At 38.6% G+C, this 144179-nt stretch overlaps 3 protein-coding genes, 1 non-coding gene and 1 pseudogene across 11 annotated transcripts in view; 1 reads left to right on the forward strand and 4 right to left on the reverse strand.

The window, feature by feature from the left end:
- Nucleotides 1-18378: 18378 nt before the first annotated feature.
- Nucleotides 18379-85978, reverse strand: YLPM1 (YLP motif containing 1). 4 transcript variants are annotated; one of them, XM_060137317.1, is made up of 21 exons: nt 84970-85969; nt 75176-75412; nt 74038-74217; nt 71775-72769; nt 52683-54794; nt 49899-50019; nt 44099-44519; nt 43893-43985; nt 42539-42653; nt 41939-42057; nt 40878-41032; nt 36706-36768; nt 36302-36421; nt 35909-36085; nt 35738-35821; nt 35366-35449; nt 32993-33073; nt 29763-29814; nt 24548-24678; nt 19110-19292; nt 18379-18776 (listed from the first exon to the last, which is right to left on the reverse strand). In XM_060137317.1, exons 1-20 carry the CDS (start codon nt 85840-85842, stop codon nt 19146-19148), a joined length of 6360 nt encoding a protein of 2119 aa, XP_059993300.1. In that variant the 5' UTR covers nt 85843-85969; the 3' UTR covers nt 18379-18776; nt 19110-19145. The 4 variants fall into 4 exon arrangements, 3 of the variants coding, with proteins under 3 accessions (XP_059993300.1, XP_059993258.1, XP_059993364.1); XM_060137275.1 differs by having other exon boundaries at nt 42539-42734; XM_060137381.1 differs by lacking the exon at nt 84970-85969 and adding an exon at nt 79543-79581 and having other exon boundaries at nt 42539-42734.
- A 12719-nt stretch (nt 85979-98697) lies between these two features.
- On the reverse strand, nt 98698-99742 carry LOC132529639 (protein SET-like; annotated as a pseudogene).
- Nucleotides 99743-108126: 8384 nt separating this feature from the next.
- On the reverse strand, nt 108127-126521 carry FCF1 (FCF1 rRNA-processing protein). Its single transcript, XM_060137493.1, has 8 exons — nt 126477-126521; nt 126108-126175; nt 124844-124915; nt 124089-124237; nt 112581-112653; nt 110741-110828; nt 109187-109281; nt 108127-108327 (listed from the first exon to the last, which is right to left on the reverse strand). The coding sequence occupies exons 1-8, from the start codon at nt 126477-126479 to the stop codon at nt 108279-108281; spliced, it is 597 nt and encodes a 198-aa protein (XP_059993476.1). The 5' UTR covers nt 126480-126521; the 3' UTR covers nt 108127-108278.
- On the reverse strand, nt 116263-116335 carry TRNAE-CUC (transfer RNA glutamic acid (anticodon CUC)). The gene has a single exon. It is a non-coding gene; the product is annotated as a tRNA-Glu (tRNA).
- Nucleotides 126522-126603: 82 nt separating the features above from the next.
- AREL1 (apoptosis resistant E3 ubiquitin protein ligase 1) overlaps nt 126604-144179 on the forward strand; it is a 43803-nt gene continuing 26227 nt past the window's right edge. For 2 of the 5 annotated variants that reach the window (XM_060137609.1, XM_060137941.1), the window contains exon 1: nt 126607-126739. The gene's annotated coding sequence lies outside the window, so the exon portion shown is untranslated. Of the gene's footprint in view, nt 126817-144179 lie in introns of all 5 variants that reach the window. The other 3 variants (XM_060137779.1, XM_060137855.1, XM_060137692.1) reach the window with 2 other exon arrangements.

A 144179-nucleotide genomic window follows, 5' to 3' on the forward strand; every position in this document is an offset into this window, starting at 1 on the left:
ATTCATGGGAAACAATTCCAAGTTCACATGATTGTCCAATATGAACAGCCACTTTCTGTCCCAAACCTGAAATTCATTAGTTTTAAACACTGAGCCAAGCCACCTCCAGGGCAGTGAACCTTGTCCCAGGGACCAATTAGACGAAATGTACAAGCTCAAATTGAAAACATTTGGGTACTGCAGTCTTTCCAGGAAGTGTTCTCTAACCACTGAGCTAAACACACAAGAATGCATAAATATATATGCTCTGCCAACAGAAGAATTCTAGTTTACTATATTTTTCTGTCTCTACCAAGTATGGTGGGAACACATTCGAGCATAAGCTGAGATGGTTATTGTGTTCTTTTAGCAGTCATAATATTGCCAAAGGTCTGCTTATTCTTTCCATCAAGGTGTTATGTGGATATACCCAAATTAGACATGCTCAGTGTCTGGTCAAATACTGCATAATTGTCCAATCCTTCTTTGTTGGACAGCAGGGGCTGGACTGTGGTTTAAGATGATGGTACTACTAAGGACTTAATATCCAATGATCAATTGAAAGCAGGCAGTTAACTGGCATTCCATGCAGAAAAATGTTCATTAGGACCCTTTATTTCAAACATGGTTGTATACAGTATACACAGCTCCAGACCGGATTCATACGGTGAAGAGGCGAAAGGCATCTCCTAGGTATATAAGGGGGTACCCGAGCCATTTTCTTTCCATCAGAGGAAGGGCATACCTGGCAGCGATAGCACAGCACTCTTTAATAAAGTTCTACACCCCAGACCCAGGGAGGTACACAGGTCCACTTTTAAAAATTGTCTTTGTTTTCAATGATGTAATACAGAATCCTCAGAAAGAATAATTTAAAATAAGGCTTCCATAACATAATTTTACATGTGCCTTTAAGAAAATATTTCTTTTAAAATCCTTATAAAATTGGCTGAAATTTTGGTAACCAGTTTCCTGGATGAAGTATATATTCTAAATGTTCATATTTATTTATTTATTTATTTATTGGCAGTACACGGGCCTCTCACTGTTGTGGCCTCTCCGGTTGCGGAGCACAGGCTCCGGACGCGCAGGCTCAGTGGCCATGGCTCACGGGCCCAGCCGCTCCGCGACATGTGGGATCCTCCCGGACCGGGGCACAAACCCGCGTCCCCTGCATCGGCAGGCGGACCCTCAACCACTGCGCCACCAGGGAAGCCCTTTTTTTTTTTTTTAAGTGAAGTACAGTTGATGTTGTGGTAGTTTCTGGTGTACAGCAAAGTGTAAATGTTCATAATATTGGATTCTATCTTTTTTCTTTTATAGTTTTGAACCTTTGCTCTGTAAAGCAGATCAAACATAGTTTGATGATGCATGCATTCAAAACAAAACAGAACGTTTAAAAATCCATTGATTTTTTACACAAACTCTATTAGGTAATTTGTTATTTCACATAATACATGTGTATTTGTATTTCACACAATGTAAGATCATTTTCTCAGGACTGAGAAAATCAGAAAAGATAATGAGATAAAGTGATGAGGGGGAGAGCTGAAGTTATAGTTCTGTCAGGCTGATGCTTGTGACAATATGGCAAATACAATACTTCTCATGAAAGTATATTCTTGGTCAGATTTAAGTATATACAACACACACTGTAAAGACTGAGCTCTGGTTACATATTTGAGAGCATTAATAATGCATGCTGTATCTCTGAGGTAAATCATGGTACCTACACTTAAAACTGTGTACTAAGTGCTCACCCATGGAAAAAGATAATTCTTGAAAAGGGTATTTTTCAGGGGTAGACAATTTCTATAGACCAGAAGAAGCTCTTTCAGACTATATAAACCTAAAGAGTATAACCAAGTGTCCAGGAGTTGAATGCTCAATCATATTCTTTTAGAAAATCAGATGCTAGGCCCCAGAGGAAGAAGGGAATGTCTGATGAAATGTTGAGGGCAGGTACAGACAATGAAAACAGTATAGGAACACCCACTCCAAACCCCACCAGTTTCACAGTAGTAGTCCATCTACTCACACTGAGGAGTCTGCCTTCTCTTTCACCAAGGGTCTCTCGGGGTTATTTGTTTCTAACAATCTTACCCTTCACACTGACAAACTCTTGTTTTGCCATTTCCCAATTCTCCAGCATCACCCCTCAAACAAACGTCAGGTCCTAGAGTCTTTCCTTAGAAAACCCTTTTTCTCCCCATATTTACTGATTTCTGTGGCTCAGACTCCTTATCTCCTTGACAACTGCTTCTCCTTAACTAAGTCTGAAAAGTAAGCAAGCACTGAGTACCTCAAGCAAGAATGTCATCTCTCTCCTTCCCTTTCCCCCACTTTATCCTCAGCTATCTGATCTGCTGCCCACCCCCCACCTTCACTTTCCCCCTCAACCAATACCTTTCCTAAGTAGAGTTCTGTGGTTAGGTGCATGAGTTCCGGAGTGTCTTGTCATTCTGGCTCAAGTACCTACCAGCTCTGATCTCTGCAAGTTACGTATTCCCTTGGCCTCAGCTTTTCCATTTGTAAAACAGAGATAATAAAATAGTACCTACCTCATAGTACTGATCAAAATCATACATGAAATTCTCAGCACACTCCTAGCGTACAGTAGGTGCTTAGTAAATATTATTAGCTACATTATTACTCAGCAGTCATAAACTGTTAGCAAAATCATGAACTTGTACTCCTAACAGTGAAGGAGAATTATTTAAGAACGGCACTGATGTGTGTGACATTACTGATATAAAACATATTCTGAATTTCATTTTTACTATAACCATGTAGTAACATGTACTAGTATCTGTAAAGACAGCAAAAAACTTAGCTTTAAAGTGGTATGTTAACGTTTTCTGAGAGGTAAACAAAACCCAGCCTAAAAAAAAAGCCATGTGCCATAAACTCTATATGCTTCCCTCACTCTTTATAACAATCCTATGTTGATGTGCTGTTTACCTGACACATGACATAGCTATTATTGCTATTTGCTAGTTGGTTGCTAAGACATCAACCTGCTTTTCTGTAGGCCAATACATTGCCTTTTTGACACCCTTTTAATTGTAAGCTTTGTGACTGATGTAGTATTTCTAAAATTATTCAACTTGCTGTCTTCAGCAACTGCTTTTTGAGGCTGTATCAGTATCCATTGGATAGACTGTTTTTGGCTTGAGTATTTTCTGAATTAACTTCTGCCATTTATTCAAAACATCTTTGTAGTTGTTCCACTTGTTAAAGAGGCTGTTTCATTGTTTTCTTGATTGGGTGGGTGGGTGGGTAGGGGGAGCATGTACTGACACAACCCTGATTTTCCTCTCTTAATCTTTAAAATCTATTTACATTTCCACAAAGAAAAGCTTGCTTTCTTATTGAAAATAACCTGACCTCTTTTCTGGTTCTTTTTCATTTAATAGTCATTAAAGTTGATTATTTTCTTCCTCTGCTCTTTCATGAATATGGGTCGGTGATTACCTTTTTCAGAATATTTAAGACTCTAAATGTTTTTTTGGCTATTGTTTCTAAATAAACTGACTTTTTCAAATCAAGATTTATGAGACAATAGGATTATCAATTTGATGCTTTGCTGAATTCTCACTCTATGAATCCCTAACAAAAACATACACAATTACATTTGGTAGAATATATTCTTTATAAATACCCCAAAGCTGCTTTTATTCAAGATTACTATCTTGGTGTTTAGATACTTTATTCCTCATCATATATCCCCTTACTTCATCAGGGCTGAGCTTACTGACTCTGGACCAACCAGAACAAACTCCAGAACTCCTCTCCTATGGAACTCTTGCCAAAAATAGTGTCAGAAATAAGAGTTTCTAGAGAAGAGAATGGGGTGCAGGTATTAGAACAGAACACACATATGAACAGTTTTTGCTAGACTGTAGATTTGTCAGCAAATCCTGGGAACAGAAAGCTTAAAATCACTGGACTTACATTCCTAAACACCTTAGTTTTGCTACACTAGATGCAAAGATAATTAAAATCCTCATACCATGTGAATGGTAGTTATGATAATGTATCCTTTGTCTCTTGAGTGAGGCAGAGTTTAATATGTTGACAATGCTGAGAATATGCTATTAAGTGACAGTTTTCACTTCTTTACTATAGAATCATGGCTATTCACTTCAAATGTATCAGGGCATTTCTCTGGCAGATGGACAGTCTTCTCACTGTTTCAGGAACTAGAAAGATGCACTATTTATTGAGCAAATCTCAAATGTTCTAAAACTTGGCAGAAAAAGAACTCCCAAGCATTGAGTCCATTGCTGTTGTACCAGAACTGGTGAATTTGCCCCCAAAATGAAGATCAATAACAGATTTTTCGGCTTTGGGGTATATACTTAACAGTTCACTTCCTTTAAATAAAGTGACCACAATTTACCTTTTCAAAACATAGTTACTGAGAAACACACTTGTATTGATGATCCCATGAAAAAAAGACCAAAAGCCACTTGAGGTTGCAAAAGCTATGTGGCACCTCCCAGCAATACAAAGTCCTGAACTCAAGTTGGGGATGGGACTACGAGCAAAGTGACTCATTCCATATCTTTTAACAGTTCTTCAAAATCCCATGTGAAGTACTGTATCATGATTATGGTAGTGGTTACACAAAGCCACACATGATAAAACGGCATAGAATTACACACACATACACACTTGAGTGCTTGTAAAACTGGTGAAATCTGAACAAGCTCTGTGGAGTATACCAATGCTAATTTCTTGATTCTTATGTAAGATGCTAACATAGGGGAGGCTGGGAGAAGGATGCATGAGGACTTCCCTGTACATTTTTTTAAAAACTTCCCATGAATCTATAATTATTTCAAAATAAAAAGTTAAAGAAAAAAACATAACCCACATAGAATCAGAATCTTTAAGAAAGGGTTCTATTGAAGGAGAGATGTACTCTAAGGAAGAAGCATATAAAGGCCCCCACCAGCACAGACTGGAGTGCTTCTATAAGGACACAATTTTCATTCTGTTAGGGTCTGTTTGGTCTTGTTCTGTTCTGAGTACACAGATAATCGAACTATCAGCTAGTTCTGCTCTTTGGGATCAGAAAGAAGTCATGGAAAAACAACCTGTCCTGCGTGCTCACCACACTCCTCATCTATCTACAACCTCCCCACAAATCACATTTCCCCTCGAAACTTCCAAGTTGAAGTAACATTGTACAGCAATTCATTTCTTTGTATTGTTAGGAATCTTCACCACAACTGTGAATGTCTTGGCTTGTTTTCAGGCCCAGGGGCACATATGTGTTTTAGATTAAAAGACGTTTTAAATCTTGGCTTTATTTGCTCCCAATAAGCCAGATTCTTCCTGTGCCTAAGCTGTTCCTTGGCTATCAAGGACCTTTGGAAACTAACACTAACTCTTTCAGGCTAGGTGGATTTTATTTTTCACTTTAGGAGTTTCCTATTAACAAACAGCCTTCCTACACCTCCAATTTCTTCCACACTTGCAAAGTTACTGACAGACCAGGGCCTTTGGAAATTGTGATCAATGAACCTACCTTCAGACGGAGATAAAATAAAATTTAAAATCTCCTTTAGCCTACCAGTTCTCAAACTTGGCTACACATTGGAACTACCCAGTGGACTTTAAAAATTACCAGTGTCTGAGTCCCACCTCTAGATTCTGATTTAATTGCTATGAGGTGTAGCCTGAACTTTGGGAGTTTTAACAGATCCCTAGATAATTCTTATATGCAAAGTTTGATAACTACTGCTTTAGCACACAACTCTTCACATGGAACACTTTTCATATTTCATCACTCTTCCAAACATGCATAAAGAAAAGAGTAATCATATGCTTTAGTGCTCATGAAATAATAAGCAATTATTCAACTTGAAACATATCAATTCTTGGATTAGGGCCTCCACTGTCAATACCCTTCCCTGACCATAAAACTTTGGGAATGCCTTGTAGAGGCCCTACTGATACGCTCAGGTTCATATCTAATGAAAGCAGAAGGCTCATATGAAAAACAGGAGATCCTCTCTTTTCCTCTCTCTCCCCCTCCCTCTCTGTCTCTGTCCTTCTATATATATATTTTTAAAAACACACTTTATTTTTTAGAGCCATTTTGGGTTCACAGCAAAATGGAGCAGAAGGTACAGAGATTTCCCATATATACTCCCTGCCTCCATTTAAGCACAGCCTTCTCCATTATCAACATCCCCACCAGAGTGGTACATTACAAATGATGAATCTACATTGATATATCGGCATCACGCAAAGTCCATAGTCTTCATTAGAGTTCTCTCGGTGTTGTACATCCTATGGGTTTGAACAAGTGTATAATGACATGTATCCACCATTACTGTATCATACAAAATAGTTTCACTGCCCTAAAAATCCCTCCTTTTCCATTAACCCCTAGCAATCACACTAATCTTTACTGTCTCCATAGTTTTGCCTTTTCCAGAATGTCATATAGTTGGACTCATGTAGCATTTTAGACTGGCTTCTTTCATTTAGTAATATGCATTTAAGTTTCCTCCATGTCTTTTGATGGCTTGATAGTTCAATTCTTTTTAGCGCTGAATAATATTCTATTGTCTGGATGTACCACAGTTTATTTATCCCCTCACCTACTGAAGGATATCTTGGTTGCTTCCAAATTTTGACAATTATAGAATAGAGCTGCTGTAAACATCCATGTGCAGGTTATTGTGTGCCCATAGTTTTCAGCTCCTTTGGGTAAACACCAAGGAGTGTGACTGCTAGACTGTATGATAAGAACACGTCTACTTTTGTAAGAAACTGCCAAACTGTCTTCCAAAGTAGCTGCACAATTTTGTGTTACTACCAGCAATGAATGAGAGTTCCTGTTGCTCCACATCCTCACCAACATTTGACACTGTCCACGTTCTCGATTTTGGCCATTGTAACAGGTGTGTAGTTGTACCTCATTGTTTTAATTTGCATTTCCCTAAAGACATATGATGTGAAGCAACTTTTCATATGCTTATCATCTGTATACCTTCTTTGGTGAGGTGTCAAGGTCTATGGCCCATTTTTAAATTGGGTTGTTTTCTTATTGTTGAGCTTTAAGACTTCTTTTTGATTTTGGATAATAGTCCTTTATCAGATATGTGCTTTGCAAATATTTTCTCCCAGCCTGTGGCCTGTATTTTTATTCTCTTGAATGTGTCTTTAGCAGAGCAGAAATTTGAATTTGAATGAAGTCCAACTTATCAATTCTTGCTTTCCTGGGTTATGCCAAGATCATCTAGATTTTCTCCTATGTTCCCTTCTAGGAGTTTTATGGTTTTGTGTTTTACATTTAGGTCTGTGATCCACTTGGAGTTAATTTTTGTGAAGGGTGTAAGTCTGCATCTAGATTCACTTATTTGCATGTCAATGTCCAGTTGTTCCAGCACCATCTGTTGAAAATACTATCTTTGCTCCATTATATTGCCTTTGATCCTTTGTCAAAGATCAGTTGATTATATTCATGTGCATCTATTTTGGGCTCTCAATTCTATTCCATTTAATTATTTTTGTCTGTTCTTTCACAAATACCACACTGTCTTGATTACTGTAGCTGTGTAGTAAGTCTTGAAGTCCAAATTCAAGTAAGTAGTACCAGTCCTTCAATCCTGTTCTTCAATATTGTGTTAGCTATTCCAGGTCTTTTGCCTCTCCATATAAACTTTAGAATCAGTTTGTTGACACCCACAAAAAATTTTGCTGAATTTTGATTGGGATTACATTGAATCTATAGATCAATTTGGGAAGAACTGACATCTTGACGATATTGAGTCTTCCTACCCATGAACATGGAATATCTGTATTTAATTTCTTGCATCAGAGTTTTGTACTTTTTCCTCATATAGATCTTGTACATGCTTTGTTAGATTTATACCTAAGTACTTGATTTTGGGGGGTGATAATGTAAATGGTATTGTTTTAAATTTCAAATTCCACTTGTTTATTGCTGGTACATAGGAAAGCAACTGACTTTTATCAATTAATCTTGTGTATCATGCAACCTTGCTGTAATTGCTCCTTAGTTCCAGGAGTTTGTTGATTCTTTCAGATTTTCTACATAGACAACCACATCTTCTGCGAACAGCTTTATTTCTTCCTTCCCAATCCATATAATTTTGTTTCCTTTGTCTTACTGCATTAACTAGGACATCTGATACAATGTTGAAAAGCACTGGTCTGAGGGGACATCCTTGCCTTGTTCCTGATCTTAGGGGGAAAGCTTCAAGTCTCTCACCATTAAGTATGATGAAGTATGTTAGCTGTAGGGTTTTCATAGATATTCTATATCAAGTTAAGGAAGTTCCCCTATATCCCTAGTTAACTGAGAGTTTTACCATGAATAGGTTGGATTCTGTTAAACACTTCTTCTACATCTATTGATATGATGTGGTTTTTCTTCTTTGGTCTGCTGATATGATGGATCATATTAACAGATTTTTGAATGTTGAACCAGCCTTGCATACCTGGTATATTTCCCACTTGGTCGTGATATATAATTCTTTTTCTACATAACTGGATTTGATTTTTTTTTTTTTTTTTGCAGTACACGGGCCTCTCACTGTTGTGGCCTCTCCTGTTGCAGAGCACAGGCTCCGTACACGCAGGCTCAGCGGCCATGGCTCACGGGCCCAGCCGCTCCACGGTATGTGGGATCCTCCCAGACCGGGGCACGAACCCACGTCCCCTGCATCGGCAGGCAGACTCTCAATCACTGCGCCACCAGGGAAGCCCTGATTTGCTAATATTTTGTTGATGATTTCTGCGTTTCATGAGAGAAATCTGTAGTCTGTAGTTTTCTTGTAATGTCGTGGTTTTGATATTAAGATAATGCTGGCGTCATAGTATGTTAGGAAGTATTTCCTCTGTTTCTATCTTCTGGAAGAGATCATAAGGAGTCGGTATAATTTCTTTCTTAAGTGATAGAATTCCCAGTGAACCCCTCTGGGCCTGGTGTTTCCTGCTTTGAAAGGTTAATAATTATTGATTTAATAGAAATAGGCCTATTTAAATTGTCTATTTCTTCTTGTGTGAGTTTTGGCTGATTGTACCTTTCAAGTAATTGGTCTGTTTCATCTAGGTTATCCAATTCGTGGTCAAAGAGTTGTTCATAGTATTCCTTTGTTATCCTTTTAATTTCCATGGAATCTGTAGTGACATCTTCTTTCATTTTCAACATTAGTCATTTGTGTAAGGAATATTCTTTTTTTTTTTTTTTTTTTTTTTGCGGTACCTGGTCCTCTAACTGTTGTGGCCTCTCCCGTTGCGAGCACAGGCTCTGGACGCGCAGGCTCAGCGGCCATGGCTCACGGGCCCAGCCACTCCGCGGCATGTGGGATCTTCCTGGACCTGGGCACGAACCCGTGTCCCCTGCATCGGCAGGCGGACTCTCAACCACTGCGCCACCAGGGAAGCCCAGGAATATTCTTTTAATAAAAGTTTTAATACCTAAATAAATGAACTAGATTCTCTTAAGAAAACTAACCTTCACTAAAACAATATATATATATATTTTTTTCCTGAAAAGGACACAGTATCAAAACCTACACTTTCCAGGATTATTCAAACTAGTATTTTAAAAAATGTGTGATGTGAGAAAATATTTTCATGGTTCCTGTGGATTCAGCTGTTATAATTCCAAAGGGAGCAGAGAAAGACTTGGAAAAAAGACCTTCATGATTAAGGGAGACTATCTTCTCAATTGAAAATTTAATTTCCCCACCACTGTAACACATCATCCAAAAACATTAATTTTGAACCATGGCTAGAACTCAGAACCTATTTTGCTTACCCATATCAATTCCAAATTAACTGAAAAGGCAGAATTCAAATGACAGCAGCATAGAAAACTAGAATTCTAAAATACCAGAAAAAAGCATTTCTTTTGAAACCCTGGACATTAAGTTCGGACTCTCTCTAAAACACATGGATAGATAATTATTAGGAGGACATAAAAAATTGTTTCCCTGTGGCCCAGTAATTTAGTTCTGTATTTTCCCTGGAAGATTTGAAGATATACCCCAAAAGGGGCATTTACAAGGATGTTCAATGCAACATTGTTATGACAGTGAAAAATTATCACAAATAAGGGAATATAATCTATGTTATATACCTATAATAGAATATACACATACACCTATGTATATGTGTACATGTATATGACACAGTGGGTCTGCAAAACAACATGTAAAGAATATCACTCATGGAAAAAAACAATAAAACTATATCCTTACAGATACATGTATATGTATACAAACGCGCAGAAAATGGTTTGGAAAGCCACACTCCAAAATGATAACAGTAACTACCTCTAAGACTTTAAGGTGTTTGTTGCTCAATGGGGGGTTTTAGTATTATATGTCATATGTTTTTTAAAATAATGAGTTCATATTTTATGGCTGAAATGAATTTGAAAAAGATAATGCCCCAAAACATACTTTAAGAAATCAAACATATCAAAAGTATACCCACCTTGACACTGATAGGTGCCAACAAAGAAGCCGAATGACACGCATCCTCTTCCCCCAGAGGAAATAGTAGAAAGCAATGGAGAGTTAAGAGAACATTCTGGTCAAATTTGCATCCAGGTATGGCTGCTTAGCTGTTCCACTTAACCAAAGGGAATTCTTGCTGTCTTCTTTCTGTGGGGCAGGTGTGTGCCCACTATTTAATTGTGCACACATAAGGTGCTTACCTGAATCTTGATAAATGGAAGCACTGGAAGGATGTTAGCCAAGGAGGGGGGCAATACACATGCTTCCATGTCAAAGCAAGCAATGGACAAAAATCAACCCACTGCAAATTCAGCATCAGTACATTATGTATGTATTACCATCTGGCTCAATGAAAACAGAATTGCTCACTCCAAGACATCAGTTAAAAGGTGCTGGTCAAAATATTTTTATACCATCTATGTGATATAACCTGATGTTTCCTTTCCTATAGAATCTCTTCTTTGCAATAACTGTCTTTCAAGATTCACCATCCCTTATGGTATATGTCAGAAGTCCCAAAATGATGGCTGAAATATGTGACTTTCAGATGTGATTTGTTTTCTCTCTACTGTATTGTCCCCATGGTATTTTTGAGAAGACTATTTCAAACAAAAATCCAGATTTCTACTTTACCTTCATCTGGTAACACTGGGTCTACCTTGCTTCATGGCAACCACTGGCTGGAGAAGAACTGTCTGACTGAGATAGGGCAAGCGCTCTGCAACATCCCAGTCCCCACCATGCCTTACTGCCTCCCCAGTACTGAGGCTGAGAGTCAGTTGCCAATATCATTCTGTTTCCACTGCTGTTTTTCTCACAGGAGAGTCAGGAATAAAATTAATACCTGTACTTACATTTCTACCAAAAGTGGAAAAGCTAAAGATACAGAGTGTCAGATGTTTTAAGAAAAATGGAAAAGAGGATATTTTTCTATGAGAATGAAGAATATTTCTACATGTCCAATTGCAAAAAAGTATGTTTCTGCTGAAATAATATAACTTAACATGCCATTGTGAAACTACTGGCCAATTCTCTCACTTATGATATCTTCCTGTCCATATTAGGCATTTGAATTTCTAATGCCTGATTTATATAACATTTATGGATATGCCACCAACCAAAAGATACAGAGGCAGTGAAGAAGCAAACAAAAATTGGAGTTCTGTAAATTACATACATTTTTACCTATGTGAATTAACTTCACATTTAAATATACCATGCCATCAATTCTAAATATGCTTGTTGAAAAAAACCACAAAAAAGGAAAGCATAAATAAATAAATAAATATGCTTGCTGAGCGCCAACTATACGTAACAGGTACTGCATATTCAGTATTACAAGGATGAAGATGAACAAAACAGTTCTTACTCTCTAGGAGCTTGCATTTGGGAGTGGGAAGGGATGGGGAAGAAGGAATAGAGAGGTATATAAGTTACTCTCCTAGAAAGGCAAATTAAGATAGTTACAATTTCTAAAGGATAAGATAAAAAGGAGGCAGTAAACCAAGAAATTTTAGGGAGTGTTGCGGGAACAGTAAGTCACACAGCGTACCTGCAGTATAGTGTACATATCGTAAGAAAGGTAGAAGAGAAAGCTGTAGTAGTTGGGATCATGTTATTGACAGACTTCACTGCTAAGTTGATGCGTTTGTCTTTAATAAAGTGGGTATTAGGGAAGTTCCAAGTGAAGTAGGAATAACACTTGTCATTGGAGCCAAAGCAAATAGGCTGGTTACACTGCATAAGAAATAATAAATTACAGAAAACAAAATTACTCCTATAAGCTATCTCAGCTTATAGCTCAGATATAAGCTTCTGCATAAGGTAGATAAGCTAGCTGCTTCTATAAGCATAGATACATGAGTGGTTATCTAGAGAAAACCCCACTGCTCTTGTACAATAATCGATTCAATACTCTTGTCAATTTTTTTTTTGGTGATACGCGGGCCTCTCACTGTTTTGGCCTCTCCCATTGCGGAGCACAGGCTCAGTGGCCATGGCTCACGGGCCTAGCCACTCTGCGGCATGTGGGATCTTCCCGGACCGGGGCACAAACCCCTGTCCCCTGCATCGGCAGGCGGACTCTCAACCACTGTGCCACCAGGGAAGCCCTCTTGTCAAATTTTTAAGCTTCTGTGATTAAACAGAAATGTCAACCAATCTAATAAGTAATAAATGAGAGCCCATGTGTATAGCTACTCTTTGCTTCTTGAGAGGTCAAGATAGTTTCAGAGGTGATCAAATGAGTCACATTGTTCCAGGACCACAGAATTTAGTAAACACACACCTGTGCACATGCACACACAACATACTCAATACCGGAGGATATGCCACCCTAGAACTTATGAGGGCCTCATAAAGGGGGTGTTGTAGTTAAGGAAAAAGAAAGTGCCAGGTTACAGACTTGGAAAACCAAGGTTTAGCCTTGTTCTGCCATCAGGTAAGTGAGCAAGTCATTTCTCTTCTTTCAGCCTCAGAAACTTCACCTGTGAAATGAAGGGACTCAACAGGAATGAGCTCTATGGTCTCTTCAACCTCTTGCCTAATATCAAGAATTTCAATTCGCAGCCTTCAAGTGTGAAATGACAGGCAGCCTGTGTGCGCTGAAGCATTCACAAAAAGACCAAACAAACCAAACAAAAAAGTTCCTGGTGCTGAAATATTGAAGATCTCACATAAAAATCCAGTTTTCTCACTTCTCTTGAAACCCCAGAAAATCTGGCAACACAAGATCCAAATCCCCAGATGGCCACAGTCTGCTGTGGTTAAGCAGGTGCCGCCTCCCCTTTAACAGGACCTACCTTGTTTTCCAGTTTGCCACAGTCTCCACCCTCTGCCTCACACATGTGTCACCTGTCCGACTCTGAGTGACCACTGCCATACACATAGGAGGCATCCCCTCTATTTATTCACTCTACAGATATATGAGCCATGCACTGAGCTAGATGCTGTAAAAGAAAAAAAAAATTAGACATGCCTAGTCAAGAAATAGGAACTCACTATCAGAAACAATAGATTTGAGAGTGGGATTTCAAGTCATGGTGGAAGAAATTATTTCAATTCTTCAAATATCGAAGGAAAGGGATCTATAATCTAGATCAATATTGTCAAAAAACAAGAATATGAATATTTGGTAAAAAATTCAAGCTTCTTAAATAGAAGATTCAAAGTCAAGTTTTTCCCTACATAATAAACCATTAAGTCTACAGGTTCTTCGTAGGATCACAAATGCAGATTCCTGCTAGCAGGCCGAGGGCTGTCCATAACTGCAGAAGCTCAGCCTCAGTCACGAGGATGCTCCTTGACTACAGTCTGATGTGAAAGCAATAGAGCCTGAGATCAGATCAGTCACTGAGGTGCAAAAGCATAAATACCTAGGTACAGAGGAGGACAGTGGACTAAGGTCTTAACTCTTAGTCACGTGTGGACCATGAACCATCAGTCTGGCCACTCTAGCTCTCTAAGACACACCACGGTTCTTTACTCTGTCAGAATTCAATCATGCAGGATTTTCCAGGAAACAAGATTTGCCTTTTTCATTTCATTTGTCATCTCCCTTGACAGTTCACCGCTGTGATGTGTTGTGTTGGCTCTTAAGCACCTGTCACCCTCTGAGGATGTCTATATAAAGGATGCCATTAGTAGTGTTCCTTCATTGCTAGAAATTAGGCAAGGATAGAAGTGGCAGAATGATGACAATATATGAAAGTCACAATTTATAACAGCAAAAGACAGCCTAAATACCCATCAACAGAGACCTGGTAAGTTAAATTATGGTAAAGACATAAAATAAAACATTCTACAGCTATAAAAGAGGATGGGATGGAATGCTATTGAGGAATAAAAAGGGAACAAACTATTGATACACATACCAACTTGGATAAATGTCAAGGGAATGACACCAAGTGAAAAAAGCCAAAACACCAGTCCCCAAAGGTTACATACTATATGACTTCATTTATATAACATTCTTTAAATGATAAAATTACAGAGATGGAGAACAGATTAGTGGTTGCCTAGGGTTAGAGATGGGGCGGTGGGAGGGGGAGGAAGATGGGGGTGGATACGCAAACCTACACACGTGATAAAACTGTACAGAAACAGTCCCACACAGTATATATTCCACGCCATCAAAAGAACAGAAATACAGATCAATTTCTAGAAATTATCAGTAAAGCTTCTTACAATAAGAAGGTACCTTTGGAAAACTAAAGAGGAGGAAAGAGAAGCGGGGGAGAAGAGGGAGAGGGGAGTAGGGGTGGGGGAATGAGAATGGGAATGTTCTATATGACCAGAATGACCTCTAAGACATACTACAAAGCAAAAAACAAAAAACACCATAGTAGTGTGTGTAGCACTCTACCATTTGGGTAAACTGAAACAAAAATGTTAATGCTTATCCACAGAATTTTTCTGAAAGGACACAAAAGAAACAGTCAACACTGGTTGCCTCTACAGATGGGATAGTAGGAGGCTGAGGACTTGGATGGAAGGGAGGCGATGTTACTATACATACTCTTGAACCTTCTGAATTTCATACCATATGAATGTATTACTTATTCATAAAAATTACTATTTTCTTTTTGAATATATGACAAGGCAAATCAATGCTTCAGTGCCTTTGTTCATACATGTGGTCTGGCAATAGCTTTCCATTACTACTCATCCCCTCCTGGGTACTTATTAATGAGCCTTTGTACCTAAGTGATTCTCTTAAGCCTCCATACTAGTTCTGAAAATCAGTTTCACTGGTTACCTGAAAATGCTTCTAAATTATTACTCTTCCAACCTATACTCACTGCACTATTTCATATGGCCTAGCTCAGTTATAGTAGCTGACTATAAAAGGTGACAATTATCTTCAAGCCAAGTGAAAATTTTTGATTTTAAAAGCTTATATGAGAACAAGTCAAAAAATAATGATGATGCCAGCTACCAATTTTTGAGCTTGATACTGTGCCAAGCAGCTTTACAAGCATTATCTCAATTTACTCCTCACAGAAACCTTTAACAGCTGAGTTTTGTTATTTTTATTTTATAGATGAGGAAACTGGAGCTCAGATAGGGTAAATAATTTGATTAACGTCACATAGGTTCTAAGAAAGGAACCTGAACCTGTATTAGGGTCTGTCAATACTAGAAATGAGGAATCATTCTTCTATAGCCTAGTAAAATGCATCTCAGTTTTGGTAACTCTGAACTCTAAAATCCATCTGAAACAGCTGTATGGTCTCTTTGTAGCTGACAACCTGCTGCTTTTACAGTGCTAGCAGTGAGCTGGCTCTAGACGTCTTTTGTTACCAAAATACCTGCACCTTGTGTAGTTAGTAAGATAAAACACTAAACAAAAAGCTGAGGTGCCTCCAAAGTAATAAATTTTTAGACAATCCAATTCAGAATTTAATAGTTGGTCTCCAGATGAGATGGTACTTACTCTGATCTGTACAATCAACAATCAAATTCTTTCACAAGACATGAATCCAACCAGAAAATTTAAGATTTTATCTTTACCCAAAAAAAATTCTGAATTAACTATTGATATCTTAATCAAATTTGAACTTCTGGAAAATTATGTGAATCAAATAAGTGTCAACAAGCAGACTACCGTGTATTATTAATGGCTTTTGATCTCTGTATCAGTCACAACATATTTTGAATATGCCAGCTTAACCCTAAATAAATTGATTCCCAAATAGAAAAATTTCTGCATCTCATCTACCACATTACTTGCACAGGAGTTTATAAGTAGAGTTGAATTGCTGAAGTGAGAGGTTTTACATTTAGTTTAAAAGATCTGAAACATTAAAGATAACTGGAACTTTCCCCAACATCGGACTATTTTGTATTAAGACACAGATACCACAAAAGATTTTAAACTTAATTATGTTTAAAATAAAAATTAAAAAACACGTACCAAGCAGCTTTCTGAGATAAGGAAAACAATGTTAATAAATAACAGTAAAATGCTACCAAATAAATGCAACCCAAATTTGGTCCTCTGTATTCCAAGGACATCAAAGTATTTGTGTTATCAAGGCAATTTCTAACCACACCAAATTTCTCCAAGATATTCCTGATCTTTTTCTTCTATTCTGCTTCTAGCAATAATGTAAATTTAAGAATTTCTTAACAGCAAAGTCAAATATCAACTGACTATTACTTTCTTTTTGGTGCCTGATCTTTTTTTCATTAATCTCCTTTCATCGAGGTTATGTGTTACACCAAGTAGGCAACATTCTATGTTCATCGCCTAAGGTCATGTTAATCTGTATCTTCTAAAAATCAGCAGAGGCTATTTCTGACCCTGTTCATTTTTCCCTCCCCCCTCTTGGCATGAGATCGCAGACACAAAGCCATGGCTGCAAGGCAAAAGCATGATAGAGTTAAAGGGATTCGTGGGTGATCAACACTTCTCATTTCACTGGCATTCTGAATATTGTCAGTCAGAACATAAAAAGGTTAAGAAAACTGAAGTAAAACACTCTCTCTAAGAACATATATACCTCCTGAACTAAAGAACACATTCTGGAAATTTTGTTTTTTGATGAGAACGGACATTTGGTAGATTCAGTAATTAGTAAGTTGGTCTTTGTATAAATGATAATTCTATTGACTATCTTGTGATGTACCTTAATTCAACATAGGAGAGGCGGCTGAGAAAGATCACTACATAGAAATGTCTTGTCGGCAAATAAGCAATCAAAGTAGCTTGTTAAACACTACAATCACCAGAAGTTACTTAATGTAGCAAATTATACATTCAGGATTGACTTGTTAATAACATAAAGCCTCTTACATGTAAACATTCAGAATTGCAGCAAAGATTAAAAAAGTACAGAGTCATCAGAATTTCCCGTTAGTCTTCGGCACTATAATTTCAAGCTCTTGAACCCAAAAAATGATACTATTTGAATGGTAATAAATATTATAATAAATAATAAATATTATCTCTATTCACACAGTATTTCATGTAGGTCATAAAACTAAAAGGTTTTTATTTGTAGCCCAAAAGTAAACGTTTCAAAATATTCAAGCCTTTTGTAAACAAATTTACAGCTTACTGAGTTAAATTACATAGTGGGAATGATGTTTGAGAAAGAAGTCTCTTCTCTGTCTTCTCTCATGCTGGAAATAACTTTTTTTTTCTTTGCAGAATGAAAAAGGGAAAAGAGCTCCTTTTCTGTTTTTAAACAGGAACGATATTTGGGTTTTAGCTCTGTATGTTTCTAGGCTCCACCTGGTACCATTCACAAGAGAGGAAATTCTATGCAGAAGGCCATGCTTCCCAATCATGAACAATCTGGTAAGAACCTGAAAACTTGACGGGCTTAAAGGCTGCCTACCAGAGCACTCTGCATCGCCATACTCCTGCCCTGCAATCTTGACTTAAAAAATCAACAATTCAAGGTTAGCAGTGAGGCAACAAGCTCCCAAGCTTCATGGAGTACATCAGTTTTGTCTACCAGGAGTCAAAGCCAGATCAGGGAAAAATCAAAACATAACAGAACATGAAGGGAGAAAGTAAGAAGAGGAAGGAAAGAAAAGAGGGAGGAGCAGAGAAAGGATCCAAAAAATAAAGAAAACAATAAAACATCATGATACAGAACAGATGTGCTCCAGGGAACTGAGGAATATTTGAAATTGTCTCTACTAGTCTTCAAGACACCAAGATAGAGAAAGAAATCAGCTATAAAACAAAGGTAAATGTTGTGAACATCACTGAGCCTTGTGTTTACAACATGAATTATGGAATCATTGAGCTACATAATATTGAATGGAAAAGAGGTTTTGGGATGTTCAATTAGCATGTAATTAGAACACACCATATTAAAAAAGCAATAAAATTAAGAAAACAAGAGAAAGGGGCTCATGCTGTACAGCCCATGAATCTCATTGGCTTTATCATGAAAGTTTATTTTTTTTAATCCTAGTACAATCAACTACTAGTTACATACAGTAAAAAAACAAAAACAGCCACAAAGCAATGATGATAGAGATAGTCTGCGACACTGTACAGTGGAGGAAACGTTGTCTGTTGGAGTCCTCCGGCAGATCTCCACCTGGCTTCGGCAGTTAAGCTATCAATCCCTCCCTCCCCAAAGTAGTTAAAAAGAAAAATTAATGTCTTGCTTGGGTAGAGCAAGATCCTAATACCTCTTGGGGACACTGGAGAACTTTAAAAAACTAAAGCAGTAGAAACAAAACAAAAACTGAAATGTGGAAGCAAGGTGACACACAACGAAGCTCCATGAGGCGTTGGCTTCAGACCACCTCAAAGCGAACCACCTGGAAAGAAAAGAAAAGGCTGTCACAGCAGGAAGGAACAGACAGAAAATTCAGCAGACCTTAGTCTCTCTCATCACTCCACTCCTTACCAAATCTATAGAATCCAAGCTTTTCTTAAGTCTTATATTTTTATAAGTAAGCCAGGTTGCAGAAAATTGCTTCCTTTTCTAATACCCTGTATTGCAAATGCTGGCAACTAGCACATACTTACTCTTTTAGAACCAGAAAACAATACAAGAAGAGAAGCATTTTTAGCAAAGCATGCTGTCTTCTTTATCTCAAACTCTTCAAAACAACAAACAGTAGGCTATTTATATGACTGTGTACCCTTACCTTAGAGGAGTAATGACTCCATTCAAAAACTAAGTCTCATATATATTTGGTTCGATTGAGGGCTTTTTCAGCCAGGTGACCACTTTCATCTGTGATCTTCTCCCAATCAGTCTGTCCGACCACAAAACCTATGGCCCTTTTCCTATCTGCATCCTTCTTTTCTTCAAGGTCTGCCCATCTCACCTAAAAAGAACACAGCATTAGGCTGGGCTTTAGAAAAAATAAGTACGCAAAGAGCCTCTTAGCTTTCTGGATAGTCTAATGGGTAGGATAACTAATTTAAAGCCAGGAGGTTAAAAACTTAGAAGTTAACTGTGGAGGACTGAAGAAAGCCATATACCTTAAGTTACAGAAAGAAAACTCTCTAGTCAATCACCAAGTCCTAACCACTCCAGCTCCTGAACAGTTCAGCCCTCAGTTCAGTCCTATCCCCTTCCCCCTCCTGTCACTCCTTTTCAGTTCACTGGCCTCATTTTTTACCTAAGGAAAAGCACTAACCTCTACCTAGTCTTCCTATCTTCATTCGCACTCCCTCCGATCCACTCTGCCAGAGGAATCGTCCTAAAATACACACAGCTTTAAATCTGTGCCCTACCTACAGAATAAAATCCAAGCACACAGGTCCCTCTGCATCTGGCCCTGTCTATTCTCCTGCAGCATCTCTGGGCAGTACCTACGGCACTTTATACAGCAACACAAAATTACTTCCAGCTCTCAGAGCACACTGGGCCATTTCTCATCTCCGTAAGGCTGCACAAACTAGTCTCTCTTCCTGAAACGTCTTTGTTCTAACCTGGTCCACCCGGCATGAGTCTAGTCATCAACCCTTGCTTTATCCCTCTTGTCCTTTGCCAATCAAATAATTAATCATTGCTTCCCTGGAGTTACTTCTGGATTTTGACATGTCTAGTTTTGAACTTCCATACTATATTGCAATTATCCACTTACAGATCTCTCTTCCCTAACAGACCATATACACCCTAGATCAAAGACTGAGTTGTTGTTTTTTTCTTTTTTAAAAAACTTATTTATTTTTGGCTGCATTGGGTCTTCGTTGCTACGCGCGGGCTTTCTCTAGTTGCGGCGAGCGGGGGCTACTCTTCGTTGCAGCACGTGGGCTTCTCATTACAGTGGCTTCTCTTGTTGCGGAGCACGGGCTCTAGGCACCCGGGCTTCAGTCGTCTCAGCGCCTGGGCTCAGTAGTTGTGGCTCACAGGCTTAGTTGCTCCGGCATGTGGGATCTTCCCAGACCAGGGATCGAAACCATGTCCCCTGCATTGGCAGGCGGATTCTTAACCACTGCGCCACCAGGGAAGTCCCAAAAGACTAAGTTTTATTTATCTCCACATAATAAATTTTTTTGAAATTTATCCTTAGAAAACAGGGAGCTGGTATGATTACTTTCATTTATGAGATGAAGAGACCAAGAGACAGACTCAGTTGATACCATTTATGGCAAGATTATAACTACAAATATATAGATCAGGGATATTTTCTATTGGTATTCTGATATTTTTAAAATATGGATTCTTACATGTTATAGTAGTAATTTAAAAAATATAAGCAGATATATCCTCTAAAACATGAAATACTTAAAAGAGACTATGAAACTGTGGTTTGCAATACCTAGTACCAAAGTCTGCAGAGACTGTATTTTAAATATGGCTTGTGATTTATTGTGATTGTGATCTGTGACAAGGAAAGGGAACCGGAGCATGCTCAACCATGCTGCACCTGGAAATGTGTAATTGCTCGTAGAGGTACACTGACCCTCCCTATTATCATTTATAGGAATGGTCATCAAATGACTAGGCTTCTTCTCCTCCACCACCACCACTGTTTTTAGCAACCAGTTAGCCAAAGATAAGATACACAGTAACAGCTGTGGGGGAAAACTGATAACACCTGACTCTTTTTAAAGTAGATTTTTTGTGGGTAGAAAACCTATGACTCAATTTCTTTCATGGGCCTCAGTAAAAAGCTATTTTAATAAACAACGTGGGCTTCTGTGTACCAAGATCTCTGGGCCTTCTGCCCATTAATGCTGATGTATTTATTTTGACAGATTCATGCACCCCTCTCCCAGCTCTCCCTGGGATCAAGGGTATACATTTTAGCAAAAGATGACTATGGTTAAGGGGAATGAAGAATGGATGGATGGATGGACAGATGGATTGTGGCCACTGAACAAAGAAACGGTAACCAGTCCACAGTACTTCCTTAGCACAGAGTTAAACACTAATCAATCTTGCCCTGAGTAAACTAACAGCTAATTTTTAAATCTGTAGTTTAAATTCTAAGTCTTTAAAACTGATGCTATATCAACATTATTTATTTACATGTCAGGCTCCTCCAGCGGAGGTCCACTCCTTAAGTGGCCTCCAATTGCACAGACCTGACACACAGACATACAATGCTGTAGAAGGAATGAATAATTACCAAAAACACTAAAAATATATGGAGCAAAATAATGACTTTCAACTAGAAATAGCTTCTTAAATGTCAGTGTCCCTCCTAATCTTCCTAGAGGTACTTTTACTGAGATTTACAATCTCAATCTTTTGCCATTTATCTTAACTGTAAAAAGAAAAAAAAGTTATAATAAAGAAAACTCTTGACCAATACGCAAAAGTTTCAGATACATATATTTTATCCGTTGTCACCAAAAATATTTCTGAAATGTATGAGTTCAGCAAACAAGAGAAATGTTCACTTTTCCACAGTTATCAAAGAAACACAAATTAAAGTCCATTTTATACCCAACTAAGCAAGTGGAAATTTAAAAAAATAAATTATATTTTAAAACCTAGCCATTTTGGTAAAATTCTAATATCAACTCTACAGAACTACCTTTGTGTTACAGTGTAAATTAATCCCAGAAACCTGCCCAATATTTATAAAAAGCTGAATTCTAGAAATCAAGAGACCCCAGGAGGGCTTCACTGGTGGTGCAGTGGTTGAGAGTCCACCTGCCGATGCAGGGGACACGGGTTCGTGCCCCGGTCCAGGAGGATCCCACATGCCGCGGAGCGGCTGGGCCCGTGAGCCATGGCCACTGAACCTGCGCGTCCGGAGCCTGTGCTCCGCAACGGGAGAGGCCACAACAGTGAGAGGCCCGCATACCGCAAAAAAAAAAAAAAAAAAAAAAAAAAAAGAGAGACCCCAGGAAAGGAATGAGTAATGAGTCCTGCATTCCTGGCTACCTGTAGGATTTCCTTGTGCTCTGATGTTGATTTTGGTAAGTGGTTTGAGTGTTAAAAACTATTTGAAGCTGATTCACTTTGATATAAAGTAGAAACTAACACACCATTGTAAAGCAATTATACTCCAATAAAAATGTTAAAAAAAAATTACTATCTCCTCAAGAAAAAAAAAGCTATTTGAAATGAGGTGGGAGGCAAGGAGGAGAGTGAAAAGAGGAGCCACAAGAATTAGGATGTGAACCGCTCATGCTCTTTGTCCACCCAGCTTACAAAGTAAATTACATGGGATCACATACTCCTGACTGAAGAGAGTAACAGTTACCTGACTAAAAATGAACTAGAGAAAAATATTTCTCATTTGGAATTATTCACTGTTACACCAAATTATTATGCCCAAGGAACAGCTGTTTCTACTTTTCTGTTGCCCCAACCTTAAAACTGGAATAAGAGGTATCAAGACAAGTAGTCCCTGCGTGGAGCTGGGCACATACAGAAGGCCACTAACCAGGTCTCAAGACACAGACAAGGGCAGGTCTAGGGACTGTCTGCAGTATTTGAAAGAGCTTTGAAACCTGGAGTCCTTTGTAATGGTATCCACTGTAATGAAGTTTTACTGGCATTTTTATTCTCTTAATAAATATCCTTTTAATATTGAATTACTAAGAGAATTCATAAAAAAGAAATGATGTGTAATGATGATGAAATTATTATTAACTTCATTCTTACTTAGAGAAATGAAAAATGAGATACCTTTTTTTTTTCACCGATTAGATTGTCAAAAGTTAAAAAGTTCAATAACAGCACTGTTGGTGCAAGTGTGGAAAAACAGGCATTTCCTTACATGTGGGTGTATAAATAGGTGCAATCTTTTTGGAAAACAATCTCACAATATCTGTCAGAATGATAAATCATATTCTATGAGCTTGCAGCTTTAAGACTAAAAATATTCCCTAGAGATATACTGTCAAAAAGATGCCAAGATGTATGCATATGACTTTCACCAGAGTATTATATTAGCAATAAAATGAAAACAGCATAAGCATCCACTGATAAGGGACTGGATAAATAACTGATTATTCAGCCAAACAATGGCACACTAGGCAGGCATTTAAAAAGAACGGTAGGGAATTCCCTGGCAGTCCAGTAGTTAGGACTCTGTGCTTTCACTGCCGAGGACCGGGGTTCAATCCCTGGTCAGGAAACTAAGATCTTGTAAGCTGCGTGGCACAGACAAAAAAAAATAAAAAGAACTGTAGGTTTGTATATACTCAAATAGAAAGATCAAGACAGACTAGCTGGAAAAGGTTTATGCAAATCATATGTAATATGATCCCTCTTACTTTATTTTGTTTTAAAGGATATATACAATTATCACTTTTATTGAATCTGACATCTACGTGGAAGACTTAGCCAACATCCTGGCTTCATTACTCTGTTCCCTATCATAGCAAAGCTTCTTCAAAAAGTTATCTACATTTGCTGTTCTGCACTTCCTCATTTCCTATTCTTCTACCATCTGCTCCAAACTGGCTTCTGTCCTTCAACTCTCTAAGAAAGCTTGACTTTTTTTTGATCAAACATCAACGATCTCCATGTTGCCAAATCCAATGGCTATTTCTCTTTTTTCAATTTACTTGTCTTCCCTGTATCATTTAACAATGGAGTATTTTTTACTTCTTAAAACATTTACCTCTATCTGAACTTCTAAATTTTGCAGACCTGAGTCCTATTATCACTTCTAACTTAATTGGTACCTCCCTGAACTTCTGATTTTTCACTCCCAAGCTTCCATCTCCCCTACTTTTAACTAACTCAGTAAATGGCACCACATACATGGAATGCTTATGGCCAGAACCCTGAAGAGTCACCTTTGATTTCATCCATCCTGGACCCTCTACATCTAATCCATTAAGAAGTCCCATAGATTCTCTTTAATACTCTACTTTGCACCTGGCTCTTTTGCCCCATGACAAAATGGCACAAGCAGCCATTCCAAACTCCTTTAAGTGGACAACATGCTAGCCACGTGAGGTTCTGTTCTCCATTTTTTAAGTTACTTGTACATTTTGATCTGATCATTTGTAAGGACTCTTTTTTTTTAATGTGTAATATGATACAGTATAAACCAAACCACTCTAAAAAAACAGCATTCATATGATTATCTGACTATAACTTTCTAAAACCAGATGCCTAAACGGGCCCTTTATCTGTTGGTGGTTATTGACAGTCTCTTACCCTCTTCTTCCCAGGCTCAGAAGCACGAGTGTCATAATCATCAGGGAGCTGAAGATAATCCTCCATTCTGCTGGCAATAGCCTCCCAGTCACGTTTCCTTTTAGTACCAGTTCTCAAGCCATCCAACTTGTCTGAGGGACAAACACAGAGCCGCAGCATTAAGGAAGAGTGTGAGCTAGCACACGACACAAAAACAAGGGAGAAGAAGGCTGGAACACTGTCAGAGGGCACATCCGCATTTGTGAGAGCAGCATCACTTGTAGATCCAAACTATCTTCTTGGCTGAGATAATATCGAGTTCTGTGCAATTTCCATTGTTTATCTGGTGTTCATACTGGCAGCCTTTACATTACTATGTTGGTTTAAGTAACAAATATGGGCAGAACAAGAGAAGGCACTTGTTTCCTGGCCTCCTTATCCTCCCACCCCACCTAAAATCACAACACTTCAGCTCTCATGTTCTGATGAAAATGCAACATTGGGTTTTTCTAAGAGCAATTTCTTCCATTCTTTCTTTTCTTTAACACAATATTAACACCACCCATTAGATGTGCAGTCATGTGTGTATCGTATTATATGAAAAGCAGGTAGTACAAGAACTTAATGAGCCAAGCTAACGTTCAGAAAGGTTTTAGATTAACAGTTTCTTGGGATTTTGACCACTGTGAGACGATTCGTCATGAGAATGTTTATGAGTAAGTTGATTATACAAATCACCACTTTCTTTGGTTATACTGTGAAGTGCTGTTGACCATCCTGAGGCTAAGGGCTAGTCAGCCAAAGTGGCTGGATCTGAATTTTCTTTCTGAATCCTCAATCTGAGAGGCTTTCCAAAAGCCCCAAACTGTAATCAATTAAATGAACAGGGATTGCTGATTCAGAAATTATTAGATATGAGTTTAGGTATCTTCAAGAACACATGATGAAAATGTGTGGGGTTTTTTATTGGTTATTAATTCTGATTTTGAATTCTACATGTGAAATATTATGAGTTATACATATACATATATAATATATATATATTATATATATATATATATGCACTACACTGAAGCACTAAATTTTTGGATCATCTGTAGTTATAAACACACTATTATTGAGTAGGTCAATAAAGGAAAACCTAAACACTTCAGAAACACACAATAACCACATTTCATTTAAGTCCATAAAGGGTGCAGAGTGTATATATAATAGAAACCTTTTAGGTATCAAGGTGGAGAGAATTTGACATGAAAAGAAAAGTACAATGGAAGCAGGAGGGAAGGTGAGTTTATGCTTCAAATGTAAAAGTTATACACACAACTAACTGTGCGTACCATACAGGCCTCAAAAACCAGGAAGATTTTGCATACTTGGTAAAGCTTTTATTTCCTACGTTCCTCCCCCATAAACGCAATATTACTGAAATATCAGCAAGGCAAACTACAACACTTTACAAAACCCAAGAAATTTTTATCACATCACTTCTGAAAATTTTTAACACGGATTGAGTTCAACAGGAACAGTCTTCTAATCTCCTCTGTAAATCACATGCTGTACCAAATGGCTCTAACCTACATGTATATGACAGGCCATATTATACAAGATCTTAAAGAAGTGACACCTTGATTGCACAGGGACATAGAATATGGTATTAGAAAACCAACAAAGTCCCACAAACAGTAAAACTGTTCTTAGTTCAACAGTGTACAGTATTAGCAGAAGAGTAAGCAGCTCCAATACACTTATTGAATAAACCTCAAAGGATTTCCAAACTTAATAAGATCAACTTCCACATTAACATACTTCAAAGGAAAATTTCATATTTCAACTCTAAGAATAGAACATGGCCAGGCAGCAATACAGAAGGGCAGTGAGAAAACTGCAAGAACTCTTCCTCATACACTGGGTGTATGACAGGAGTTACACACCAGGAGTCCCATATTTGCAACATGGAAGTTCAGAAGAGCATGTATTTCTAGTCTGAACACCCTTGTTTGTAATGTTTAATTTGAAATTTTATTGTGCACAACATGTTTAAAGTTTCCTTCTTGGGGCTGAAGAAAGGTTCATACCTCTTCCACATGGCATCCTGGAAACCCAAACACACAGATGTATGGCATAAGGTGAAGGAAGAGGAATCTGGGGTATTTGTTAGTTACAGAAGACGACTGGTGTCCAACACACTCATACTAATGATTTTCAGAGGTTTGAATTTCAAAAGGTGAAGTTTTAAGATGAAGATGAAAGTATAAATATCCAACTTGGCAGGTCACAGAATTTTACCACATCTTCAAAACAGTATATATTATTATTACAGCACAACAGAAAAAAAATTTTAGATATATCTATATATTTTCTAAACATAAATGATATTTCTGAAAATTTGATCACAGTGAACACACAAGGGTTACGTGCCTATACAAATAATAATTGCATTCCAACTGTGAAGAGATGAAACCGCCTGACATGTAGAAGGCCAGTACACAATAACTCATAAGCAGAGACAAATGACACTGAGATGAGAAAAGCAAAAGTACTCGATATGAAGAAGCCTAAATTAGGATGACAACAGTCTCAAATATTCTTTTGGTTTTTCAGTTTGAGAAACCAAAATCATGTCAGTGGAATTTAAGTAGCTTGAATGCTGAATCCCAGCATTTGATGTGGCATGTAACACCCACCCTCCTTGCATTAGGGTGCCTGTGTCCCAGCTGGAAAGGAGCCATTCAGGTGCTACTGAAGGTGGGCCACAGGCAGTCTTCAACAACTCCATGACACCCATGCCAGATGCAGCTCAGGCCAGTTCTGAATTTTTCTAAAATTACACCACTTCCAATTTAACACTCACACATAGGCTGAACTGTATACTGTACTTAATGAACACAGATCAAGACTCTACAATGAGATTTAACGGCTCGTTGAAAGATTATAGGTAAGTATTTTCTCACTGGCAGACTCATTTGTAAATCAAAACTCCTCAGTTACAGATTCAGCTTGTCTAGCTCAATGTATGACACTGCTAAAGCTCAGTATGTTTCCACCCAGCATAATCATGTTACCAAGAGTAATTTAAGAAATGTTGGTAAAATACTCAGAAAAATAAATTGTACCTGCTAATCAAATCTACTGAATTTGCTATGATAAGGAAGGCAACATAAACAGGCTAATTCTCAAATGAAGAGCCTCATGTTTCAGGCTCTTCTTCTTTTTCTCAATTGGCTCCATGGGCCAATCTCAAAGAAGCAAGCACTTTCAGGAATGCTCACACTCCATCTGCCTTTCTCTAAAGATGATATAGCTCTCAAGATAACACAGTGGTGCAAGAGGCAAGTCATTATACAAAACATCACTGTCACAAACAAAAACCCAACTGCAAACATGTAAGAATTTATTTCCTAGATTCATTACTAGATCTTCAGTGCCTTTAAATTGAAATGGTTTATTTAACAGTTCTATTTCTGGATCACTGTCTAACATTCTGCCTTTAAAATGGACTAAATTTATATAAAATGTATTTTCTGAGAAGCAAATAGTAGATAGGCCAGAATTTTTTCCAGAAATTGATACCAAGATTAATGTCATATTATCTTGAATAATCATCATAACTAAATTCCATTTTCCTTTCTCTTTAGAAATTAGAAAGGAAAATAGAAAGTGGACTAGCTCAGGTTATAAAAAAGCATTATCCTACATAATATATTACATAAGGCCTCTAAAGATTATATGCTTAGCTAAAATATTTCACAATCCCCATGTCTCTTTAATTACCATTTCTCTTTGCCTCAAAAGATAATCACTACTTAGAGAACCAGAAAATAGGGAAATGATCTTATAGTCTTATAGGTTATTCTATAAGTACAGAACTTCAGATTTAATCTAATCTTAAAATAAACATATCTAAAGCATTATTATTAAAAAAGTAACTTGTGATTGTTATTTTCCTCCATATTTAATTGCATTTAAACACTTATGAATACTTTAAAAGTTTAGGGAAGGAGATGGTTTATTATTAAGATTTCCCACAGAGGGAGGACGAATGCAAGAATATGTCAGAAACCACATTATCATTTTCACATGCCATACACTAGAAAAAAATCCTAGACTTTGCAACAAAGCACCTATCGCAACAATATGGTAATACTACAGTTTACGGAATTATCTTTTCACATAGGACCTGGTCGTCATCAATGGCTCACATGATCAGCTGGGCAAAATAAAAAGCATAGACTATGCAATTGTGTGTAAAGTGCATCCCTCTGATGTCAGAAACACAGATAATATGCCCCAAACAGTGAAGTAGCTAAATGACTCAAATTTGTTCTATAAATTTAAGATATATTTCTATGGTTACTTCAGCTTTGGAGTTCCAGTATAATTCCAGGAGGAGAAATGCAGAGACCAACAGTCATACTTCATATATTAGTAAGGTCCATCTTTTCAAAAAATCTTATACCATTATCTTAAATTATTTACTAATACATCTTAATCAACATGTTAAATGGTTCTCTTTAGGTGAGGTAAAAAAAAAATTGTTCTGCAATATTACCGTGAAATATTGGGGTAAAATCCATTGGATATGTATGATTTTCTGCTTGACAAAGAACCCCATGTTAAGCAACTCCAATTTTTGATTTAGACAATAATTTTCACCAGTCTACCTTGTAATCTGGCACTAAAGGCAAGCTGGAGGAAAATTTAAACGGAATCTTACAAAGCGGGCTCCTCAAAGACCTGAATTATATATCTACCTCCCCAACTCAGAAACTCTAATTTATTATACAAGGAAAATAACTGCCTTTTAATTAATTTTTAAACTTCAATATTTATTATTATTACTACCACTATTACCCAAAGTATTCATAATCAGGTTCAACTTTGGACTGCAGTTAAATATTTTTTTAAAAAAGTAGAAACCTCACCTACACCAACATTTCTGATTAATATAAATGAATGGATTTTAGAAGTGACAGTGTTTTATTACTAAATTTATCACATATTTCCATTTACTTTAAAAACTTTAAGTGGTACCGAAGGTAGTTCTTTTAAAATACTCTTCTTTCACTCTGTCACAAGACATAAATGAAAGCCAACAAAATAGACTGAGGATGTAAGGTAGGCCAAAAATCTTCATTTAAGCAGAAACTTTGGGAAATTTGTTCTTCTTATAGCAGAAAGATCTATGACCATTACCATCAGGTATCACATATAAAAACAGGAAAAAGGAAATACCCACCTAGCTTTGCCTCAGATGTGTCCATCTCCCATTTGCTTTTCGGAATGTAACCCTAAATCGTACACAGAGAGAAGCTCGAAGGGTTAGAAAGAGACACATACATGCACATCACTTTTGAATTGGAAAAGCATTAAAACTGGGAATGGATTCAGTTTCCACTCACTATTTATAAATATATCCTGAGGGAAAACACAGTCTCATTATCTTTGAAGAAACTGAATTACCAAATTCACGAAACTTCACTGCCCAGATTTCAGAATAGTCACTTTAGAGTGGTATCATGAAGGCGCTTGGCGGCAACTACAGTTCAGGACACACAACTGTAGTCTGAACAACAGCTATATAGCCAATGCGGTAAGAATGTATGGTAGTTACTGTGCTCAATTAATATCATTCAGAGTAGCAGAGAATTTATAATACTAGCTAGGTTATTTTCTAAATACAACTGCTATTATCAAGTGATAGTAGCCATGAGGTCCAAAGAGTGTTCTTCAAGACAGTTACTTTATATTCCAGTATACTTTTAGATACTCAAAAGAAGGGAGAAAACTTGGTATCACTGAACACAATTATGAAGTTCAACTTCATTTTAAAATGACTCAATCCATTTACCAGTTAGATCTTACAAAGACTAATTTTACTGAATCAATTTCAGAGCATTACTTTTTCATCAGTTGGAAACTAGATTATTATTTCTGATGTCTTTTAAAAAATTACATCTTTCTATTATATGAAAACCCAGAAATCTCCACAGGCAATTTATATCTTATTTAATAAAATAACTGGGTGGTTTATTTCAAACGAAGTCCTACATAAGATTTTCAAATTTCACAATGTACCTATTTAGCTATGTAGTAAGCCTTTCAGTTTATTCACCTAGCAAGTGTATGCTTTTTCCACATAATTCACTGATTCCCCCTTTCCTTCATTTGGACTCTGTTCTCTATTAGGTATTAACATACAGAACTTTAATATTAGGTTAGGACTTATTATATAGGACAGGTTCATCAAAGGTGTCAGCATCTTCTTTTAAGAATCCATATATCTTTCTACTATTGGGAATGTTCAAGTTCATAGAATAGACTGACACACGGGTAAAGCTGGAAAGTATGTTGAACACTTCATGACAATAGCTTCTGTGTAAGAGTGTACTAGAGTATCATCATTTTCCAGGAAATCTACACGTTTTATACATTTCTAGTCTTTAAGCCAGACTAATAATTCAATTTCAACTAATTAGGCAGTATTTCAGATTATAAATTATACCATCCTTTCCAAATACATGTTTAGAACAAACCAAGACAAAGGCTGAAATGATGGTGCTAAAAGTTTAGTACTGATGGAATTTGTACAGTTGTATCTCAAAAACTCATCTGAAAACCTTAAACATCACTAGAATAATATATTTATAAATTCTGAGTCAGATCTATGAGGTTCACTGAAGCACTAAAGAAGACAAAATATCATACCAATGATCCCCCCAAAGGAGTCTCTTAACCAAGAAAAGTTTGGATTTCACCCAGCTATAGTAATCAGTACAGAGTAGAAAATGTAAAGTTCAGTGAAAATTCCATTAAAATGGTCTGAATGACACAAGACTTGCTCTTAACCCTTTCCAAGGGTCAATTCTCCAAGAATCTTTTACTCTTGGAATAGAACCCAACAGTAGAAGATCTCGATTCTGCATTTTGAAAAAAGGTTAAGAGAAGGTTTATAACATAAAGATAAGCAAAATGAGTACATTAATTTCCCCCTGCTGGAACCATCTTTTTCTTCCTTAAAACTTAAAATCATTTTCTCACTGTTTGAAATATTAGGCTACTTGGAAATAAAAGAGAGAGTTCAGCAGGGTAGAGTTCTAAGGCTTCATTGCCATGTTTCTGATGAAAAAATATAGTATTACAGTGTGTTTCACTTTTAAAAATAATAGTACATTCAATTAAAAGTTCCAAGTTTTGACCTACACCTAAGCAAGTCAGATGTTATGAACCATATGCTGAACTGAAATCTCCACAAAAGGAAGACAGAGCTTCAGAAAGCTAACATTAGAGACTTCTCACATGATCGATTGCTAGTACACACGCTGCCAAGTAGCTAAACTGGTCATTAGCCATATTCCAGGACAGCGTGGACCTTTAAGTGAATTTCCTGCCTACGTCTTAGATCATGTATGTCAAAATACAACCTAATTAATAAAAATACTTTGTTTAAAGAAAAAAAAACATAGGAGACTCAAATGCCATTAACTTTAAAGCTTATTTTTTAATCCACATATGAAATCTAGGAATGTAGAGATTGACACCATCTCTATGCAAACACACAGTTTCTATTCAGAGTCCTCTATAACACACATGGGTTGATGGGACCACTCCTTAGAGAGAATGTATTCTCTAGGGGTTAGGAATCAGGGTTCTCGCTTTGCACATTTTCAGAAGAATATGAAAAGCAGCTTTAGCAAGGGCTGAAGTATTAAATAAAACAAATAATATTTTGAATTTAAAAAGCAACACTATTCCAAGGCACTGCTAATCTCTGTACCCCATTAGCAAACACTGAAAATAACGTAAGTCTATAGGTCGCATATTCTTGAATGACAGGGTAAAGGCAGACATCACTACAGAGGTGTGATCAAAAGCATTTACAGTAGGTACACGGGATCTTTGAATTCGCACTACGTAAGCCTTTAATCAGCCTAAGCAAAATGCATTGCCTACACAGTCAAATCATTTTCCCCATCACTTAATAGGATAAAATGTGGAAGAACAAATCCAGCAGTCAGTGGCAACCCTCTGCCTCCTCATTCAATAAGTTCTTCTGCCTCAGTTTATAGAAAATCAATTTTGAGCTCTTATAGCGAAGAAGAGACAATTATGCATACATTGGGTAGGCTGTACCACGTATCTGCTGGAATGTAAGAATACCCTTTCAAATGTAATCGATTTTCTTAAAAAGTGTATTCCCCTAGAGCCACCCACAAATAGATGAGTGAGTACAAGGGTAAGTTTCTTAGCATTTTAAAAATTTTCTTGTAACAACACAGTAGAGGGTTCTTTTCCTTTGGTCAGGGGAAAAACAAAAAGTATCCAAAAGTCTCCTTGAAGATGATTATGGGAACTTTTACCATTAAGGTGCAATATCAACAATAGTCATCTGATCACAGAGCTGAATTTAAACCCTTAAGAATTTTAATAAAGAGACACTTTGTTCAAAGTGGTTGTTCTGTCTCCTACCAGTTCGCTTTCCTCTTCCTCTGCATCTTTCTTTTCATCCTTCTGTTCTTCAATATTTGCATCAAAATCTTCCATCTCCACCTACAATACCACAATAATCACACACAAAAAGACTGAGTTAACATCTAGGAAAATGTTGAGTCCCTCACTGAGATATGAAATGAGCACAGTTGCCCAGAGCAAGACACACAGACTTGCTGTTACATGCTAAGTAATTTCTAACACCCTAAACTTTGAAACAGAACTGACAGACAAGATGATATTCCTGCTTTTCATTTTCCTGGGATATCCATCTTTGTAATTCTCTATGAAGTTGAGTACAATGATCTAAATTGATGGTTATCTGTTTTGAATGACAATGGATTACTAGGATTTCTTTTTAAAACCTTTAGCAAGTATTTTTTCAATCAAGTAAAACAGGTATGATTCAAATTTCAAAATGTAAGAAAGGGTATAGTGAAAAGTCAGATGATAATAGCTTGGCCCAGAATAGTAGCAATACAAATAGAGAGTAGATAAATCAGAGAAGTATTTATAAGGTAAAACTGACAAAACTTGTAGACTGACTACATGGTGGAGGGGTAGAATCAAACACTGGTACAAGGGGAAAGTAAAGAGTCAAAGATAATGGAGAGTAGAGAGTCAGGGTTTCAGCAACCAAGTGGACTGATGGATCTAATTACTAAAATAGAGAATGTGAGAAGAGGAACAGGTTTGGATGAATTACATATTGAATAGGTTGAGTCTGAGGTGTACTAAGATAATACATATTTTTTGGTAGAGAATTTGGAAAATAATGGTAGAATTATAAAAATCACCCACAACCCCTCCACACAGATATAATTACTGTTAAGATATTGATGAAATTCATACCAGCCTTTACAATTTAATATTAAGGGCATAGAAGTGGCAATCCAAGGTACCAAAAAGCCTGATTATCGATACAGAATGTGCAGATTGAATATAGAGCCTAGGATAGAGCCCTAAAGAACTCCAGCATTTAAGGACTGGGTAGCAAGAGAAGCCAGCAAAGGAGACTGAAAAGGGATGGCCAGAGATGCAAGAGGAAAACCAGGAGAAGGCAGACTCACAGAAGCCAAGAGAAAAATGGGTTCAAGAAAGTGGACATGGTCAACCATGTCGTATGTGGCTGCAAAATTAAGCAAGAGAAGTGAGAATTGTCCATTGCCATGGAAATCTTTGGTGAGAGAGTCTCTAGAGAATGGCTGGGGCAGAAGCCAGAGGAAATGGGATGAAGAGTGGCATGGGAGGTAAAAACACATAAAAATACAGTGACAACATTGAGTACAGATAACTCATTCACAGGAAGAGGTCAAATGAAACAGAAGTATATAACTGATTAAAAGAGAAAAATCTCCCCTTTTCCATAATAAAGATTTATTTATTTCAAACTAGTAATTGATTTAGACAAGAATTCGCAATCTGTGAAAATCTGTCGGGGAACAGGATATTAACAGTATCAAAGTATCTCCCTACAGATTACTTATTAGGAAGAGAAAAATGCAGAAAAATTTGATGGATATCACCTGAACCAAGTGATCAACACTTAAATCACCAATAATGAAATAAGACGACATCATATGACCCCTGATATGATGCAGTGAGAACACAATGTCCCTTATGTAGAATTCCTGCTAATGTTTAACCTAAAGCTAATCATGACAAACCCAAATTGAGGGGCATTCTACAAAACAGCTAAGTGGCCTCTACTCTTCAAAAATTTTTTGTCTTTCATGACAATGACATAGCTGAGAAACCATTTTTTGTATTAAAGGACTGGATCCTGGATTTTAAGAAATTCTTATAAAGCACAGTATGGGAACAACTGGTGAAATATGAATATGGACTGTATATGAAAGAATTCAGGAAATTTATATTACCTAATATAGTATCTTATCAATGTTAAATTTCTTATATTTGATAATTGAGTCTTCTAGTTTTGTAAGAGAATGCCCTTGTTCTTGGGAGATATCTACTGAAATATTTAGGGCTAAAGGGTTTATGAGGTCTGCATTTTAACTCTCAAATGGTTCCACAGTAAGAGGAATAGTAGTAGTACTAGTAGCAGTAGCAGTAGCAGTAGTAACAAGAAGAGGAAGAAGAAATCTAAATAGAGAAAAATGAGACAAAATATTAACAACTGGTGAATCTCAACGAAAGTCATGCAGGTGTTCTTATATTGGGTTGCCCAAAACGTTTGTTAGGGTTTTCCATTACGGAAAAACCCAAACGAACATTCTGGCCAACGCAATACTATACGTGCCATTTTCTGTCATTTAAATTTTTTTCAAAATAAAAAAAGGCGGAAAAAGAGGTCGCTTTTGCACTGCTTTCGAGCCAAAGGACGCTCACCTCTTCAATAGCAGCATCTTGCAGCAAAGAACGAATGTCCAGACGCATCATATGACGAGGCGCCGTTTCCCAGTGATCAGCCATCTAATTGAGAGATTCAGGAGGTCACGTTATCTCTGGAAACTACTCAAAGAAAGACCAAGAGAATATCCAAGACAAATTTAACTAATACTGTGAAGTCTAACAGGCTAGTTCCAGGAAGAGCTAGGACACCTCGTACCCTTAGATACAAAGGGTAAGAAACATTTACTGAAGCAGGTAGAAAATATATTTTGAAAGTAAAGGGGATAAATAAGAATTTCCAGACAACAGTGATGAAACAGGCAAAATGAAGTTTAGAATATTACACCCTCTGTGCTTCAAAAAAATCACCTTATTTATTTCTTTAAGCTTTCTTCCATGAATATTCCTCTTGCTACAAGTCTGGTTATCTGCACTCATTTCAGCCAAATACACCTAAGAAAGAATGAATAATGATTAGGCAAACAAATGCAGCACTTACATGATAACATAAAGTACTCTAAAGTTCTTTTAAATCTATACCTCAAATCCCTTGGTTTTTGCTGCACTCCAAAACTGGTCAAAATGTCTAACTCTGTCATTGATGGCATCCAGGATGATGAAAGGGAAAAAGCCATCATCCAGAGTCTTTTTGAAAGTTTTGAACATGCTGGTGCGGTAGGTTTCCTCCATCTCAGCTTCATATTCATATTCCATTACCTAAGATCCCCCCAAAGAGATATGGAGTTAGCAAAAGCAAAGAATCATCTTAAATCTCTTCCCTTGTTAGCATTTGGATACAGACAAGTTTCTAGTCTTTCCTTCATACCTGAGTACTAAAGTTTGTGTTCAAAACATCCACGTTTCTCTCTGAACATGTTTTCCTTTCAATGCTATTTATGAATCAGGATGTAATCTGAGAGGAATATACCATACCTTTTTTTTCACTTTCTTTCCAGAATCTGGATCTTTTTCTTCTTTTTCCACTTCAGCAATGAAGTAATCATCCAGGCTTAGAACTCTGGGTGCAGGTCCTCCAAATTCTACCTCCTTATCCTGAGAATCATATATTCAAGAAAGTTAAAGAGAATTTATGGAATAAGTTAATAAATGTGCACAAAGTTTTTCCTGTGGCTAAATACCACGCAATCTTCTTGTGGTTTCAAATCAAGCAGGGGCAAAGTATCTGCCTAAGCAGATCAAAATTTATGATATAGCATCTATCAGATGGGCCAACTAGAATGGATCAAATGGGAAAAAGCTGTATCAATATCATATAACTTGCTAAGAAAGCAAGTGGCTAACAAAAGCAACTGATTCTTTCACTTTCCCATACTCACTCGAATAAGTTTCGCAACATGTGTCTTTCCACTGCCAGGCAATCCTCTCATTATAACAACAATCTGAAACACAACGAAAAAAAAAATCACCCAGGGAAGATTTTATTTCACAGTGAGATCTTAGAGTTAACAATGACCTATCATTCTCCAGGACAGACCATATGATAGGCCATGAAACAAACCTTAATACATTTGAGAGCATAGGAATAATACAAAGCATGTCTCTGACCACAATGGAGTAAAATTAAAAATTTGGGAAATTCACAAGTATGTAGAAAGTAAACACCATACTCCTAAATAACCAGTGGGTCAAAGAAGAAGTCAAAAGAAAAATCAGAAAATACTTTGAGATAAACAAAAATGAAGACACAACATAAGACAGTGGAAGAACAAACTAAACCGAAAGCAAGCAGAAGGAAGGAAATAGTAATATTAGACCAGAAGTTAATAAAATAGAGAACCAAAAAACAAAGAAAAATCAATGGAACCAAAAGCTAGCTCTTTGAAAAGAGCAACAAAATTGACAAACCTTTAGCTAGACTAAGAAAAAAGAGAGAAAATTCAAATTACTAGAATCAGAAAAAAAGGGGGGACATGACTGCCAACGTTACAGAAATTTTAAAAGGGTTATTTATAAAGGAATACTATGAACAACTGTATACCAACAAATTAGATAAATGAAATGGACAAATTCCTAGAAAGACACAGCCTACTGAAACTGACTCAAGAAGAAATAGATAACCTGAATAGACCTATGACAAGTGAAGAGATTTAATTAGTAGTCAAAAAACTGCCAAAAAAGAAAAGCCCAGGCCCAGATGGCTTCTTCACCAAATCCTAACAAACCTTCAAAGAAGAATACCAACTCTTCACAAACTCTTCCAAAAACAGAAGAGGAAGGAACAAGTCCCAACTTATTTTATGAGGCCAGCATTTCAAATCAAGCATATAATCTGATACCAAAACCAGACAAAGACATCACAAGAAAATTACAGATATCTCTTAGGATTATGGATACAAAAATTTTCAACATAGAATGGCCATCATCAAAAAATCTAGAAACAATAAATGCTGGAGAGGGTGTGGAGAAAAGGGAACCCTCTTGCACTGCTGGTGGGAATGTGAATTGGTTCAGCCACTATGGAGAACAGTATGGAGGTTCCTTAAAAAACTACAAATAGAACTACCATATGACCCAGCAATCCCACTACTGGGCATATACCCTGAGAAAACCGAAATTCAAAAAGAGTCATGTACCAAAATGTTCATCGCAGCTCTATTTACAATAGCCCGGAGATGGAAACAACCTAAGTGCCCATCATCGGATAAATGGATAAAGAAGATGTGGCACATATATACAATGGAATATTACTCAGCCATAAAAAGAAACGAAATTGAGCTATTTGTAATGAGGTGGATAGACCTAGAGTCTGTCATACACAGTGAAGTAAGTCAGAAAGAAAAAGACAAATACAGTATGCTAACACATATATATGGAATTTAAGAAAAAAAAATGTCATGAAGAACCTAGGGGTAAGGCAGGAATAAAGACACAGACCTCCTAAAGAACGGACTTGAGGTTATGGGGAGGGGGAAGGGTGAGCTGTGACAGGGTGAGAGAGAGTCATGGACATATACACACTAACAAACGTAGTAAGGTAGATAGCTAGTGGGAAGCAGCCGCGGCACAGGGATATTGGCTCGGTGCTTTGTGACAGCCTGGAGGGGTGGGATAGGGAGGGTGGGAGGGAGGGAGACGCAAGAGGGAAGAGATATGGGAACATATGTATATGTATAACAGATTCACTTTGTTATAAAGCAGAAACTAACACACCATTGTAAAGTAATTATACCCCAATAAAGATGTTAAAAAAAATATCATGAAATATTAAAATAAAATCTGTACATGAAATGCCAAAAAAAAAAAAAATTTTTCAACAAAATACTACCATATTGAATCTAGCAACATATAAAAAGAAGTACACAACATGACCAAGTAGGGTTTGTCCCAGAGATTCAAATTAATATCTGAAAATCAGTTAATGTAATACATTGTATCAATACAATAAAAAACAAAAAAATCTCAATGCAGAAAAAGCATTTAACAAAATCCAACATCCTTTCACAATAAAAACATTCAACAGGGGCTTCCCTGGTGGCGCAGTGGTTGAGAGTCCGCCTGCCGATGCAGGGGATGCGGGTTCGTGCCCCGGTCCGGGAGGATCCCACATGCTGTGGAGTGGCTGGGCTGTGAGCCATGGCCGCTGAGCCTGCGCGTCCAGAGCCTGTGCTCCGCAACGGGAGAGGCCACAATGGTGAGAGGCCCACGCACCGCAGAAAAAAAAAAAAACATTCAACAAACTAGGAATGGAAGGGAACCTCCTGAACTTGATAAGGGACATCTAATGAAAACCCACAACTAACATAGTACTTAATGGTGAAAGACTGAAAGTTTTCTTTCTAAGATCAGGAATAAAACAAGGATGTCCACTCTCACCACATCTATTCAACACTGTACTGGAGGTCTAGCCAGAGCAATGAGGCAAGAAAAAGAAAAAAGGCATACACATTGTAAAGTAAGAAGTAAAACCATCTCCATCTGCAGATTACATGATCTTATAGATAGGAAAAACCCTAAGGAATCCACAAAAAATCTATTAGAACCAATAAATGAGTTCAGCAATGTTGAAGGATATACAATCAATACGAAAAAATCAACTGTATTTCAATACAACTGAACAATCCAAGAATGGAATTAAGCCATCTATATCTTCCTTTTTTTTTTTTGGCAGCACCGTGTGGCTTCCGGGATCTCAGTTCCCCGACCAGGGATTGAACTCGGGCCACGGCAGTCAAAGCACAGAATCCCAACCACTAGACCACCAGGGAACTTAAGCCATCTATATCAATAATAACATTACACATGAATGGATTTAAACAATCCAATTAAAAAGCAAAAATTATCAGACCGCATAAAAAAACATGATCCAACTATATGCTGTCTATAGGAAACATACTTTATTTGTGTCACTGAAAGACACAAATAGATTGAAATTAAAAGGATGGAAAATGATATATCAACAGCCACAGGAAAGCTGGAGTAACTATACTAGTAATAGATGAAACAGACTTTAAAACAGTGACATACATATATATACAGAGTCAAACTTCTGATGGAAATCTCCCGTTTTATTTAAACGGAACCATTTTATTTAAATGGAATCTAATTATTTTGCAATATAAGATAGATTTAAGAATGTATACATATGGAGGAAAATAGGTCTAAATTAATCAAGTCTCCTAATTCTCCCTCTTTTAGTTCCACATACCATAAAACCAAATCCTCTTTTCCCTTCTTCAAATTGCAATTAATTGAGTTCTTATGAATTATTTTCTAAAATTTTCAACATTTTTTTCTGCCAAGCAATTAAGCTCTAATTTCTTAGATTCTATAGGGTAGGCAGTTTATGAGATTTTATGATGATCTGGAGATGCCTTTAATCTGATATTAATACTATGTCACACGTGGAAACAACCTAAATGTCGTCCATCAACAGATGAATGGATAAAGAAGATGTGGTACATATACACAATGGAATACTACTCAGCCATAAAAAGAATGAAATAATGCCATTTGCAGCAACATGGATGGACCTAGAGATTATCATACTAAGTGAAGTAAGTCAGAAAGAGAAAGACAAATACCATGATATCACTTATATGTGGAATCTAAAGTATGGCACAAATGAACTTAACTACGACACAGAAACAGACTCACAGACACAGAGAACAGATTTGTGGTTGCCAAGGGGGAGGGTGGGGGAGGATGGACTGGGAGTTTGGGATTAGCACATGCAAATTATTATATACAGAATGGATAAACAACAAGGTCCTACTATATAGCACAGGGAACTATATATATTCAATATCCTGTGATTAAACCAAAATGAAAAAGAATGTATATATCCGTGTAGCTGAATCACTTTGCTATATAGTAGAAATTAACACAACATTGCAAATCAACTATACTTTAATAAAATAAAATAAAATTTTCTTAAAAATTAAAAAAAAATACTACGTCACTGAAAAGTACAGAAATTCTGTTCAGGATACTAAAAAGATTTCTTATCAGCTTCATTTGCAAGAAAGCTAGTCATTTACATAGGACTTACTCTCTCAGGTCTGCTCTCTCGGCCAGGTGGTTTCAAAATATCATCCACATTCTTAGATTCAGGTTTCTTCTCAACCCGCGGAGCTGGAGGTGGCTGGTGGCTTAGTGAAGGAGCTGGCAGGGGCATTCGCTCCTCTGGGTAAGTTCTTCGTTCTCCTAGGATTCCAGCAGTTGAACAAATTACTATTTATACAGTAATTATTTAAAATTTTAACTCTCTCCACTCCTCCTAAGGTAATATAACTTATGGTGATTCGGGGGCTACTTTTAGCCTTAATTAGAGATAGTTTAAAATAATGTAAATCTATTGAAATCAAGAAAATGAAAAGATTTAGGTATGATTTCAGGCAAAAAGAATGTTCTGAAAAATACTGAATTCATCCTTGTTTGTATTAAACTTAGGAAAAAAGTTAACAGAACACAGAAGAATAACATGTACTCCTGAATAGTCCTGAGTGTGATTTATAGTCCGTCTGTATGTAACTTCTGCTTTACAATATTGAGAACAAGTCATCAGCTTAGGAAAGCTTGTTTGTATAAGTAGGTGTGAATTTCTAGTTTAAGTGTAATTTATAACAGTGAAAAACTAAAAGCAACCTAAATGTCCAAAAATAAGAGTCATATATCTCATCCACTTGATGGACTATCATAGAGCTATTAATATGATAGGTTTATGTATGGAAAAATGTATATAGTACACAATATCAATGGGAACAAGCACAACAAAGAAACTGTATTTATACTTTGATTACAACTTCATTAATAGGTGTGTGAAGAGAGAATGACAGGAAATATACAAAATTACAATAGTTGTAGTATGGTAGGTGGTGGGATTATAAGCGATTTTGTTTCTAGCTTCAAAAATTTCTTTAAAAATGTAAAAAAAGCAATTTACATTTTATTTCATCAATTACATGGCTATTTTTGGTGATAACATTGTCACCTCTGAGAAATCTGTGAGTGCATTTTACTCTGAAAGTTTAAATCCATAACTACAATGGAAAGCATCTCATGTTGCTTTCAGTTCTCAGCATCTTTATAGTTAACAAGGCACTAATCTACCTCCAAACATGGACGGTCCTTCATAGGCTGGTCGGTCAGACTTCCGATCATAGGATGGCCTATCAAATCCCCCTCTTCTGGATGAGGAATGGTCTTTTTTGTCTCGATATGACTGAGTCCTAGAAGGTTTAACAGGAAGTGCTTTGGTAAATGAAAAACATATGGAGGTCTCTTATAATGCAACACCATTATCTGCCCAATTTTTTGTATGGGTACTTATTATACATAGTCAATACTTATATTTTCATTTTGCTTTCCCATTTAGATCTGCCGTGCATACACACATCCACAGAACTCACAAATTGCAAAAATAAATTGTTTGCCTGTTAATTAAGCAATGACTACAACTTTGTCAACAATACTCTTTCCTTTCCTTTCTGGCTATCTCCAGCTCCCATTTAACTCTCTGGAATTCAAGCTCACAAAACTCAACCACCTAGTTTCCTGAAAACTGGTACTCTTCCCTCTCCAGATTACACACACATGCATGAGAAAAATACATCATTTACTAAAGTTCCTTTAACTACACTGACATTTGCTGAACTTAAGTATATGGTAATTTGCACACCTGGCAAAGATATTTCTCATAGCATAGCATACCTATCATCTCGAGGTCGGCGTTCTCTGTCAAATCGATCCCGGTCATAGTCAATAACACCACGATCCCGGTCTCGATCTCTATGTGTCTCCCGATCCCTTTTGAAATCTCGATGATCTGCCATGACATTACTTTGACGATCAAAATAAGGCTCACGATCTCTGTCTCTATCATAACGATCTCGTTGGCCTACATGCTCTATAAAAACAATATAAAATAAGAACTATATCCCTTTTTTCTGAAATAAAAGCAGAAATGTACAAATCTAAATTTAGAACTAGCATAAACTGTTGCCCTAAATTCAACTTATAAATAAATCTTTTAGCTATATTAAAGGGAGGCCCACATTCTAAGAGGCCTTCTGTGAGCTGGCCCCTGCCTAACCCTAGTTCCCTCTCTGATCTCACCTCCTACTACCTTCCCCATCTCTTTGTGATGCAACCACACTTTCCATTTCCTGAGACCTACCACCTGCTGTTCCCTCTGACTGGGACCTTCAGTTTGCAGATGCTTCATGGCTGACTCCTTGTCATTCAGCTCTCAGCTTCACTGTCATAGGGGCCTCCTCTGACCACTCTGTCTAAATTAACCACCTTCACTATCCATCACATCAAATGTTTCATTGTCTTTATAATACATTCAAAGGTCTGAAACGATCTTGTTCATTTATTCTTTTTGTTTGTTTTCCCATTAGAATGTAATTTCACAAGCACAGAAACTTTTTTCTCTTGTTGAATTCCCAGTGTCTAGAACAGGGATTAGCAAACTTTTTCTGTAAAGGGACAGACGGTAAATGTTTTATAGGACATACAGTCTTTGTCGCAACTACCCCAGCTCTGGTTTGTTAGCATAAAAGCAGCTGTAAACAATAGCTAATGGGAGTGTGTCTATGTTCCATTAAAACTTTATTTCTGGGAATTCCCTGGTGGCACAGTGGTTAAGAATCTCCCCACCAATGCAGGGGACACGGGTTCGAGCCCTGGTCTGGGATGATCCCACATGCCGCACAGCAACTAAGCCTGTGCACCACAACTACTGAGCCTGTGCTCTAGAGCTCATGAGCTACAACTACTGAGCCTGCGTGCCACAGCTACTGAAGCCCGTGTGACTAGAGCCTGTGCTCCGCAACAAGAGAAGCCAATGCAGTAAGAAGCCCGCGCACCACAACGAAGAGTAGCCCCTGCTTGCCACAACTAGAGAAAGCCCACACACAGCAATGAAGACCCAATGCAGCCAGAAATAAATAAATAAATTTAAAAAAAAAAAAGGAGGCCCAGATAACCTTACCAAAAGGGAAATCATATGATAATTGGGTCCTAAAAGGTTTAAAAATACTGATCTCTCTGGGACTCCTACCTGTTTCAAAAGTTGATCTTTCAGGTAGTGGATCTGGACGCAGAGTTATTCTTTCTCCATAGGGTATCTGCTCAACTTTATTAGTGGATATGTCTGGTAAACAAAATCAGGGATAAAAACACTGTAAGAGTGAAGCTTAAGGAAGCCAAAGCTGAAGCTAACAATTCCTTTAGAATCCCAAATACAAATTTGCCACTTTCACTCACCTCGGCCATGGCCATAATCGACAGTCTGCTGCACTGGTGGTGGTTTGGACATTGGTGGCATACCCATAGGCACCGGGCCAGGAGGAGGGATGGAAGGGTGAACAGGTGGGGGTGGTAACACTGGAGCAGATGGAATCGTTGCAGCTTCAGGTTTAAATTCCGAATTCAGTCCTTGTTCATCATTTGTATCCCAGAGGCCATAGAAAGAATCTTCATCCCAGCGTTCTTGTTCCATAGCTGAAGTCTGTGGCTTTATCACTGGAGGAGGAGGTGGCGGCGGAGGAGGAGGGGGTGGCGGTGGCGGTATTGGGATAGGCGGCCTGGTCACAGGAACAGATGATCTTGCTGGTGGAGCAGAGGGTCTTACAATTGAACCTGGTGGTTTACCCATAGGAGGGGGTGGTCTATAGGATCCTGGAGGCTGGAGAACAGAGTAAATGGCTTAACGAATGAGCATACCATCATGTTTTCACATATCAGTAGAAATTAAAATCTGGTTCTCAATCCACAGAAGAAAAATTTGATATATTGAACTTACTCAAAATTCAAAACTTTTTGTACTTTAAAATACACCATTAGGGAGAAAATATGTGCATATCACCTATCTGATAATGGACTTGTATTCAGAATATAAAAATCTCTTATAAGACAAATAGTCAAAAAAATATGGGCAAAATATTTGCATATATTTTTCCGAAGAAGATATATGAATGGCCAATAAGCCCATGAAAATATACTCGACATCATTAGTCATGAGGGAAATGAAAATTAAAACCACAATGAGGTACCATTTCATATCCAGTAGAATGGCTATAATTGATAAAATAGACAATAACAAATGATGGCAAGGATGTAGAGAAACACAAAGACTCTTAGACTGCTAGTAAGAATGTAAAATTTCCACTTTGGGAAATGGTCTAACAATTTGTCAAAGAGTTAAACCTCAATTTACCAAATAATTCAGCAGTTCCATTCCTAGGTCTCTAACCAAGAAAAACATGCCCCCCCAAAGACCTGCACACAAATATTCGCAACAGCATTATTCGATAACCCAAGTGTCCATCAACTGGTGAATGGACAAACAAAATATGGTATAGCCATACAATAGATTGTTACTTGGCAATAAAAAGAAATGAAGTACTGATTCATGCTATAACATGGATGAACCTTGAAAATATTATGCTAAGTGAAAGAAGCCAGACACAAAAGACCACATATTGTATGATTCCACTTAAATTAAATGCCCAAAAAGGCAAATCTATAGGGACAGAAAGTAGATTAGCTGTTGCCTGGGACTTGGGTAGGAATGAGGATTAACTGCAAATTGGCACAAGGGATCTTACTGGGGTGATGAAAATGTTCTACAACTGGATTATGGTGATGGTTGGACAACTCAGTAAATTTACTAAAAATCACTGAATTACAAACTGAAAATGGGCAAATTAGATTATGTAAATTATACCTCAATTAGGTTGGTTTAAAAAAGGAAAAAAAAAAAATGCCCTCAACACTATCACCTCCTCTTCCCTGCAATGAACCTGCAATGAACCACCCTCTTTTTCTTCTCCTTCCAGAAAAATTAGGGTGCTAGCCAATTTGAAACAAGTATCCCAGGCCCACCTCAAACCTACTGAATTTCTGTGAGTGAGGTTCTGGCATTAGTTTAAAATAAACAAAACTTCTGTAATTCTGATGTTCACCACCTGGTTAAGAATCTCTGCTATAAACTATCTCCCCACTATGGTAACCTATCTCTTCCACAAAAATAGTGAATTTCCAGTGAGAGAAACAAACTCTAGCTAGCTCCCTCACTTCTACCTAATTGTCTGACTGACAATAGTAGTTTGTGGCAAGGCTGGTACCAACACACAACATCAGAACCGGGAAACAACAAAACAAAGAAACCAAATGGGACACTTAGTAATCTCTCTGACAGTCACCAAATGTCAACAGGAATGTATATTAAGGAAACAGTAGAATCTCTTGGCAGATAGGTTCTATTTACTTAATACTGAAACCCAATCGTTAAATTTTATTTTAATCTTTGCAATCAGAGATAATTTTAATCTCTGATTCGAACACTCTTTACCCATTTCTCTTAGTTCTATGTTTCTGGTTTGTTCTATTGACAGACAAATTGACAGCTGCTTTAGACCTTGGAAAGCCAACAATACACATTACTTATATATTTATTTATACACAGGCTGCGTGTTAAACTTTTTGAGTAACAAAATTACATTGTGGCTAATACGTAAGAAATATTATTTAACAAGAGGCCACTATAGGCTGGAGTTAAAGACAAATGACTATTAGGTAAATGATGTAAGGTAAACTGTAGGTTACGGCACTTTAAACTTTATTAAGGGAATGTCCATGCATGACAAAGCTACTGCATCTGGAGCACAGCTAATCAGACATGCTTTAAATGTCATAAGAATTCTGGACTGTGTCTACAAATAAAAAGTGTTTTCTTCATATTACATAGTGAAAGCAATATATACATTTGTGAAAAACAGAACACCTCCTACATTATTTACATGAGAAAGGATTAATATCTGTACCATACTAAAGATAACATAAATTAGTAAGAAAAACCTTAAGAGTCAAATAGATAAAATAGAATTTTTATAAGAAATGTAATTAACAATTATCAGAAAATATTCATGTTCACTAATTATCAAAACTACCAAACATTTTATTATTTTTTTTAATATTTATTTGGCCGCACCGGGTCTTAGTTGCGGCACGCAGGATCTTCGTTGCTGTGTGCGGGATCTTTAGTTGCAGCATGAGGGATCTAGTTCCCTAACCAAGGATCAAACCTGGGCCCCCTGCATTGGGAGTGCAGAGTCTTAACCACTGGACCATCAGGGAAGCCCCACTACCAAACATTTTAAAACATTTTATTAAAATATTATATCTTCCAAAAATATTAAGTAGCTGATGCTTGCAAGGCTATAGTATAGTTGTTATATAACTATTTTAGAGAGCTGTTGGCTATATTATAGGAATCATTAAAAATGTCCTTGTTCTTTAACTAAAGTATACCACTATAGGACTTTAAAAGTACTTTTAAGAAGTTATCTAAAACAAGAATTTGAAGCATAATGGGTAGTGGTTTGTAGAAAATAAAGAATGCAGATGTAAGCTTTTATCTATAGAATGGGTAAACAACAAGGTCCTACTATATAGCACAAAGAACTGCATTCAATATCCTGGGATAAACCACAATGGAAAAGAATATTAAAAATGTGTATATATGTATAACTGAATCACTTTGCTGTACAGCAGAAATTAACACAACATTGTAAACCAACTATACTTCAATAAAAAATATTAAAACTAAAAAAAAATAAGAATTTGATACAAAGACATTTATTAACATTGTATTAATAAAAGATTAGAAACAAAGGTTTAACTTTGTTAAATGGAATAGTTTTAATAAATTGTGCATCAAAAATATAAAGCTTGTAGCAATATGTTAAAATGTTTATGATTGATTTATCAAGTGAATAAAGCAGAAATGTGGATCTATAATCTACAGCTTCTACTATTTGCTAAGAGAGTCAAAGATAAAAGATGTAGTTCCTATCCTTATGAAGGACAGGCAAGATAAGAGAGAAGGCAAGACAAGACAGAAGGCAAGACAGACAAGAAGACAGACAATCCAAATACAGTATGATAAGGGTTCTGACAGAGGCCCATAAGATGTTACAGGCGTACATGCAAGGGCAATTGTCTTACACAAGTGGAAGAGAAGATACAGAGATGAGTTCTAAAAAATAAACAATTAACTAGTTGGAGGAGAGGATAGGAAGAGAAAAAAAAAGAAACTCTAGGTTTAGAGAACAACATGCATATGCAAAGGCATGAAGTAAGAGCCAGTCACACTCATAGAATTGTCAGAAGCTCCATGTGGAGGGAAAGTAAAGAGAGGGAGTAGCAAGTAATGGTAAGCAGAGCTTGGGCCAGCTCAGGAAGAACATAAAAGGCCAGGCAAAAGAATCTAGATTTTATCCTGAAATGAACACAAGAATACTGAAGTGTTCTAAAGCCAAGGTACAACATGGTGAGATTTATGTTTTAAAATGTCCATTTTGGAGACTTCCCTGGTGGTGCAGTGGTTAAAAATCCACCTGCCAATGCAGGGGACGTGGGTTCAACCCCTGGTCTGGGAAGATCCCACATGCCACGGAGCAACTAAGTCCATGAGCCACAACTACTGAGCCTGTGCCCTAGGGCCCATGTGCCCTAGGACCCGACGCCACAGCTACTGAGCCCACATGTCACAACAACTGAAGCCCACGTACCGCAACTACTGAGCCCACGTGCTGCAACTACTGAAGCCTGCATGACTACAGCCTGTGTTCCGCAACAGGAGAAGCCACCACAGTGAGAAGCCCGTGCACCGCAACGAAGAGTAGCCCCCACTCGCCACAACTAGAAAAAGCCCGTGCACAGCAACGAAGACCCAATGCAGGCAAAAAAAAAAAAAAAAAAAAAGACAAAGACATAAAATGTCTGTTTTGGCCAGCAGTCACATCAGTGCTGCCTAAAGTAGAGTGTAGGGTAGTCCTAACTACAAAGTGGCATGAGAGAACTTTTGGGGGCAGTGGAAATTTTTTTTATCTTTTGGTATACATTTGTCGAAACTCAAACTGTGGGCTTAAAACATATGTAAATTATAACTCAAAATTTGATTCAAAAAATATTTTAAAAATAATCACTCTGGAAGCAGAATGAAGAATGGATCAGAGGCGAATGAGATGGAGAGAGATGAATTAGGATGTTTCTGAAATAATCTAGGCAAGAACTGACAAAGGCTAGAACTGAGGTTGTAGGGAAGTGGAGGATAGAATACTTGAACAATATTAAAAAGATAGTAAAATTAATCAACAGAATGACTGAACACAGAAGGTTAGAACAGAGAAAAGAGTTAGGGCTGGCTTCAGGTTTCAAGTTCAGGTGACTAGGTGATAATGAGGAGAAAGAACAAGTTTTCATGGAGGATGGTAATGAGCTCCATTTTAAATATGTTGAGTTTGGTAGGAAACACACCCAGAGAGAAACCCTGTAGGCAGATGGATGCATACACAGGCCAAGAGATATGATTTGGGGAGTCAACATCATGGTGGTTGCTGACATCAACAATTACATCCGAGTGTTGTGTGTTAGATTAGGATGGAAGGGAATATTGAGAAATGAAGAGTTAATCTGATGAAATGGTTCAGCAGTGTTTTTTTCTCTCTCTCACTTATATTTGCATGATAACGTTTTTAAAGCCCATCACTGGCTTAAAGGTAAAACGACAACAGCAACAACAAGGGGAGAGCTTAATCACACAAGTCTTTAACGTAGCTTCACTGCCTGAACTGGGGCATGATGTTCAACCCCTTCCCTAGCTAAAGGCTAGTAGCCTGAAGAGGCAGGGAGACTACGAAGCTCACATGAGCAGGGCTCACAGGGAGTCCCTACACTGTCCAAATGGAAAACAGGACTATTTGAACAAAAAGGATTACCAGGAAAATTCTACAATTTTGTGAACACAAAGCCATATATATAGTTCAGGTGTACTTGGTGTACTTATCAAACCCTGGGGGAAAAAGCATTTCTGTCACACTTTTGACCATACTCATAATATTTTCAAAGGTCCATTACCATTAGCTTTTTACTTTTCCAAAATTTACATTTTTTATAGAGGAAATTTATACTTATTGTAATACAAAAAAAAAAAATCAAATGACATAGAAACATACAAAGTAAGAACCATTTCATTTTCTGGGCACATATTTTCCCATACCGGATACATTCCAGGTCTTGAAGATGTATTCTGCAATCTCGAATCCTGGGGTGGTAGATGGTCAGGCATCTGTGGCTCAGATCCATAGTCTTTCATCTTTTGAAGCTGTTCTTTCTGTTCTCTGTAAACAAATAAAATTGCCATTGTACATAAGGCATGTGTTCTCCATTCCTAAATAACTATAATTAATATTGAAGAACAAAAAAGGAAACTAAAACCTTTTTTCAAACCCTCTACAGTGCCCATAAAACATCTCCAGGGTAATACTCTCTTGCCTTTATGAGCTAACTGATCAGTCATCTACGACCTATAAAATAATGATAAATTATTGAACATCTTCAAGGACCGATTCTAGAACCTGCATCTTTAGTCTATTTTAATATCTCACCTACTTGTCATGTTTTTCTTTCATCCAACAAAAATCTCTCTTGCTATTTTTTTTTGTTCAATAGTCTTTAGATAAGAGGTTGCAAAATGGTGGCCATGGGCCAAATATCAATGTATTTGGATATATATGAATATATAAAAAGGTTTTTTGAAATTTAGCTTCCATATTAGTTTTAAAATCTGAGCTAGCTGCCATTACTTACAAAGCAAAATAATATATTTTTCCATATAAATTCAAATTTTAAAGAGATCTGCAGACACTGGGCCTACATTCCCACATGCCAACAATCAGCTCAGTGGAGTAGTGGCTGCCCGCTTTAGATGAAGCAGTTTGCCACAGTCCTCACCAAACCCAGCAGAGTTACACTGGCCCGCTTTCACTCGTTTTAGTTACCTGTCTGGTTCTTGTGGGCATTTTAGTTTACAGCCCCTGCTGCATACAGTGAGAACAGTTGTCAGTCTAAACCTTTAAAAACAACACTTCATACTCCTAAAGAGTAATTATGTTAACTCTTCCAGTTTTTCTTTAAATCACTGGTCAAATTCCCTTCACTTTTCCTTACAATGCCCACAGTAAACACATACAACATCTACCACAACCTCTTCAGACCTTTTCCAATTTTCTCCCTACCATTTTGTAAAGTGTAATGACCCAAATGGACACAAAGTAAGGGTCAAGTATAAAAAAAGATTATTTTCTGCCTCATGAAAATCATACTATGACTTTCCCAATACAACGTGACTGACTTGTATTCAACTATGACCACTCTTACCCATCACTTCATATATTTTGTTTTATTATGTGGCCTAGAAAGAGCTTTAAAAAAAGGATGATGAGGCACCTTGTATCCAGCACTTCTATACAAAGCAATAACGGGTGAAAAGGAGATTTCAAAAAGGAAAGGAAAGAAACCTTGGCAGCTTAGTAACACCAATCAGCTTGGTGTTCTCCATAAACAACATAGATTTTAGAGACTGGGTTCAAATTCTAGGTTTACCAATTCCGGTAGCCAAGTGGTACTCTCTGAGCCTTAGTGTCTTTGGTGAAGTGGGAATACTACTGCGTATCTTTGCAGGCCTTTGAGATAGGGATTTGAGATAGGAGGATTGAGATAATACATGCTAAATTATCAGCACAGTGCCAGCACACAGTAGGTGTTAAATTAAAGGTGTCCATAATTTAAAAGTGAACAGAGAATAGCTAAATGTTCTATAGCATACTTTCCACATTTACTGCTTTCTTCAGGAGTAATCTGGAAAAGTCAAATCTCTTAAGAGTGTATCTTCTATAGACCACAGAAATCTGTTTTGTTTCCTGAGGCACCTGATCTTTCATCTTTACTTACAGGTATTTTTCCTCATTATACTTTTTTAGTCATAAAGCTTCAGTTATAATTTCAATCAGCATAATCCACAAATGTAGACCAGAATTGAAAAATGAAAAAAAACCAATACATTGGAATATATCAAAAACTAACCATTAAAAAACAAACAAACAAACAACTAACCATTAATTTATTTTCACAAAACACTGCTAATTCCTAAGAAATTACTCAAAAAGTAATTTCGCATTGCAATCTGTCAGTGACTCCTAAATTCTCATCTCAGGATATAGTTGGTATAAGGATTACATGAATTAATACATACAAAGCACTTAGTACAGTTCCTGGTACATAGTAAGTGTGCAATAAATGTTAGCTTTTATTATTACTGCCACTAATGGGAAGCATTATGTAGATACCTATAGATAGTTGGGTGATTGTAAATCAAGAAATCCAAATTCTATTCTCCATCTCACAAAGAAAATAATTGATTATGTAGAAACAAGTAACATCCTCAAGTAGAGATACCTGCTTCTAGTTATAATGAAAGATAAAACATTCCAAAAAGAAAGAATCAATAGTTAGATAAATCTGAGGCTGCTTCCAGGTAAACCATTCTTAGCTTCAACAGAGAAAAATATAAATCCTTCCAGCACTTTCCAAAGTTATACCAAAGATTAGTGAATATGAAGTCTATCAGATCTAATACCAAAGAGCAAACTGCCTCAGGGGAAAAAGGGGATTTTACGTATGAGCTCTGTGAAATCCAGAGCACTGGAAAGTTGAAGTTTGAACTTGAAACAATCACAGGCATGGCACGTCGGCAACATAGCTACAAAAGCCAAGAATGGCTATCAAATTTTCATATTTCAGGACATAAGTTTATAATTAATACAGTTCCTAAATATCCATCCTACCCTAAAACAGCACTCAGTGACTAGAAATTAAAATTAAAATCATGTGGTAATAAGAACTTGGAAAAAAATGATTCCATTCAAATATAACACATCATTTTAAAAAGAGCAATCTGAATGCGGTTTTGACTAAAAGAAATGATCTTAAGTAGTTAACTTACCGAAGCATTTTCAGTTCTTGTGCAGCTTTCAAAATGATTTCATGCTGCCTCTGACTGAGAACCATTACCCCTCCAAGGCCTTGGTCAGAGTCTAAGTTTGCATCCGACCCCATCATTTCAGAAGAATGATGTGAGGAGGGCATATGTTCCGCCATGGGGGAATGTCTATCCACATCAGATGGGTACCATCTGTCTGACAATCGTTCTCTTTCCCAGTCCATTCTGTCAGGAATATAATCTCGCTTTTCCCGCCACGTATCTCCTCTTTCTGGGTACTCTCGGATCCTCAACTCACCCCTATCACGGAAATCTCGATCATACCCATGGTCTCGATTTCTTTCTTCTCTCCATCTATCATCCCGATATCTATCCACAGGTGGAAGAGGTGGGAGGGGTGGTAAAGGTGGAAGAGATGGAATATCTCGTTCACGGAACTGTGATTCTTGTTCATCCAGTGGTCTCCCATAATCTCTGTCCCACTCATTATCCAAATTTCTATCATACATATCCATAGGTCTTCCAATCCGATCCACATCCCTGTCCAAGTCCCTGTCCATCTCCCTGTTGTAGTCCTCATCCATATCCTGATCTCTCTCCCAATCATCCCACCAAGGGCCTCGTCTATCTCCATCGTGAGATCGAGATGGTGCCGGAAACCTGTCCTCTCTGTTATAGGAATCTAGTGTATCATCTTGATAGTCATGTTCACATTCTCTCCAGTATCTCTCTCTATCCCAATCATCAAGTCTTTCTCGTTCCACTGGAGCATTTCTACCATCTAATGGGAACTCTTCATGCCCTCTCTCTTCTCCATGGTTCCACGTTGCCCTAGGAGGCTCATCTCGGTGATACGAATACATTTTTTCCCCACCATCTCCTGGTTCTGGTCTAAATGGACCTCTGTCACGACCAAACTCTGGTCTTCCCAGACCCCTTTCCCGACTGCCAGGCCCTCGAGGTGGTCCCGTCTCCCTGCTCCCGGCTCTTCGGGGTGGTACTCTCTCTCTACTCCCAGGTCTTCGAGGGGGTCCTCTCTCCTGACTGCCAGCCCTCCGAGGTGGTCCCCTTTCTCGGCTGCCAGCTCTACCCCTCTCCTGGCTGCCTTGCAGACCACCTGGCATTTTCTCCCGACTGCTTCCTGGCCTCACCAACCCTCTGTCCCGGCTGCCTTCTCCTCTACTCATCTTCTCTCGACTGTCTTCTCTTCTACCCATCATTTTATCACGAAAGTCTTCTTGCTTGACCAGCCCTGGGCCACGGCTGATTGGCTGGCCTCGACCTCTATTTACTAGTCCTTTATCCCGTGTGTCTTCCATTCTGCTTTGCCCAGGACCTCTGTAAGATGAGCTGCTGCCTCGATTGCCTTCTAACCTATTATCTCTGTTATCTGGCCGAGGCAGCCCTTTATCTTGGTTGTTTTCTGAATGGGGAAGACCAATACCCAAAGGTTTAAAATCATTATCGGCAGTTAGTGATGATGATGTTGCTACTGCTGTTCCTCCCTCCATCCCCCCTGTTTTTGAGGGAAAAGTAGATTGAGAAGGTACAGGTTTATTTGCAAGGGGTACAGGCTGAGTAACAGCTTGGGCTTTGTCCATTTGAGTCTCCATACTTTGAGAATTCTGGTCCCAATTAGAAGGCTCTATGGGCCCTTCCGAGACTTCGCTTTTAGGTGGCTCTTGTTGAGAGTCGCTTAGATTCTCATTTGACTGAGCCGCCTTGGCATCCTTTACATCTGCAGCAATGGAAAATGCAGCTGATTGCATTTTAAAATTCTTCTGCTGGTTACTACTGGTGTCTGCTAATGGTTCTTTGTTTCCTGGTTCTGCTTGTGACTTAGGTTGCTGCTGATGTTGCTGTCCAAAAGCTGGTTTGGGGCCTTTCCACTGTGGTCCACTCTGTCGAGGACTGAGGGATGTATTGGGGGTAATATAGAACTGAGATGCTGGCCCCCGGGGAATCATTCCCCATTTGCTTTTAGCGCCCTCTGTTGGGTGACCTTCATATCTGGGTCTTGGCCCATCGGGGCGATTTCCTTCAAAACGAGGCCCTTTGGGTCTCGGTCCTTCACACCTTGACCCTAAATCCTCAAATCTTCGAGGACCATCAAATCTACAAGTAAAACAAAAGATATTACTCAAGACAGTAAAGCAGAAAAAAAAAATTCTCCATGTAAAAATATTTAAGGCACTCTTGCCTTAGTATCTGTTTACAAAAATGACTCTTAGTCATTAAACAAACCCTGAGATATCTATATCTTAGAACCAGTATGTTAAGGTGGCAGAGCTCAGAAGGTCTCAGGACAAATCTCCTGCAGCAAGTCACTGATATACTGAATTGTTCAAAAGCAATTATAAATATTGTGCCTTAGTAGACAGAAAAGGCCACTCATTTCAAACAGAAAAAAAAGTCCCGTAGAATTCTGAAAGTACTTTTAGAGTTAAATTATAACTAAAAACTAAATATGAAACAATTAACAAGATAATATAGGATGATTACAGATATTGTTGGAGCTAACATTATCATCTTGACTAATTGACAAAAAGTTGAAAAAACAGCAGCCAGCTATGTCTTAAGAGCATGCCCTGACATTTAAAAATCCGGACAGAGATATTTTTGCTATGGACCCACTTGCATATTTGGTAAATATTTAGTGTATATCCTCTGTCAGGCACTATGCTACATCCAAGGGATACATGAATAAAATGTCCTCTTTACCCTCAAAGGGTTTACAATGGAAAAGAAAGAATCTAAGTGTAAATAACTGCCAAAAGGTACAATGACTAAAGTCTATCTGCATATAGTAAGGGCAACAGAGGAGAGAATGGTTAGTTCTACCAGGGTGAAGGTGGTGCTCTCCAATAAAGGCTTTATATCATAGAAGATGCTTAAGTTAACTCTTGAAAAACAAATTCTCAGAGATCAGGTTAACAGAGAGTATTGGAGATGATGGCAGTGGGTGGCAAGGACATCTCAGGCTAAGGAAGCATTATGAGGAAAGGCAGAGAAACACATACCAGCATAGCATGTTTGGCAAACAGTTTAGCATGGCTGAAAGAAAGAGGAAACAAAATCTAGGACACCTAGGAAAGGAGAAGGAGTGGAAAAGCAGCACACTAAGAGATAAGGTAAAGAGGCAGGCAAGGGTCAATCTCCAGAAGACCTCGTATACCTCGGTGGCATGGACTACTGGTACACCTCCAATATTCATTCCCCGTTTTTCTACAGTAATTGAGCCTCTCCATTATTAGCTAGACATAAGGATAGCCAGACTAAAAACTCCTTTTCCCAAACTCTCTTGCAGCTGGAACGTTTAGCCATGTTCTGGCCAATGAGCTGAGAGTGAAAATGATTCACACATCCTTCCAGGTTGTAAACTTAAAGGGAAAAACACATCCTTCTCTTCACCATTTTCTTTTTCATGCTGGCTCTGACATGGTGGTGAGGCATCCTGAACCACGTAGATAAGGCCAACATACTAAGAGATGGTAAAGTAACAAATCAGAAGGAACCTGGATTCTTAACACTGTAGAGCCACCATATAAGTCCCGAGAGAATAAACTTCTAACTTGTTAAAGCCATGTGACTTTGGATCTCTGTTACAACAGGTGAATTAATTCAGCTGGGTAAGGAGTTGGAAATTACCTTAAGCACGTAGAGCCACTAAATATGACATGATTTTTAAAAGATTTCTCTAGCAGAAAAGTACTAAATGGATAAGTGGGAAAAGCTAATTGTAGATTGTCTCTACAATTTGAGTAAGTGAAGGTGAAGTCTGTTCTAAGGCAGTGATTGATATGAGGATGTAAAGGAGGAGATAAAAGACAGATGTGAAGGAAAGTAAAGCTGATAAATTTTCTAACAGGTGGGATTAAAATAATGGAAAAGGAAGAATTTAGGATGGTTCCAAGGTTTTTGGCTTCGGTGATGGTGATGCCTTTCATGCCTCTAATGAGAAATAGAAGGGTTTTTCTTTCATTTGTTAGGGAAATAAATGAGAGTAATAAATTCGGTTTCAGCAAAATATTAACTTCCCATCCCTGTGACATCAGTCTTTGGTGATCTAGAAGTCTTAGTTTCAAAGGGAGAATGCTTCTATCAGGGGACACAACAATGATTCTATTAAACTCCAGTTCAGACTGCCATCTGGCCACTTTGGGTTCTGAATCAACAAGCAAAAAAGGGAGTTACTGTACTGGCTGGGGGGGATTAATCCCGTCGTTCAAGGGAAAATTGGGTTATTTCTACACAGTGAGGGTGAGGAGTATGTCTGGAATGGAGGAGATCCTCTAGGACACCCCTTAGTACTTCCATGTCCTGTGATTAAAGTCAACAGAAAACTAAAATAACTCAATTCAGGCAGGGTTGAGAATAGCTCAGACCTTTCAAAAATGAAGGTTTGGGTCACTCCACCAGACAAGGAACCAAGACCAGCTGCGGTGCTCACTGAGACTAAAGGGAATATGGATTAAGTAGAGGAAGAAGGCAAGTTATAAAAACCAACTGTAATTACATGACCAGTTGCTGAAATATGGGCTGTGATAGTTATGAATATTTCTTCCTTAACGTTTGATATTAAATGTTTAAATATATATTTATTAGTCAAATATTTTTGATTGATTTTTCTTCCTTATCATCTAACATAAGATGTATTAGTACTAGATAGCTTTATATCTCAGAATTTAAGTTACAGAATATCAAAGAGGGGATGTAAACCAGCTAGGGAGAATGACGATTTCCCCAAAGACAAAAAAGGGGCTTTATAATCTTTTCTGGGAAAAGGGTTAGAAAATTTCTGGTTGACCAGGGATAAATGTTTCATGTTAGACACAAAAATCTCCCCTGTGACCCACCCTAATAAGAAACATAGAAGAAAGAAAGAAACACGGCTGGAAAATGTACTTCAGCCCAGCCAAGTTGACACTATATAGTCATCGCAAGAAATTAAAAAATACATAAACTCATGCCATGGAGCGACTAGGCCCGTGCGCCACAACTACTGAGCCTGCGCTCTAGAGCCCAAGATCCACAACTACTGAAGCCTGCGTGCCTAGAGCCGGTGCTCCGCAACAAGAGAAGCCACCACAATAAGAAGCCTGCGCACTGCAACGAAGAGTAGCCCCCGCTCGCGACAACTAGAGAAAGTCCACACGCAGCAACAAAGACCCAATGCAGAAATAAATAAATAACATTTTAAAAAAATAAATAAATAAAAATACATAAACTCACTATAAACAGAGAGAAGGGGCTACCAGTAGATGAGGATTTTGTTTTTAAATTCTGGAAGACAAAGAACAAACATGGGTGGTAACATATGGAACAGGAAGAAGCCGCAGTTTAGAGTGCTGGTAGCAGAGAAGGCTACAATCAAAATGGGGCTGGCCTGCCCACAGAAACCCAGAGAGGATCAGGATTCTCAGAATCCAGGGATGCTGGGGAAAGACAAGTAAGACTTGGGGCTAAAATTATGTAAATTAAAATCTATATTCAGAACCACTGATCAGCCTTTCTCTGATCTTGAATGTCTCTAAATGCCTGAATTTGAGGGTCCCGCAGCGTTAGCAGTTTTTTGCCCTATCACTTAAAGCGAAGTCTGACAATTGGTTAGCCCCCCACATATACACAGAGGTTCCAATCAGCTTCAGTGTCTCCCACTCTTAAACATAAATGGACAACCAGAGATCACAATATATTTGAGAAATGTCTCCAAAATGAAAAGAAGAGTGGGAGCCCCATCGGCAATGATTTTTTGATTCTGACGTCAAAAGCAAAGCAACAGGGACTTCCCTGGTGGTGTAGTGGTTAAGAATCTGCCTGCCAATGCAGGGAACACGGGTTTGAGCCCTGGTCTGGGAAGATCCCACATGCCGTGGAGCAACTAAGCCCACGCGTCACAACTACTGAGCCTGCAAGCCGTAACTACTGAGCCCGTGTGCCACAACTACTGAAGCCCAAGCACCTAGAGCCCGTGCTATGCAACAAGCCACCACAATGAGAAGCCCGCGCAACTCAACGAACAGTAGCCCCCGGTCGCCACAACTAGAGAAAAGCTTGAGTGCAGTAGTGAAGACCCAATGCAGCCAAAAATAAATAAAAGCTTTTAAAAAAGCTTACTTAAAAAAAAAAGCAAAACAACAAAAGCAAAAATAAAGTGGGACTACATCAAACTAAAAAGCTTCTGCACAGCAAAGCAAACCATCAATAAGATGAAAAGGCAGCCTACTGAATGGGAGAAAATATTTGCAAATCATGTATCTGATAAGGGGCTAATTCCAAAATATATAAAGAACTCATACAACTCAACAGCAAAAAAAGAAACAATATGATTTTAAAATGAGCAAAAGATCATAGATACTTTTCCAACAGACAAATGACATTTTTCCAAAGAAGATACAGAGATGTCTTTCCAAAGAAGACATCATGAAAAGATGCCCTACATCACTAATCATCAGGGAAATGCAAATCAAAACCACAATGAGATAGTACTTTACATTTGTTAGAAAGGCTATTATCAAAAAGACTAGAAATAACAAGTGTTGGCAAGGATACAGAGAAAAGGGAACCCTGTGTACCACTGGTGGGAATGTAAACTGGTGAAGCCCACTATGGAAAACAGTATGAAGGCTCTTCAAAATATTAAACATAGAACTATCATATGACCCAACAATTCCACTTCTGGGTATTTATTGGAAGAAAATGAAAAAACTAACTCAAAAAGATATATGCACCTCCCCCGCACCCCGTGTTCACTGCATTATTTACAATAGCCGAGGTATGGAAACAATCTATGTTGTTGATGGATGAATGGATAACGAAGATGTGGTATATACATTCAATGGAATATTATTCAGCCACAAAAAAGAATGAAATCTTTTCGTTTGCAACAATATAATTGGACCTGCAGAGCGTTATGCTAAGTGAAATAAGTCAGAGGAAGACATACTATATGATCTTATATTTGGAATCTTAAAAAAATTTTAATTAATTAAAAAACCAAGCTCATAGATATGGAGAACAGACTGATGGTTGCCAGAGGCAGGGTGTGGAGGTGGGAAAAATGGGTAAACTTTTTGTTTTCTTTTGTTTTTTAGTTTACATAAATTATAATAAAAATATATTCAACCTCAAATTATATATCCAAATTACTAATCAAGTGTGAGGTTAGATTAAAATATTTTCAGGCATGCAAGGGCTCAGGAAACTCCAACCCACAATTTCTTAGTTGAGCATGCACTCCAGGAAAAGGAGGCACTAAACCACAAACTGGAAGCCATGAGATTCAGTAAACAGTGAATCCAATCTAGAAGGAGAGTCAAGGGAAATGCTGGAGTAACAGCCATATGACAGATCTTGAAAGCAGCAAACCAGCCAACCAGCCCAGGCAAAAGCAAGAGAATGCATGAATCTGGGGGAGAGATCTCAAGAGAAAAAGAGATGTTGCTTTTGAGTCTGGAGTTGGAGGATTATTTTAAAGATGTTGCAAGAAGAGGGACTTACCTGGTGGTCCAGGGGTTAAGCCCGCGTGCCACAACTACGGAGCCCACGCATCACAACTAGAGAGCCCGCATGCCACAGCTAGAGAGAAGTCTGTGTGCCACAACTAGAGAAGCCTGTGTGCCACAACTAAGAGCCCATGCACTGCAACAAAAATATCCCATGTGCCACAACTAAGACCCAATGCAGCTGAATAAATAAATAAAATATTTTTTAAAAAAAGATGTTGCAAGAAGAAAGGCAACTGGAAATTCTAAAAAAGTTATTATGCTAAAGGAAATGTAATCACAGTACACTGCTTACCTCTATGAACATTATTTACTGAATGAAATAAATATATTGGGCAGATGGAGTTAGAGAACAGTATAAGAACTAAACCTTTATCTATCAGAATAGGAAGTAAACATGTAGTATCTAATGTGTAAGTATATATGTATAAGTCAAGAAAGTAGCAACACATTATTTAGTGATATGAAGGTAACTACCAAAAGAAACAGCTAAAGAATTAAAAGATGTCATTAGGAAATATGTCTAGGGTGGTTTGGGGCAGTGGGTGGTTGTTTCTCTTGATTTTTAAAAAACCAAGTGTGTGTATCACTTTGATAAAAATGTAAAATGTATTTCTTTAAAAGACACACAGAGAGTGTTAGCCCTAACCAGGAAAAGGGCTTCTTCTGAGAGTACAAGAAAGATCAGGATGGCAACTTAAGTAATAGTAAGGCCGGGAAGTGAGTTTCATTGGGCCTTGAAAGCCTTGATTATCTCTGTGAAGCAGGAAGCTAAATGAAAGATACAAAGAGAAATAATAATGTTTGCTAAGACAGAGAAAGCAGCACTAGCACAGATGGTCTATGCAAAATAGTGAAGGCTTGACACAGCTATTGTTGGACAAAGAGGAAAGGAGCTGACCAGGTGCTTGTCAAAACCATGTCACAGGGAACTCCCGGTTAGGACTCCGAGCTTCCACTTCGATCCCTGTTCAGGGAACTAAGATCCCACAAGCTGCGTGATGCAGCCCCCCCAGAAAAAGGTACGTTGCAATGCTAAAGATAAAGACCACATATTTATGAAGGAAAACAAGTATGCCATTTCAGGTTTTGTGATGATTTGGTTCCTTTTCTCGAAGTTACATTTATTAATTCAAAGTGTCTGAAATAACACCTTAGGTCATTAAAGATATGTAAAGTCATCTGTTTTGTACCGAATTCAGCAATTATTAGTTCATATAAGTGATAAGAGAAGACTATATATAATACACAAGTCAGTATAAGAACACTTTTCAACATGTTAGCTAGTGTTATAATCAAATTCTGAATATGAATGAACTGCTTTTTAACTAAACTGTGAATGCCTTGAGAACTTTGCGCATTAACTAAGACATTCTGGCGTAAGCAACATTTATTGAACACCTACTAATTGTCGTGTACTGTGTTAGTGCTGGAAATAAACTGATACCTAACCTCAAGGAGTTCACAGTCCATAAGAAGAATGAAACAAGTAAATCAACAGTTAGAACAGAATTTGATAAATATGGGGCATGTTGGTCTTGCTCACTTAAGTATCCCCAATGTCTGACTCACTGAAAGATCTCGACACATAATTACAGAAGTGTCATCCCCAGGGCAGGAAAAGTAGGAATTGATAAAGCAAAAAATGACAGAAAGGGGATTCCAAACAAGGAAAAGAGCATAGGCAAAGGCCAGAGGAAAGGATAAAGGAAGCAGAAGGCACTAAAAGGTGTAAAGATATAGAAGAAGTGAACATGGCGGAAAAGTTGTAAAACGTAATGAACTCACTTCTGTAAGCCTCATGCCTGCATATATAATATGCAGTGTTTATGAAAAGGTAGGGTGCTTTGCTTTTAGATTTAATTGTTGACCAGGAGCCAAGGGTCATCATTTTATTTTTATTTGGGGAGTCAGAATATGTTAAACCAATTGAAATATACTTTCAACACTACATATAAATGGAAATTAGTTATCAATACTGCACTTCAAATTTTTCAAAGTTCAAGGATGTTAAAAATGTCAGACTATCAAAACCTTTTTGATTTATAAAAGTAAAGAGCTTTTAGGCCTTTGGAATAAATATATTAAGAGATACTCATATTAAACATATGTACGAAAATAAGCCATCTTTACATCAACACAATGAACTACTATGACCTTTTTAACATATAAATACGTACTGGAAATAAAGTACAAACGTAGTATACATCCACTAAATACAATCACACAAAAACACATGCATTGTACATTGGTTAGATGAAAAGAAAAAAAGACAAACATCTGGTGTTTAAATATTTTGAAATTTTTTGCTTGTACAGTTAGGTATTTCATAAACTTCTAAAAAATAAAACCCCTAAAACTAGGTATGAAACCATTAGAACTAGGTATAAAAATTTCAAAACTTGATACAAAAAATATACTCCAAATTGGGTACAAAAACTTAAGAGGGATGCAGAAATACAAATACCCTTAAACAAGATAATGTCTGATTATCACAATATATAAACACATTCACATCAGCAGACCACGGTAATTACAAGATTTTAAATTCTGGAATCAAATTCCTGCCCTTTTAGTTTTCATGTGAAATAATGCCATTTTCTAATATGTATAACCAAGATCCTAAAATCAAAACTCCAAAGAGAAATAATCACTATAAACAGGAAAAGCCATGGCAAATGGAAGCATTAAGAAAAATTATGGTGTTCATAGTCCCTTGTTAAACCTAGTAAGACAGCTACAGAATGGAAGAGGTCACAATTCCAATCCTAAAACTAATCAAAAATAGGTATAACTGATCAGAAGCCTTGATATCATTAAAATGTCAGTTCTTCCTCAACATGGTCAATAGAGTCTATGCAATGTTCAGCAAAATTCCAGCGTATTTTTGAAAACTGACAAGCTGCTTCTAAGCATTATATGGGAAACAGAAAGGACCAAGAATGGTCAAGACAATCTAGATCAGGGGGTCAGCAAACTATGGCCCAGGGCCAAACCCAGTTAAGACTGATTTTTAAAATATTTTTATAGGTTAAAAAAAGAAAGAAAAAAAGGAAGAAAGAAAAATATTTGACAGAGACCAAACATGGCCCACAAAGCCTAAAAATATTTACAATTCAGCCTTCACAGAAAATCCCTGATCTAGAAACACAAAATTGGAGGACTTACACTAAGAGATATCAAGATTTATTATGAAGCTACAGTAATTAAAACTATTTGACGGGCTTCCCTGGTGGCGCAGTGGTTGAGAATCTGCCTGCTAATGCAGGGGACACGGGTTCGAGCCCTGGTCTGGGAGGATCCCACATGCCGCGGAGCAACTAGGCCCATGAGCCACAACTACTGAGCCTGTGCATCTGGAGCCTGTGCTCCGCAACAAGAGAGGCCCGCGCACCAAGATGAAGAATGGCCCCTACTTGCCACAACTAGAGAAAGCCCTCGCACAGAAACGAAGACCCAACACAGCAAAAATAAATAAAATTAATTAATTAAAAAAAAAGAAAAAAAAACTATTTGACACTGGTGCAAGGATAGACAAATAAACCAAAGTAATAGAATCCACAGACAAATCCACATATATAGTCACTTGAGTTATGATGGAGACACTGTAAAGTAGTAAGAAAAGGATGACTTTTTCAATAAATGGTACTGGGGTCAACTTGACAGCCATATGGAAAAAAATGAACTTTACCCTACCTCATACTATACATTAACAAAAAAATCAATTCTATATGGATTGTTGATTTTAAAATAGAAAGGTAAAACAATAAAAGAAAACAAATACAATAATGTATTTATGGGCTTGGAGTAAGCAAAGACTTCTTAAACAGGACATGAAAAGGCACTAACCATAAAGAAAAGATCAATAAATTAGACTACTAAATTAAAAAATCAACAATTTCTATTAATCAAAAGATACCATTGGGCTTCCCTGGTGGCGCAGTGGTTTAGAGTCCGCCTGCAAATGCAGGGGACACGGGTTCATGCCCTGGTCCAGGAAGATCCCACATGCCGTGGAGTGGCTAGGTCCGTGAGCCATGGCTGCTGAGCCTGCGCGTCCGGAGCCTGTGCTCCGCAACGGGAGGCCACAACCGTGAGAGGCCCGCGTACCGCAAAAAAAAAAAAAAAAAAAAAGATACCATTAACCCTTGGGGTTCATTTGGGTTCACTGGATTCACTTATAGTTTTTGAGTTTTTTAAAAACAGTTCTATTTGTAAGGATTGATATTTCATGACTTTTTTTTTCCTACAGGCTTTCCTAAGAACAAAGAGAAAATTTACTTTTTGAAAAACAGAATGAAGTTTACATTATCTTGCAATTACCATATAGGTCCACTGACTTCTTTCATAAACCTAAGATACATTATGGGATCTTCTTTCTATATACTGAAACATTTTGTGATCTTCTTATCGTAGAATTCATTATTACTCATCATTCCTTATCAATTATTCCCAACTATGCTAAAGATCAAAATACGAAGACAACAAAAGAACGATGGAATTGTAAAATAAGCTGTCACCCCTCCTTGCATTGCCCAAAATACTGCAGCTTGCTTTTAGGGTTCATTGAGCACAAGTGAGAATTCAGAAATTTTCATTTCCTGACAAAGAAAAGTGACAGAGAAAGTTGTGTCAAAATTATTAGATGGGCCTTCCCTGGTGGCGCAGTGGTTAAGAATCCACCCACCAAGGCAGGGAACACAGGTTCAAGCCCTGGTCCGGGAAGATCCCACATGCCGCGGAGCAACTAAACCCGTGCGCCACAACTACTGAGCCCACACTCTAGAGCCCACGAGCCACAACTACTGAAGCCCGCGTGCCTAAAGCCCATGCTCCATAACAAGAGAAGCCACCACAATAAGCCCGCGCACTGCAATGAAGAGTAGCCCCCACTCTCCACGACTAGAGAAAGCCTGCACACAGCAACGAAGACCCAACACAGCCAAAAATAAAATAAATGAAATAAATTTATAAAAAAAAAATTATTAGGGCTTCCCTGGTGGCGCAGTGGTTGAGACTCCGCCTGCCAATGCAGGGGACACGGGTTCGTGCCCTGGTCCGGGAAGGTCCCACGTGCCGCGGAGCGGCTGGGCCCGTGAGCCATGGCCACTGAGCCTGTGCATCCGGAGCCTGTGCTCCGCAACGGGAGGGGCCCCAACAGTGAGAGGCCCGCATACCGCAAAAGAAAAAAAAATTATTAAATGAATCAAAAGTTAAATGCAGAGACAGCTACGCTCTAGGTCCTAATAATGATGTGAAATTAATCATACAAGCAAAATCTCTATGAGTCCTCGGATGACAATATCCTAGATGAATACTCTCAAACTCAAGATAGGATGAGTGAACAATATATTTTTAAGGACAGAAAGGAAATGTGGTATCGTCATCCAGTTAGTTATTAAACAGGGAAGACTTCATCACATATTTTTGGTAAGAACCTGGACCATTCTGCTTTGCTAAAAGAATATGTGACAGAATTATTTCATCTTCTATAATGTTTGTGTGTCAAAATTTACTTGATGCAAAGAGTTTTACTCTTTTAAAATTTTTTTTTTTTTTTTTTTTGCGGTACGCGGGCCTCTCACTGTTGTGGCCTCTCCCGCCGCAGAGCACAGGCTCCGGACGCGCAGGCTCAGCGGCCATGGCTCACGGGCCCAGCCACTCCGCGGCATGTGGTATCTTCCCAGACCGGGGCACGAACCCGCGTCCCCTGGATCGGCAGGCGGACTCTCAACCACTGCGCCACCAGGGAAGCCCTCTTTTAAAATTTTTAGGGGCTTCCCTGGTGGCGCAGTGGTTAAGAATCCTCCTGCCAATGCAGGGGACATGGGTTTGAGCCCTGGTCCAGGAAGATCCCACATGCCGCGGAGCAACTAAGCCCGTGCGTCACAACTACTGAGCCTGCGCTCTACAGCCCGCAAGCCACAACTACTGAGCACGCGTGCCACAACTACTGAAGCCCACACACCTAGAGCCCATGCTCCTCAACAAGAGAAGCCACTGCAATGAGAAGCCCGCGCAACTCAACGAAGAGTAGCCCCCACTCGCCGCAACTAGAGAAAGCCTGTGCGCAGCAATGAAGACCCAACGCAGACAAAATTAAATTAATTAATTAAAATTTAATTAAAATTTCTAGTAAGTTGTTTTCATTATGCCTTTATTCTTAATTCTGTAAATTATCTGTAAAATTACTTTTAAATTAAAAAATAAAAAGGTTCCAGGACTTCCCTGGTGGTCCAGTGGGTAAGACTCCACGTTCCCAATGCAAGGGGCCCGGGTTCAATCCTGAGTTGGGAAACTAGATCCCGCATGCATGCCGCAATTAAGAGTTCGCATGCCGTAACTAAGAGTCCACAACTGCAACTAAGAAGTCTGCATGCCACAACTAACAGTCAGCATGCTGCAACTAAAGATTGTGCATGCTGCAAGTAAAACCTGGCGCAGCCAAAATATAAATAAATAAATAAATAAATATAGATTTGTCTTTTTTTGTTTTTTTTGTGGTACACGGGCCTCTCACTGCTGTGGCCTCTCCCATTGCGGAGCACAGGCTCCGGATGCACAGGCTCAGCGGCCATGGCTCACGGGCCCAGCCGCTCCGCGGCACGTGGGATCTTCCCAGACCGGGGCACGAACCCATGTCCCCTGCATTGGCAGGCGGACTCTCAACCACTGTGCCACCAGGGAAGCCCCTAAATAAATATTTTTTAAAAAGGTTCCAATGCACCATCTAGATGGTAAAGTGAAGACTACTTTTTTAGTATACTGAAGGATAAGAATGCAGAAAGTGCTGCAGAGTGAGAAATAGTCAAGACAATCTAGACATATGAGGACTCCTACAAACCAATAAGAAAAAAATATAACCCAACAGTAAAACAGGGAAAAGACTTGAATCAGCATTTCATAAAAGAGGAAATCCAACTGAACGAAAATCAAATGGAATGGAAGTCAATCTCATTCGTCATCAGGGAAATATAAATTAAAGCCATATTACAATACCACTAGACATACACCAAGATTGCTAAAATTTTAAAGTTTAATAACACCAAGTACTAATGAGGATACAAAAAAAATGGAATACAGAAACACTGGTGGTGAGAGTGTAAACTGACACAACCACTTTGGAAAACTGTTTGACAATATCTATCAAAGCAGAACATATTCGTACTCATATGATCAAGCAATTCCCATCCTTGGCATATATCTAAACAAAATTAAATACAAACACACACACACACAGCCCCCTAAAGGGACATATATAGCACCAAAGACACAAAGCAGTGTTTTTCATAATAACCACCAAAAACTTAAATGACCATCAATATTAGAATGGATAAACAGATTGTGGTATATTCATACAATAAAATACTGTAAAGAAATGAGAATGAAACAAACTACAGCTACACACAACATGGCTGAATCTCACAATAATATAATGTTAAGTGAAAGAAGCCAGACTCAAGAGTACATACAGCATGAGTCCATTTATATAAAGTTCAAAAATAGGCAAAACTAATCTCTTGTGTAAAAAGTTGGAATAGTGGCTATCTTTGGGATGAGGAAAAATGGGAAGGGGCATGAGTGGCACTTCTCAGACACTGTTAATTTCTGTTTCTTAATCTGAGTCGCGATAACACAGGTGTATCTGTGAAAATTGACTAAGCTGTACACTTATGATTGTGCACATCTCTGTATGTTCCTCTTCAATAAGTAAGTTTTATTATTGAAAATAAAAGATTCTTGGAAACCAACATCTACTAACATGACAGTTTATTGGAGCTGTGGTAGTCTTCTACAAGACTTGATGAATCCAATGATACATACACACATAAACAGTTTCAAAAAGCTGCCCCAGATGCTCAACAATGTGGTGTGCTACTCACATATGATGCATTTATGTCACTTGACTTTTTGAAAACCTTCAGTTTTTAGAAAGCAGCCTAAATCTGGATTTTTCAAAAAACTCAAAGTAATTTCCAGTACTTTATTTAACAGTGCGTAATTGGTAAATCAGTTAACTGTATTCTCAGTTCTCGTTTTCCTACCCAGCTTTGTTTAAGAAACAACACACACACACACACACACACACACACACACACACAAACTAGAGTGGCTTACCGTATGTTATATATATATAGCAAACTCTGAATTCAACTAATAAAGGAAATTCACAAGTTTTCTTAATAGTGTGGATTATTCTTACCTCAGTCTCTTTTACTCACTGACCGGCTTCCCACTGATCTCTTTTTCTCTCACGTAACAAAGGTTAAAAAAAAAAAAAAAAAAAAACCATGCCTGGGCAACAGTCACAAACTATACTTTACATGGGCTAAGTGAACAAAAGAAGTAGAAGGGTAATAGAAATGGCAATGACACAGCTAGATCAGGGAAAGGTTTTTAAAACAAGGTAGAAAAAAAAAAAAACAAGGTAGAAATGTGAGCAGGATACAATTCAAGGACAAAATATGCCATCCTTATCAAAGCTGCAGGTGGAAAAAGCCAGGAAGGGATATCTCATATCTAAAAACAGTGTCATCTCCATTCGTGAAGATTCAGCAGACTAGAATGCAGGCCCAAACCTAACTAGATGAAATGTAAAGTCTTAGGAAAAAAAAAGAACACAAGACAAAAAACTGTACAAGTTCAGGGTGACAGAGAACTGGCTTAATAACAGTAAGGTGAAAAAGACCTGGCTGGCCAAATTGATGTTAAGCTCAACATGAGTCAACACTGTGAGAGCACTGACCCCCCCCACCCAAAAAAAAGCAATTTGTTCAGCTATATAAGTACATTTTATAACAAAGTTAGTAATAGGCCTATGGTCTTTCTCCATCTGAAGTAAGTGTTCATTCTGAAGGAGACTGACAAACCAAAGGCCCTTCAAAGGACAGTGAACAGGGACTTCCCTGGTGGTCCAGCAGTTAAAACTCCATGCTCCCAATGCAGAGGACCCAGGTTCGATCCCTGGTTAGAGAGCTAGATTCCACATGCCACAACTAAAAAGATCCTGCACGCCACAACGAAGATCCTGAGTGCCGCAACTAAGACCCAGCGCAGCCAAATAATCAATCAATAAATTTTTTTTTTTAAAAAAGGACAGTGAACAATATAGCAGGACAAAACTAGCACCGATGTTAATATGAAGAGAACTTCAGTTTATGTGATGGCACAGCAGAATGGTTAAGGTGGGTGGAGGGAGATAAGAGGATGGTCTTTAAACAACGGCAGGATACACTGTAGAAGAGGGACAGGGTAAATCACTATGTGTTGCACCACACAGGCAGATCTAGAATCAACAGGCAGAAGTCAAGGCAACACATTTATGTTCAATGTAAGAAATACAATTTCTGTAAAACTGTCAGCACCTCGTGGGCAGTGTTCCTTATCACAGTGCCAACGCTCAAGCAGAGCTCATCAGCTGCTTGTCACAGGAAGCACAGTGGACTTAAGAGTGGGTCAGAAGGCCCTGGATTCAAACCCCACCTCAACCATTTATTTGCCGTGTCATCCGGGGCAATTTATTTATAACCTCTCCAAATCTCAGCTCCCTTTATCCATTTACTTCATGAGATCACTGAGAGGAATAAATGAGATAATATGTGCAAGACCTAGGATGACAAAATGCAACACAAAGGTGAGTTGCTATATAGAGGGCAAGTTGCACTAGGTAACTGCTAAGATCCTCCTAGCACTGAAATTATTAACTGTACCCTGAGGCAAAAGAAAAAAAGTTAAAGTAGGTCCTAAATTTACAAAGTCAAGATTTGGTAGGCAAAAGAGAGAAAACATTATTATGACAGAAAAAAGGGAGCAGGAAATCTATGTTTTATGAGGTTATAAGAACGTACTTCTCATATAGCAAATCAGTTACCATATCTAAAAGGTAATGCTCAATCCAGGAGATAAGTAGGAATTCAAATCAAGATGAAACACATGCCAAATAAATCAGGACTACAAGTGCACTTGTAATCACTGACAGGATGAACATCACTGAATCACGGCATTAAACACAGTGCTTAACTAGTGCTCTTGCCCTGGGGACCCTCTGGACTCAGCTCCCACTATGTGGACTTAGGCTCTACTCTCCCACCTACATGATCCTGAGCAAGTTATCCAATCCTCTCAGCCCCAGTTTGTAAAGGGTAAATGTAGGGTATGAAACTGCCAAGTTCACAGGTTGTCGAGAAGACTCCATGGGATAATGTATGTAAAGCTTCTGACAAGGCTTCTGGTACTCAGCGGAATTCACGTTAATTGCCTTTAATTAGCTTTCATTTTTGGATGGAGTTCTGTTTTCTGAATATAAACTTGGAGAAAAAATAAAAAATATATTTTGTTTTCAAATATTGAAATTAGGTTAAAATTTAAAATGATGATGTAGATCCATCAACACTGAGATGGAAAACTAACCAATGCTGACAAGTGGAAAGACCAAGTTACAAAATAATACACTTAGTATGCTTCCATTTTTTTTTTTTTTTGCGGTACGCAGGCCTCTCACTGTTGTGGCCTCTCCCGTTGCGGAGCACAGGCTCCGGACGCGAAGACTCAGTGGCCATGGCTCACGGGCCCAGCCGCTCCGCGGCATGTGGGATCCTCCCGGACTGGGGCACGAACTCGTGTCCCCTGCATCGGCAGGCGGACTATCAACCACTGCACCACCAGGGAAGCCCTGCTTCAATTTTTTATGACATATGTTTTAAAAATTATTACCTCCAGATAGTAGAATTAGGTGACTTTTACATTTTTTCAATACTTTCCTGTCCTGTCTAAATTTTGTATAAGGAGTATTTCCAGTACAATTTCCAATTGGAAAAAAAATCTGATTGAAAATGTTTTTCTATAAGAAAATTATCATTTAGGCCAACTTGGGGAAAAAATATTTTTACAAACTTGGAAAAATAAATTTAACACCTTTTAAAAGGTAAAAGAAAAAATTTAGAAACTACTAGTAAATGTATTGTGTGCTTTTCTAAAAAATGTGGTTCAAACAAAAGAAAAACATCTCCTAAACTGAGGAAAATATAAAGGATAAAAGTTCCATGGGGGCAGGGATTGTGTCTGTTATGTTACATTCACTGCTGGAGGCACAAATATTAATAAATATTTGCTGAACAAATGGATAAAATAAAAGTCCTATTTACCCTTACACTAAATTCCATTACCTTATTTCACTAGATGCTTATTCATTTTTATCTCCAACAGCTGGCATATCATGTCACAGAAAGTTACCAATCCAGTTATTTGTTACATAAACAAAAAGCAAAAAAGATCAATAAATTTAATAAAAATTGCTTCTGAAGCTAAGGAATTGATAAGCATTACTCTAAACCACTACATTCATCCTGGACTAAAATCGCTACATACAGGATAAAAGCAATGACGTCAAAGAAAGGGGGGCATGTTGCCATTTCTAGATTTCATTATGTCATGTCTAATAAGTGAACAACACTAACATTATTAATTGTAAACCAGGAATGTATATAAAAGTACAAAGAGAACATAAAAGCCTACTCAGCCTGTATCAGCAAAGCAGCAAAACCACCACACCCCAACTCCCCACCCGCTCCCAAAAAAAAGGCAGACCTACCTTGGGCCTCTTGGACCTTCCAAGTAACTGCTTCTAGGAGGATCTGGAAGCAATCCACCTGACCTCCCTGGCATGTCCTTGACTGCAGTGATTGGCTGAGATGGAGCAGCTGAAGACTCCCCAAGTCCTTGCTCAGATGAGAATGAACTGTACGGCAGAGCAGACTTGCTCAGTGGAGCTTTAGAATTCACTTGTTCAGATGGGCCAATGGCTGATTGCAATGGAGGATGGTAAGTTGAGGGTGGGGCTGAACCAAAAGACACAGGAGTGGGAAGCAGTGCTGGTCTAGGTTTCTCTGGAACTTGTGAGTTCTGAGAACTGGAGGCTGGTGGAACTGGGGCTGTTGTTAACTGAGGAGGTATCCCTTGTGGAACTCCAGGGGGAGGTATTCCTGGAGGAGGTGTGGCTGAAGATAATGGTGGGAGGGGCATAACAGGTGGAGGCGCTGTTGAAGAGAGAGACGGTGGGGGAAGAACTGGTGGCGGCCCTGCAGAAGAGAGGGAAGGCGGGGGTAGAACTGGTGGTGGCCCTGCAGAAGAGAGAGATGGAGGCATCACAGGTGGGGGCACAGAGGTTGGTAGAGAAGGTGGCATCACAGGTGGGGGCATGCCAGGTGGTGGCACTGAAGTAGGCAGGGCAGGGGGCATCACTGGTGGTGGCAATGATGGAGGCAATACTGGAGGAGGCATTGTTGGTAGAGGTGGAGGCATCTGAGAATATGGGACAAAAGGTGGCGGCATGGACATGTTCCCCATATACTGGTTCTTCATGTTCTGAAATGAAGTGACTTTCTCCTGGAGATAGGTCTGAGTGGCTTTCATATGTCCCTGCCATGTTTTCCATTGCTTCTCATACTCCTGAAGCTGATCTTTGTGAGGATAGGAATGAAGCTGTTCCTCCCACAGCTGGAACTCTCGCTCCCATTCTTGGTAGAGATGTTGAAACTGCTGCTGCTGCATCTCATAATGCCGCATCTGCGTATCTACAGACATGGTCTACAAATAAAGGGATAAAAATTATTTCAAGACATTCATATAAGAAAATTAATCATAAGTTAAAATATTAATGAACCAAGGGCATTTGCAGCCTTAGGAAATTAGAACACAAGACTTTGGGAGGCTAAGGATAAGCTTGTTAAATCCTTTCCATGATGATCATTCGCCTTTCTCCCTTTGACTTATTTATATGTTATCACTGAGTTGGAAAAAATCTACCAAACACTAAAGCGAATAGCTGTCTCAGCAATAAGTATTTTTCAAGTTTTTATTACTACTATGGGTCATTTTAAATATTACTATTGAAAATGATCTGTTATAGACATATAGACATAAGTTTACACCTCACAGATACAAGACAAACAAGTATCTAAGTCACTTCATCTTTTGTGGTGCATTTGCTTAGGTTTTTGGTGGTGGTTGCTTTGATCTTGCTGGTGGATTTCTGCTTGTTACTGCAGTGCTTTTCAGGCAAAAACACAGGTTACCTTGAAGTGACATAAGAAGCCCTGGTTCTTCTTCTTTTTTTTTTTGAACACTCTGCGCGGCTTACAGGACCTTAGTTCCCCAACCAGGGATTGAACCCCGCGCCCTCAGCAGTGAAAGCACAGAGTCCTAACCACTGGACCACCAGGGAATTCCTTTTTTTTTTTTTTAAATTGAAGTATAGTTGATTTACAATATTGTGTTAGTTTCACGTGTGCAGCAAAAAAAAAAAACAAAAAAACCATATATATATATATGTGTGTGTGTGTATATATATATATATACACACACACACACACACACACACACATTCTTTTTCAGATTCTTTTCCATTATAGGTTATTATAAGAGAGTGAATATAGCTCCCTGTGCTATACAGTTAAGTCCTTGTTGTTTATCTATTTTATATATAGTAGTGTGTATCTGTTAACCCCAAACTCCTAATTTATCCCTCCCCCTGCTTTCCCCTTTGATAACCATAAGTTTGTTTCTATGTCTGTGAGTCTGTAAGAAGCCCTGGTTCTTAAATCTCTTAGCAACAGTACTCTAACATCTGCCTGGGTTAACATGATCAGAAGATTCCACTATACCCGCCCTTCCCCAAGAGCATTTTCACAATACCACATTTCCAAGCCCCCAGTAATGTGACAAATAACTACTTGGGCACTCCAGACGAAACATCTGATATCTTTCCTTCTTCATACTTAAATCTCTTTCATGAGAAACAAATCCCTTTAACATCCTGGGGCAATTTCCCATGTGGCAACTGAGGAAGCACTCACCTGTATATGTGGTGGATGCTGTATAATCTGCTGGTACTGTTGTAGGATCTGCTGTAACTGAGTGTGCTTCTGCATTATTCCCTGATACTGGAAGCCAACTCGATGCTGCTGGTGCTGCTGCCAGTGTGCTGCTGCAGCCTGCAACTGTTTTAACCTGGCATCTTCTTCTGGGTCCTCAGACTAAAGATAAAAGAGAGGGTACAGTTTTTTTCTTTTTCTAAGTCATAAACAGCAACCAAATTAATAAGAAACCTGAATATTTTATAAAGTATTATGTTGTAATAGTATTGTGTTATAAAGTCCAGAATCCCTGCAACTGTGAGAAAAGCTATTCTATCCTTAGATAAAATACCTAGTTCTATCTATACTGTGATCATGGATACTAATACAAAGGAATTTATAAATCCCACAGTCTTTACGAGAATAATCACCTCACTGTTCCTAAATAGGATAACCATTTCCCCAGCAGAAAGTCAATCCACAGTTACTATCCTTTTCACTATATGAGAAATCTCTTTTTTCACCTTAGTCACTTTTCACCAGCTGCCTACAGTGTAATCATCATGTTTCATTAATGTTTCCATATAAGGCTCTTGGGAGAACAATGACCTTTGGACCAACGTGAGAACTTTCCATGTGCCAGTCAGTATGCTAAGCAACAAGGATTATCACATTTAATGCTTTAATAGCTCAATAAGAAAGCTACTATTTGAATATGCCCATTTTGTAGATGAGGAAATTGAAGCATAGAATGGTTAACTAACTTGCTCAGAGTCACCACCAGCAAGTAGCAATGCCTGGACTACAGCCCGGGCAGTTTGACAATAAAAGCTCAATCTCTTAATTATTGCCCTGTGCTGCCAATATGAAAACACCCACACTTGCATCCCTTTAGTGCTTAGAGACACTCAATTCAGAAGAGTGTCTAATTCTTCACTCTCACTTAAACGATGAAAAAATGCCTTTTCTAAACCCAATATGGCACACATCTGACTATTCCACAAATGAAATTTTACATGCACTTAAAAAAAAAAATGAAAATATATATCCATTTATATATAACAAAGGTACATATATATATGAAGCAGAAAAAAACGGAATAACTTAATAAATACCAAGTAATTAACTTCATGGTTACCTGGGGTTCCTCAGGTGGGAGAGGAGGTGGTACGTCCTCGTTAGGGGGTGGTAATGGGGGCTCCTCCGATGGAGGGGGTTCTGGTACTTGGCTGGTGGCAGGTACAGTAACTTCTTCCTTTACTGGCTCAGCTGCATCCTTTGCTACAACAGGACCTTTTTTGTGTCCCGGCAAATGCACTTTTGTCCTCTGCTGCAAACTAAGCAGGTGCTGTCGATACCAGTACTGCTGCTGTTCCTACAACAGAAACCATTTTTAAGTCAGAAAGAGAAAAACAAATATCGTATATTAACGCATATATGTGGAACCTAGAAAAATGGTACAGATGAACCGGTTTGCAGGGCAGAAACAGAGACACAGATGTAGAGAACAAACGTATGGACACCAAGGGGGGAAAGTGGCGGGGATGGTGGTGGTCGTGTGATGAATTGGGAGATTGGGATTGACATGTATACACTGATGTGTATAAAATGGATGACTAATAAGAACCTGCAGTATAAAAAAATAAATTAAATTAAATTTAAAAATTAAAAAAAAAAAGAATTTTAATTGACAACCCTGTATATCTGCAACTTGGTTTTGACAGGGAGCTACACTTGTGTCTGTGTTCATGTATTTATATATAAGAAAAGGCAAACCTGAACTGAGAAAGGCAAATAAATAAACATGATCTTTCAATTCCTCCCCCAAATTTATATATTTAAATTAAACCATACATGTTAATTCAACATACTTCTCTATTCTCATTAAAAAAACATGCTTTTGGAGGTGAGGGTAGTCTTTCTGATAAAAGATCAGAGTAAATCTTTTCAGTATTCATAGCTATTGTTTTTAACTTGCCTTTAGTTGGTTCAGTTTTATCCACGGGGGTCTCGTGATTAATGAATATAATAAACAGTCCTACCTCTTCTCTCTGTCTTCTCTTCCCTCTTTTAAACACCTGCTGTATCATTAATCTTGCCATACCCAGGTATATATACATAAATGAAAATACACTGTGTTTTAGAATGCTTTCTATTTATTTTAAAAGTTTCACTTTGTCTTCCAAGTTATACTGTAATTTGATTTTCTGGAAGCTTATTTTGTGCTTCCACTTTCTAAAAATTACCACAGTAATAAGCTTAATGTGGAAAAAAATTAGAAGATACAGCCTATCCTGATTATTCATGGAGTCTGTATTTGTGAATTTGCCAACTTGCTAAAATTTATTTCTAACTCCAAAATCAACACTCAGGGAACTTTCACAGTGATTTGTGGACACGCGTAGATGGGCAAAAAATTAGTTATCTGACTTGCACGTTCCTGTCTGAGGCAGAACACGGCCATGCTCTGCCTTTTTGTTTAGCTCTTATATTGTAAATAAGTGTTCTTTTCAAGGTCTATTTAGGGCCACATTTTTCACATTTCTGTACTTTTTGGTTGAAGATTTTGCTGTTTAAAATGGCCCCAAGCATTGTGCTGAAGTGCTGTCTAGTATTCCTAAGTGCGAGAACACTATGATGTGCCTTAAGAAGAAAATACTTGTGTTGGATAAGCTTCTTTCAGGCATGTGTTATAGTGCTGTTGGCTGTGAGTTCAATGTTAATGAATCAACAATATACATTAAATAATTTGTTTTTAAACAGAAACACATATAAAACAAGGTTATGTATTGATTGGTTGAAGAAAATGTGACCAAAGGCCCACAGGAACCTAACCCTGCACTTCCCCCAGGAGCAATCGTTCAGTATTCACTAATTCAGTGTTCTTGACAACTTTATAAAATATAAATACCTCAAATAAAGAGACTCGACTACAAATAAGCAATAATTAAAATCAATTTTAAAAAAATCTCACCACTCAGAAGTAACTACAGGATCTTCATTATCCCAGTGTTCACTATATAATTCCCCATGGTTACAAGGTGGCATAAGGAAAAAAAAGTTGTCATAACACTAAAATATTCACTGATGAACTGCCCTATATACTTCTATAATTAACAACAGCATATAAACAAAAACAAAAACAATAGCATACACTTCTACTACAATTATAAAGATGCAGGATCTAGCAGAAGTACTACCAGTTAACAACCAAAAATAATTTTTATAATAGGAACTGCAAAAGAGAATGACATGAATATCAAATGTTGAAAAACAGCCCTTGGAAAAATGTATAAATCCCTAAAATATTTTTTCAACATATTCAAAAATGAAATAAATGATGATAATATAGTGTTGTCACACAATTTTGTCACAAAAATTATAGTACAGAAACCTAATCTACACTTTATTCTTTATAAACGCTAAGACTCAGCTGTTCTTTATGATTTTTGAGCTTTATTTTTCAAGATTGTGTCCCAAATTAAATTTTTTACTTTTTACAATAAACTTTTGGTCCTTGTGTTAAATGGATTCATTTTACTTGCATTCACTGAGATTCATTGCCTCTGGATAACCAGGATTTCCTATATTGTTACTATTTTACTGTACATCCTCTCCAATTTTCCACATGCAAATATACATGATACTCTTTTCTCATGAAACATACTGTCTTGTTATCTGTTTTCTCATTTGCAGAAAGTAACTGTCTTGGGAGAGAGGTGTTTCATGCTTTTCTCATATCCTGTCTGGTGCTTAAGCATAGTGCCGGAACACACAGTAGAGTGTCAATAAATAGTTGCTGATCAGCTAAAGACTTCCCTTCTAGGCTACTAATTTCTATGACCTGAAACTTGCTACATCCCTTTGGAAGAGTAAATTCCATCTCACTAACTCCATCCTGAAGTTTGGGTCATGACTGGGTTTTTCTCGTTTTTATTATCATACACATAATCATCAGTTCCTGAAATATAATTACTTTTACTATTCAACATGAAAAAAAAAGAAAAAAAACCAACACACTGTTCATGATAGTCAACAATTATGTGGTATTAGAACATTTTCAACTTTCTTCCATTATTGTATGAAAATACTGAAAACAGCAACAGGCTTGTTTTTTAGCTTTAAAAAATTAATAAACTCTTTCAAGTAGAAGTTAAAAGTTTCCTTTTTTTTTAAGTTACTTTGAAAGCATCACCAAAACATACAAAGATGCAAACTATCTTTCATAAACTAGAAGCCAGTGGCTATAGATAGGAAGATTATTCAGGTCTAGATTCCTTATCAATTTATACCCACCTTATTCTTGTGCTTTCTATCTTTGTCTTAGACCTAGTCTAAGGTTAAGAACCTTGTTAGGAGCTCAGGTACTTGTTGATTTACTAACAGTATGCACTGTAGATCAATTTCTATTTAATATGAACCCAATAAGCAGAAACCAGATCTAATTCAATCCTAGGACGAGGCTTTGGCACATTTTTAAAGCTCTGCAAATGAATAATGATGAAATCATTCAGAAATGTCCTCAGTGACCCCAGAGAAGGTTGCTTTATCTCTATTTTAAAAAGGAATAAAACCTGCCTGGACTTGCTAATGAAGCTGAAATAGTAGCCAGTTCTTCTGAATGTCCCGTTATATCAGACAACTCCATCTCATATGGGATGTTAGTTCATAGGTAGAGGAAAATCACAGTAAATGTCACATTCAAAAAGAGATTGAATAGGGCTTCCCTGGTGGCACAGTGGTTGAGAGTCCACCTGCCAATGCAGGGGACACGGGTTCGTGCCCCGGTCCGGGAGGATCCCACATGCCGCGGAGCGGCTGGGCCCGTGAGCTATGGCCGCTGAGCCTTCAAGTCCGGAGCCTGTGCTCCGCAACGGGAGAGGCCACAACAGTGAGAGGCCCGTGTACCACAAAAAAAAAAAAAAAAGAGAGAGAGACTGAATAGAGTTAAAAAGTAAGGATGTATCTGTCATAAATACCAAAAAAGATGCTAATTAATTCAGCAAGTATTTACTGACCACTTGCTACCAGTACAGTAAGGAACTAGGTACTAAAAGATTCTCCAAGTAGGGAAATATAAAGAAGAAGGGACAGGGAGAGAGAGAGAGAGGATGAATGAATGAATGGATGAATGAATGAATGAATGAACACATGCGTCTATGTGTGTGATGTTTTAAAGATTAATTTTGAAAGGTTGCCTTTCCTGTCCAGGTTGATTAGGATAAATGCCTGTAACATTAAATGTTCAATGTCATATCCTAAAGCAAGTGGGATGGGGAGGGGGGACGGTAAAATAATGAAATGGATTTCCATTTTTAAAATTTATTTAAAATATATTTATTTTCAACATTTTTGAAGTTCACACTCTATTCCAGGAATTAAGGTCCCATCTTAAAAAAAAAAAACTCCTTTACTGTGCCTCTTCCTCCAGCTCCTGCCCACATTCTCTCTCTCTCTCTCTCTCTCCTTCAGTCAAACTTCTTTAAAAGAGTTGTCTATACTCACCATCCCCATTTCCTCACCTTCCATCACTCCTCAAATCAATGCAATATGGCTTCAGTCACTATGAAACTGCTCCTGCCAAGGTCAACAATAATCTACATGTCAGTAAATGCAAAAGATAACTCACAGTCTTCATCTTGCTTGACCTCTCAGCAGTAACACAGCTGACTACACCCTCCTCCTAGAAACAGTCTTCCCTTCACTTCTGTGGCACTGCACTGTCCTGATTTTCCATCTACCTATTTGGCCTTTCTTCCCATTGGTTCCCTTAGGTACTGTGGTTCTGCAGGGCTAGGCTCAATGTCCTTTAAACTTTATTCTTACTCTACACACACTCCTCAGGAGACCTCATCTATTTCTGTGCCTTCAAATACCATTTTTATGCTGATGACTCACAAGTCTATGTCTCCCAGATCTCACTTCTAGACTCCAGACCTGTATCTAACTTCTAACTGGACATCTCCATTTAGAATCTTATGTCTCAAGGATCTTAAACTCAGTAAGTCTAAAACTTAACTCATCATTTTCCCTTCCTCCCAGACCTGTTCTTCCCCCTTCTGTAGGTTATTAGTATATGGAACCACCATCCACCCAGTTTCCTATCCCAGAAACCCAGGAATCGTCCTTGATGCCTCCCTCTCCACTACTACTCAATCTCCAACTGGATTCTAGCACCAAAATATTTCTCCAGTCTTTCCACTTCTCTCCATCTCCTCCATCACCATCCAAGTCCAAGCCACTACTAACTCTTGCCTGGATCACTCTATTCACTATTCACTCTAAATCACTCTTGCTCCTTTCGATTCCACTCTCCCCAAAGCAGTGTGAACTTTCAAACAAGCCAATCTGTCACATTTGCCTATATAAAATCCTTCAATGGCTTCCTACTGCCCTTAGGATAAAGTCTTCATAGGTCCTCCCTGGCCTGGTTTGTACCTTCAGTAAGCCCTACCGAACTTAATTCTTTGAACTCGTATCTGGTTATTTCCTACCCATTCTTCAGGTTTCATTTAAATATTACTTGCAAAGGGAGGTCTCTTCAATTAGGTTAGAGCTCCCAGCTATATTCAATCATTTGAAAAATATTTATTCTTCACCTACTATGTGCTAGACCCTGAGCAAGGCCCTGTGAATACAATGGTGGGCTTAAAAAAGCTCACCTTTTCCTAATCCTTACGGAATGGTCTAGTGATATTTTCTATTTTATAATTCCACAGCACCTTACACGTCTTCAATTACTTTTTAAATGTCTTTTCCCCGCATTGGAACAAGTGAATGAGGGCAGGTACCTTGTCTATTTTGTTCACCATTTCATCTCCAGTACTAAGCACAGTTCTTGGCACACAGTTGTTACTCAATATATATTTAAGTATTAGATAGTGACTATAAACTCTAATCAAAGTCAACAGCTTTACCTAAATAAGTTTTAAGAATAAAAGAATAAATCACAGTTCATTAAAAAAAAGACCAGTATGCATTTTAACTAGCCAGTCCTTTAAAACACACAGAAGAGTTAATTCTTCAAAAAAGACACATTCCATTATATCACCACTTTACTCTGAAAACTAGAAATTAAATGGAAGAATATCAAGCACTTATCCTGTCTTTTCTATGCTAACTGTATGTCCAATCAAACAGCCCTAGTTCATGAGTGAAAGTTTTTCTTTACAGAATTCCTTATGGTAAATATAGAAGAAACAGCAGAAAAAAAAATTCACCATATTGCAACCTCTAACAAAGAAATAATTTACTCAAGCAAAGACCATCAACGGATGAACCACTAGATGAAATATTAGATTGAAGATTGATGGGAAGCTTTACAGCAGAGAAACCAGTCACCCCCCCCTTGATCAATCTTGGCACCACTAACTATGGGACAGCCAGGCATTGAGTGACTCCTGATGGGATGCAAATGAAGTACACAGCACTTCCTAGGTTACGAAGTACACTTGCCAAAAGAAAGGTGAACTTAAATCTAAGAAGGTTGCACAGTTAATGCCTAGTTTACAAAAAAAAACATGGGAGAGAGAGGAACAAGTCAAATGACACCAATGAGACAGCAGACAAATCCAGGACGTGGGACATTCTACAGGATAACTAACACAGATTTTTCAACAAGCTCAATGGCAAGGGTAGAGAAACAGTATAGGAGAGACTGACCTAAATCAGGGATTCTCAAGTGAGAGTGATTTTGCCCCACAGGGGATATTTGGCAATATCTGGAAACATTTTTGGTAGTCACAACTGGGGGCTGCTACTGGTATCTAGCAGGTAGAGGCCAGAGTTGCTGCTAAACATCCTACAATGCACAAGACAGCCGCACAACAGAATTATTCTGCCCCAAAATGTTTATATTGAATCCCAATTTGAACAAACCATCAAAACTTTATTAAGTCCATGGGGGAATTTTAACATGGATAATATCAAGGAATTATTTTTATTAGTATGATGAGACAATACGGGAAATCTGAACAGATCTGGTATTAGATGATAGAAACTTGTTAATTTTGTTAGGTGTTATAACGTGTTTACCTTAGAAAAAGTCCTTTAAAAAAAATGTCTAAGAATGTAGGAAGGAAATGATGTGAGATCTAAGATTCATTTAAAAATATTTCAGCAAGAACAACAGTAAAGGGGCTTCCCTGGTGGCGCAATGGTTGAGAGTCCGCCTGCCGATGCAGGGGACACGGGTTTGGGCCCCGGTCCGGGAAGATCCCACATGCCGTGGAGCAGCTGGGCCCGTGAGCCATGGCCGCTGAGCCTGCGCGTCCGGAGCCTGTGCTGCGCAACGGTAGAGGCCACAACAGTGAGAGGCCCGCGTACCACAAAAAACAAAACAAACAAACAAACAAAAAGAACAACAGTAAAGGCCTAAGTGAAGCATACATGGCAACATCTTGATAGCTGTTGAATTTGAGTGATGGGTATATGGGGAGAATCATACCATTTTCTCTACTTTTGTGCATGTTTAAAATCTTTCACCGGGCTTCCCTGGTGGCGCAGTGGTTGAGAGTCCGCCTGCCGATGCAGGGGACGCGGGTTCATGCCCCGGTCCGGGAAGATCCCACATGCCGTGGAGCGGCTGGGCTCATGAGCCATGGCCGCTGAGCCTGCGCGTCCGGAGCCTGTGCTCCGCAACGGGAGAGGCCGCAGCAGTGAGAGGCCCGCGTACCGCAAAAAAAAAAAAAAAAAAAAAATCTTTCACCATAAAAAATTTTTTAATGAAATATTCCAAAAATAAAATATGAATCAACAAAGAAGGGTTAATTGTCAGAGATTGGCACTGGCATGAAGAAAATGTTTACCACCTAATAAACCAAAGTATCCTAAGTCTAGAACACGACAACTCTTGTATCTTATTCAACAAAACTTTGTGGAGAGCTGACAAATTGGCAAGACACTGGCCCAGATGCTACAGGGGATAAAAAGGTAAGTGAGGCAGTCCCTGTCTGCAAGGGACTTAAGATTTGAAGAACAGAACCAAACCACACAGGTAAGCTGAAGCACGGCTTCATAGAGACCCTGATATTTGAGATGTGCCTCGAAAGCAATACAACTGTAAGGGGGGAGAGAGGGTTGAGGAAGTTGGGATGAATTCTAGAGAGAGGTAAAAAAAAACCTAAAAAGGCTTAGCAAGGGCCTTCTTGATCTGGCCCATTCCCACCTCTCAAATCTCATCTTCCACCACTTTCTTTACAGCTCTCATCAAAGAATTTGAGGCACTGAATAGTCAAAGCACTAAAAGAAGTTCACTATAGACAAGGGTACAAAGGCAGAAAAACAAAAACAGTGTTCGTGCTAAATATTCATATTAAGGACCGGTCTGATTCCCGCCCCCCATCCCCCACTACCAAAAAACAATTCATTTGTCTAAGAGGCCAGAAAAAGTCCAGTAGAGATGAGGATATAAATGTCATATTTTGGTTTGGACTAACTCTGAGAGTGCTGGACAACAAAAGCACTGGAAATCTCAGAGTGGGGTGGTAAAGGGGGCAAAAATTCCATCTCTATTATAATGGAGGAATCTGGAGAAAAAACCTGATGGGATAGTACTAATTTGGTGTAAGCTAACAGAATCTCTCATTCTACTGTTTTACCCCAGCAGCTCAAGTGTTTTCTCCTGATGATGTGCCAAGCACCACATCTTGCTTAGTTAAAACAACCTGTTTTCAGCTTCGTGCTTTGTGACCACCTAGAGGAGTGGGATAGGGAGGGTGGGAGGGAGGGAGATGCAAGAGGGAAGAGATATGGGAACATATGTATATGTATAACTGATTCACTTTGTTATAAAGCAGAAACTAGCACACCATTGTAAAGCAATTATACTCCAATAAAGATGCAAAAAAAGCAAAAAAAAACAACCTGTTTCTCTTCTTAATTTCTAATGCCAAACCACTGTAAAATTAGAATAATATCTTTTGGAAATCTTTATATGTAAATCTGAGCTTGTAGATTAAAAGATTCTCTTTTTTCATGAGGGAATCTAGGTAGATTACTAATTGCTAAAAGTGTCTATTTTAAGAAACCAAAACAAATTATTTCTTCCACTTTAATTTTATCTTCTTTCTGAAGACAGGAATTCATTTATTACTGCTACCCTATCAATCTTTGACAGGGAAGCATCACTTGAAAGAGAAGTTTAGAAGATTGGCTCTCTCATGAATGAAGAGATGTCACCACCATTTTTTTAAAACTTGGCCGAATTCCAAGGCTGTTACTGTGGAGTAAATGGTAACAACAATGCAATGCAGCAAATTGGTCATGTCTCAAAACTATCTTTAAGTGATGTGAGAACAGGATGTATGGGTCAGTTCCTTAAATGACCAACAGATTCCCAAAAAGGTCAAATATGTAGACTTCCCTAGGTATTGCATATACATCTATAAACATAATTAGGATGTTCCTGATTAGAACAAGATTTCCACCCTTCATTTGCTGAGACTTCTTAATTCAGGAAGCTGACAGCTATCAGTGGCCCTTAATTTTCTTTTAAAGAAACTAACTGGTCATAAGATTCATATGCATTTCAGGTGTCAGCCCTTTGAGAAGCTTCTTTTTTATGCTGCCTCTAAAATAGAATTTTAGTTTAAGTTACAATTAAACAACAACAACAAAAAAGCCCTTTGCAACAGCAATAAAACCTAGAAGCATGATCAAAGGAAACCAAGGAATATATCTGAGAAGTAACTCTTGAGCCACCCCATCACTCTGGTGTCTAGAAATATCTTCAAACACTGTTCTTTTAATAATCCACATTTAGCTAATTGAAAAGCTGGGATGTCAGACCTTTGACTTTTATGGAATACTCTGGAGTGTAAATTAGCCAGTTATCGTGTGTTGGAATTAGGCTAAGCACTGGGTAAAGCCCCCAGGCCTGCTCACTTAGGGCCCTCTAGGTGAGAGCCGCAGCTTGGGCAGATGTTTTCTTACCTGTGGAGTCATCGTAGAGGGATCTGGCTCAGGGGCAGCTTGCTGCTGTTCAGCACTCTTGTTCTTGGACCCGCTCTCCAAAGGCTCTTGCTGGACAGTTGTCTTATTCCCAGAAGGGGCGGACGGCGGTGGCGGAGCTAGCAGCTGGGATTTAGAATGGCCTTGGGAGGGGCGGGAAGGAGATGCCTGAGAAGAGGGCAAGTAGGACTGGGAATGGCTCAAATAGGACTGCGAGGAGGAGGAAGAGGAAGAATAAGATGGGGTGGGCGCCAGGTAGGACTGGGAAGGTGGGGACTGAGAAGGGGACGGCTGAGCGGGAGGCAGGTAGGGCTGAGATGAGGCCGGGGGGTAGTACGAGGGTGGTGGCTGAGGTGGAGGCATGTAAGATTGAGACGGGGGCATGTAAGACCCTGGCGGTACTGGGGGAGATTCAGGGGGAGAATCCAGCTCCATGGGAACCAAACCAGGAGGCCCGTCTCGTTGGTGGTGGAGCATCTGGTGTTTGTACTGCTGCTGCTTCTGATAGCTGAGAGCCGGCCCAGGTGGCGGGGGCATCGGCGGCGGCGGTGGCTGCCAGTCCCCGTAGCCGCCCCCCGGCATCACCGGCGGGGGCGGCAGGGGGGGCGGAGGAAGGTGATGGGGCTGGAGCACGCACTGCATTTGCTTCTGGTGCATCTGCTGCAGCTGCTGGAGCTGCGCCAGGTGCTGCTCGCGGAAGCTCATGAAGCCAGAAGAGGAGGGGGCCGCGGGAGTCGTCGAGCTCGAGTACCCGGGCCCCGGCGAGGCCTCAGGAAGCGCCACCGGCGGTGGCGGCGGGACCGGCGGCGGCGGATAGTGGCTGCTCCCGCCATACCGGCCCCAATTCGGGTACATATCGGAGAAGAAGGCGCAGCGCTCGTCCCGGCGTCGTTACGCGTCGCAACCGACCTCCAGGAGCTGCGGCGGCGACGGCGACAGCCGGAACTCGCGGCGCCTACAGGCCCCGGAGCGTGTAAACGGAGCGCGCCAGTGCGCCGGCGCTACCGAGCTGCGCCCGCGACCGGGAAGGTGGGGACGGTACCGGGGCGATTACGCCTGCGCAGTAGCCACCGAGAGGAGAACAAAGGCAAGATAGAGCGGCCCTTTGCTTGGCGACTCTCGGTTGCCACCTTCCTTCCGGTTCGGATAATGTTGAGGCGAGCTGAATGTTCCTATATAGCCAAGGAACCATAGAGTCTCACAGCTGAGAGCGGTGGTAGAGATCCTATCGCTCTACGGGTTCGCTTTTGAATGGAAAAAAAAAAAAAGGTTCCATTCACAATAGCAACAACAACAAAAAACCATGAAGCAGGTAGGAATAACACTAATAAGAAATATGCAGAATCTATATAAAGGAAACTACAGAACTATACAGACTCATATCCGAGTGGAATAAAATTAGACTTGAAATAATGGAGAGGTTTACCATGGTTCTGAATGAAAAGAGGAAAAATTATGAAGCTGTCAGTTCTTCTCAAATTAAGTGAATAGACTTAATTCAATTCTAACAGAAAGTCCAATTAGGAACAAATCTGTGAAGATGTATTCTGAAGACAGAATGTAAGAGTACATCAATTCCTGCAGGTATTGTAAAAGGGAAGAAAGGGAATTCTTTAGAATAATTCAATGCAGAAGACTTTATGTTGGAGAATATCAGTCAAAGGAAAGATAACAAAAGCCAGATAACAAGATTGTCTAGAGAGGACCAGATTGGATTTAGAAAATAATCCAATCTCATGTAATACTAAACATGAACCCATTTGGCTTGAGAGAATCACTGAAAAATAAAGCTGATACACACTGAATTCTGAAAACAAAACAAAACAAAAACCTACCTAACTCTGAGACTATTAAGTGTGTCAATGTGTCAGTTGTGCACCACTTACAGGTTTGACTTTGCTTCCATCTTAATAACCCAGATCTTCACCTCTCATAGGAGGTGGATGTGAGCGGAAAGTGGGGCAGCTAAGTTTCCTTTGGAAGAAAAAGCTTTTCATTCTCAAATAGGAATTTAGCTGTGTTTCTTTTAGCTTTTATTGAAATATAAAGTATATACATAAAATTAGAAATCATAGTGGACAGCTTAGTGAATTTTCACAAACCAATCACACTTGTGTACAGATCAAGAAACAGAACATTACCCAACTCAGAAATCCCACTTGTAATTTTAATATTTTCAATTGAAATTCTCTTTGAAAATTATAAAAATAAATGTAATTTACTATAGAACAGACAAGGAGAAAATCAGATGATCATCTCATTAGATGCAGAAAAAGAATGTTTTCTTTCATTTCATAAATTTCAATATCCATTTATGATTTTTAAAAAGATTTGCAAGCCAGAAATAAAAGGAAACTTCCTTAATCTTATACAGAGTATTTACTAAGAAAACTACAGCAAACATCACAGTTAATGCTGAAAAGTTGAAAGTTTTCCCACTGAGATCAAGAAGAGATGTCCACTGCTATCATGTCTGTTACGGGTTGAACTGTGTCCCCCCCCACACCCCCCAAAAAAAGATGTTTAAATCCTAACCCCCAGCACCTCAGAATGTGACCTTATTTGGAAATAGTGTTGTCCCAGGTGTAATTAATTAAGATGAAGTCATACTGGAGTAGGATGGGCCCAAGTGGTCTCCTTATAAGATGGCCATTTGAAGACAGCACACAGAGAGAATGCCATGTGATGGTGAAGGCAGAAATGGAGTTATGCAGCTGCAAGCCAAAGAATGGAATAAATGGAATTCTCATATGCTGCTGGTGGGAGTGTAAATTGGGACGACTACTCTGAAATACTATTTGGCACTATCTACTAAAGCTGAACAGCCCCAGAGCCTATGACCCAGGAATCCCACTCCTAAACATATAACCAACAGAAATGCATATATATGTTCACCAGAAGGCATGTACAAGAATGTTCACAGCAACATTATTTGTAATGGCTGAAAACTGGAAAACAACACAAATGTCTACCTACACTAGAATAGATCATCAAATTGTGGTATATTTGTACAATGGAATACAAAACACCCAAGAGAATGAATGATCTATAACTACATGAAACCACTCAGATGAATCTCACAATGTTGAGCAAAAGAAGCTAGACAGAAAAGAATATATACTATATGTTTTCACATATATAAGTTCAAAAATAGACAGAATTTATATATAGTGTTAGAATTCAGGACAGTGGAGGGATAGTGACTGAAAGGGAGCTGCTAATGCTGTTTCTCGATCTGGGTGCTTGTTACATAGGTATGGTCAGTTTATGAGAAGTTCATCAAGCTGAACCACTTTTGATTTGTGCACTTTTCTGTTTGTATAATTCAATAATAATGTACCTCCAAGAAAATTGTGAAAGATGGAAGTTCAAAAGAATAGTTACTGTAAAATTGACTTTACATATAGCTCAAAAATAGACAAAATTAAATCATAATGTTAAAAGTGAAGGTAAGGACTACCCTGGCTGTCCAGTGGTTAGAGCTCTGCACTCCCATTGTAGGGGGCATGGGTTCAATCCCTGGTTGGGGAACTAAGATCCCACATGCCAAAAAAAAAAAAAAAAAGGAAGGTAGTGGTTGCCTTTGGGGAGAAGGAAAAGTGTAGTGACCAAGAGGGGTCACAAGTAGGGTTTTAGGTGCTAACAATGTTCTGTTTCTTGAACCAAGTGGTAATTACATAAATATTTGCTTTGTTAAAACTTACTGAGCTGTAAATTTATCCTTTGTGGTTTCCTGTTTGTGTTTTGTACCTCACAATTTTTTTTAAAGTTTTTAAGAGTGGGAAGGAGAAGAAAAGTGATGGTAGTGGAAGACAAAGAAAGATGAGATTAGGTTGAGGAAGGCAGGAAGCTTTCTCTTTGCCTTTTCCTTTCCTACCTGGCATGGTAGGTTCTAGCTGTCAGGCCCCAGGCCCTGTATCCAGAAACCCTCCCTCAGCAAGGCACCTAATAGGGAAACAGCAACGCTGTTTAAAACAGGCCCTTCCACGTTCCCCTCGTTGTTTCAAGGTAGATATCAGCATTGTTCTAGATCCTATAGGAAATCCTATCTGCTACATTCTTTTTTTTTTTAAATAAATTTATTTATTTATTTATTTAAGTTTTGGCTGCGTTGGGTCTTTGTTGCCGTGCGGGCTTTCTTTAGTTGTGGCAAGCAGGGCCTTCTCATTGCAGTGGCTTCTCTTGTTGTGGAGCACCGGCTCTAGGCACGCCGGCTTCAGTAGTTGTGGCATGCGGGCTCAGTAGCTGTGGCTCGCGGGCTCTAGAGCACAGGCTCAGTAGTTGTGGCACACGGGCTTAGTTGCTCCGCAGTATGTGGGATCTTCCCAGACCAGAGCTCGAACCTGTGTCCCCTGCATTGGCAGGCGGATTCTTAACCACTGCATCACCAGGGAAGCCTCTATCTGCTACATTCTTACACTTAAGGAACTAACATATAGTTGGCCATTCAAATTTTGTAGCCTGCACAATTAATTTTCAAAAGTCACAGCCATCTTCGTTATACAGAACCCATCTCCAGAAAATTATTTAAAAGAAAACTCATTGTTTGTGTAATACTCTCCTCATGACATTTTAGTAACATTAATTTCAAGTTATATGATCAACCCCAAGCCCATTTTTTAGAGACTAATTTTACTAATCTAGAATGTAAAAAGTAAAGTTACAATGAAAACGTAAAGTGCTCTTATTCAAAATGAAATAAGGGATGAATTAAATCACACGGAAGGTTTTGTGGGGGAAACTCTGGGGGGGTCAGCTGTTAATTGTCAATGCTGTCAAAATCAACTCAGCATGAGCCTTCTCTGGGTTAGGTTTATAATCCAGCTGCTCGGGACTTTCCTGGTGGTCCAGTGGATAAGACTCTGTGCTCCCAGTGCAGGGGCGGCCGGGGTTCGACCCATGGTCAGGGAACTAGATTCCACATGCCACAACTTAAAGGGTTCGCATACTGCAACTAAGACCCGGTGCAGCCAAATAAATATATAAATATTAAAAAAATATATCTAGCTGCCCTTCTTTCCTTCTGTTTCATTCTTGCTTTTACTAGGGAGACTTGGGTGAGGGCGGGGACAAGGGGGTGACATTTGATTGGTTAGTGGTTTGAAGCCATATTCTGATTGGCTGGTGGCTTGCGTATTATTTTGTGGAATAAAATCCCTGCTACCTCTTGCAGTTTGTACCATTCTAAACAACAGGATCTAGAGGCAGATTATCTGCTATTGGACCCCTTAAGATTTGGGATGGATAGTGTCTAGGCTCAGGGTAACCTGGTCATATATAACCTTGGCAGTGTGAGTACTTCTTTCCCTTCTTATCACCATGGAGTTACGCTTTCATTTTATCCTAAAAATAAACTCCATAGGTGTTAATAAGTAATCTCAATTGCATGTGGTCAGTCCTTCATTCCCAGTGGATCTGCACAGTTTAGGAGAGCCTGTAACTTGAGAGTAGTTGATCCCTTACAGTTCTTTGGATGTTATCCATAGCAGCAGCTAAAACTTTAAAAGAAATATATTTGGAAAGATATTATGGAAGTCACAAAACAGACAAGAAGGCCATATAACTAGGTCTAGGAGCAGGAAAAAGCCAATCCAGGAGCTATTCTACTATCAAAGCTCTGGATGCTGTATGAAACAAAGTTAAACTCTTTTTTTTTTTCCTTTAGCCACTCAATGCCTTCTCAGATATAGGGGGTGGTGAGAGTGTTGCAGGAAGGGGAACCTGTTCCAGGGCTAAGAGTGGGCTCTTATCTAACACTCGGAAATGAATTGTCTGAGGAGACACACGTGCTGACAAAACAAGACTTTATTGGGAAGCGGCACTCAGGTGGAGAGCAGGAGGGTAAGGGAACCTGGGAGGACTCTCTGCCACGTGGCTTGCAGTCTTGGGTTTTATGGGAATGGGGTTAGTTTTCGGGTTGTCTCTGGCCAATCTTTCTGACTCAGGCTCCCTCCTGGTGGCTCTCGCAGTGCCAGGCCAAAATGGGTTCCAGCAAGGATTCTGGGAGGTTGGAAGGACATATGGATTGGCATCTCCTCTCTCCTTTTGACCTTTCCCGAATTCTTCCGGTTGGTGGTTGCTTACCAGGACCTCCTGTTTAAGATAACTCATGCAAGTGGTTACTATGTTGCCTGGCCAGGGCTGGCAGTTTCAGTCAGTGTTTCCCCTAACAAGAGGAAGGATTCTCCAGTTCTCCCCTTCAACATCTATAGTGAAAAGGCTGGGCACTCTGATCTAAATCCTAATACAACTGCATATAATTTGAGTGTAACATGCCAAGAAAAAAGTCTGGGTACGGTTAGAAAGGAGGTGAGGATGTGAGCAAACAAAAGCAACAAATACCCACTCCCCCTGGGGGAAGGGCCTCCATTTTCAGGCAAATGTATTCAAAGACCTGGGCATAAAAAGGAGATTAGCATTATCAATCAAATGCAAAAAGAATACCACCACAAAGATTTTGAGAGAGAATAAACAGAGGCTTTCTGAGCAAGGAAAAATTGGGAATGATTTTAAAATCAAAGAATAAATGTATTAATTAGGAAGTAGTCCAAGCTGCTATAGCAATGAGACACAGAAGTACAGTGGATTAAGCAAAACAAAAGTTCATTTTCACTCATAGAACAATTCAGAGGTAAGCAGTCCAAAGTCGTCATCTTCAACCTAAAGCTTCCATCTCTGGGTTCAAGGTGGCTGCTCTGCCTCCTGCCATCAAATCTGTATCTAGTCAGTAGGGAGGTAGAATGGGTTAGGGGAGCATACCTTTAAAAAAAATTTTTTTTTAATTAATTAATTTATTTATTTTTGGCCATGTCAGGTCTTAGTTGCGACGCACAGGATCTTCGTTATGGTGCACAGTCTCTGTAGTTGTGGTGTGCGTGCTCAGCAGTTGCGGCATGCGGACTTAGTTGCCCCCCAGCATGTGCGATCTTAGTTCCCTGTCCAGGGGTCGAAGGCCCCCTGCAGTGCAAGCACGGAGTCTTAACCACTGGAAGGCCAGGGAAGTCCCAAGGAGCATGCCTTTTAAGGTCATAACCCAGAAGAGATACTTATCATTTTCAGTTACACCCTGTTGTCTACAACTTAAATGGTAGGCCATGCCTAACTGCAAGGAAGGCTGGGAAATAAAATTTCTACTTGGGCAACCCAAATAAAACTCATAAGACCTATTATTAAAGGAAGAAGGGAAGAGTGAATGCTGGGACAACTGGCAATATCTGTTACACTGACAATGACAAGTTCTAATATGGCTGTGGAGCAACAGAAACTCCCACACTGTTTATGGGAGTACGAATGTGTACAGTACTTAAAGAATAATTTGAGAATATATTATCTTCAATAATTTGAAGACATACAATGCCTTATGACACAATTTCACTTCTAAGTATATTATCTTGGATTACAAATACTTTTTTACATATATACAAGGAGGCATGTAAAAGAATAAAGCTCTGTTTCTAATATTAAAAACTGCAAAAACTTAAATGATCATCTATACGAGCATGAATAAACAAATTGTTTAATATTCACACAGTGAAATATCCTATGGCAATTAAGGTGAGTGAACTAAAGCTAAAACTAACATGGATGAATCTCACAAACATAACTCAGAAAAAAGGAGAAAGTTGCTAAAAACTATATACTGGATATATACTCCAAAGAATTGAAAGCAGAAACTTGAACAGGTATTTGTACACCCATATTCATAGCAGTATTAGTCACAATGGCCAAAAGGTGGAAGCAACCCAAGTGCCCCATCCACAGATGAATGGATAAACAAAATGTGGCTTATACATACAATGGAATATTATTCAACCTTAAAAGGAAGGAAATTCTGATACATGTTACAACATGAATGAATCTTGAACATTATGCTAAGTGAAATAAGCCAGTCACAAAAGGACAAATACTATATGATTCCAATTATATGAGGTAACTAGAGTAGTCGAATTCATGAAGACAAAAAATAGAATCAGGATTGATAGGGGTTGGGGGAAGGGAAGAATTGGAAGTTTTTGTTTAATGGGTACAGAGTTTCAGTTTTAGAAAACAAAAAAATTTGGAGTTGGACGGTGGTGATGGTTGCACAACAGCGTGAATGTACTTAATGCCACTGAACTGTACACTTGAAAATGGTTAGCATGGTGAATTATATGTTATGTATATTCTACCACAAAAATTACTATATACAGCATGTTTTCATTTATAGGCAACTCAAAAGCATACACATTACAAACATATTGTTAAGGTATACAAGTAATGGGTAAAACTATAAAGTAAACCAAAAGGATGACAATTACAAAATCCAGGAGAGTGGTTACCTAAGAGGTGGGGTGGAGATGAGAGAAGGAGGGAACGTAATCAGAGAGGATTATATAGAAAGTGTCAAAGTTATGGGTAATATTCTTTTTCTTAAATTAGGTTGTATGTACAAGGGTGTTCATTTTAGTAATATTCTTTATCCCTTAAATATACTCTATGTATGTAATATTTTATAGTATCTATATATGTTATACAGTATTTCATACAAAGGTATACATTTAAACACATATCATATATACTTAATATAAATGTATGCTTTTGAATGTATGAAGTATTACATATTTTTACGTGGGAAAATTAAAGGAGAATTAAGAAACATTAAAGTGGGTTACTTGAGGAAAACTTCGAAAAACTGATGTTCAGAAACTCTCTCTAGGCTGAAACAGTTCCAACTTGTATAGTTCCACCTCAAACAACAGGTTTGTTTGAGAATGAGGTGTAGTGAATACTATTGTCTGCCTTCAGGACATCCATTTCCTTCTTTCTTCCTTCTTGATAAAATCCTAGTTTTGTTCAGGAGTCCACATCTCCCCTTACATATCCCATGTCACTCAGAAAAAGATGACTATCTTCAGCTCCAAGAGTAGGTCGCTGCAGTTAAAGTCAGTCATACCCATATCATCCCCTTGCCTTTTATTGGTTCAGAGATTCTGGCTTAACCTAATCAGCCTGTGGCATTTCTTTTTTATTTTGTTTTGTTTTGGCTTGGTTTTTTGGCCCTGCTGCGCAGCTTGTGGGATTTTAATTCCCCGACCAGGGATTGAACCCTGGGCCCTCAGCTATGAGAGTGCAGAGTCCTAACCACTGGACCGCCAGGGAATTCCTTGCATGTGGCATTTCTTAGGCCATTCAAAGATTGGCATCTGTCCAAAGTTGGCACAATCATGCTGATGAGCAGGATTTTTATTACATGGTTTGGGGAAGAGACCCTATTTCTTTCTAACCCATACGCTAACACTAACCCGTACCCTAACACGTACCCTAACCCGTACACTAACACTAACCCGTACCCTAACCCTAACCCCAAACCTTACCCTAACCCGTACCCTAAACCTAACCCGTATACTAACACTAACTCATACCCTAACACGTAACCTAACCCTAACCCGTTGTTGTACCCTAACCTGTACCCTAAACCGTACCGGTTCCCTAATCCTGACCCGAAACCTAACCCTTACACTAACCCGTACCCTAATCCTAACCGGTACATTAACACTAACCTGTACCCTAACACGTACCCTAACCCTAACCCGTTGTCGTACCCTAACCTATATATGAACAAGGAACATGTTGTTCCAACTGCTGTTTATAGCCAACTGGGGGGGAAGGTCAGAACTGAGAGATACGGAGCTTCAGCCCTGATAGCGCTGTTTATAGAGCTCACTACCTTTGAAACTCCTGTTATTTGAGATGTATTTCCTTACTGTTTAAGGTAGGCTGAGTTAGGATTCCCGCTACTTGAACTGGAACCACCCTAACTGAAACCTGGAGGTACATTTTAAGGATACATAGAGAAACAGGAACCTCAGACACACAGTTGGGCCCCATGGAAGTTGAGGAACCCTACTTGTCACTACAAGAAGGGCTGAATATGTAGGTCTCACAGAGAGTGGAACGTAGCTCAGAAACTGGGTGGCCCTTAGGACCCAGTGTAGACCTGGCTGTCACTCCCTCAGCATTAGTAAGTTTTTGATCAGTTCTTATCCCAGGACTCTGCCATCTTGGTACTCTTGTTTCAGGTGCACCCCTGCTTTTCTTTATGTATGATTTCTTTTTTTTTTTTTTTGCGGTACACGGGCCTCTCACTGTTGTGGCCTCTCCCGTTGCGGAGCACAGGCTCCAGACGCGCAGGCTCAGCGGCCGTGGCTCACGGGCCCAGCCGCTCCGCGGCATGTGGGATCTTCCCGGACCAGGTCACGAACCCGTGTCCCCTGCATCGGCAGGCGGACTCTCAACCACTGAGCCACCAGGGAAGCCCGTATGTATGATTTCTAATCTTGCTATAGCTGTTCAACTCTTGAGATCTAAATTCCCCAAAGAGAGGATCGATTTCCTTAAGACAGTCCATCTCATGAACCCGCTGCCAATCTATAGATAAGATGTTTGTGGGTAAGATGCCCTACCCTTGACTCAATTAACAGTAGTCGAGGGACTTCCCTGGTGGCACAGTGGTTAAGAATCCGCCTGCCAGAACACTCTATGACATAAATCACAGCAGGATCCTTTTTGACCCACCTCCTAGAGAAATGGAAATAAAAACAAAAATAAACAAATGGGGCCTAGTGAAACTTCAAAGCTTTTGAACAGCAAAGGAAACCATAAACAAGACCAAAAGACAACCCTCAGAATGGGAGAAAATATTTGCAAATGAAGCAACTGACAAAGGATTAATCTCCAAAATTTATAAGCATCTCATGCAGCTCAATAACAAAATAACAAACAACCCAATCCAAAATTGGGCAGAAGACCTAAATAGACATTTCTCCAAAGAAGATATACAGACTGCCAACAAACACATGAAAGAATGCTCAACATCATTAATCATTAGAGAAATGAAAATCAAAACTACAATGAGATATCATCTCACACCGGTCAGAATGGCCACCATCAAAAAATCTAGAAACAATAAATGCTGGAGAGGGTGTGGAGAAAAGGGAACCCTCTTGCACTGTTGGTGGGAATGTGAATTGGTACAGCCACTATGGAGAACAGTATGGAGGTTCCTTAAAAAACTAAAAATAGAACTACCATATGACCCAGCAATCCCACTACTGGGCATATACCCTGAGAAAACCATAATTCAAAAAGAGTCATGTACCAAAATGTTCATTGCAGCTCTATTTACAATAGCCCGGAGATAGAAACAACCTAAGTGTCCATCATCGGATGAATGGATAAAGAAGATGTGGCACATATATACAATGGAATATTACTCAGCCATAAAAAGAAACGAAATTGAGCTATTTGTAATGAGGTGGATAGACCTAGAGTCTTGTCATACAGAGTGAAGTAAGTCAGAAAGAGAAAAACAAATACCGTATGCTAACACAAATATATGGAATCTAAAAAAAAAAAAAAAAAGGTTCATGAAGAAACTAGGGGCAAGGCAGGAATAAAGACACAGACCTACTGGAGAATGGACTTGAGGATATGGGGAGAGGGAAGGGGAAGCTGGAACAAAGTGAGAGAGTGTCATGGACATATATACACTACCAAACGTAAAATAGATAGCTATTGGGAAGCAGCCTCATAGCATAGGGAGATCAGCTCGGTGATTTGTGACCACCTAGAGGGGTGGGATAGGGAGGATGGCGGGGAGGGAGACGCAAGAGGGAAGAGATATGGGAACATGTATATGTATATGTATACGTAAATGTATATGTATAACTGATTCACTTTGTTATAAAGCAGAAACTAACACACTATTTTAAAGCAATTATACTCCAATAAAGATGTAAAAAAGAAAAATCCACTTGTAAAAGATTATTGAGATAGGCCTTCTCACACCCTGGTGGTAAAAGTATAAATTAATATAATTTATCTAGAATGCAACTTATTAACTTATGTCTGAGTTTTAAAAATATGTATTGTGACTTCAGGAACTTGAGCCTGTAAATATACTGTAAAATATAAACAAACACGAAAATAGATGTATAGTTCACTGTTATTTCTAGAAAAAATAGGAAATAATCTAAAATCTAACAATAGAAGAAATAGAAGAGTCTACAATAATTAAGAGTTTCCATTTATTGAGTTTTCATAACATGTCCAATTTTGTCAAGGGCTTTGCAGATGTGATCTTATTTTGTCTTTATAATGACACAGGGAAGTAGGGACTCTTCACATTTTATATTTGAGAGATTTCTATCAGAGAGAGTAGGGACATAGTGGACATTACCAAACTCACACGTGGTAAGGTTTGTATTCATGTGATTAAAAAGTGAATGTTCTTCAATATTACGTACTTCTTTCCTCTACAGTAATACTATGCATCCTTTTAAATGAGCTGTTCATTTTGTTGAATCACCACTGAATTGATCTAGAAATAATGCTGGTGAAGCGTAAATGTTATTTCATTAAAGTTTGGTCATTGATATCGGAAAAAAAAAAAAAAAAGAATCCGCCTGCCAATGCAGAGTGCACGGGTTCAATCCCTGGTCAGGGAAACTGCAAGTTGCAGGATGCAGCCAAAAGAAAAATAAGTAAATAAACACCTTATACACTTCATTTAGGCATATCATTTGTTGATGTTTTGCTACATTCTCTCTCTCCCTCCCTCTTCTATCTATCTATCTATCTATCTATCTATCTATCTATCTATCTGTTTTTCCCCAATCCATTAAACAGTTACTTGAAGCTATTGTGACCCTTCACACCTAAACATTCAGCGGGTATTTCCTAGGAACAAAGCTATCCTTACATGCAACTACTGTATACTATTCACTCTAAGGAAACTTAACATAAATACAATTACAATCGGCCCATTATTTAAATTTCCTCAATTGTCCCAATAATATCCTTTACAGTTTCTTTTTTTTGGTGTGTGTGTACACATTTAGTTTTATTGTAACAAAGTAACTTGTACACTTTTAATGTTTAAAACTGAACACCATCTTTCCTTTCCAGTGAAACAAAAAGAAAAATTTAAAAATAAACAGGAACAAAATTACAATAGAGAATGTCAATTGCAAATAAGATCCTACAGGTTCTGCAGATTCTCCCATCGAGTGGTAGGGCTCAAGTCATCATTAGGAGAGAATTTTATTTTAAAAGTGTCATCTTAAATTGCAAAGATGTCCGTTAAACATCACAATTAAACATGCCAAAGGAGAAGCCATGTTGTCAAAATGCCCACTTAACCCACCCAAACATCTCAAACCCACCCTTTGCTGACCTTCTATAACCCCATTTTTTAAAGTTTTTTTTTCTTTTTTTAAACAAGAGAAAGTAGACAGATACATGTTGGTAAACGCTAACTGTCCATACTCACATAGAGACACAGTGTAATCTCTGAGCCCAATATACAGAGAAGGGAGGAAAAAAGCTAGAATTCTATGTATTACTACACAGGGGCCTAGCACCCTCCAGCTTCCAGCAGAGCTAAGGGAGCAGAAGGTTTTTCTTTTTTCCCCCAGAGAATGGTGGTGTTGATTCCATAAAGTTTTTGTTGAGACAGGAAAGGATAAAAATGAATCTGGAACAGAAAGGGGTAGAGATTCTTTTCCCACTGAATTCTGCTCAAGGTATTTTCCCCCAAAATAAGTTGTGAGCCATGGTATAAAGGAGAAAAGAGACCTCAAAAACAGGGCGCCTGATCACAAGAGGAGGAGAAAAGAAAAAGACTGCAACTTGCTCCCAGAGACTGGAGAAAATTAAAAAAGGAAGGTTGGAATCCATCAGTGTTCCATTAGTCATCTTCTCCATCTTTCTCTCCTCCCTCCCCCTCATCATCATCTTCATCTTCTTCACCTTCATCCGCATCCCCTTCTTCATCAGTATCTTCCAATCCTTCTTCCTCTTCATCATCATCTTCTTCTCCTTCCCCTTCCTCATCATCCACGTCCAGAACCAAGTAGTACTGTAATGGATTTGGCCAAATATCATCTTTGATGACCTCTCCTAACTCATCTGCACCTGCATCAGAATGATCAGTAAACCAGGTGAAGCAGCTTTCTGGTTCCTCATGCTGTCTCTTCCTGCTGGCTTTATTCTGCGTTTGATTTGAACGTTTTGTCAAATCCTTTCTGGATTTCCATTTGAGTGGACTTTGAAGATGGATCACCACTCTCATTCAGATGAAGTTCTTTGGAGAGAACTTTATTTTCCAAGTCCGGGTTTTCATCAAAATAAAAATCTATTCTGTAACCTGAGTTAGTATCTTCAAATTCTGTCACTTCACTCTTGTCAAATAATGCAGTGCCTCTTCATCCTCCTTCCCAAGCAGTGCAGACACTTGTGGAAGGTTAACAAATGTTACCCCAAAATTTGGGATTTTGGCCATCAATTCCGACCTCTTCTGAAAAAATGGTTGGCGGAGTTTGTTATATTTCTGTTCTGCTTTCAAAATCTCCTCCCTGGCTTGTTCGTTAAGTCTGTCTGTTTCATTTTGTACTTCATCAATATGTTCAATTGCTTCTTGCTGTTCTTTTTCTTCGTTGGTCAAGTTCGAAGAAGCAGACGTTTCCTCTGGCCTGGAGGCAAGAGTCAGTCTCGGTTTCTCTGGTTTCTTTGCTTGGGGTGGAAGTGAAGACTGGTGTTTGGGGGCCATGCTGGGAGAAAAGCCAAGAATCCACCCAAGGGAAGACGCTCGTACCAGGAGCTCTAAGAACTCTACAGTTTCTTATTTTTTTAATTCAGGGTACAATCAAGGATCACACATTGCATTTAGTTTTCATGCCTAGTCTCCTTTAATATAAAAACAGGTCTGTAGCCTTTTTTTTTCTTTCATGACTGACATTTTTTAAGACTCCAAACAGACTGTTTTGCAGAATGTCCCTAATCTTTGGATTTCAGTTTCCTCATAATTAGATTTAGGTTTTTTTTTAATTTGGGGGGACAAAAATACTAGATAATTAATGTATCCTTATATACCTCACACCATGATGTACATTATGTCAGTTTGTCCCATCAGTAGTGACATCAAGTTTGATCATTTGGGCAAGGCAGTGTTTGCCAAATTTCTCTATTGTAAAGGTATGTATAGTAATTTATGGGATAATACTTTGAGGTTCTGAAAGTATCTTGTTCCCTACAGCTTTTTACCAATGCTTCTGACATCCACTGACGATTCTTGCCCAAATCAGTTATTACAATGGTGATTGTAAATGATTTTATATTTCTATCCTTCCTTCTACATTTATTAGTTGTAATATTCCTATACAAAAAAGCTCCCCCATCTCTCCCATTTTCTTTGTTTACTCTTAATATCTTATGGACACATGGATTCTTTATTAAAAATGAACATGTTGTACACCTTACATTTATACAATGTTATACATCAAATATATATCAATAAAAATTAAAAATAATCATGTGATAATCCACTACTGTCATTACTAATTTTGATCCTTAAATTGTGTCAAATTTGACCAACATGAAACTTTTCAAGCTGGTTCCTGTTTCTTTTGGCAAGTCCCCATCAATTTTTGAGCACTTCCTTGCATTTTTCTATAAGTAAAAAATTTCCTTATTATGAAGAGGGACCAAGATGGTGACATAGAAGGCTCATGAACTTCCTTCCTCCCATGGACACACAGAATGTACAGCCACGTACAGAGCAATTCCTCTGGGAGAAATCCAGAAACTAGCTTAGTGACTTCTACACATCGAGTAGATGAGAAAATACTCACCTCAAAATGGGTAGGAAAGGCTGAGACACACTCTCACCATGAACCTCACCCTCAGTACAGGGCCATACAATTGGGCGGGGAACCCCCAATTCCCACCTTCTCCCTGAGGAGTGAAAGGTTTGGACCCACATCTTGTGCTCCAACTTTTAAGGTTCTCACATCAGGGATGGGTCCCTAAAACACCTAGCTCTGAAAGCCAACAGGGCTTGTGTCCATGAGTCCCACAGGACTACAGCAAACAGAGGAGCAATTCTTAATGGGTCTGTGACTTCCTTTGATCATTAAACTTTCATTTCTCACTGTGCCATCGCTTGGATCTTGTAATATGTTTTTTTAATTGTAGTAAAACACACATCACATTACACTTGCCATCTTTATCATTTTTAAGTGGATATTTGGGTTTCTTCCACCTCTTGGTTATTGTGAATAACGCTGCAATGAACATGGGTGTGCACATATCTCTTTCAGACTCTGCTTTGAATTCTATTATATATATAACCAGAAGTAAGATTGCCAGATCATATGGTAATTCTATAATTTTTTTGAGGAACCACTTCAAAAACTACTATTTTCCATATCAGCTGTACCATTTTACATTCCTACCTATAGTGCACAAGTGTTCCAATTAATAGGATGTTGGTCACATCCTCACCAACCCTTGTTCATTTACTGTTCTTTTGATAGTGGCTACCCTAACGGGAGAGATGTAATACCTCATTGTGGTTTTGATTTGCCTTTCTCATATTAGTGATGTCGAGCTTTTTCATGTGCTTGTTGGCTATTTGTATATCTTCTTCAGAGAACTGTCTGTTCAAGTCTTTTGCCCGTTTTTAAAATCAGACATTTTTGTTGAGTTGAACTTCCTTATAAATTCTGGATATTAATCCCTAATCAGATATATGATTTCCAAATATTTTCTCCAATTCCATAGATTGCCTTCCACTCTCTTGATTGTTTCTTTTGATACACAAAAGGTTTTAAGTTTGATGTAGTCCCATTTGTCTAGTTTTGCTTTTGCTGTCAACGCTTTTGGTGTCACACCCAATAAATCATTGTGAAATCCAAAGTCCTAAAGTTTCCTCCTAGTTTTATAGTTTAGGTCATGTGTGTAGGTCTTTAATCCACCTTGAGTTAACTTTTGTATATGGTGTAAGAGTCTAACTTCATTCTTTTGCATGTGGATATCCAGTTTTCTGAGAACCATTTGTTGAAGAGACTGTCCTTTTCCTATGTGTGGTCTTGTACCCTTGTAGAGAATCATTTGGCAATACGGTCAGCCCAACATATCCGAAGGTATTGCACCGGTGGATTCAAGCAGCTGGGGATAGAAAATATTTGGGGCAAAAAGTTCCAGAAAATTCCAAAAAGCAAAATTTGAATTTGCTGTGCACTGGTAACTATTTACATTGCATTAGGTATTATAAGTAATCTGGAGATGGTTTAAAGTATATGGGAGGATGTGCATAGGTTATACGCAAATACTTCACCATTTTATATAAGGGACTTGAGCATCCACAGATTTTGGCATCTGTAAGGGTCCTGGAACCAAGCCCCTGCTAATATAAAGGAATGGCTGTATGTGTATGGGTTTATTTCTGGGCTCTCTATCGTTGCATTTGGTCTATATATCTGTCTTTATGTCAGTACAACACTGTCTTGATTACTACTCTGCTTTGTAGTATGTTTTGAAATCAGGAAGCATGAGGCCTCCAACTTTGTTCTTCCTTTCCAAGATTGTTTTGGCTATTCGGGATCCCTTGAGATTCCATACCAGTATTGGCTTTTTTTCCTTTCCATTTCTACAAACGTTATTGGTATTTTGATAAGAGATTGTATTGAATCCATAGATCACTTTGGGTAGTATGGACATTTTATTGCTATTGAGTCTTCCAATCCACGAGCACAGAATGTCTTCCCATTCTCTTGTATCTTCTCTGATTACTTTTAGCAACATTTTGTAATTTAGTGTACAAGTCTTTCACCTCCTTAGTTAGGTTTACTCCTAGGTATTTTATTCTTTTTGATGCTATAGCAAATTGGATTGTTTCCTTAGTTTCTTTTTTGATTGGTCACTGTTAGCGTACTGAAATGCAACTGATTTTTCCATGTTGATTTTGTATCCTGAAACTTTGTTGAAATCATTAATTAGTTGTAACAGATTTTACAAATGGATTCTTTAGGATTTTCTACGTAAGATCATGTCATGTGTGAACAGAGATAATTTTACTTCTTCTTTTCCAATTTGGATACCTTTTCTTTTTCTTGTCCAACTGCTCTAACCCAGACTTTTCAACATGTGCTTTATCAGTCGGTATAGGCTAAGTTATGCTCTTGTAAAAAACAAACAAACAAAAAAACCAACCCAAATCTCAGTGGCTAAAACAACAAATGTCTATTTTTCATTTACCCTAGTGTTGGGATGTTCTGTGGGATCCAGGCAAAGCAAGGTTCCATCTCTATGTTTTCATGATTTGAAAGGCAGGCCAAAGGGAGCATAGTTCATCACATAATGACTTTTAAAACTTCTGCCTAGAAATGATATATGTCATCTTCACTCACATTGCCACACCTCACTTCAAAGGTGGTGGAAAAGAGCCATCCTACCCTGGGTCCATAAACAAGAGAGCCAGAAATATTTGGTAAACAGCACCAACAACTGCTACACTCTACCCTTCTAGTTACCAAATGTTGATTTCACTTTCTCTACCACAGGCCACGTATACACTACACAACCCCCTCCTCCACACAGACATTCTCCAAGTCCTGTCCAATCATGACATCATGCTCAAAGTCCAAGAGATCTAGGTGGAGCACAGCTGTCTCTACAGCAAGGGGTATATGTAGTAGTATCAGTATCAGGAGGTGTGGCTTTTTTTGATCTAGAGACCTATGCACCAAGAGGGCAAATTATCTGCCCTTATAACACCAAATATACAATTGGTGGAATAGGAACAGGACAACTACAGTGAACACTCCTATTCAGAAAAGGAAACAAAACAAAACACATAGAAGTGACTAGTCTCTAGCAATTCTGTCTACAAGATGAACTGTGCAAGGGCACCTTACTTTGGGGGTAAGGAATTTAGAAAAGCTAAAAATAAAAGGACAGGCAAAAGTAGATAAGGCAAATGCATTAGAGAAAAGAAAAAGAAAGCAAAGATCCTGTTCTTAATATAAGAAAAAGTAGAATTCAGGCTAAAGAGCATTAAATGAGACAAAAAGAATACACTATAATGCTAAAGGCTACAGTTCACAAAAAAAAATATCAGTTATGAGTATCCATGCACAAAACAACACAGTAGCAACTTTCGTCAAGTGGAAACTCTAAGAAATGCAAGGAGAAATAGACAAAGTATACTAAGATTAGAAAACTCTATTTCTCTCAGTGTGAGACAGATCAAACAGTCAAATATAAATGTAAGGATACAGAATACCTAAACAATCAGGTAGATCTTATGCATAAATATCAAACCTTTTATCCTGATAATACCAGATAATACAGAATGTACCTCCTTTTCAGGTGTACGTGGAACTTTCATGAAATTGACCATGTTAGGCTACAAAGAAAACCTCAATATTTTCCATATTGCATATTCAAACAGCATATTATTTCTGCATGCCTTTTCCCATCTTTTAACTTACTGAGGTGTAATTTACAAATAATAAAATGTACCCATCTTGTGCACATTTCAATGCTTTTTGACAAATCAATATATCCAAGTAGCCATCACAGCAATCAAAATACAGAAAATTTCCATCATCCCCCCAAACTCCCTTGTACCTCTACAAGAGCCAACCTTCTCTCTCCACATCAGGCAATCAATTTACTTTCCATCACTATAGATTGGGTTTGTGCTTGCTGGAGTTTCATATGTACGGAATCATACAGTATACATTCTTTTGTGTCTGGCTTCTTTTGCTCAGCTTAACAGTTTTAAGATTAAGATTCATCTATGTTATTGTATTAGTAGTTCATTTTTTTTTTTTTTTTTTTTTTTTTGGCAGTACGCGGGCCTCTCACTGTTGTGGCCTCTCCTGTTGCGGAGCAACAGGCTCCAGACGCGCAGGCTCAGCGGCCATGGCTCACAGGCCCAGCCGCTCCGCGGCATGTGGGATCTTCCCGGCCTGGTCACGAACCCGCGTCCCCTGCATCGGCAGGCGGACTCTCAACCACTGCGCCACCAGGGAAGCCCAGTAGTTCATTCTTTTTATTGCCAAACAGTATTCCATTGTATGAATGCACAGTTTGTTTATCCATTTACTTGTTGACGGATACTTTGGTTGTTTCCAGTTCCTATCTATTATGAATAAAGATAATATGAACATTGATGTACAAGTCTCTGTGTAGACATGTTTTCATTTCTCTTGGTTAGATTTCCTAGGAGTGGAGTTACTGGGTTGTGTGGAAAGTGTATTTTCCCATTATTTCCAACAGTTTTGTGTCATCCCGATTTAGGCACATCTTGTAAATACCATATAGCCACAAGATTTTAAAAATAGCCAATCTGAGCATTTGTCTTTTAATAAGGGAACTTAACCTAGTCACATTCATTCATCCTGACTACTGTGTTTGGACTTCTCCCTACCCAACTTAGTTTTCTATTTTCCATTATTTCTTCTTCCCTCCCCTCTTCTGCATTTCTTTTTCCTCTTTTCTTTTAGAATTTACATATAGTGAAGTATACGGATCTCCAGTGGTGTATTCTGCTTTTTTATTTTTAATTTTTTTGTTAATTGAGCTTCCCTTTTCCACTTTATTTCTGTTGGTTTAGGAGACGTACAACTTACATTAGTTAGGATTAGGTTTGGCTATACAATTAAAGTAAAACTCAGGTAGCCTTTTCTAATGTATTGGCACACCTGGTCACTCAATTCCAAAGCCAACACTATCTAACAGTTCTCCCGCAGAAGTAGAACAACTCTCCAGTAAGAGCTCTGATTAAGACTATTTGGCTTGACCCTGATCACCCATGTTTGAAATAATCACAATGGCAAAGGGAATAAGGAGGTTCTAATTGGTCCAGTTTGACTCTAGGTACCTCATATAAGTGGAATTACAGTATTTGTCTTTTCGTGACTGGCTTATTTCACTTAGCATAATGACGTCAAGGTTCATCCATATTGTAGTATGTGTCAGAATAGTATAAACACATACTATTCCACTGCATGTATATACCACATTTTGGTTATTCATTCATCTGTTTGGACACACTTGTGTTGCTCCTACCTCTTGGCTATTGTGAATAGTGATGCTAATGAACATGGGTGTACAAATATCTCTTCAAGATCCTGCTTTCAATTCTTTTGTATATATTCCCAGAAGTGGAATTGCTGGATCATATAGTAGTTCTATTTAAAAATTTTTGAGGAACCGTCATACTATTTTCCATAGCAGCTGTACCATTTTACATTTCCACCAGCAGTACACAGCAGTCCCAACTTCTCCACATCCTCGTCAACACTTGTTGTTTATTTATCCTTAACAGCAGCCATCCTAATAGGTATAAGGTGGTATCTCATTGTGATTTCAATTTGCACAATGATTCAATTTCCCTAATGATTAGTGATGTTGAACGTCTTTTCATGGGCTTTTTGGCCATCTATATGTCTTCTTCAGAGAACTGTCTGTTCAAGTCCTTTGCCTATTTTTAAGTCTACCTTATTGTTTTTAAATGCTCATGACATTCCATAGTATAGGCATAACATAGTTAAAACTTTCTGATGGATATTTACATTCTTTTCAATTTTTCTCTATTATAAATAGTGGTGCAGTAAACATCCTTCTATATACACTTCCTTGTACACATGTGTGAATTTTTTTTACACATTTATCATGCATTTACATCACACTGATCATGTGATGCAAATGCACTGATCATTTTAAAGGAAATCACCTATATGATACCTGTAAATAACCAAAAAATAGAATTGGGCTCACACGATATCTGCAATTTTTATTTTAGTGGATCCTGCCCAACTGCTGTCTGAAATGGTTATACTTATCTGCATTCTTGTCAGCACTACATGACTATCCATTTCCTCATACCCTTGTTATATATATTGGAAAATCTTCTGGTCAGTTATTTGTCTTAATTTTGGGGGAAGCTGTTTTGCAGAGAAATCTAATTTTAATGTATCCACACTTAGCAATCTTTTCTTTTATGGCTTTTATGTTCTTCATCTTCTTTTAAGAATTCTACTCAGAGCCTATACACATTTTTCTTGTTTTTTTCCTAATACTTTCATAGCTTAAAAAATATTTAGACTTTGATCCAGTTGAAACATTTTCTCGTGAAGGATATGAGGTAGAAATCTAATTTTTTTTTCAAATGGATAGCCAACTTGTCATTATAATACAATAATCACTAACATTTATTGAACAACACTTACCTGTAACAGGTACTGTTCAATTCAACCCCATCTTATTGGGGTTGTTTTGAGGATTAAACAAAACATTTAAAAAGGGAAGCAAAGAAGGCATCAAATGGCTATGTGGTTTGCCCAATTCATACAGATATTAACTGGTGAAATCAGGATTCTAACCCTAATGGAATGACTCCACAATATTTGGCTTTTAATGTAATTTCCTTTTCATATAGATTTGAAATACCAGCTTTATAACATACCAAATTGCCATAAATATATAGGTCTACTTATGGACTTTCTAGTCTGTTTCAATGATCTATTTGTCCATTCTTAGCTATGTTGTGATCATGTAAAACATCTAATCTGATTATGTTATCCACCCTAATTAAAGTTTTAATAACTCCCCATTGACCTTAGGATTAAGTCCAAACCCTTTAGCATGTCATATAAAGCCCCCTCCCTCCCACCTCCTACCTCTGGAGTCTCAGATGTGGGTACAGACACCTTCCCTTTCTAGTTCTTTTTAAAGATTAACTCAAACATAACTGCTTCTGGTCTTTCTCCCCTCCCCATTCCAACCAAGCAGAAAGAAATCATTCTTTCCACCTGTATGTCTACTCCCTCATACTTTTATCTTAGCATCATTATTTTACCGTATTTATTCATCTACATGTTTCTCTTTTCCATCATAAATGAGTATCTTGAGGATAAGACCATATCTTATTAAATACCTAGTATCACCTTAATAAATATTTGTTGAGTAAATCAATATAAAATGACCATCAAATTATGTGAGCAATTATCTGATTTATAAAAAGATGCAACAAATTTTAAAATGACACAAAATATAATTTTCAAAACAACATTAAAGGGGCTTCCCTGGTGGCGCAGTGGTTGAGAGTCCGCCTGCCGATGCAGGGGACATGGGTTCGTGCCCCAGTCCGGGAAGATCCCACGTGCCGCGGAGAGGCTGGGCCCGTGAGCCATGGCCACTGAGCCTGCGCGTCCGGAGCCTGTGCTCCGCAACAGGAGAGGCCACAACAGTGAGAGGCCCGCGTATGGCAAAAACAAAACAAAACAAAACAAAACAAACCCAACAACAACAAAAATATTAAAAAGTGAGTGTATTTAACCATACTGAGCTCATTACAGAGCAAATGGGTGAGTGGAATAATAATTCATGCTATAGCATGTTTAATGAACTGGCAAAAGAGAAAGTTGGTTGAAGGAAGGCAGAGGAAATTTGTCTTTTAAGAATTAGAACCGAGGGGCTCCATAATCATCTGGCATCCGCTCAATGTTGTACCTGATCAGAACAAAAAATTAACACTGGTAAGAAATGTGGGTCCAGAACCCACCTTAGAAACCCATCCTTTACTGATTACATCAGTCTCACCTCCTGTTGTGAATCCTTTTTGTCAGTGGGAACTAAATTTTAAAGGCCTATCATAATGAATGATTTACAGCAAAATGCTGACTATATTATCTTTATTCTTCAAAGTGAGAAAGTTAAGTTGGGGAGCCAGGCTCTGAGTCCAGGTAAGTCCAAGGCCCTCACCCATATTCTTCCCATTCTGTTGTGTTTGTCCCAGGATAAAAGCTGGCCAATAATATCTGAGGACTGACATAGGAATATCCAAGAAGGATAAAAAGCAGCTTTTGTTTGTTTGTTTTGGCTTAAAATAGTGGTCATTTATTATTTAGTACAACTGTGAGGGCTGATTAGGTGGTTTTGTTGCTGGCCTCCCTCGACTCACAGACCTGCCAACAGCTGGGGGCCCAGCTGGCACTGGGTGTCCACAGCTTTTGTTTTTTTAATAAACTTTTAGTTTCCCAGATGAGGTGCTAATCACATGCACTAGGTTTCAAAAAAATATTTCTAGCCAAAAAGATTAGCTTGATTTTAATTACTGCTTTGTATTTAAGGCCACACATCTCCCTATTTCTTCTAGTGATCTTACTGTCACAATGTGAATGTCTGCCTCATTCCTAAATCCTAGCTCTATCTTTTGCCTTTGTTCTTGTTACTTTGCCTCATTTCTTCAAATAGAACTATGTAAACATTTGATACATCAATCTCTTTCAAATCCTTCTATAACTTGACCTCATTTTTAATTGATATCAATTATATACTTTTAATCACTTCCCTAAGAGAAAGTTCTCACCTATGGTTAGAAATGTACATGATGGGAACTCCAGGGATCTTCCGGATTCTTCGTTTAAGGTCCCGGTCAACTGTGGCCACAATGTAACACTTGTGCTGGAAGAGACCCATTGGGTGTTCACATAGAGCTCATTCAGTGATACTGGATACAACCACTGGCTAGTCTGAAGAACTATTCATTTTCACAGTAAATAGGAAAGGAAGGCTAAACCAATTTGTTGAGTAGCTACTATGATCTAGGAGCTCAAATTTATAAGCTGCCTGGGCTGAATGTAGTTCTAAGAATCTTGAGGGGGAGAAGATAGAAAAACTATTTAAAAGCTGCAAATTGGGGGGGCTTCCCTGGTGGCACAGTGGTTGGGAGTCCGCCTGCCGATGCAGGGGACGTGGGTTCGTGCCCCGGTCCGGGAAGATCCCACATGCCGCGGAGCGGCTGGGCCCGTGAGCCATGGCCATGGCCGCTGAGCCTGCGCGTCCGGAGCCTGTGCTCCGCAACGGGAGAGGCCACAGCAGTGAGAGGCCTGCGTACCGCAAAAAAAAAAAAAAAAAAAAAGCTGCAAATTGGTTTTTGTCTTATAAGTGGAGAGGATTTTCGTATCTGTGACAGACAATTCCTTGGTTTTGGGAAAACGCCCTTAGAGACTCTACACAAAGGTAGAGTAAGTGCCTTAGATCCGAGGGCACAACTTTTGCGGTCTGTGGCATCTCCGGGGCTGACTTACTCTGAGGCCTCCTAGCAGTGGGGGTAGGCTGCCTCCTTGGCCCTAAAGCCAGAATAGGATGATCTCCAGGACAAGTCTGAATCAAACAGCTCTAAAAGCACTAACATTTAGCTACAGTTTGGAACTAATCTGTATTGTACTTTACTTCCATCCTACCCAAATCTCTCACTGAGTTTTATAAAGAGTTGCAGATTGGTGTCAGCCATGCTGTGGGAAATTAAGGGAAATGCTGGCCCCACCCATGGGATGAAGTGGCTAAAAGGACGGCAGTGTGGTCACCAGATAAAGATGATTATCCTCAGCAGAGAGAGGCTCTTTAAGGGCAATCAGTAGCAAAAGTTCTTGTAGTATTTGACAAGGAAGCCAGAACACAAGAATCAAAAACCTACTTATTCTAGGGTATGTGTGAAACAGCATCCTGGGAGACTTAGACATAACAAAATTCCTACACAGGGAGTAAATGGAACCTCACTTTAGATTCACAGGGAGGTGGAATCTGATACATTATTATGTCTATACTCACTCACTTAAACCATCTTACAGAGAAGATTTGTGGAATAAAGAATCAGTAAATGCTCCAAATTACACACCCAATAAATGCAAGTGCTAAGATTTGAAATCCTCCCTCAGCCAGTGATCTTTCCATTATGGTTATAGTATACACTTCCAATCCATTTTCTCAAGTAAATGAGGACACCTACACTTCACATGAAGGGATTCTATATAATTTTTTTTATCATTTATATTCCTAGATACTTTACATGAACATTCAGGAAATAAGTTTATCTTTTTTTTTTTAAATAGCACAAAGTACATATTAAAAATGATGATACCTGAGTTACTCTTTGTACTAAGCAGTCATCTGCATAGGTTCCTTTGTGTGTGCATGGTAATCGTTCAAATCTTGGATCCTTGGCAATCCTATATGGTTATAAAAGTGGATTAATGAAAACATTCAAGCAATTGAAAAACTTTATGACTCTCAATCAGTGAAATAAGAGTAATGTGATCTATCTGGAGCTTTTAAGACACCCCTCTCCTCCTGAAGCTTATCTTCTAATTGAAAGACAATTTAGAGAGAAGGGAATTACTGACTGACAGCTGCTGTGCCTTACATCATGTACTTGTCACAAAACTGAATTATTATATTTCCATTTTACAGATAAAGAAGCAGATTCAGAGAGATTGATTAATTTGTTCAAAGCTACACAGCTGGGAAAAGCCAGGATTCAAAACCAAATCAATTTTAACCTAACCATTTTACTTTTAGAAAGTTGTCTTACACACATGTACAAGAATATAGGCACAAGGATGTCACTACTACACAGTTTAGAAGAGTAGAAAATTGGAGATAATCTGATTATCCACCAGCAAGGTAAAAGTTAAATACATTTTGGTACCCCTATCCTATTTTAAAAAATGAGGTAGAGTTGTATGTACCAATGTGGAAGGACAAAAAAAAAATCATATTCATTAATGCCTTCACTGGTCTCAACAGAAAGGTCTTTAGTATGGGGAATGTGATAAGCTTATGATTTTCCAAAACTCTAGTTTTTCACTTGAAAGCTCAATTTTTATCATTGGTAACTAACAGAGTAAGTTGTTTTACTTGAAGTGACAGGTTCATTGCATTGATTTTTGAGAAAATACCTCCTAAATACCAAAGTCTGAAAAATCAGTGTTTGCCGGTTGTTCTTCACATAAAAATGATATTTCATGAAAAAGAAGCTGGTTCAGCTCACAACTCAAGCACAAAAATGCTTTTCATAGAGACAACGTTCATCCTTTGGTATGTTTTTCTTCTTCTTCCAGTTTTATTGAGATATAATTGACATACAGCACTGTGTAAGTTTAAAGGTATACAGCATTATGATTTAACTTACACACATCATGAAATGATCACCACAGAAAGGTTACTGAGCATCCATCAGGAGAAATGCTTTATGCGTACTTCACATTTCACCACACAGAATACTGATGTGTACTGCAGGGCTGAGATTTAACGAAGTTAATGAATTCTTCTGCTCTGTTAAGCATATTCTTAAGTGACTGGCATTTTTTTTCAACTGCCAGTGGGTGGTAGTGAAGAATACAGAAACTACTAGCATTATTTGGGCCCACTGCCTTGATTTGTACTAAGGCACTGGCATTTTTTGCATTCAGTGCAAATGTCAGCACGGTGACAAAGGCAACATCCTGGAATTATTATGAAAACAGTTTTGCAAACTCCCTGCAACGGTCTCTAGGACCCCTGGGGTGGGGGAGGGTTCCATGAGTCACACTTTGGGAACCACTGCTGTACACTCAAGGGCACTTTCCAGATAAACTCAAAACTTCTTTAGGTAAACTCAAAATGCTTTACATGTGAAATTCTGAAGAAGATAACTAGATAACAAACTAACAGAAAAACACTTTCTAATTGAAAATCTAGAGGAACTTAAATGGAGGCCCATGAGACCAATATGACTAAGTAACTTAGTTCAAAAAGCTTCAGCTTGAAAACCTCTAACCTTCCAATGTTTGCTTTCTTCATTATAAATAGTTAACTAATTTTGTATGATTTTTATTTAAACTAATCAGACAAGAAATCTTCGGATAGCAAACAGTTGAAGGAGGGTCAAAACAATCTTCATTACACCAAGCTAGAACAAATCTGGACCAGGTCCTTCCTACCTTAGAGCCACTCGATACTTCTGCCCCAATTTCTCAATTTCAGCCATTACGCAGTCAGTTATACAAGGGATACCTGTTAGGAAAAAAAAATTAGTTAACAGAACTTGTAAAGGAACTGATTTAACTCTCTCTGAATTATATCCGGTTGAGAGTATGTACGCATGTATGTATGTATGTATGTATATGTATTTACTGTTTGCCGTGCCACACGGCTTGAGGGATCTTAGTTCCCTGACCAGGGATCAAACCGAGGCCCCCAACAGTGGAAGTGCAGAGTCCTAACCATTGGACCACCAGGGAATTCCCCTGTTAAGAGTCTTTGAAATGACAGCAAAATAAGCACAGTACAGTGAACAGTAAGAACTAGAGAAGAATAAAATCCTTATCTATAAAGAAACTAGGGAACTGTTCCAACCCCACATCACATTCCATAAAGTATCTGTCATAAACATAACTGGGGAAAAAAACTGAGCTGGATCCTTGTCATTGTTTATATATTAAAATAAATTCTAGATGGAAAAAAATTTAAATGTGAATCAAAATATTTAAATGTGAACCAAAAGAAACCGTGAAATTAACCAGAGAATATGAATTTGATCACATAAAAATATAAAACTTCTGTTTGACAACTATCAAACAAAAAGTCATACTGAAGTAAAATAAAAATAAACTGGAAAAAACATTTTTACACATTTGTCAAAGGGTAAATTTTCTTAATATACAAAGAGCTTTATAATAATAGCTTGGAAGCACTGAAATTAAAGCTGTGATTAAAAAATCTTCCAACGAATAAAAGCCCAGGACCAGATGGCTTCACAGGCGAATTCTATCAAACATTTAGAAAAGAGCTAACACTTATCCTTCTCAAACTCTTCCAAAATATAGCAGAGGGAGGAATGCTCCCAAACTCATTCTACGAGGCCACCATCACCCTGACACCAAAACCAGACAAAGATGTCACAAAAAAAGAAAACTACAGGCCAGTATCACTGATGAACATAGAGGCAAAAATCCTCAACAAGATACTAGCAAACAGAATCCAACAGCACATTAAAAGGATCATATACTACGATCAAGTGGGGTTTATCCCAGGAATGCAAGGACTCTTCAATATATGTAAATCAATCAATGCGATACACCATATTAACAAATTGAAGAATAAAAACCATACGATAAGCTCATTAGATGCAGAAAAAGCTTTCAACAAAATTCAACACCCATTTATGATAAAATCTCTCCAGAAAGTAGGCATAGAGGGTACCTTCCTCAACATAATAAAGGCCATATTATGACAAACCCACAGCCAACATCGTTCTCAATGGTGAAAAACTGAAACCATTTCCTCTAAGATCAGGAACAAGACAAGGTTGCCCACTTTCATCACTATTATTCAACATAGTTTTGGAAGTTTTAGCCACAGCAATCAAAGAAGAAAACGAAATAAAAGGAATCCAAATTGGAAAAGAAGAAGTAAAACTGTCATTGTTTGCAGATGACATGACACTATACATAGAGAATCCTAAAATTGCTACCAGAAAACTACTAGAGCTAATCAATGAATTTGGTGAAGTAGCAGGATACAAAATTAACGCACAGAAATCTCTGGCATTCCTATACACTAATGCTGAAAAATCTGAAAGAGAAATTAAGGAAACACTCCCATTTACCATTGCAGCAAAAAGAATAAAATACCTAGGAATAAACCTAAGAGACAAAAGACCTGTATGCAGAAACCTATTAGACACTGATGAAAGAAATTAAAGATGATACAAATAGATGGAGAGATATACCATGTTCTTGGATTGGAAGAATCAACATTGTGAAAATGACTCTACTACCCAAAGCAATCTACAGATTCAATGCAATCCCTATCAAACTACCACTGGCATTTTTCACAGAACTAGAACAAAAAATGTCACAATTTGTATGGAAACACAAAAGACTCCGAATAGCCAAAGCAATCTTGAGAACAAAAAATGGAGCTGGAACAATCAGGCTGCCTGACTTCAGAGGGGTGGGATATGGAGGGTGAGAGGGAGGGAGATGCAAGTGGGAAGAGATATGGGAACATATGTATATGTATAACTGATTCACTTTGTTATAAAGCAGAAACTAACACACCATTGTAAAGCAATTATACTCCAATAAAGATGTTAAAAAAAAAAAGGAAGGTGGGAGGTAGATGTAAGAGGGAGGAGATATGGGGATGTATGTATATGTATAGCTGATTCACCTTGTTATACAGCAGAAACTATCACAACATTTTAAAGCAATTACATTCCAATAAAGATGTTAAAAAAATAATAGCTTGGAATTATGTGTTATTTGCCAGACACTGTGCTAAGCACAAGGATTATCTCGTTTACTCTTAAGAACAATTCCTATCAGGTAGCATTGTTATTATTATTCCCATTTTATAGATGAGGAACCTGAAGTACAATGAAGTAACTAGACAGCAAAAGGTGAAGCCAAGGTTTGAACTGAGACTGTCAGGCTTCAGAGTGGGTTCTTAACCACCAGGCTACATTTCAGTTCATAGCAGAAGACATACAAATGGTCAATCAACATAAAAATGCTCAATTTCACTCCTAGTTAAAGAGATATACATTGAGACAAGATTATACTTTCTACCTATTAGGATGGCAAAAATTAAACAGATGAAAACACCCAATATTTGAAGAAATAGGTATCCTCACATTGTAAGTAGGTGTATAAATTTGTATAACTATTTGAGGGCAATTTTGCAATACCTATTAAAATTTAAAAATATATACTCCCTTGATATTGCAATATGGCTTCTAGAAAATGTATTCAAAAGAAATATTCCACCCTAACACAGAGACACATTCACAAAGATATTCACTACAGCTTTGTTTATAATAGGGTAAAAACTGGAAATAATCCAAATGTCTAGTCTTTAAAAACGACATATTTAAACAACAGAATACTTGTAGTGGGGTGGGGGAGGAATGGACTGGGAGTTTGGGGTTAGTAGATGCAAACTATTACATAGAGAATGGATAAACAACAAGGTCCTTCCCTGTATAGCACAGGGAACTATATTCAATATCCTGGGATAAACCATAATGGAAAAGAATATAAAAAAGAATGTATATATGTGTACAACTGAGTCACTCTGCTGTACAGCAGAAATCAACACGACGTTGTAAATCAACTATACTTCAACAAAAAAAAATAAAGAATACTATAAGTGAAAAAAAGAATAAGGCCCATCTATATATAATGGCACAGAAAAATGTTCAAGATGTATTTGTTCAATGTAAAAAGGAAGGAGAAATAGATAACTAAGACGTGATCTATCCATACAATGCGATACAATGGAATATTATTTGGTAGCAAAAAGAAACGATATACTGATTCATGCTTTAACATGAATGACCCTTGAGAACATTACACTAAAATGAAAGAGGACCAAAAATATGTGACCCCATTTTAACGAAATGTCCAAAATAGGCAAATCTATAGAGAGAAAGCAAATTAATGGTTGCCTATGTGCGGCAGGGTGGGGCGGGGGGTTGGGGGGAATAGGAAGGGTTGGGGGATGATGGCTAAGGAGCTCAGTTTCTTTTCACAAAATGAAAATGTTCTAAAATTGACTATGAATACACTAAAAGCCACTGAATCATATATTTTATTTATTTATTTTTTTGTGGAATTTTAGTTCCCCGACCAGGGATTGAACCTGGGCCCTCGGCAGTGAGAGTGCAGAGCCCTAACCACTGGACCACCAGGGAATTCCCTGACTCATATATCTTAAATGAGTGACTTATATGGTATGTGAACTAGATCTTAAAGCTGCTTTTTTTTTCAAAAAAGCATGAAGATAAAAAAGTAAATAATGCATGATCTATTCTCATTAATAAACAAAAGTAACCTCTATGCCACAGAAATTGTATATGAATTTTTAAAAGCTGCCCCTTTCTGAGGAAAAGCTTTATAGGGAACTTTCATTTTCTTTATGCTAGATTTTCTTTTTACAAATACATTAACACTCTTGAAAGCAAACAAAGTTAAAAAATCTTAAACTAAAATACAATGCCCAGAAGAAAAAGCAGTTGTAAAATGGAGGAAAGAAGAAGTCAGGAAGAGCAGACAGTCATGGAATCAGAGGGCAATACATGTCTTAAAAGGATCAATTTCAGAACCATGTAGCACTGAAGCAAGGGCTTGCATCAGGAGCAGGGAAGCAGGCTCAGGAAGACGACTACAAAGAGGACTCATGGGCAGAAAAGAAAGCTCATGGGTAGCTAACCATGCTCCTTTGTTAGAATATCAAATGCAAGGGACCAGGAGCTATGAAAAGGTCAAAGGAGCCTCTCCAAGGCAAGAGGAAGATAAAGGCATTCTTTTATAAATAAAGGCAAGTGAAGAAAAATTAAATAAGCAGAGCTTAAAACAGTTAAGGAATCTCCTACGTAACTGAATTTGTACTGTAGTAGAATGTTTCTTCAGACTTTACTTTGAGGTATTATGTTACACAGAAAGTGGTATTTTCCTTAATAAGCTTGTTTTTGGAAAAGGCACCATGAGAACATTTAGCTGTATGCATTATAGCTATACTCTATGGTATCCATATCTGCAGAAGAACCTAACTATAGGACTAAAGCTATTCTAAACAATCATCTTTTTTTCTTTTTTTTTTTTTTGGCCACACTACACGCTTGTGGGATCTTGGTTCCCTGACCAAGGACTGAACCTGCGCCCTCAGCAGTAGAGTGAAAGTGCCGAGTCCTAACCATTGGATGGCCAGAGAATTCCCCTAAACAATAACCATTTAGATAATAGTGGCAGAGCTATACAGTCAGGGAAGCAATTCACCTCCAAGGGGCCATGCTTGAATCCTCCATCTATTTCATTTATAAATAGGTCACAGCATTCCTGGAGAAGCAGGAACGCCATAGGAATACAAGAAGTCTACCAAGATTAGTGTCTTCCCTCATACGGGCCACCCTAGTACACTTTTACAGGCATGGTAGTGCGTCAACTTCAGACTACTCTTTATGATTTCTAAGAGGCTTTTTAAAAAATTAAAGTATTAGATGTGGGCTTCCCTGGTGGCACAGTGGTTGAGAGTCCGCCTGCCGATGCAGGGGACATGGGTTCATGCCCCAGTCCGGGAAGATCCCACATGCCGCGGAGCGGCTGAGCCCATGAGCCATGGCCGCTGAGCCCGTGCGTCCGGAGCCTGTGCTCTGCAACGGGAGAGGCCACAACAGTGAGAGACCCGCATACGGTTAAAAAAATAAATAAATAAAATAAAGTATTAGATGTACATAGCTTAAAAAAAATACGAAAAGGACTATATGAAAAAGTAACCACCCCCTGATCTTTTCCCACCCCACCAATTCTGATCCATAGAGATGACTATTTTAATTCATTGGCTGTTTTTCTCACTTGGTGGTTACCTTTATAACTTGGTTAATAATAAACTTATGCAGTTACTTTTTTTTTAGGAAGATAATTGAAGATATTTATTGCAACATTGGTTATGTTAATGTATATTTTCTAGATTTTTTTCATCTTAGTGCATCCAAGTTTTGAAATGCTTGAAGCTGTACAAAGGTCTTCGTAGCATGTATTAACATGGAAAGGTGTTCATGATACATTACTCAGTGAAAAAAAAACAGGTGGCCAAAAAGCATGCATAGTGTAATTCCAATTATGTTTAAATCTATATTTTTATTAATTGTAAAAGGTTGGAAGGTAATACCCAAACTATTAACAGTGATTATTTCTGGGAAGTAAAATCACGGCCTGATGCGGGGGAGAACTTTTGCCTATTCTTTTTATGTTCTGTATTGCTTAGTTTTTCGTTGTTTTGTTTTTTAAATATGTATTTATTTATTTATCTAGTTGCACTGTCTTAGTTGCAACAGGTGGGCTCCTTAGTTGCAGCTCACTGGCTCCTTAATTGTGTCACGTGGGCTTCTTCGTTGCCGCAGGCAGGCTCCTTAGTTGCGGCACATGGGATCCTTAGTTGAGCATGCAAACTCTTAGTTGTGGCATGCATGTTGGATCTAGTTCCCTGACCAGGGATCAAACCCAGGCCCCCTGCATTGTGAGCATGGGGTCTTAACCACTGTGCCACCAGGGAAGTCCCTGTATTGTTTAGTTTTAATGTACATGTTACTATTATAATTTACATAATTTAAACACATGTTAAATGATTTTTGACTCACCACTTCCTGTAAAACAAAGTCTAAACTCCTTAGCTTTTTACTTAAAGCACTCAACAATTTGTCTCCAAACCACTTCTGCCAATCTTTAAGAAATGTTTGTGGATAGAATTGAGTTTCACCTTCACTCTCCCACTTATACTCACTTGAGCCCAACTATTCTCACCAAATTTGCTCTCATGTTTTCAACCTTTGGGAGTGTCCTTTCCTTTGCCTGGAATGCTCTCTCTCTCTCTCTCTCTCTCTCTCTATTCACTAAAATCCAACCAAGCTATGAAGCTCAGATCAAGTAGCACTCACCCTCTCTTGAATTCCTATATTATATAATATCTGATACTCAAGAAGTGATCATTATCGAATGAAGAAATGAATCTTCAAGTTTCTGTTTAGTTTTCTCATTTGTAAAATGGGGACATACTACTCATCATATTAGGTTATTGTGAGGATTATGATAATTATGAAAAGCACTTAACACAACACCAGAACATAGTAATTCATAGTTCAAAACAGCTGGCATTATGATTATCTTCTTTTCATCTATTGACATCTCCTCTCTCCATCTAGATGGTCAAATCCTGGATGACAGACACAGCTCACCATATATTCTAGCACCCTTCTTTAAACTCTGTGTAGTAGAGCCACTTCATATTTATTGTTAATGGTGACAATGAAGATTATGAAAGAAATATACCGCTAACTTTCAAAGAAATAACAAATCACTTAGTTTGGAAAATACTATGACTTCATGGTACCAAGAATAACATATTAACATGGAATTATAATAGTAAAACATTACTGAGATGAAATATACAAATAAAACAATATGTTCTTTCTTCAGTGAAATCACAGAAAATAGGATAGGTCATTCCTAGAATTCTATTTTCACAAACGTAGTCAATACTTACTAGATGCCAGAAAATAGTAGGGAATTATTTACGGAAAACACCAGACGAATTTGGTTTAATATCTTGTTGGCAGATAACACATCATGCTTCTATAGAAGTTCCATGTGTTCCAGAATTTTGATGTAATAGGATTTTACATACTGTCATAAAAATAGAATGCTCTACTGCAAAGACATAGCAGGAGTGACCAAGTCTTGTTATGTTTAGTTCCTCACATTGTTCCTGTCCAAAATCACTGCTACATTACAGCCTTCAAATTTCAGTCAATTTACTGGCAGCTTGATTGGATCAGTTTCTGTTCCCACTTAATCCCACCTGACAGATATGATCTGGGTGGCATGGCACAGTGCCACTGAAACGACTGGAGTCCCTGATACAGTACATTACCCTAGAACAATAAAGTCAGATTGTTATTTTATCTTTGGAGGCCTAAAAATTATTTTTCTGAGCATGGCTTCTCGTTTGGTTTGTGTGTCTGCTCAGTACTTTACAGTTAAACCAACTTTGTCCATCATCAGTGTGTAACTCTGTGTCCAGTATTTCAAGAAGTCAAAGTGTGAATCATTTAAATAAGATACATAGATGCCTTATTTTTTTTGTTTTGTTTTCGTTTGTTTTGTTTTAGCATTATTTACTTATTTACTTATTTATTTTTGGCTGCGTTGGGTCTTCGTTGCTGTGCATGGACTTTCTCTAGTTGCGGTGAGCGGGGGCTACTATTCATTTTGGTGCACGGGCTTCTCAGTGCAGTGGCTTCTCTTATTACGGCTTCTCTTGCTGTGGAGCATGGGCTCTAGGAGCGCAGGCTTCAGTAGTTGTAGCTCGCGGGCTCTAGAGCGCAGGCTCAGTAGTTGTGGCACATGGGCTTAGCTGCTCCGCGGCATGTGGGACCTTCTCGGACCAGGGCTCGAACCTGTGTCCCTGCATTGGCAGGCAGATTCTTAACCACTGCGCCACCAGGGAAGTCCCTTAAATATTTTATTTAAACTTAAAATTTGGGGGGGAGGGATAAATTGGGAGATTGGGATTGACATATACACTCTACTGTATATAAAATAGATAATAAGGACCTACCGTGTAGCACAGGGAACTCAATACTCCATAATGGCCTATATGGGAAAAGAATCTAAATAAGAGTGCATATACGTACATGTATAACTGATTCACTCTGCTGTACACCTGAAACCAACACAACGCTATAAACCAACCACACCCCAATAAAAATTCTAAAAAAACCTTAAAACTTATACGTGTAACTAGCATCTTTTTTTTTTAACATCTTTATTGGAGTATAATTGCTCTACAATGGTGTGCTAGTTTCTGCTTTATAACAAAGTGAATCAGCTATACATATACACATATCCCCATATCTCCTCCCTCTTGCGTCTCCCTCCCACCCTCCCTATCCCACCCCTCTAGGTGGACACAGAGCACCGAGCTGATCTCCCTGTGCTATGTGGCTGCTTCCCACTAGCTATCTATTTTACATTTGGCAGTGTACATATGTCCAAGCCACTCTCTCACTTAATCCCAGTTTACCCTTCCCCCTCCCCGTGTCCTCAAGTCCATTCTCTACATCTGCGTCTTTATTCCTGTCCTGCCACTAGGTTCTTCAGAACCATTTAATTTTTTTTAGATTCCATATATATGTGTTAGCATATGGTATTTGTTTTTCTCTTTCTGACTTACTTCACTCTGTATGACAGACTCTAGGTCCATCCACCTCACTACGAATAACTCAATTTCATTTCTTTTTATGGCTGAGTAATATTCCATTGTATATATGTGCCACATCTTCTTTATCCATTCATCTGTTGATGGACACTTAGGTTGCTTCCATGTCCTGGCTATTGTAAATAGTGCTGCAATGAACACTGTGGTACATGACTCTTTTTGAATTATGGTTTTCTCAGGGTATATGCCCAGTAGTGGGATTGCTGGGTCGTATGGTAGTTCTATTTTTAGTTTTATAAGGAACCTCCATACTGCTCTCCATAGTGGCTGTATCAATTTACATTCCCACCAACAGTGCAAGAGGGTTCCCTTTTCTCCACACCCTCTCCAGCATTTATTGTTTCTAGATTTTTTGATGATGGCCATTTTGACTGGTGTGAGACCATATCTCATTGCAGTTTTGATTTGCATTTCTCTAATGATTAGTGATGTTGAGCATCCTTTCATGTGTTTGTTGGCAATCTGTATATCTTCTTTGGAGAAATGTCTATTTAGGTCTACTGCCCATTTTTGGACTGGGTTGTTTGTTTTTTTGATATTGAGCTGCATGAGCTGCTTGTATATTTTGGAGATTAATCTTTTGTCAGTTGCTTCATTTGCAAATATTTTCTCCCATTCTGAGGGCTGTCTTTTCGTCTTGTTTATGTTTTCCTTTGCTGTGCAAAAGCTTTTAAGTTTCATTAGGTCCCATTTGTTTATTTTTATTTCCATTTCTCTAGGAGGTGGGTCAAAAAGGATCTTGCTGTGATTTATGTCGTAGTGTGTTCTGCCTATGTTTTCCTCTAAGAGTTTTATAGTGTGCAGTTACTTTTTATATTTATTAATTTTAGGCATTTAAATTATTTACCTCTCTTACTCATCACACATGCCTTATCCCATCTTCCCAATTTTATTTTTTTTAATTTTTTAAATATTTAAATATTTATTTATTTATGGCTGCATTGGGTCTTTGTTGCTGCACCCGGGCTTTCTCTAGTTGTGGCGAGCGGGGGCTACTCTCCGTTGCAGTGCGCAGGTTTCTCATTGTGGTGGCTTCTCTTGCTGTGGAGCGCTGGCTCTAGGCGCATAGGCTTCAGTATCTGTGGTACTCAGGCTCAGTAGTTGTGGCTCGCGGGCTCTAGAGTACAAGCTCAGTAGTTGTGGCACATGGGCTTAGTTGCTCTGCGGCATGTGGGATCCTTCCGGACCAGGGCTCAAACCCATGTCCCCTGCATTGGCAGGCGGATTCTCAGCCACTGCACCACCAAGGAAGGCCCCCCGATCTTGTTAATTTTAATAAATCAATAAACAACATTCACATTACTTTCATTCTGTAAATGTTCATTATATAGTACCTTTTAAATGTTAAAGACGGAGGTGTGCATTTTTTCCTTTGATTCCAATAATTTATTCTTTACAGACAAGTTAAAGTCTAATTTTCATTTGTACCTTCAACTAGATGACTGGAAAATATATAAATATAAAGTCACCACAATACGCAACAGATCTATTAGGAAGTTATTCCCTTGTCCTTGGCCTAAATTTTTTTTTCCTTCTCATGGTAGGAAGAGAAGATCATTTGAAGGAAGAGATACCCAAACACACAAGGGAAATCTATTAATGGTAAATTGCATACCTACGTGTAAATAAACTACCTTAGATCCTTTGTGGTACAAATAAACATCACACTGAATAAACTTAAGAATAGTTGACCATCATCATTTCTGGTTCTCTGATTGTAAATGGCAAAATGTCTTATTTAGCTTTTCCACATTGGAGTGGAATGGAGGATGTTTCCTACTTAATGTAAATAAATAAATAAATAAATAAATAAATAGTGAGAAGTGAAATAAATTTTCATTTATCCAGAATTTTAAAATCTGTTTTAAAATCCTAAAACAGAAAATTCCCCACCTATTTTTTTTCTAAATTGATGTCTATAATGAAGGTCAAAGCATGCTAAGTGTTTTATGAATTGTGAAAGTTTAATTATTCCCAGTCAAGTTTGCATCATATTTCTGTGGGTTTTTTGGTTTGTTTTTGCGGTATGCAGGCCTCTCACTGCTGTGGCCGTGCAGGCTCAGCGGCCATGGCTCATGGGCCCAGCCGCTCCGCGGCACATGGGATCTTCCCAGACTGGGGCACGAACCCGTGTCCCCTGCATCGGCAGGTAGACGCTCAACCACTGCACCACTAGGGAAGCCCGTATATTTCTGTTTTTTCATAAATGTCTTTTTTTTTTAAACATTTTTTGGCATATTTCTTTTCAGTCCTTTTTTTCTTAAAATTTATTTATTTATTTGGCTGCGTTCGGTCTTAGTTACAGCACGTGGGGTCTTCGTTGTGGCCTGTGGGATCTTTAGTTGAGGCATGTGGTATCTTTTAGTTGCGGCATGTGGACTCTTTAGTTGCGGCACACAGGCTCTTAGTTGCAGCATGCGAGAACTAGTTTCCTGACCAGGGATCGAACCTAGGCCCCCTGCATTGGGAGGGCGCAGAGTCTTAACCACTGGACCACCAGGGAAGTCCCAGCATTATAATTCAATTCACTGAAAATGGTCATTGCTATGGTGAGCAAATTAAATAGCCAGCAATTCAGTTAAACTAGAACCCCATTCCCCTCTTTTCATGTATTTGGATAAGTATGATTATTCTGTACAAATGTCACAGAAATGGAAAGGTCTGATACTCACACTTGGCATACAGACAGTCCATCATTGACTGCACTAAGTCCAGTTTGGCTTTAATGGAAAAGTTGATAAAGTTGGTATCGACCAGGATGTGGTAAGGTGGGCCCAGCTGTGTGTTATATTGGAAGAATAAGCAGGAAGGGTGTTGGGGGCTGAAGGAAAAAGAAACAAAACACAAAGTAATGTCTACACTGATATTTGGTAAAAACAAAAAAAAGAAGTCTCTGCTTGGAACAGTTTGTTCCTTTTTCCTTTCTTTGGAAATAAATCCTAATAAACCCTGTGATGATATATCCATCACCAATCTAGAGCAAATAAGAAAAATAAGAAAAATGTGATGAGGTTTCATAAAGTTAAGTGTATTTATTTAAAAGGAATGACCTTTATCCTGAAAATATGCCCTTACTACTTTTTGGTGACACATTCTCTCTTTTATGAAATGCTGGTATGTTAAAACAAAGGCAATTATTTCTTTTGAAAGATTCTTGGCAAAGAAAAACAAATGATCCTAGATTTAATTCCCAGGATTTTAGGGAAAATTTTACTGCTCTATGAAGTCCAAAAACCTTCAAACCATTAGAATTGGTATATACTCATCAATAACACTTTCATTTGCATAGCTTCATTTGTATAGTTGTGCCAGACAGACAAATGACTGAGCAAATCAGTTCAGGGAAAGCCTGAATTTCTATGAGGTCTACAGTTTTAGAATCTTTCTTCTAGTTTTAAAGGAAAACTTGAAATTTTTGATTACTCACACTTCTCTTTCCTTGAGTGCACTGGGATCTTTCTTTTCTTTCTTTTTCGGTTTTAATCTATCCTTTTCTTTACTAGGAAAAAAAACAAGTAAATTCAATGTAGGAGAGAAGAAAAAACCATAGCAGTTATAACCTCGTGAAAATTAAAAGTTTCTTCTTTTTTTTTGTCTAGAAAGGAAATTCTACTTCGTGACTTCATTATATTAATATCAGCATACACTTTTTGAGCACGAATAACTATGTGGGAAATAGCCTGGAATTAATCAGTAAAACATAATTAAATTTTAAAACCATTAGCTAATAATCCATAAAAATTGTTAATGGATAAATAAATGTTGGTTAGATTATTATTTCGTTCTTAGTCAGAAGCTCTCATATCAAGGATCAAAATCCACTTCCAAGCAGTGGGTAAACAGGCTGACATTTATCTTCTAAAGACTGAGATGCTTCAACAGCAGGAGGAAAAGGGTTCCCCTACATGTCTCTTAAAAAGCGCTAAAATGTGACAATATATATACAAAATTTAACTTTAACTAGAAACAGAATATTATTAGTGGGGCAAATTTCCTTAAAATTACATAATAAATACAGACTAAAGGCCAAGAATACAATTTAATAACAAATGAAGGCTCTAACAACCACTCACTCCTTTGTTCTAAGGCTCAGAAACAGTGAAGTCTAGTCCTTATTTAATAACTCAGTCCATTGTTCACTGAAGCAGGCAAGCTGTTTAGTTCCTCCTTATAATAGGGAATATCATTCTACTCTCTTCTTCCACAGTCATAAATCTTCTTATAAGATTTATAAAGTGGAGACATCTATGTATTTTCCCATTTTTTCTTTCAAAAATACTTGAGTTGTCAGGTGCTGGTACAGCCATGGTCTCTGACCTCACTGCCTTTCAAAAATTATAACAAACCTTTTTTTCCCGGGGAATGTGCAGTGTAATGGCAAGAACATAGAGATAATCCTACCTACCTCACAGAACTGTTAGGAGGCTTAAATGTGATATGGCAGATACAGTATATAAAAACGGTGGTACAAATTGAACACTTAAGCGATGATGAATTCCCATCCCATTCACCAGTGTACTTGCTCATCAGCTAAGTGACTGTTATACTTTATTACCCTATGCTATATAAATCCAAGACACAATAATATCAAAACTAAACACAAAACAACAACAAAAACTTTTACTACTTATCCCCTCGTGACTTCTATATCTCCGGGCAGTCTATGAACCCAGTTGATTCCAGACACTCACAGCCTCTGATCTCTGAGACTAAGCATTCGCTTCATGGTCGCATACTTCCGTGTTTTCTTTTGTTTCCCCTTAAAACAAAAATTTTAGAGTTAAAAGAGTTGAAAGTACATTGCATCTTCTTGAGTTCCTTTTCTTTTGTCCACACCCCTCTTCCCTCAAATACCCAACTCTTCTTATTCTAGCTGCCTCAACCCAGCGCTCTCCCCACTCGCTAGAGCATAACAGGCACCACTCCAAGCAGCTTAAAAGCTAAGATCAGAATGAAAATAAGCAAGGGGAATATTCTCGAAATTTGGCCAATGGCTACTCCCTCAATCTCTGTCCCAAACGTGGTCTGACAATGCCCCTTCTCGAACCCTCCTCTCTCACCATGTTCACGCCGCACTGTTGTTTCTTCCGGAATCACCAGCAGCGCGACACTTTTGCGTCAGCCGTATAGCGCTTCCGGCAAAGGCTAGCCCGGAAGCGGAAGCCGTTTTGGGCAACGGAAAAGCCCAAGCCGGTTCCCGACCCTGGCAGTGTTCTGTGCTGGGTTTTCTTGGGGAGGGTCGAGGGACGGTTTTCTGCTGGTGCTGCAGCCGCCTCCCAGGGTGGCAGAGCTGGGACTTCGCCGTGCTGCATCCCTTGCTCGGGTAATGTTTCTCTATTGCATCTCTCCAGCACGGGGCAGAGCCCAGAGGACCTGCCTGCACTAGAGTTCCAGAGAGAGGTAGCGCAAGGGTAGGGGGGACGAAATTCTGGGTTGCCCAGTAGCTTGGGGAAACACATTCTCCTCATCCTTCAGCGCTGGGGCATCAGGTCTTTATCGTGCTACTCGGAGGCTCTGGTTCCTACTTGGTTCTCCCAGCCGGCATTGTGCCTGGTGTAGCCAGGTGGACGATCCTCATGATTCTCCCCCGAGTGATTACCGTGTATTCATCTCGGTGAAGCGAGGGATGGAGCAGCGTTTGAGGGCCTTCTTTAGATTGTCTCTAGAAAATTGAGGCATAAGCTTGCATATGTTACTAGTTACCAAGCCAGGAAAATGTTGGGAAATAATTAACATGTATTGTGAAGGCTTGGTGTGTCATCTTTAATGGAAAAGGTAGAGTTTTTGAGAACAAAAAGGGAAAGATAGCTTCCATTTTTTGAGTACCTCCTAGGTACTCTGGTGGTTCTTAACCTTTCGGAGATCCACGGACTATTCTTTAACAAATGGGTACACATACAACATTTGCCATACAATTATGAGACTCTTGGACTCTGAAGCCCATCCGTGAACCCTCTAGGTGTCTGCGCTTTAAGTTAAGAACCCCGATCTTACATACTGTATTTGGCACTTTAATTATATTACCTTCTTTGACCTTCACAATAACTTCAGTACCCTCTTTTTACATATGGGAAGCTGAGGCTCAGACTTTGTTCAGGGGTTTGTTTGGGTCTGTTTGATTCCAAAGTCTGTACTTAACTTACTGCACAAAGCTGTCCTAGTGTTTGAAATCCAAAAAGGTTATGAGGTTAAAAAAAAAAAAAAGCTGACCATTGCAGCATAAGCCTTACTATGAAATATAGTATATTAACATGAAATTTGGAGCCTAACTGGTGGAACTAAAAATCCCTGTTCTGCCTCTTACTAGTTGTTTGTAATTGGGTGATTTTATCTGTGCTTCAGATTCTTTACCTGTAAAATGAATAGTATCTGTCTTACAGGGATGTAATCAAGACTAAATTAGTTGATGAAGTTCCTAGCACGACTAAACCCTATTAAAGTGTTTTCTGTTATCGTTGTGTGTCTTCTGTCAGAGTATGCCAATTGTGTATTTTAATATAGTTGCTCAATTTGGAACTTGAATGTGTTGATAACCTCAACTTTATTACGTTTTCAGTTCTTGAAAAGCTCAATTGCAGGGTGATTTCTTGTGTTGATTTGAGTAGACAGTTTTCTTCCTACTTCTGCTTCCCCTTTTAGGCACGCGTGCATTTAGATAGCTTTGTGGGGCACATATCTGACTCTGTAGACTCTGAATTTTTGATATGGAAATAATTTTATTATGGGAGCATCTACAGATACTGTATGTGCCTCTTGCTTTACCCCATTTGTGGTTACTAGAAGTTCCTAATCTTTCGGGAACAGCCTTTCTGCCAAGCTGTCATGGTGATATGATAGCCACCACTTTTTCGATGCATTAGAACCTCTTGGTGATTAGGCAATTAGCTTCTTAAGTAAACATGATTGGTGTGTTTATTTTAAACATTTGGAGACTGATTAGTGTTATATATAGGTTCAGAGGGAAAATTGCATATAATTAAATAGTCATTTGCATTTAAATTCAGGCATTGACAGAAAAACACTCCCTTGGTAATGTGTACCCTGAATTTTGGAATCCACAAACAATAATACATTAAAAAAAAAGCAGTTTGTAATATCCTGAGACTTTTCTGATTTCCTTGATTGTTAAAACTTGATAGGGAGCTAAATTAATGTAGGAACACCATGGGGGATGAGACCATACTTAGAAAAATATGTTTTGTTGCATTGTAATCTTGTTGCAATCTGAGATTCTTATGGTCTAAGATTAAAGTACTCTGATATTCTATAGCATATTTTGATGGTGATGGGAGGGGGAGATGGTGTTTTGTGTTGGGTGGGAGCAGAAAGTAATTGCTTTTGATTACATACTTGTGAGAAAAAGAAATAATTTTAGTCCTTCTCAGCAGTCAAGAGGTTGTTTTGTACTTTTCTGCAGTCTTGAAGAGAAAGAATTGTTCAAGGCAGTCGACCCACAGTTTGAACACATAATTGGGCTTGGACTTCATTCCATTCACTAATTGGTCTAACTTACTAATGTTAAGTTGTTAACAAATTTCTATATAAAATTTTGGATGATGAAAGATTCCAACATCTTGTATTTCAATGTTAGAAAGTTAGAGGTAGATTCACTTTTGTGGCCATTAAGAGAAAAAAAAATTCACAGATATTTTCTTCCTTTTCAAGTTACAGTTTTTACACTTATTTTTATGTCTCATGTGATACGAGTTTTTCTCCCAACAAACGTTAGTTGCTGTTAGTTATTTTTCAGTTAGCTTGACTGCCTCTAAATATGGTAGCATATGTGTATAGCATTCCCTACTCCTAAGGTATCGATATTGAATTGGTTCGTAAGGATACCTCAGAAGTACATTACCGCTGCATGTTCATTCATTCAGAAGGCATTTATTGGGGGCCCATTCTGCTCCAGGCAATGTGCTGGTTACTCTTAAAAAGTTCAGGCCTGTATTGGAGAAAGACTTGTCTACAGATAAATTATGGTAGGTGGTTGAACAGATATGCAAATTGAAATATTTTAGAGGAATTATTCTACTTGTTCATCTTTCTGGTAGTGGTTCAGGTCAGAGTAGTGTTGTGTAATATTTATTTAACACTGTAACATACCATATAACAGATCAAATTTTATGACCTTAATGGATCAGTTTACCTTTTAAATGACTTTAGTCATTAAATAGCTTAAGTGTAGATTTTAGTTATCTTTCTTTGGTTTCTTTGCCTTTTGAAGGGTTTATGAATGCTTAGCCTTCACTAATATTCTTTTGTATAGCAGTTTCCAAAGTTTTGAGGTTGTTTAACCTTATTGCAGTGTGTGGGTATGTGTGAGCATGCCTGAGACTTGATATGGTGTTATGTCACCATGACATTTTCCTGAAGGGACTCTTGAAGCCTGTACTACAAATTATGGTTTAATAGAAAGAGGTGATATCGTTTAGATATTAGAAACCAAACAGTTATGGTAGCTATATGTCTTTTCATTTAGCCTGAATTGGAAACAGCACCATATGATTTTAATATGAATTTTTGTTACTTTGAATAGTTGAGGAATTGGTTATCATGTTTCTCAGAGCTTTTACCTGAAGCATTCATTTCAGTGCAGTTTGCCTGTTGGTGTTGAGATGCTAATTATTAACATCTGTTCATTGTATTTTTAAAAATTAATTAATTTATTTTTGGCTGCGTTGGGTCTTCGTTGCTGCACGTGGACTTTCTCTAGTTGCCACGAGTGGGGGCTGCTCTTCATTGAGGTGCGCAGGCTTCTCATTGTGGTGGCTTCTCTTGTTGCGGAGCACGGGCTGTAGGCACGCGGGCTTCAGTAGTTGTGGCACGTGGACTCAGTAGTTGTGGCTCACAGGCTGTAAAGCCCAGGCTCAGTAGTTGTGGCACATGGGCTTAGTTGCTCCGCGGCATGTGGGATCTTCCTGCACCAGGGCTTGAACCTGTGTCCTCTGCATTGGCAGGCGAATTCTTAACCACTGTGCCACCAGTGAAGTCCTGTTCATTGTATTTTTAAAAATACTAACACAGTAAATTTTTTTAAATTATTAGTTTGCTTATTTATTTATTTATTTGGCTGTGCTGGGTCTTTAGTTGCGGCACACAGGATCTTTTGATTGTGGCATGCGAACTCAGTTGCGGCATGTGGGATCTAGTTCCCTGACCAGGGATCTAACCCGGGTCCCCACATTGGGAGCATGGAGTCTTAGCCACTGGACCACCAGGGAAGTCCCACAATAAATTTTATTAAAAGATTGAATGGTTTAGTAATGATTTTGAGATCCCTTCCTGCTTAGGTACTCTAAGATCTTATACAATATCCCTGTGTAGTTTCTACTTTCTCTTCCCAAGGTATATCCCTCTTTTTTTTTTTTTTTTGGGCGGTACGCGGGCCTCTCACTGTTGCGGCCTCTCCTGTTGCGGAGTACAGGCTCCGGATGCGCAGGCTCAGCGGCCATGGCTCACGGGCCCAGCTGCTCCACGGCATGTGGGATCTTCCCGGACCGGGGCACGAACCTGTGTACCCTGCATTGGCAGGCAGACTCTCAACCACTGCACCACCAGGGAAGCCCATATCAATCTATTTTTATCCTTTAACAAATGCTAGTTCCTTTTGGACTAGCCTTAAAGACAAAGTGAAATAAAACACTTTAAAAAGCATTTAAAATACATTTCTGCTTTGAAAAATTGGGATTGGCTTAAGTAGATGACCTGTCTTTATGCTTCTGTATGTCTGCAAGGCCATCTGATTCCACTAGAACCGTACAAGGAACATGAATTTGGTACCCCACATAACCCACCCAACAGACACTAAGCCCACTACTCATAGAAACCTACTAGCCATACTTAATTCTCTGTCTTTTTTTGACACTTGTATAAGCTCCCATGTCCACCCCAAGAACTTTGACAAAGCAAGAGAAAACACAAGTGCTAGTAAAAGTAATTACATAGTAAAAGTTGCTTTTACATTTTAAAGTTCCTTAAATGCTGGCATACTGTGGATATAAAAGTGCAGAGGATTCTTTTGGTTGATCTCCACACCTCCCTACCCCTAGCATCCATTTCCTCCTTCCTCCTAACAGACTTTTTCCCATGTATTCTCTTTCCTCCCTTGCAGCCACATGCTTCAGGGAAAGCCAACCACCTCTTCACGCCAAAGGATGGGGCTGGTTGGCTAAGAATAATTCCATCCGTCTTTACCAGTCTCTAATTTAGGAAAGAAAATGTAATTCAATCTTGGTCAATGACGTGAGAGATTAAGTTTGCTGTAGGCTTCTGGAAAAGTCCTTCCTATGCTTTCATTGTATTTTCTATTCATTATTCTTTTTGATCAGAGATCAGGTAAAGATATTCTAAGAATATACAAAATACATTTCTGTTGTGTCCCTTTGTTTTTATCCATAGATCCAGCCCAGGTTATTTTAAACCCCTGTCTTGTCCACTTAGGGAAGTTTAACTCCAAGGATAGCCCTTGGTGTATGTGGTGAAACTGTTAGGAAAACAGTTAAAACCTCCCAAGTGTGATCTAGTTTTTCATATCTTGGTGAAGAAGGAAACCCAACTGGGCTGCATAAATGGTTTATATCCATAGAAAAGGATCGAAAATGTTTTGAAACAACGTTTTAACCAAGCATTACCTAAACTGGGGCAGTGACTAGGGAGGCATGATCAGAATCCTAAGGGGGAGTGAGAATGTAAAGTGTGGAACCATATGTACTTTTTTTAAAACCAGATTTTACGTTGGAAAAATTTTAAGTTCATAGAAAAGATGCAAAATAGTGCAGCAAGTTCCTGTATACCTTTCACTCAGATCTCTCCCTGATGTTAATGTCTTACATAATCGTGGTACATTTTGTCACATCTAAGAAATTAACATTGGTATGACATTGGACTACAGACTTTATTTAGATTTCATAAAATTTTCCACTAATACCCTTTTTCTGTTCCAGGATACCACACTGCATTTAGATCATGTGTAATTTTGATAAATTAGGGTTTCCAGTGAGCTTTTTCTGTGCCATGTATGTGGTCCAATAATCCCCTCTGACCAGTGCTGAGGAGAGAAAGTCATTGACCATGAGAATAAACAATACCACATAGGTAGTGTTTTGTAGCCTTTGATTCCCAGAGCACTGTTAATTCAGTGGGAGAGTTGGCTTTGCTCCCAGGAGAGTGGTGTGAAGTTTCCTGAGAAGCTTAAGAGCTGATCCTGATTGAGGGTCCCTTCCCAGCCTCCACTAACACTGTGTGTTCACCTCATAGATTTTTTTTAAATAGTGTTTATTTATTTTTACTTGTTGACAGTTTGCTTTATTTATGGCTGTGTTGGGTCTTCATTTCTGTGCGAGGGCTTTCTCTAGTTGTGGCAAGAGGGGGCCACTCTTCATCGCGGTGCATGGGCCTCTCACTATCGCGGCCTCTCTTGTTGCGGAGCACAGGCTCCAGACGCACAGGCTCAGTAGTTGTGGCTCACGGGCCCAGTTGCTCCGCGGCATGTGGGATCCTCCCAGACCAGGGCTCGAACCCGTGTCCCTTGCATTGTCAGGCAGACTCTCAACCACTGCACCACCAGGGAAGCCCCACCTCATAGATTTTACTGTATGGAACTATCACCAATTATTTACTTGTCTGTCTTCTTTACTAGTTTGTTTCTAAGGGGTCAGGGACTATCTTATTTTGGAATCCTAAGCATCCAACATATTGCTTGGCATGTAATAGGTTCTTTTTTAAAAATTTTATTTATTTTTGGCTGTGTTGGGTCTTCGTTGCTGTGTGCGGGCTTTCTCTAGTCGCGGTGAGCGGGGGCTACTCTTCGTTGCGGTGCATGGGCTTCTCATTGCTGTGGTTTCTCTTGTTGCAGAGCATGGGCTCTAGGCGCATGGGCTTCAGTGGTTGTGGCTCACGGGCTCTAGATTGCAGGCTCAGTCAGTAGTTGTAGCGCATGGGCTTAGTTGCTCCGTGGCATGTGGGATCTTCCCGCACCAGGGCTCGAACCCGTATCCCCTGCATTGGCAGGGGGATTCTTAACCACTGTGCCACCAGGGAGGCCCCATGTAATAGGTTCTTAATACACATTTGAAGAAATTAATAAACCCTTGTTTGGTAACATTGATTATTAGGTCAACAGAAGTTTTGTTTTGAATACCATGAGTGTTGAGTTTCTCCTTCAGTTTGAGCCATCTTAAGTTGTCATTTCTGTGGCTAGTTGAGTTTTTCTTCCCAGAATCTTAAACAAGGAACTATAAAGTATTCATTTAAGGTTTCTCTTTCTTCTGATTATATAAATAATTTATTTTCCTTAAAAAATAAGAGTAGAACTGAAAGTAATAGATGGTAGTAGAGTTAGAAATTGTGTTAGCTTTTGAGTATATGTGTGACAATTCCAGTTTCACCCCACTGGGCTGTAGATCTGGCTGTTTGCCTGCCACTTCATGCACAGTTAATGAAATAAAAACTTCCTAGACTTATTGAGGGAGACGGCTTGTCAGATTCAGAGAATTAGTTTAAAATTTTTCCCATTACAGCCAAGATTCGGTGGCCCAGGGTCACCTAAGCATAAAAGCTGCCATGGTGTGGGAACACAGGGGCCTGTTCTAAATCTGTGGATTGGGCACAGTAGAGTCAGTTTGGTAAACAGAAAAAACATCAGGGTAGGAGGGAGTTGTAAATAATGCTGCTATTTTCTTGATTTAGAGTAAAGACTGTGATAGGGACAGAGATGAGCCAGTCTTCTACTTTGTTTTTCTCCAGACATCCCATGAAGTTACAAAATGAGCAATGATAATTTCTTGTTTCATTTCTCCCTGTTTTACTAACATTAGCTTTATATACCTTTCTCCTACTTTCTTTGAACTATTCTCTATTCCAGGGGGCATAGAATAGTTTTATATATACTATTCATTTAATTTTGAGTCTGAAGAACTCTGGATTATTTGAAAGAGACTGATGTAATGGAATCCACATTGAATTAAGAAATGTAGAATTACTTTTAAAAACAAGCATCAGGGGTCCAGAAATTTTATGTCATTTGAGGAGAACTGAGGGACTAAGATCTTGCCTACATTTAGAAATGCCCTTTATTAGATTGAAGAAGTGGAACATCGGTTAAGAGATAAAAATCTTTCCAATTCTGAAACAGACTATAACTTAAATAGTGGTTCTTAATGTGGGAAGTTGATTTTGAAAGAAACAAAGGGATAATAAAACTGTGTGACTAATGATGAGATAAATGGAATGCAGGTATTTCTTAAAAAATCTTGCTAAAAACTTTGACAGTGGATTTCCCTGGTGGCACAGTGGTTAAGAATCCGCCTGCCAATCCAGGGAACACGGGCTCGAGCCCTGGTCTGGGAAGATCCCACATGTCGCGGAGCACCTAAGCCTGTGTGCCACAACTACTGAGCCTGCGCTCTAGAGCCCGCGTGCCGCAACTACTGAAGCCCGCGCGCCTAGAGCCTGTGCTCCGCAACAAAGAGTAGCCCCCGCTTGCCCCAGCTAGAGAAAACCTGCGTGCAGCAACAAAGACCCAATGCAGCCATAAATAAACAAACAAACAAATAAATAAATAAAAATTTAAAGAAAACTTTGACAAGAGATTTTCTTATGCAAAACTTTTAGGTAAAACTTATAGAAGAAAATCTTTGTGACGTTGAGTTAGGCAAAGATTTTTTTAAAGAAATAAGACATGAAAAAGCACAAACTATAAAAGGAAGAAAAAGATTAATAAGTTGGATTTCATCAAGTTAGGAAAATTAGAAACTGTTACTCTTTAAACAACACTGTTAAGAAAATGTAAAAGCAAGCCACAGAAAATATTTGCCGAATGTATATCTAATAAAGGACTTGTATTCAGAATTTATAAAGAACTCTTACAACTCAGTAGTAAGAAGACAGCTCAGTTTTTTAAAATGGCAGAAGATTTGGATACCAAAGAAGCTTTATAAATAGCCAACAGGCCCATGAAAAGATATTCAATATTGTTAGTCCTTAGGGAAATTAAAACCACAGTGAGATACCACTTCACACCTATTAGAATGGGTAAAATTTAAAAGATTGATAATACCAAGCATAAGTGGGTATAGTAACGGGACCTCCCATACATTGCTGGTGGAAGTGCAAGGTGGTACAGCCGCTTTGGAAAACAGTTTGGCGGTTTCTTGTAGATTAAATATATACTAACCACACGACCTGGCAATCCCACTCTTAGCTGTTTACCCAAGAGAAATGAAAACGTGTGTCCACATTACACTTGTACTTGAATGTATACCCATAATAGCCCCAGCCTGGATAGAATGTCCTGTACTGGTGAATGGATAAACAAATTGTTGTACGTCCACATAATGGACGACTACTACCAGCAGTAAAGGGGAATGTACAACTGATACAAGTAATGGCATGTATGGAGCTCATGTTATGTTATGTGTTATGTCACACACAAAAGACTACATTTTCTATGTGATGTCATTTCTGTGGCATTCTGTAAAAGGCAAAATTATAGCAAAAGAAAGTACATCAGTGGTTGTGCAGGAGGGTGGAGGAGGGGGCTGACTGCAAAGGATCATGAGGGAACTTTTGGGGATGATGAAGTGTTCTGTATCATGATTGTATTTTATATCATAACCTTATACAGTTGTCAAAACTCTTAATTGTATGCTCTAAATTGGTGACTTACTAGATATAAATTATACTTCAGTGAAACTGATTTTGACAAGAGATTTGACAAGAGATTTTTTTTAACCAGTCATTTATATAGGATTAGAGAATGGATTTAAATTAGTTTGGATCTGAATTTGTTATAGGCATTAAAATAATTTTGAAATAATAATATCACTGAACTGAGTTGCAAAGAGCTTACTAGTTATCAGTGTTGGGTCAAGTTGAGGTTAATATTATTAATGAAAACAGATGGAAATAAAATACAAATTTTATTTGAAGAAGTTGCTAGATCAGAGAATGAGAGTTCTAAATAACTAAGGAAAAAAAACTTGAGGGCTGATTTTGAATTCCCCCTCTGGCCTAAATCTTTACTCGGTCTAATACAGTTGACCATCAATTTCTAGAAATAGTCACTTCCTTTTGCCTCCAATAAATTACTTTTATTGGGTGGACCAAAAAGTACCTTCAATTTTTTAAGTAGAAATAAAAGACACAGTTTTCATTTTCACCACGAACTTTATTGAACAACATTTTCACCCTTTTGTTCCACTACCTTCTGCCATTTTTCAGGCCATTTCATAATTCCATCTTCCCAAAACTTTTTATCTTTTTTGAGCAAAGAACTGTTCCAGGTGCCTTTTACAGTCTTTCAGGGAATTGAAATTTTTTCCATTAAGAGAATTTTGTAAAGACCGAAATAAATGGAAATCGGAAGGTGCAATGTCTGGTGAATACAGCGGATGAATCAGAACTTCCCAGCCAAGCTCTAACAGTTTTTGCCTGGTCATCAAAGAGACATGCGGTCTTGCGTTATCCTGATGGAAGATTATGCATTTTCTGTTGACTAATTCTGTATGCTTTTTGTCGAGTGCTACTTTCAGTTGGTCTAGTTGTGAGCAGTACTTGTTGGAATTAATCATTTGGTTTTCCGGAAGGAGCTTATAATAGAGGACTCCCTTCTAGTCCCACCATGTACACAATGTCACTTTCTTTGGATGAACTGGCCTTTTGTATGGTTGGTGGTGGTTCATTTCGCTTGCCCCACCATCTCTTCCATTCCACTTTGTTGTACAGTATCCACTTTTCATCGCCTATCACAATTCGTTTTAAAAACGGAACATTTTCATTACGTTTCAGTAGAGAATTGCATGCAGAAATATGATCAAGAAGCTTTTTTTCTCTTAACTTACGTGGAACCCAAACATCAAAGTGATTCACATAACCAAACTGGTGCAAATGATTTTCAATTCTTGATTTGGATATTTTGAGTATGTCGGTTATCTCCCGCGTGATATAACGTTGATTGTTCTCAATTATTGTTTCAATTTGATTGCTATCAACTTAAATTGGTCTACCCAACAGTGGAGCATTGTCCAGCAATAAATCTCCAGCACGAAACTTTGCAAACTACTTTTGACACATTTGATTAGTCACAGCACCTTCTCCATACACTGCACAAATCTTTTTGTGCATTTCAGTTGCATTTTTATCTTTCTTGAAATGATAAAGCGTAATATGCCGAAAATGTTGCTTTTTTTCTTCTGTCTTCAATGTTAAAATGGCTACACAAAAAATCACCAATTTTGATAAGTCTTTTTTTAAATGCACACTGATATTACAGCTGTGACATACAATCTAACAAAATTGTTTCAAATGAAGTTGAAGACAGCTAAGTGCTACTAGAGCCATCTTACGGAAAAAAACAAATGAACCTTTTGGACAACCCAATACAATTTTTCTCCTCTGAGTTTCTTCTCATTTTGATTTGCTAGCTCTTTTTTGGGGGCAAGGGCAGGGTATATTTAACGTTGATCCCCTCAGGCTTCTATGATTAGTCTTTTTCTTGGTCTGCCTCCTTTCTCTGGCAGTCTTTTCCCATTCTCCATGTCTTTTAACTGCCCTCAGGATCCTGGTATCTATAGCTTCAGATGCTGATTTCCACTCATCTTGTGGATATACTCAACTGGATTTCCTATAGACACTTTAAACTTAACATGTTCAGTTCTGCACTCATTACTTTCCTTACATCTCTGCCTCCTTAATTCTCTACCATTATTCATCTAGGCTCCCAGGCATAGAAAATCCTGATTTGTCCTTGGCTTCTTGCTCTCCTTGATCTTTTCAGCCTTGCAGATCACCAATCTGTTGCTTCTAACAGAAATAAAGCATATGCTAGTCTTCCCTCTCTACATCACAGCCAGTGCCTAGTAGCTCCCTTGGACCAGTATCCTCTTGTCTCTCAGCCATTGATCTGTCTTTCTCTTCAGAGTCTCTTTCACATTGCCCCCAGAGTTACTTCTTTTTAAATGTGTGATCCTCTTACTCCCTTAGTTAAAAAACATCTCTTGGGGCTTCCCTGGTGCCGCAGTGGTTGAGAGTCTGCCTGCCGATGCAGGGGACACGGGTTCGTGCCCCGGTCCGGGAAGATCCCACATGCTGCGGAGAGGCTGGGCCCGTGAGCCATGGCTGCTGAGCCTGCGCGTCCGAAGCCTGTGTCCCGCAAGGGGAGAGGCCACAACAGTGAGAAGCCCGCGTACCGCAAAAAAAAAAAACATCTCTTGTGGTTTTGTTGTCATTGTTGCTTAGAGTCTAATAAAATGAAGTCATATTCCTTTAAAATTACAAATTAAATATTTCTGAGCTCTCATTCTTCCTATCCCAAGAATGTCTTTCCCTCCTGCCCCTTTTTGGAGGTTCTTCTTGATGCATCAGTATTCCTGGGTAAGAGGGTAGGCTCTGGAATCACACTGCCTGGTTCCTTCAGTTGTCAGCTTAGTGACTACAGACAAGTTATTTGAGCTCTCTGTACCCCTGTTTCCTAATCTCTAAAATATGCATAATAATATGGTTACCTTATATGGTTGCTGTGAGAGTTAAATGAGATAATATATGAAACACTTCAAACAGTGCTGGCATATAGTAAGTTCTCAGTGCAGGTGGATTCTTCTTTTTATCATTATACTTGAAAAAGAAATGCAGAAAGCTTATTATTTTGGATTGTTGTTTGGTTGTTTCCAAATGAGATTTCTCTGGATCTCTCATCTTTCCTGATGAGGAATGAATATAAATGAAAACTGTATAACTTGGCTGAACCAAGTTCCCTCAGGTACACTCTGTGCCATCTTCCTCATTTATTTGGGTTGGGCTGCTTGGGCATAAATCACCATCATAACCTGGCAACCCCACAGCTTGGTTTGCACATAAAGCCGTATCCCCCAGGGCTCTCGTGTGGTCCCAAGTCACCTGGGTCTAGTTGCCAGTCTCAGCTGGTCCTCCCTTCCCTTATATTCCAAGTCTTGCTTCCCAAGCGCAGCTGAATTCCTTTCTTTTCTCAGTGCATCTCCATTTTATATCTGAGGCAACTGAAGATAAGTTAAGTAGCTTGTCCAGGATTGCTTCGTTGTGAGATTCATGCTCTTGACCACTGCACTGTACTGTACTTAGAATCAGTCACCCTGTATGGCCCAGGTGGTTTTCTAAACACTTTGCTTTTGTAATGCTTAACTTTTTATCACTGTCTCTTGACTCAGTACTTTTACTTATGCTGCTGCTTCTACCTAGGGTAGTGGTACTTTTTTTTTCTTTCTGCCTGGCACATGCTTACTCATTCTTAAGTAATAGCCCCTTTGCCACTCATGTGAACACTTCCCCATTCAGGCAAAGTTACTTCTCTCCTTCCTTTGCCCTCCACATATTTTTTTTTCCTCTTTTGTGGTAGTTGCTACGTTGTATTGTCCAGCTCCCACATTGGACAGGGTTCGTGGAGGTTAAGAAAAGACCCCGTCTTATTTATTCTTGTGACCTTAGCTTTTAGCACACAGTCTGGCATGCCACAGATGCTCAACAAGTATGAAATGAATGAAGAATGAATGATACAGAAGAACCTAAAGATGTTGGTGGTGAATTATAGTGAATTTGCTAAAACACGAAGTTTTAGCAAATAATTTTTTTTTTATAATTGTATGCAGTGTTTCACAGAACTAACCCCTGAGGGTTTTTTTTTTTTTTTAATAATTCTACAGCATTTCTATTGACTGATTGATTGGCTGTGTTGGGTCTTCGTTTCTGTGCGAGGGCTTTCTCCAGTTGCAGCGAGCGGGGGCCACTCTTCATCGCGGTGCGCGGGCCTTTCACTATCGCGGCCTCTCTTGTTGCGGAGCACAGGCTCCAGACGCGCAGGCTCAGTAGTTGTGGCTCACGGGCCCGGTTGCTCCGCGGCATGTGGGATCTTCCCAGACCAGGGCTCAAACCCGTGCCCCCTGCACCGGCAGGCAGACTCTCAACCACTGCGCCACCAGGGAAGCCCAGCAAATAATTTTAAGCTAAGAGAAAATATAGATATCTAGGGATAGAGGAACATAGCAGAAAAAATAAAATGTGAGTATATGAAATGGGTGGTAACGGGGTAGTATATCAACAATTGAGGGGGGTTGCAGTGCTTTTCCAAATTTTCGGCTCAGGTACCTCTAATGGTAGAGGATAGCGGGCATGTAACCCTTTGGGGGCTGGGAACAGAGCCCCAAGGAGCCTTTCTGCCTCAACTACAAAATATATATGAACGTTTTGAACCTACCCATGTTTTATCTTTAGGAATTCTTGCATATTTTGCATTCTATTTTATTATCTATGAGTTTGTTTTAACATGAGAATATTTTTTCTCCCCACTACCTCATCCTCTAATAACTAGACGCAGTGGGAATGTGTCCATTTATCCTCTGTCTTCTAGCACATTCTGGCATGCCCCAATGCCCACATCTGGGGAGCATGGAATGGGGTTATAGTCTAATACAGCAGCATTCTAGCTTTCTGTTTTGGGGGATAGTCTAGTCAGGAGTATTATGTCACGGAACCAAGGAGGGTGAGCTCATCTTGTTCTGACTAACGAGGCTGTTCCTGGAAGGCTGCAGTCAGTTGGAGGCACCTCATTACCAGATCGCTGGGGACCAGCTGGAGAGAGTTCACAGAAGACCCACAGGAATGATTAAGAGACTGGAGGGGCTGACGGATGAGGAACGGATAGAAATGAAAATTGCATAACTTGGCTGAACCAAGGTAGCAGGAATACACAACTGTATAAATATCTCAAGAGTATAAACTTGATGGGGGAAGGCAATCTTTTATGGTGGGATTTTGGGGTGGGGAGAATAAACCAAGGGTGAAATTAAGCAAAGGAAAATATAAACTAATAATCTAAAGTGTCTGTTGGTACACTTTGTTTCTTGGAACCTCCTTAGTTGGACCACTCTAACTTGTGGGCCTTTTTTTGATTGAATGATTTGTTTTTTTTAGTTTGACTTCCGTGGACTTGCGGCTGGTGCTTCTCTGTGTAGAGAACGCTGGAGACTACATCTTAACAAAGCGAACGTCTTTCTTTTGTCCTGTCTTGTTTTGTGGGACTCAGTGGTTGATATTTGGAACTCCTATGTGCTGCCACTATCTCTTTATGCACCAGAATTCTGAAGTGGACTTTCACATAGTTTTCTTTTTTTAATTAATTTTTTATTGGAGTATAGTTGATTTACAATGTTGTTAGTTTCTACTGTACAGCAAAGTGAATCAGTTATACATATATCCACTCTTTTTTAGATTCTTTTCCCATAGAGGTCATTACAGAGTACTGAGTAGAGTTCCCTGTGCTATACAGTAGGTCACAGTTTTTTAGAATAGCACTGTAAAAGTAGAAACTCAGTATGTATTGTAGTAATTTTAGAAACCCAGATACAGTATTTGGTCCCTGAGGTACTGGTTGGTTTCAGGAAATTATAGCCTTGATGAAATCCAAGCATGATTATATGAAACACGTACTTGGGAAATGATTGTATGAAATTCCTATTTGGAGTATGGAAGGCATAAAACTTTTAAATAACAGTTGAAATTAGCCAGGAGAAACATTTGCATAATGTTGCCAGTTTTATAGCCCTTTTCCTAAGAAGGGGTAGTAGAACTGGAAGAAAGTGATTTTTATGCTTTTTTGATATATAAAAATGAGTTCATTTATACAACACATTTATGTACTTTTAAGACTAAGTCATCTATACCAGAGATTGGTAAACGTTTTTTTGTAGATGGTCAGATAGGAAAGCTTTGTAGGCCATACATCTCTGCTGCAACTACTCAACTCTGTGTTGTAGTTCAAAGGCAGTCAAAGGCAAAATGTAAACGAATAAACTTGGCTGTGTTTATTCTTCTTTTACAAAACTTTTTTTTTTTAAACAAAAACCAGTAGCTGTCTGGATTTGGCCTGCAGGCTGTAGTTTGCCAACTCCTCCTGCAATAGACCCTTGCTCCTGAAAGCATGGTCTGCAGACCAGCAGCATCAACATTACCTATGAACCTGTTAGAGATGCAGAATATTGGGTCCCTTCTCAGCTGACTGCTCTAGAGTCTAGACCATGTTTCCTGAACTTTAACATGCATAGGAATCACCTGGGGAGCTTGTAAAAGTATGGACTCTGAGGACTTCCCTGGTGGCGCAGTGGTTAAGAATCCGCAGGGACACGGGTTCAATCCCTGGTCTGGAAGATCCCACATGCCACAGAGCAACTAAGCCCGTGCGCCACAACTACTGAGCCTGCACTCTAGAGCCGAGAGCCACAACTACTGAGCCCATGTGACACAACTACTGAAGCCCTCGCGCCTGGGCCTGTGCTCCGCAGCAAGAGAAGCCACCGCAATGAGAAGCCTGCGCACCGCAATGAAGAGTAGCCCCTGCTCGCCTCAACTAGAGAAAGCCTGCGCGCAGCAACGAAGACCCAGCGCAGCCTAAGTAAATAAATAAACAAACAAAAATATTGTTTCCTTATTTGAAAAAAAGGGTAACTTGCCTTTTTAGGGAGAAAAAAAGAGTATTTAGAAACTTTTTATGTGTTTCCGCATCATTAAGAATTTGGGGGACTTCCCTGGCAGTCCAGTGGTTAAGACTCTGTGCTTCGGGCTTCCCTGGTGGCACAGTGGTTAAGAATCCGCCTGGCAATGCAGGAGACACAGGTTCGAGCCCTGGTCCAGGAAGATCCCACGTGCTGTGGAGCAACTAAGCCCATCCACCACAGCTACTGAGCCTGCGCGCCTAGAGCTTGTGCTCCACGAAGCCACCGCAATGAGGAGCCTGTGCTCCGCAACGAAGTGTAGGCCCCGCTCTCTGCAACTAGAGAAAGCCCATGTGCACAGCAACAAAGACCCAACACAGCCAAAAATAAATAAATAAATAGATTAATTAAAAAAAAAAAGACTGTGCTTCCACTGCAGGGGGCACAGGTTTGATCCATCCTGTATGCCGTGTGGCACAGCCAGAAAAAAGAATTTGGAAAATACTAAAAGGTACAGGTAGAAAATAAAAACGTCTATAATTCAAAACACCTAGAGATGACCACATTTTTATGTTGCTCCTTCCAGTCTTCTGTATGTAATATAATATTTTAAAAATTGGGCTCATGATATGTAAATAAGTTTGTGCTTGCTTTTTCATTTAACATTTTATTTGTGAGTGATTCACTGTGATATTCCTTTAAAGTGTAATTTTTTTAATGCTTATATAGCATTCTAATGGATCTCTTATAGTTTATGCAGTTCTTCTCTTGTTTGTGGCTCCTTTAAACTGGTTCCAATTGCTAGTTGACCCAGGTTTTGGCTGATGTACTTGGCAAGTCTATCACCATATTTTAAAATAATTACACATACTTATTTATTTTTAATTATAAAAGTTTGACAACTTGTTTGATCTGGTGGCTTTCACCCATTCTGTTCTTCTGGTCTTGTTAGCATTTTGTGTTTTCTTTTTTGGTCTCCCATGATAGAGAAGCAGTAGAGTGGTCATCAGAAGCATGGAGTCTGAGTCCAGGTTGTCTGGGTTTGACTCTACTATGTACTGTGCGTAATCTTGAGAAAGTACCTTGAGAAAATGCCTCAGTTTCCTCATCTGTAGAATAGGGATAATTGTATCTGTGTCTTAGGGTTGTGAGTTAATACACATGAAGCACTGAGAATAGTTCCTGCCACGTGGAAAGGGACTGTCTCTTTTCATTTACTGATCAGTAGTTTCTTCTCGTGTGTTCTATGGCGGCTATTCTTGCCAGAAACCCCTTTCTGCTACATTTAGTTCATGAATATCTTTGAGT

Source organism: Lagenorhynchus albirostris, chromosome 1 (genome assembly GCF_949774975.1).
Source record: "Lagenorhynchus albirostris chromosome 1, mLagAlb1.1, whole genome shotgun sequence".
Lineage (NCBI taxonomy): Eukaryota > Metazoa > Chordata > Mammalia > Artiodactyla > Delphinidae > Lagenorhynchus > Lagenorhynchus albirostris.

What these genes read in the sequence shown, in the direction of transcription:
- YLPM1 (XM_060137275.1), bottom strand. Translation starts at nt 85,842, where the DNA reads ATGTACCCGAATTGGGGCCGGTATGGCGGGAGCAGCCACTATCCGCCG. An exon ending in TCCCACCTGAGGAACCCCAG is followed by an intron (nt 74,218 to 75,175) that starts GTAACCATGAAG and finishes TTTTATCTTTAG; the next exon opens with TCTGAGGACCCAGAAGAAGA. An exon ending in AGGACCGTCCATGTTTGGAG is followed by an intron (nt 41,033 to 41,938) that starts GTAGATTAGTGC and finishes CTGGAATCCTAG; the next exon opens with GAGAACGAAGAACTTACCCA.
- FCF1 (XM_060137493.1), bottom strand. An exon ending in TAGTACAAAGAGTAACTCAG is followed by an intron (nt 109,282 to 110,740) that starts GTATCATCATTT and finishes GGTCTCTTCCAG; the next exon opens with CACAAGTGTTACATTGTGGC. An exon ending in ATGTACATTTCTAACCATAG is followed by an intron (nt 108,328 to 109,186) that starts GTGAGAACTTTC and finishes TGTTCTGATCAG; the next exon opens with GTACAACATTGAGCGGATGC.